The 144,179-nt window shown below is 37.9% G+C and overlaps 1 protein-coding gene and 1 non-coding gene across 2 annotated transcripts; both read left to right on the top strand.

Moving 5' to 3' along the window:
• The first annotated feature begins 10,478 nt into the window (after window positions 1–10,478).
• Window positions 10,479–101,255, top strand: Klhl14 (kelch like family member 14). Its single transcript, XM_026400764.2, has 8 exons — window positions 10,479–11,428; window positions 40,217–40,338; window positions 80,841–80,930; window positions 88,325–88,403; window positions 94,869–95,059; window positions 95,141–95,299; window positions 98,700–98,857; window positions 101,115–101,255. The coding sequence occupies exons 1-8, from the start codon at window positions 10,479–10,481 to the stop codon at window positions 101,253–101,255; spliced, it is 1,890 nt and encodes a 629-aa protein (XP_026256549.1).
• A 14,485-nt stretch (window positions 101,256–115,740) lies between these two features.
• On the top strand, window positions 115,741–115,847 carry LOC113191130 (U6 spliceosomal RNA). The gene has a single exon (XR_003301865.1). It is a non-coding gene; the product is annotated as a U6 spliceosomal RNA (small nuclear RNA).
• Window positions 115,848–144,179: the final 28,332 nt, after the last annotated feature.

A 144,179-nucleotide genomic window follows, 5' to 3' on the forward strand; every position in this document is an offset into this window, starting at 1 on the left:
TACTAATAACACCATGCTCTAGATTCTTGGGGTTCTCTCTGCTGTCTCCTCATTTTTCCTATAATTCTTAATCTGTTCTAAAAATGTTTCAAAGTGAATTCTAGAAGTATTCTGCATCTTATGAAAACATAAAAATTTTATGTTAATGACAGTTTCGGAAAAAATAAACTTAACATGTACTACCCATGATAAGAAATACTAATTTTGGGGGGGAACAATAATAATTACAACACACTTATAAAAATTTACCTTCAAAACTATATACTGTGCATACAACCTAAAATCATTATGCTTTGACTTCACCCCCCAAAATACCTAAAGTGCACATTCATTAAATGAGCAAGTAAGTATTTCCAGATAAGATTAAACTGACAAATTTTACCCACTTTGGATGTGCTATTGAAATTTATGTCAATAGTACATACATTTCAGGTTTATGAAGACAGTTACAAGTGGAAGCTTGTCTTAAAGATGAGAACTCTAAAGATCTGCATCTTGCATAGTAAGAGTGTTCTTGAAAATCTCTCTGGAAGCATTTGACTACTGTTAGAAAGCCAAAAAAAATTAATACACATAAAACAGGATCAAACAGGGCCAAATATTCTTACAGCCAAAACTTAAATCTCTACAGAGGACTTAGTCCTTATCTTGACCCATGTTTTCCTCTATTATTCAGCTCCTTAAGAGGTAAAGACAAAAATGAAAAGATTCCAATTCAGATCTGTCATGTTGTGTTAGCCATGGCTGCATGTTACTATTGGATTTTGTAAAAATATATCCTGTAGTCGGTATGTTGCCTTTTAAAAATAGTAAAATGCAATACTCAACAGAATTCTTTGTCACCTCAACTACCCAAATTTATCCAAACTTTCAGACAGTGCTTCAACAATATGAAAATATTATTTTGTAGAATATGATCACTGAAATTTTATGAAAGAAGCATTATAAAACAAACAATTAAAATAGGAATCAGACCGTGCTGGGGTGGAATGGAGGATGTAGTGAAAAGGATAAGACAGAGCAACAAAGATTATTCTGAAAAAGGTACATTAAAGAGCTTTACACTAATTTGGCATGAACATACTCTATATACACAGTTACGAAAAAAAGAAAAAGTGTGCTGTGAACGGATAATTATGAATGTAATGCACTCCACTATTGTCATGCATGAATAAATAAATAAATAAATAAATAAGAAAGAAAAAAAGAGCTTTACCCTAATATTAAAGCAGGTAAGAGCAGTAATCAGTAAACATCTTAATAATAGGTCACCTGTGAGGGAATCTTGCACCTCAATCAATATGATAAATTCTAGTAATGATACAATATTTGACTATTAACCACATAGATATTTGACTAAGAAATATAAATCATTGCTTTCTAGTAACTATTAAAAAATCAGTGAATATTCAAACACAGTAAGACTAATTATTTTTAGAAATTGGTAAGGTAAAGAAAAATGTATTGCCACATATGAAAGAAAAAATTGAGGGTGGAGGTGATTAGAATAATTTGTAAATTTGTATGATAATTTTTTATGATAAAGATGCATTGTCCTTCTGATAGAGAAAGTCACTCATGCCTTTCTTTAATGAGCATTCAGAATATGTCATTTCTATAGCAAAACAAATTGTCTCCCATAAACTCCAATATTTTGAAAGGTTTTGATGCTTATTGAAGCTTATGAATATACCAAGCATAATTTTTATCAGTGCACTCAAAATGTGTTAATATTTTTTATTTTCATTTTTCTATCTGACCTACTTCCAAAAAGATAACTGGATAAGTATCTAGGGCCCCGAGACTCTGGGCAATATCCAAGAGGAGAAGAATATATTTTTTCCTTATTTCACTGTTTAAACCTTCAGCTTATCCCACAGTCACTAAGAAAGTTCCCAGTTGTACTTTGGGGAACATTCATTGTAGTCACTTCTCTTCATTACACCTCCTATCCAGTAGTTAAATGAAGAAAATGCCCTCTCTCTCCAAGTACAGGAAAACTAAGTCCTGAAAAAGCAAAATGATTTGTCTAGAGTCACAAGTAGTGACAGAGACAGAAGCCAAAGTACAACTACATCCTCTCTCATCTCAATCATTTGCATAAATATGAATTTCCAAAAAGTTACTTTTCAAAATCAGAACTATATTTGGCAACCTATAATTAATGTTAAATATCCTTATTTTTTATCTCAGTTATTTAGACATATGCATGAAGTATCAATACTTCCAAAGGTAAAGGAGTAGTGGCTTTCAAAATTACAGATAAACTAATGCAACATAAAATATCTGAAGAGCAAAGTCAAAAATACTGGTACATTTGTTAAAGTGATCGATTGCCCTTTGAATAGCATCGCAAATTATTGTAGCCTAAGTAAAGCAGATTTTATTCTTTCCTTTACCTTGTAGTTGTTGAACCCTAGGCATAACCTGTAGAAAAGAAAAAATAAAAGGAAGATTAAGTAGGGAATTCTGTAGCTATGTCTGTTTATCTTTTACTCAATAATCATTGAATTATATTCATTGTATCTGACACTATTCTAGGCACTTTACATATATTTACAAAATTTAACATCAGAAAATGCCTTAAAATAGATGCTATTATTACCCCCACTCTCAGATGAGGAAACTGCGCAGAGGTGGAAAGTACCAGAGCCAGGATTCAAGCACTAAGGGGTCCGCTTCCAGATCTATACTCAGAGTCACAGCACTATGCTACCTTTGTTTAGTAGTTTCATTAATATTTCCATGAAAGTAACTATTTTCCAACTTTTCAGTTGCTAGGTGATGTTTGCCATAGGTAAAAGATTTTTACCAAGGTCCCATCAACTCTGCTCTATATGTTGTGGAACAATAATTGCACAAGAGTATAAGGATTTTCTTAGTTGCAAACAATAGATCAATACATTTGGGAGACTAACTGACACTACTTTGGTCAAATGCCCAAAATAGTTTCTGAAATTCACCCCCCCCCCATTCTTTCTCCTATTTCTCTAGATAAATTTGAAAAATCACCCTTAATAGTCCATGAATATATTTATTGAATACTATTATGGACAGGTATGAAGCTATGCACCATAGGAAATCTTTACCAAGAAGAAAGAATTTTTCCCCCAGGAAACTTATAATCTAGTTATGATGATAAAATAGATGTCCCTAAATAATCAATGAACAAAACAGTAAACAATCAATGTCAAAAGAATGTTATAGATAATAAATACTATGAGGTAGTTAGGGACTTGCTTTTTTTCTACTCCAATAGTTCCTTATACATTGCCTTTTTTAGGGCAATTATCAATTGTAATTATTCAGTTGGTATGCCTAATTTACTGTACTAGAATATTAGCCCCTTGAGGACAAAGATGCAATTTTATTCAACATTGTATCATCAATATTTAGCATGTTGTTTGGTGTATGATAAGTACTTAATGTAGACTTGATGAACAAACAAATGAATGAATGAATGAATGAATGAAAGTGTATGGAAGGCCCTGGACAGTGTAGTAGAATGACTAACTTCTGGAGGCAGATTGTGTTGGTTTGAATCTCAGCTCTACCTTGTTTCCAAGTTGTATGATTCTGAAATTTTTATCTGATATCTTTGTACATCACTTTATCCATTAGTCAAATGATAATAATAGTATCTTTCTATATCAGCTAATTTTACTGTGGAACAAATCACCCCCAAAAGCTAATGACTTGAAAGAACAGCCATTTATTTAGCTTAGGGTTCTGTGAATAATCAATTTTGACTCTACTGGGTCTCCTGTCTCAGCTGGGCTCATTCATGCATCAGAGTTCAGTTACCAGGTGAGCGGGGAAATATCTGGTTTATGTGGTATCCCATCTTTCACCAAGCTAGCCTGAGCTTCTTTACATGGCAGCTGTTGGGGTTCCCAAAGAATTGAACTGGGGGAGTTGAAGCATACAAGGCCTCTTGAGGCTTAGACTTAGAATTGGCTCAGTCACTTCTGGAGCATTGGGTCTAAGCAAGTCATAAGGCCAGCTCACGTTTAAGGAGTAGAGAAATAGACTCTACTCTTGACAGAAAATCAGCAAAACCACAATGTAATGGGGGTGTGTTTATCAGGAAGGGTGGAAAGATGGATCCATTTTGATAACCTGTTATACTCTCATAGGATTGGCAAGGCACTAATGTTTATTTTATTAAGAAAACAAAAAATCTGAAGGATTTAGAATAATGTCCACCATACAAGTAAGGAGCTAAACAATCAATTGTCATCCTTTTTGAAGTTGCTTGTAGACATTTCATAACAGAAAGAAATCTGAGTTTAATCTTGGGATTTCTATGTGTAAAGAACCAAAACCCTTCATAAGAATACAACCTAAGCAGAAGCACAAGGTACAGCTAACAGACCAGACTACCCAGAAAAGCTGGAACTAGGTTCTTGAGAATCTGAATAGCTGATATAGACTCCCAAATCCTTGTCCTGGACCCTAGAGGAATACTAAACTATTGTTTTTTGAGTAATGGTTAGCCAATAGCACCGTTTCTTATTTTTTTTTACTATTAATTCAGGGGTTTGTTTTTATTTATTTCTGGCTTTTCGCTTTTCCTTGTTTTGTTGGTTGTTATTTTTATGTTTTTAACTCTTCAATAAGCTTCTTAGTGCTTATGACTTTGTGATATCTCTGGCCAGAACTGCTCATTTAAAATTCAAAACTAGAAAGTGTCTGGGTTTTGTCTAGGTTTTGCCTAAGTTTGAGGGAGCTGTGTGGTCCTTCTCAAATTTTTTTCCATCTGTAAAATGGAATAATTTCTCCTAGCAATCTTAAAGGTCAGGCCATGAGGAAATAGTATTTACTAACTCAAAAAAACACAGGTGAGGCTAGGTTCAAATATGCATACAATTTGCTGATGGCTCATATATCTGAACCTGGAAAGTCAAGAGGGAGGAAAATAAAGTTTTAGAGTGGCTACTCCTTCAGGTTAGGCTGTAAAACACTTCTAGATCTGCCCTAAGAATAATCTTTAGTTCATTCAGTTCAGAAAGTTGCTTGTGAGCAACTAGAGTCACTGATAGGCCTGAATCTCTGCCACCTTGAAGACCAACCAGTCAGCTCGGAGCTAATGGCAGCACTAGTAGACTGCTTAGTGGTGATAGTTTCAGAATCTTTCTGCTGTACATAGTTTAAATGCAGATTCACTGATGAATAATTTTGATAATTCTGTTGAAGTATGAAGACTGCTTGAATTAGATGACTACACGATTATGTATTTTTTTCAAAGACAATTCTGGCTTCTCTTCTGCCATGTGAAATCCATCCTGCTGAGTGCTCTTGACTAGTCACGTCCTTCCTGCCATTTTAAAAACAATAGTGGCAGAGATGCGAGCTGCTGATAGTGCTCAGCAGGACAGATCAAACACACAGATGCAATTTCTGTACGTTGAACAGTGAAGTAGGATAAAATTCAAATACTTACAATCGCTTAGTAGCTAGCATCTGATTGTTGCAAATTGAATCTTTCATAACGGGATTTATTGTAAATAGTGTCATATCATTTGTGAGTTCTGCAATAATTTCAGTCAAAGCCAGTGTAAGATATTGGAGGTGTGAGATTTACATGATATATATGCTAGTTTATGCTCAGATTATAAAGGGATTTTTTTGTTATCAATATTCTTTTTTTAATTGCTTACAAAATAATCATAATTGTAATTTCTTTCTCTGAAATTATAAGCATTGTCAAATAGGATAACTTTAAGATATAGAAGAAAACAGCTCATTCCACTTCATTTTAACACCTGTTTTAGAATTGCAAGACCCTAACCCTGCTTTTCACCCCTTCTACCTAGTTGTTAAATAAGCATTAAAATTTCAGGTAGTTTGAAATATGGCTTTTATATTTTTGGAAGCAATAAAGAGCCCAGTAATCATAATTAATGACCAATATATTCTATCAATAAAAAAAGAAAGAAAAGAAATTCAACTCTAAGATATTTTGAGGCCTACAAAATGTGCTTTAACTCCCTTTATAATAAAATGGGAAGCTGGAACAATTTAAGTAATCAATACTGATATTCAACTTTGGGTTTAGTTCAAAATACTTCACTGGAAGTTCATAAATATCAGCATGAAAAGAAATAACATAAAAATAGTACTTTGCATCTATGAGAATTTGGTGACACTCCACATACTTAGCTTTAATTGCTAATGACAGAACCCCAAAAGGCACTATCTTACAATCTCACAATCTTCCTATTCAAGATCCAAATAATGGAAATTCAAAAAAATAAAATAAAATGGTAGGACCAGAGGATTTGAATAATCTGATCGCTTTCTTTCCCCTGTCCTAAACAAACAAACAAATCCTTTGTATTTTACTATGTATTTGGGCTTTTCTGTTATAAATATGAATATGAGAATGCAGTGTCTCAGCAGGATCTGAATAAAAAAGTCTTGCACTCAGATTATCTAGGACCTTGGCCGAAAAGGGCCTTTGTGAGGTATAAATGCTTCTGTTTCATCCTTCTTCATTTATTTAAGAGTAAATATTCCACATGCAAGTTAACATTTATCATTCTGGATGGGGAATTCCCTATTTTGGAGCCTCTGAATTTTCAGTTTGCTCCCCCCTCCCTTAAGCAGGTGTCTTTCCATCTCTCACAAATCAAAAGAGGAGGTTAAAAGACAGCCTTTGGGGGGGTACCCTGATGTGTATTTTAATAAGGAGACTAATCAGAGCATATATAAATTAAAATGAATCATAGTCATGTATTTAATAGCAAGCAAAACTCAATTTAACTCATGTCCAGCTTTCTTTCATGTCCATTTTATTCAAGGGCATACCTTTCTCTTTCTGCTTCCTTTTTCTTTCTTGGACACCTCCAACCCCCATTGACAACCGAAATGCAGGGCTATAAATGTAAGGGCGCAATACATCATGAGATAAGTCTGGAGAACATGTCCTCTACCAAAATGCACATGAATCTCTGGTGCAGCTAGAATTCCAGAAACATGCTGAGGTTCATTTTGCATGCTAAGCAGGGTCAGAAATATGAGCACCATGTCATTGCCCTTATGTATCAGGTGAACTCCAAAGTTGAAAGGTTACATTTGTGAAATTGTAGCTGGGTTGCCTAGCACTTGATTCTAGCTCCTGCAAATCAAAGATTCCTAATTGAAATACAAGTCTGACAATATGATAATCTTCCTATAAAAAGAAATGTGATTTCTGAACCCTTATCTGTTGTTGAAGAGCTGACAGAGAACTTCAGAGGTGGTTGTTTAACCAGACAAAAAGATAGAAAAAAAACATGTTTTCAAACAAGATCATAAGGCTTGAATAGTGAAGGGAAAATAAATATAAAGCAAAGGGCTACCCTCTATTCTACCAGTTTGATTCCCCTGCCACCAGTTTATGTATTCAGCCATTCACCTCTTAGGCAAAGGCTAGTGTCCTCCAAGTCATCCCCAAACCCCCAAAACCAAGACCGGATAAAGTGGCATCTAAGCATACTTTGAGATCAGACAGTTTCTGCATTTCATAATGTGTGTGGGGAGGTGGCGGGGGGTGGAAGGGAAAAGCAGCATACCAATGTAGTAAAATCTGGAAACAACAGCATATATACAGACACAAAAAAAAGTTTGCATATTGCACAGAGCGCTTGAAGATCATAAATCTATGCATGAGAAAGATGTAGTGGAAATTTTGGGGGGGATTAGAGTTTATTTTTGTCATCTCTGTGAGACAGCTACTCATTCATCCAGATCACAGCTAAGAAAAAAGCTGGTCACAGAAATTAGCAGTTTCAGCTCAGCAGCGAAGTCGCCAGCCTGTGAAGGCAGAGAGAAATTGACTAATTAGCAATGCGCACTAAAACTTGACGGTTCTTTATAGAGAGAAGAGAAGAGAGAGGGAGAGAGAGGGAGAGGGAGGGAGGGGGGGCTCGCTTTTTCCCCTTCTTTCTTCCAAAGATGTTTGAAATCGCAGTCATTTACGCTCGACAATTTTTACAATAGCCTTGAGCCATAATTTTGCGAGTCTCTCCAGCATCCATCCCCCTGTATGGTCTCTCTCTACTGGCCAAGCACGACCGTTTCTCTCCCCAACCGTGGATTTCCTATTACTCTCGTTACGACTCACTGAGCCCCAGGCCCAAGGATAATGATGTGTTGTTTCTTGGTAGCATAATTTGTCACACGTACATTTTTTCTTCTTCTTCTCTTGCAGAAAGCTCAGCTCCCTCTCTCTCTCCCTCTCTCTCTCTCTCTCTCTCCTCTCTCTCTCCCTCTCTCTTTCTCTCTTTTCTCCCTCTCCTACATTTTCTTGCTGTTGCTAATTCATGGTGATCAAATGATGTACGACAAAATAAATTGTAAAGAGTGACTGCCTGGAGTTGGGAACCAGAAGGTGTTTTCCCCCCTCCCAAGGAGAGAGCAAACCTTTAAAAAGGAAGGACAATTGATTTTTGGGGGGGAGCTTAAGTGAGCCTTGACTTTGCAGCTGGTTGACAGCAGGTAAGTTTCTGGCCTTGTGTCTGCCTTGTGTGTATTTTTGTTGTCTTTCGGGTTGTTGGAAGGGGGAGGGACGGGAGGGAGAGTCTTTCAGAGGGGTGGGGGGTAGGTGTGTGGCAAACGCTCATAAAGAATAAAACTCTCATTGCAAGAATAAGCAAATGGGGGGGAGAGAACAAGAAGGAAGGGGAATAGGAAAAGATGGGGGGGGGTGCGAGACAACGAAGCGGGGAGAGCGAGAGAGAGGTATGACCGGGGCCACTTCCAGAGAGAGACTCTGAGAGAGGTTTCCGGAAAGCCAGAGCTTTGGGGGCGGGGGTGGGGGTGCTGCCGGGGGAGGGAGCGCGAGGGAGGTTAGGGTCCACCTGGAACGGGATGGTAAAGTGAGTGGAGAGGAACCCAGTCCGGTAGAAATGGGAAGCCGGCGATCCAGGACTGGCGCCAGGCAGGGCAGAGTGAGCCGCAGTGGAAGGGCCAGGTCCGGCGGGATCCCTCGGAGCCGGGCGACGGCGGCGGCTGCTCTCCCCGGCGGGCGCGCGGGCGGGATGCGGGCAGAGGGTCCCTTTCCGCTCAGCCCTGGAAGGTGCAATTACAGGTTAAGGACCGGGCGTATCGATTTCGCCTTGCCTCCCCCACCCTACCCACCTCCTCCTAGATGCGGGCAGCTCAGACTTTTTACAGAAGTACTTCCAGGGTCGGGGGAGTGGGGGTGCCCAAATGGGGGACCTCTGGGGGCTACACCCGGGCGTTTGGGAAGGAAGCTGCGGCTTCCAAGAACCGTGCGGGGTGGGACGCAGTCCTCGAACCGGACTGCGCCCCCCCCCCTACATTGGCTAGCCCCCACCCCTCCCCCAACACCTGCCTTCTAACTTGAACTTCTTACAGTTACTGGAGTTAAAGCGACTGTGCCTGGTGCCCTGGAGGGAGAACCGTCCATAGGAGTCCCTCCCGGCCTCCAGATTCTTGCTCTAAATCCACCCTAGTAGCCCCACTTTCCCCCTCGTCTTTCTCGGTGCCGCCCCGCGCTGGAAGGGGAGATAGATGTCTGAACTTCCGTGCTTTTAAGTGCCGGAGGCGGGGTGGGTGGGGGGGGGATAAGGGTGGGGGGCTGGAAGGATTCTTCTGCCAGGTTTAAAGGCGTCTCTGGAAAATTAGCAAAACTGAGTGGTGACGGGGAAGCCAACAGTTTGCGAAGCAGGGAAGCGGGCAGGGCCGGGGTGAGGGAAATGAGCTAGAATTGATAAGGACAGCTCCCGCCTCTCCGAGTCCACTGAGCTGGTCCTCACCGCGCTCCGCTGCACTTTCCCGGGAGAAGAAAGGGCTTTATCTCCTCCCTCAGACTATTAGCCTAGGAGTTTCTCAGGGCAGCACGGATAATCGAAGGGGTTCCCGGCTTTTGGAGAGCTAAGAATCGCCCACCCGCACGCCTGTCTGGCCCCCTTTCCCACCCTACTCCCCCAAACTGGGCCAACTACGAAAAGCAAAGCTTGGAGCTCGAGTTGACCTGGAACCACTGCCGTCGGTCTCTTCTGCTCTCTCGAGGCACCCCTGACTCCCCAATCCCGGTCTTTCCCTTCATCTGGCCCGGCATGGACACGAGCCCACGAGGCGTCTCGGCCTCAGCCTCTACTTTGCCGTCGCTGGTGCCATCGCTGTCGCTGCCAACTGCCGAGCCGGGGTGGTTTTAAGAAAGTGAGGGAAGAAGTGTGTGGAAGGTAGCGAGGAGCCAAAAGAGCGCCCGGACCCCAGACAGGGCCCTTCGGGTGGCGCTCACGGATCTAGAGCCTTCAGACCTTCCTCTTAGGGTCAGGGTCCGGAGCGCGCCGGGAGGGAACCTAGCAGAGCCTTGATTGTTGTTCTTTGCCCTCCCCTCCCCTCCACACCATTCCCCACCCCGACCACACCCCATCCCTCTACCACCCTGTTCCCCCTCCCATCCCCCACCCCTGTCTGCCAGGTTGGAGGAGGGTTTAAAGCCAGGTGCGCCGAGTCAGCTCGCCATGTCCAGATCCGGGGACAGGACCTCTACCTTCGACCCCAGCCACAGCGACAACCTGCTGCACGGCCTCAACCTGCTGTGGAGGAAGCAGCTATTTTGCGACGTGACCCTGACGGCCCAGGGCCAGCAATTCCACTGCCACAAGGCCGTGCTGGCCTCCTGCTCGCAGTACTTCCGATCGCTCTTCTCCAGCCACCCCCCTCTCGGGGGAGGGGTCGGCGGTCAGGACGGGCTGGGGGCCCCCAAGGACCAGCAGCAGCAGCCGCAGCAGCAGCAGCCGCCACAACAGCAGCAACCGCCGCCACAGGAGGAGCCCGGGACTCCTTCCTCCTCCCCCGACGACAAGCTGCTGACCAGCCCCCGGGCCATCAACAACCTGGTGTTGCAGGGCTGCTCTTCCATCGGGCTGCGTCTAGTGCTCGAGTACCTCTATACCGCCAACGTGACCCTCTCCCTGGACACGGTGGAGGAGGTGCTGTCGGTCAGCAAGATCCTGCACATCCCCCAGGTCACCAAGCTCTGTGTGCAGTTCCTCAACGACCAGATCTCAGTGCAGAACTATAAGCAGGTGTGTAAGATAGCCGCGCTGCACGGCCTGGAGGAGACCAAGAAGCTGGCCAACAAGTACCTGGTGGAAGATGTGCTGCTGCTTAACTTCGAGGAGATGCGCGCCCTGCTGGACTCGCTGCCGCCCCCCGTGGAGTCGGAGCTGGCGCTCTTCCAGATGTCCGTGCTGTGGCTGGAGCACGACCGCGAGACCCGCATGCAGTACGCGCCCGACCTCATGAAGCGCCTCCGCTTCGCACTCATCCCGGCCCCGGAGCTGGTGGAGCGGGTCCAGTCAGTGGATTTCATGCGCACCGACCCCGTCTGCCAGAAGCTGCTGCTGGACGCCATGAACTACCACCTGATGCCCTTCAGGCAGCACTGCAGGCAGAGCCTGGCCAGCAGGTAGGAGACAACAAAGACGAGGGCGGGGTGGGGGGAGCCCGAGAGGCCGGAGGGAGGGGAGGGGGCAGGGAGGAGGGGGGAGAAGGGTGGGCTGGGCAGGAGGCTCCGACAGGCTGAAAACAAACGCAAACAATTCAGAAGGTGTAGAGAAAGTTGATTTTAGAGTCCCTGAAAGGTCAATAGGCAACTGGCCTAACAGCATCCCTGAGCGTTCAGAAGCCCAGATTCTCTATATCCCCACAGCAGGATATGTGAGAATTGTGGACTCACATTGAAATTGACAGGCAGGTGGGGCCAAAGGCCCAGGCAGTTAAAAGTGCAGTTTTGGAAGCCTCCCTACCATAGCCTCTACCATCCAAATCTCAAGATGGGCTTGCTCAAGGAAAAGGTTTCTGTGATAAGTCTCGATTCCGATTCCTCTTTCCTGTCTTGTCTTGGGCCAGCAATAGTGCCCTAGGCATGCCAGCAGAGGATAGCGTTCATATTTCTATCAAGCACTCAAGTTGGCTTTTATGTGTTTTGTGATTGAGGTCTGCTCCCTTTGGAGATTAGAACTTCAAAATGCTTTGTGTGTTAGGGTTGCTATTGGAAATGCTAGCATCATGTGGCCATGTAAACTTTTGTATCTTACAGAAAACCTTTCTTTACCGCTTTTAAAGAAGAGCAAACCAAAAGAAATCTTGCCTAGTATCTTCCAGGTCAAAGAGGAGTACAGTTGCAAATTGGGAATTGGGGAGTGGGAGGGAGCAGAATCTTGTAGCTCTTGGTGGTCTGTGTGCCTGAACATGAGTAGCAAAGAAATTAGGGAGTTGTGCTGCTCTTGTTGCTGTTTAGAATGTGTCTATGTCTGTGTTGCAAATAGGAGTTCATGTCAAAAGGGAGAGAGAAATAATGGCTTTTTTAAATGCTGCTGAGATGAAAAGACTGTAGGAATTGACAGCCCTGTTTTATTGGCTCCAATTTAAAAACCCTTTTTAATGAGCCCTAGCAAAGGGTTTCTTTCTCTTTTTAGAAAAGAGAAACAGTATCCTCTCAGTTTCTCATGATAAAACATGATTCCAGATGCAGGGCTACTCCAGCCTAAACCACCAAGTGTTGCTTTAGGAAAGTCCATGTTCTGAAAACCTGTCATGGCATGTTCCCACACAGAATGCTGTGTAAGGGATAGGGTCCACTGTGTGCAGCCTTGTGGAATCGTTTGGGATTTGTTGTGATATTTCTGCCAGACCTAGCTAACTAAAGTTTTAAGAAATGGAGGATATTCTCCACAGTTGTTTAGCAGTACTGGTGTTAAGGTGAGGCCAACAGGAGCAAGATTTCTCATGAGATAATCTGAATTTATACTAAATCCTGTAAGTTGATTTTTCTAATATCTGTTGGACATGAGTTAATGTCTTGTGGTATCGAAAGATGACAATAGGACAATAGCAGAAGCAAGAATACAAACCCTCTTATACTCGAACATAGAGCACAGGAGTCCAAGTGGAAATAAGACATGAAATGTGTCTTTATTTTTTTTTAAAGAGTTTTCCATTTGTCTAAGATCAAAATGCAAGCTCAGTGTGATGGGCAAGTGTTACCATACCAATGCACATTGGTGATTAGCATTTTGTTATTTTTTTTCACTTTTAAATGACCTATAAGTATTCTTCATATAACATATATCATACAGAGTCAAGAGTTCAAACCACACAATTATAACCCTGAACATACTTTTTTTATATATATTTTAAAGATGTAGAATTTGGTATCAATTCAGAAACCCAGAAGGATAATAAAATTAAAATTTAACTTGTTCTAAGAGTAATTTGGGCAGATGAGCTTTACAAATATGATCCAATAAATAATTTCTGGAGCCCTTAATGCACTTTATCTGTAAGTAAGTCCTAGAATTCACTGTTAGGAGAGTTGACTTTGAAAATGCAGAATCCATTTCCCACCTTCCTCTGGATTCAGCACACCAGCTGGGGCCTGCTGGCTCTGTCCTGGTGGATGGCTGAGATACCAGACTGCCTGACTCCATGACGACACCTTCCAGCTTCACTGGGCCACATCATTTGAAGGATATGTAGTGGTGTCTGACCACTGAATGCTTACAAGTGTCATGGATGCTGCAAGAATCTGATACTTCTGCAGTAGGAAGAAAACTGTATTTTCCTTTAAAAGAGGAAGATACAGAAAAGAAAATAGTTCATGTGAACCTATTGCTGATCTCAAAGTAATATAATTTAGATTTTATTCCATTATTAGTAACTGTAGCATCCTAATTTAAGGAACTAATCACATCATTCTGGCTTTAAGTCACTGAAAGAATGCAAAAGTAAATATCCAGATCTTTAACTTTAATGTAGAAAAAAACTCTTAAGTTGCAACTCAGTAGTATTAAATGAGCCCATTTATGAGAGCATCAGCATAAAATAAAAATGTTTTCTCAACCTTACATGTAATTCAACAGGAGGATAAATGTGTTGACCTATTGTTTATGAGATTACATCAGGTTTATTGAAGAGAGTGGACTGGAAGGACATTGTATTTATTACTTTTCATCCACCTGTAGTTTTTAAAATCTAAATATGAATGCGTTCCTCAAGTGCAAAGAAGGAGATGGAAAATTAAAATTGAGCAGTCAATTTACTTTGTTTATGAGTACAAAACATAAGCAAATAGAATAATTCCAAGGAAATTCACTTCTTTAGGAATATATTTCTATAGAAAATAGAGCTATTAATATAGTAATAATAATTTAAACATGATTTTAAATATTATTAAATAATTTTGATTTTTTTGTCTAGAAAAATAAAAACAACCCAAGTATTAGGTTTTTATATAAATACTCAAATCAATTTTAATATTTTTTATCAAGTTGATTTATTTTTCTGAGTAAGCCATTTGCACTCAGATTCATATTCTATTTTAACAAAGTACATTTTAGGATAATAAATAAAATTAGAAATTTGTCACCTTGTGTTTAAATATATAGTTTAAAATGTATGTGTATCATATATATATATATATATGTACATATATATATATATTTTATTTAAGATAACATGACTTGAAAAAAGCTATAAAGTTTCAGTTTAGACAGGAGGAATAAGTTTTAGTTGTCTCTTGAACAGCATTGTGATCATAGTTAATAATAATGTATATTTCACAGTTGCTAAAGGATTAGATTTTAAACATTTTTGCAAAACAAATATGATAGGTAGATGGAGTGATTAATAGGTTAATTGACATGATTTAATTTTTCTACAATATATACTTTTATCAAAATGTTGTATATGTAATTTGTATCTGTCAGTATTTTTAAATTTGTTAAAAAAGATGACAGGATGTGTGTAGACAAAAAATTAGAATATTTTAAGTCATTTCTTGACAATATTCTTTTTATTATAAGAAATATGAAACTTTCTCACAATTTCAGGAAAATACATGAATTAAGTTCTTGAAAAGGTTTCTGGAAAAGTCAATGTTAAAGTCTTTTAAAAGGTGACTTGATATGCAATGCTTAGTATATTAAAGAGGAAATATCTGAAGACTTGTAGTATAAGTTATGCTCTTAGAATACAGGCTAACAGTTATAAATCTACAACTTATAATACAGAAGACTTATAGTCTAAGTTAATGTAAGTAACTCCAAGAGATTTTTTTATTTCTATTTCTAAATTTTAATGCATAATTTAGTAATTATTCCAAATAAACCTAACTGCACCAGAGTGTTAACGTTTTTTTTTACATTTTCATTGTAGCTCACACAACGTAACCATTAAATAAATGCTTATTAAAAGTTAAATGAATTAACATTATGAAATAAGAAAAACTAACATTGCACTTCATCAACACATTACTCAACTGATATTATTACTTGACATAACAAAAGTCCATTGGACCTTCCCCAAGAAGATACCTGTAAATAAAAACATTATGAAAATTTTTATTTTTTAAACATTTAACCACCAGCTATTAAGTCCTGTATACAATCCCATATTGAAGTGTAGTTTCAGGAAATTGTATTTTAGTAGATGATAGGAGGGTAACATACAAATATTTTACTTTCTATAAGACATACTATATTCAAAGATTTCACATAAATTAATATTGAAATCAATTTAAACATCAGTAGTTAAAATGTCTTGCAATGACTAAAAAGCCACTGGATTTCCTAACACATAAGTTTGATTCCTGACTTTAGTGCTTAGAAAGTGTCTCTTTAAAAGTAAGACAATATTTTTTATTGGCTTTCTTCCTAAGAACTGAATAATCACCTTAACAAGGCAAACTAATCTTGTACCCATGCATTTTCTAAATTGTTACTTCCCTTTATATCAATTTGATACCCACAGATTAGAAGTTGTTAGGTGGTTAGATTTTGTATCAGAAGTTACTCAACCATTCAGAATTCAATTTGTTTATTATCTGAAACAAGACCATTGATTACAAAATCATATCACAGGTATGGAAGCCAAACAGTTATATCCTACAATCAAAAGGCAACTAGAATACATATTAATGCATTTTATTGGCTTAGAGGGACTTACTGACAAAAGTGAACACTTTCAGATTTTATTTCATGCTTATACTTTTTCCCATTTCTCTGAACATGTCAGGGTTCACACATTTATTTAATTTCTAAGTATCTGAATTTATTTAACTTAAAAACAGTAAGAAAATGTGTTACTTTGTTTACAATGGCTACTGTAAACCAGGTGATACTCTAAGTACTTCACGAACATTAATTTTCAAAATTCTCTTAACAGCCCTAAAGGAGTGGGTGCTATCATTAGCCTCGTTTTAGATGAAAAAACTCACGTACAGAGAAGTTAAGAATTGTGCTCATGCTTGCACAGCCAGTTCCTGGCAGTATGATGCTTGAATCTGTGTCCTCATACTGTATTGACGATTATTATTATTTTTTTAAAAAATATTTATTTTTTGGTTTTAGGTGGACACAATATCTTTATTTTATTTTTATGTGGTGGTGAGAATCGAACTCAGTGCCTCATGCATGCTAGATGAATGTGCTACCTACCACTTGAGCCACATCCCCAACCACCCCCTGCTGATTATTTTGACTTTCTCTATACTAGGCTATTATATGGTGATTGAACTTAAAGTTCTATGTAGACTTATGATTTCCTTTTGGAAAAATAAGTTGTGAGAGTTAAATATTAATGTATTTAACTTTAAAAGAATTTAAGAGATGTTGTTCCAGAGGTCAGTGTATGTTTTTTTTTTCTATAAAAAGCAAAATAGTAATTACTTTTGGCTTTGTGGTCACAAGGTTTCTGTTGCAACTACTCTGATCTTCCTTGTACTGCAAAAATAGCCATGGACCATATGTCAATGAATGTGCATGGTTGTGTTGCAATAATACTCCATTTGTAGGCAGGGATTTTATATAATTTCTATGTCATGAAATATTCTTCCTTTGATTATTTTCAACCATTAAAAAAATTCTTAGTTATTGAACTGTGCAAAAATACGAAGCCAGCTGGATTTCCTCAGTGGGCCATGGTTTGTGGACTCCTACTGTAGACACTTGAGATGTATCAGTGAACCAAACAGACAAAAACTTTGACCTTACTCTAGTGGAAAGAATCCCCATTATTCTTTTTCCTTTCATTTGGAAAGATTTCAAGTCTAAATCATTCTACCAGGCCACATCAGAATTTCAGATTCCTGGAATTAGGACTTTAAAAATTTTAGTAGTGATCCCAGAAAGTTAAATAGTGATTAATAAAACAATTAATGAATGAGTTGCTTATTGTTTCAAACATTAAGTAGATCCAGAATGTCCTCACAGAGAATAGTCATTATTCAAAAGAGGGTTAAATATTGTTTATATGGTATTTTAAGGATTTCCAGTAGGAAATCAGAGTCAGCAGGTATGTTTAACACACTTCTTTCTGAGATTGACAGGCACATTCTAATCTGTGCATATAAGTGAATACATGAAAAATTACTTTTCTCCATGCCATCTTATACATTCAACTGCTTTGATCAAAGGGCACATGTTGTCAGGATGCCTGACACCTAGGTGAATCAAATGGACTCTGTCTGTAGACCCTCCCTTTCTTCTCAAAGTGAATAAACTTGAAGGAGTGCTCACCTCATCAAGTTTGTCTTGTTTTTTTATCTCCCCACTAGATAGTGACTTCTCTAAATATTTGTAACCAAAGCACGTAATTCAGTGCCTGACCTTGATCCAAAAATGTAAGTTCAATATGCATTGCAATTGGCCTTTAAAATAATTGAGATAGACCCTAAGGATTTGGCTTTGCTGGCATGAATTAAAGAAACTAATGAGAAAAAAAGTGAGGGTGATTTTGAAGATGGTTTTATACATACACACACACACACACACACACACACACACACACACACACACATAAGCACACACACATTACCAGTAATGACAGAAGCATCCCTAACTGAACAACTACCAGAAGCTTTACTGATCACTTACATTGTTCATATTCCTTACAGAATTCTTTAAGCCTTTTTAAAGATTAGAAAACTGAAGCTCAGAGAAAGTAAGTAATTTATCCAATCATCAGAATAGTGTCAAGATGGACTCCTCATTGTCTGGAGAACACCTTCTCCTTGTGAATGCATCTTATAGACATAGCTTCTCCAAGGAGCCAACTCTGATCTACACCTTCCATATATTTATTTTATCATATCACAGAAATCATCAAAAGTTCCTACCTTCTAACTCTCCCAGCTACCCAACAAATGAAGAAGTGTGAGAATATGCTGGAAGCATAGACCAGTATCCTACTGGTCTACCACACTTAGTTGTTAGTTCTAAGATCAAGGGACTAAATAGTGAGGCTGCTGAGAATTGTCACTATGATATTAACTGGTGTAAAGTAGAAGAGTCAATACATTTTAAGTCAACAAATACAAGAGCTTTGAGTTTAACTATGAAAAATAGTTATGAAAATACAACAAAACCTTAAAGCTTAAATTTGAATGGAAACTTGTTTTTCCTGTACCAGAAGGTATCAGCTTTGCTGCTGTGACAATAAAGCATTAGTCATGCTAGTGGTACTTTCAGGTGATAAATACAATAGTTATAAATCAGAATCATAAAAATACTTGCAAATTTTAGTAACATAAAGTAAGATTACTCTCATTGTAAATATGTTGTTTATATTTTGTTTTGAGAAAATCATCATTATTATGTCATAAATGTTTATGCCTCCGTCATTCATCTAGAATTTCAGAAAATGCATATATTTTCTATGTCCTTTTTCTTAACTTCCAAGATATGTCACAATACATGAATTAATAGTGATTTTAAAAAGAAAAAGAAAAGAAATGACATTTTGTTATAGGCAAGAGGGTGTTAACCAGAGGAAGAACTATCAGATGTAATGTAGATGACACAGTGAGTATATTCATTTTGCTATAAATATTGGAGGGGTTTACCTGTTCACAAATAATATTAATGGAAACAGGGTTAGAACAATTTGCAACTTTACAAGTATAGCAGAAAGGTACTACATAAAGCTTACAGTAGCAGGGAAATGAAAAGAAAGAAATCCTAGGAAATATGAAAAAAGAAAAAAAGCAACAAGAAAAATGTAAGTTAATATGGAGGATCAAAGAAATTACTAAGAGGCGAACTTGCTGAACAATGAAGAAAGGAGAGTTAGCAGCCCAGGTGGGCAGGGATGTCATAGAGATTGGAGATTAGGAGTTCAATATCTGTTGGACAGAAAAATACAAATCAAGAAGCATTCAAATCAGTACACATTCTATCTTATAATTCAGAGTTGTCAACAGAGTTCCACTTTAAAAAAAAAAAAGAGAAAGAAAAGAAAGAAAAAAGTTAGATCTCAAAAGAAAAGAAATAATGTTTTCCCAAGGGAAAAATGTAAATCATAGTAACCTACCCCTTATAATTCAATTCAGTTTAATAATTATAAATGTGTAATTGGAGTAATAAGATGTTTTCTTTTTTTTAATGAAGATTTGTTCTTGTGCTAGGTAATGCACTAGTTTCAGAAATGTCAGAGTTTGAAGGGTAGAGCCTGTTATGTCAATAATAGAAGATAAAAATATAACTGTATTCTGTACAAAATTGTCTCAACTGCCAGTGTGATTTGAGCTGGCAGCAGGTGTGAAAAGCAAGAAGACATTCACAACCTCTGGCAGGTTTTCTAAGCCCATGCCCTGGTTGGAACTTGGAGCGATTTGTTGCAATTTACCACTAACAAAAAGTTGTGCTGTGGAATCTCCCCCAAATTAGTATTGCACATATGCAATCCACCAAGCCCTGTGATCTGAGATACAAAGTTGAACGACACAGACACACTCCTGAATTCATGTAGTTTACAGTCAAAAAGGAAAGAATAAATAAGTATTCCAGTTAATCCTGGTAGCAATACATACATTAAACTAGAAAAGGATCATAGGCAGGGATATCATATAACAGAGGGCTGTATTCTTGTCTGAGTAGCCTAAGAAGACTTCCTCTGCAGAAACCCTGGAAACGAGATATCTAGGGTCTGGGGGTGGGGGAGGCAGGGTATATAATTGGGGCACCCAAAGCTGTGAAATGAACATGTGCAAAAGCCCCTGGGGCAGAAAAGAACTTGGTATCTTCTAGGAACTGAAAAAAGGGGTGTGTGCCAGAGACACTGGAGAAGGGGCTGTCCAAATCACAGGGGAAGCTGTAGACCCAGCTGAGGATTAATGACCATGTAGACTAATTCTGTAGTGGAAAAAAATCAGCATGCTTTTTTAGTGGAACTTAGAAAAGAAGCAACACAATTATGGAAATACTGCTGCCTTTGAAATCATAAACCTTAAGCAGGTCCTAGCTCCACTTTAACTGGGTCCTGCTTCAATAAAATGGCCTAATAATCATAGTACGACTTCCTAAGGTTTGGGAAGATATCAGTTGAAATATTGAGGGGAAAAAAAAACAACTAAAGCTAGAATGCTATTTAAAAATGGATTTATTATTAATTTTAAAAGATGCTTTAAGCAAAATGTACCTGAATACACTTTGCCTATTAAGAAAACTCTAGGGCATATTTGTATATTTCACTGACGGCACAGAAATAGCCAGAGACTTTTAAGACCAGAAGAATGAAACTGAAGGGATTCAAAGGTGAAACCAAGGGCATCAGCAAGAAGTGGGAAAATTAGAGTTTCCGATGGCTTTCAGCAACTTATATTTAATCCTTCAGAGGGGAATGATGGCCTTTTTAGGTCTAAAAGTCCTTTGTTTCTTCCTTGGATAGATAATAGTCACTCTTCTTTTTAATCTCATGTCCTCCAGCGCAGAGGTTTCCTTTGCTGCTGTTTCCAGAGGTCTCCCATTTACAATTGCCTGGCTTCTTTGCTCCCAGAGAGCCTGGGAGTGGGCTGGTAAACTGCACCTGCACAGGGACTCTGAACTTCTCAGAGCTCAGCTGGGCCACCCACCGTATGGAGACTGGCTCACTGGAGGCTGCAGAGAAGTGAACTGAAGAATTACAGCCGGTTCCACTTCCCTGCCTTATGCGCCTTCAGGTGCCTCTGAAGACAGGCGAGGCCAGTGAAATGGAGAGGAGGAGGAAGAGAGAAAGCATCAATATCCAAGAAGAAAGAGCCCTTGAAAATGTAGAACCGTTGTTGAAAAATGTGGCTAGACAGATTTGTGTGTGTGTGTGTGTGTGTGTGTGTGTGTGTATGTGTTCACAAACCTCATATTGTTGGTTGTTGTACAGTAACTTCTGAGACATTTTTTTTCCCATTGGCTAAGGGTCTATTTTGTACATGAGGGTGGGGATGGGATGGTCATCAATTCAGAATCTGGCACTGAATGAGGAATTATTGCATTAAGAGGGTCCATTTGCTGCCAAAAAGAAAAGAATCTTATTTCTAAATCTTGCTTAGAACAAAGCAGCAGGCTGCTTTTTGGCCCTGATGCTTAGCCATCCCTCAAAACCAACCTCACCAGAGCATCCTGTGCAAAAGAAAGATGCAGGTTGGAAGAAAGAATGCCAAATCCGTGAGTCAGGGAAGGAAACTTTGAAAGAGATACTTTAATGCTGTCAGAAGTACAGCAGACTCTCAGCACTTGCTATTCCATGTGCATTAACAGGGGTTAATTGATACTGTGAGGAATCCTAGTCAGTATGGGTGTATTACAGAGACAGAAGTGTGTGTCTAGTAGCACAAACAAATTTGGTGGATTGGTTGCTATAGCAACAGTACCATCACTGTCAGTGGCAATTTCTGTAATCTCCCTCTCTCAAGGTTTTTACAAGCATTCACTCCAAAATAACAAGAGGGAGAGACAGAGAGATGTAATAGGAGGTACAAATGAAAAGCTTAAGTTATAATGCAACTATCTTAAACAACTCTGTTGCATAATTATTATGACCTAAAAGTCAGACAGATGTGGGTTCAAATCCCATCTCAGCCACTTACAAGCTCTCTCTCTTTGGCTAATTTACTTAAGCTATTTTCAGTTTTCCTTTCTATAAAATGTACCTAATAATATCTACTTCAGTGCAGCTGCACATGTTGAAATTATGTATCTACAACATCTAGTCTAGAACCTGGCTATGAAGATTTAATAATTGATAGCTTTTATTTTTATAGGTATAGTTCTATTTATGTCTAATATGCCTTTATTTTCACTTGTTAGGCAGGACTGCTAATTCAATTTGATATGTCCATTCTAGAATTGGGCTTCCCACACCCTGAGTCCCAGTGTTCTTCTAATAATGATAATGCTTCAAGCATTATGCATTGCATTCACTGTTTTATGTTTTGTATTATATTCATTTTATCCACCTTTGAGTTACTTACAGAGCTACCTAGCTAGTGCTGGAGTCTCTTCTGTCTTCTTCCATATCAATAATCAGAAAAGTTAGAAAAATCATGGTAAATTCATATCAAATAGCTGTATTGAGTTGTGCACTTCATGTAACTGTATAATTCAATGGGATTGTTATATTCAAAGTTAAGCAGCCATCATCACAATCAATTTTAAGATATTTTATCATCCTTCTATTCCCCTTCAAAAAAATCCAAACCTGTTATCAATCAGCCCCCATTCCCCACCATCACCACCACTGCCATCTCCCCATCCCAGCATTAGGTACCATTAGTCTATATTCTGTCTCCATAGATTTGCTTACTCTGGACACTTACCATAAATGGAATCGTACATTATGTGGTATTTTTTGACTAGTTTCTTTCATGTAGCAAAATGTATGCAAAATTCATCAAGTTGTGGCATGTAACAGTACTTTGCTTCTCTTTATGGCTGAATAATGATATATATGAATATTCATTTGTTGATGGACACTTGGGTTGTTTCCATATTTTGCTATTATGAATTATGCTGCTGTAGGTACCTATGTACAAGTTTTTATATAGTAATATGCTTTCATTTCTCTTGGGTATATACCTATGAGTAGAATTACTGGCTCATATGGTAACTCAGTTAATATTCAACAATTGGTCAGCCTTTTTTGGAACTGCCATATGGTTTTCCAAAGCAGCTGCACCAATTCACATTCCCACCAGCAGCCTTTGAGGTTCTAATGTCAACACTTATTAGCTCTCTTTTTCTTACAGCCATCCTTGTGGGTGTGAAGTGCTATCTCATTATGGTTTGCATTTCCTTATTGACTACTCATGTTGAGCATCTTTTTTAAGTCATTTTAAAATTTGTTCTAATTAGTTATACATGACAGTAGAATGCATTTGGACACATCATACATAAACGAGTACAACTTCTCACTCCTCTAGTTTATACAATGTAGAATCATACCAATTGTGTAATCATATAGGCACATAGGGTAATAATTTCAATTCATTCAAATATCCTTCCTACCCTCATATCCCCTCCCCTTCCTTCACTCCCCTCTGTCTAACCCAAAATACTTCTATTCTTCGCTAGCACACACTCTTTTATTGTGAATTAGCATCTGCATATCAGAGAAAACATTCAGTCATTGGTTTTTTGGATTGGCTTATTTCACTTAGCAAGGTATTCTCCAGTTCCATCCATATACGTGAAAATGCCATAATTTCATTCTTCTTTAAGGTTGAGTAATATTCTATTGTGTATATATACCACATTTTCTTTATTCATTTATCTGTTGAAGGATACCTAGGTTGGTTCCATAATTTAGCTATTGTGAATTGAGCTGCTCTAAGCATTGATGTGGCTGCATCACTGTAGTATGCTGATTTTAGGTCCTTTGGGTATAAACTGAGGAGTGGGATAACTGGGTCAAATGGTTGTTCCATTCCATGTTTTCGGAGTAGTTTTGACCATGTTTTCTTGAAAAAAAATCTTTTGGCCATTTTTTTAAGTTGTGTTATTCATCTTTTTATTATTGAATTATAAGAGTCCTGTGTTTTTGGTTCGGCTTCTTATGGTTCCTAAATCACAATGGGGGCTACTTTTTGCATGAATTCAGTGTTCTTTTTGGCAAAAATAGGAATAAAATTCATACAGCTATATAATGGGAATTTTTCTAGATATTTTTATATGATACATATGACATATGATACATATGGCTGTTAAAAATCCTGGTGTTTGGCATGACAGAGAAAAAGACCTGTGAAGCACAAGGTATGAGAGTCATTACTGTGGTATATAAGAAAATGACTGTTGGTAACATTTTGATGATGATGTTGTTTGTTTTCTTCTTTGTCTGATTATCTTGGCTTTGTTGACTAAGGCATTGTATCTCCCAAATGGTATCGTGAACTTGGTTAAGCAAATCTCTTATTTAAAGAAAAAATATTTATTATTCAAGTTATGTATTTAAATGTCCTTAAAGGTACATGAGAAGTATTTATCCCAACAATATTTATGTAATAATTATTCTAGGGAAATGAAGTGGAATTCTTTGACTGTCAAGATAGTAAAAACTCATAAGAAACACTGTAGAATAAAAAGAAATATGTCAAAAGAAAACAAAATGGAAAAAAAAATAGAAGCTCTCGGTTTAATAGTGATGCAAAAGCGTTCCTTGTGGGGATCAGCAGGAAACAGCAAAGCACAGGATTTTCGGTCATGGCTGAGACTCGGCTGAGAGCTTCACTACACACATAGCCAAGACATGGAAAAGCTAAATTCATCATGAGAATGACTTGTGCGGCTTGTCTTTCCCTTGATACAGTGTCCCTGCAGTTTTCCTTAGAGACAAAACAAAACAAAAAAATCTTACAACTCTTGATAAGAAATTACTTTGTATTCCTCTACTTAAGTTTGGTAATGTTACTTTACTAACTTTAGTTTGGAGTGTGTGGATATGGGGAACAGTCAGCAAATTGATCCCCAGACTTCATGCTTATGATTCAGGACAGAACAATTTCCATTTTACTCTCTGTTCAAAGATTTAGCATAGTGGTAGAGCAGTTGCCTAGCACCTGTGAGGCACTGGGTTCAATCCTCAGCAACACATGAAAATAAATAAAATAAAGGTATTGTATCCATCTACAACTAAAAAAAAAAAAAAAGATTTACCTTTCAGTTACATAACAAAGAAAACTCTGGGCCCCCATCATAGCTCTGAATGCAAGGTGGTAGTGATTTTAATGAGGATGTGGTAAATTTCTAGTGTTTATGATGCATTACCAACAGATACCAAGAAAGCAGATAACTTCTCAATGAATCACGTTTTCTTTTTTTTTTTTTTCTTTAGAAGGCATCTTCTTCCCTTGGCCAAAGTCTTATTAGAGAAGGAACTTAATTCTAGACTCTTGAGACACCTAGAATCCTGACAAACTTCGAATGCTGCTCAGGCATTCTTGTCTTCAAAATTTAGAAGGACAGAAAGCAGACAATACAAAACTGAAGTGTTTAAATACCATCCTTAATGCATTCGAACAAATTTAAGGCTTGGGATTTTTCCAGATTTAGGGAGCAGCGAATTACACCAGCAACAAGTAGTCTAGCTACAGTAAAAATCCATTCTATGGAAAGGGGCATCCTGTGTGCATAAAAGAGCTCCTCAAGGCTTCCATCAATGGAGTCAAACTAATAGTTCAAGTTTTAGAAAACAATAGCCTTTTTGACCTAGAAAGAATAATCTTGTCCTGGTTGTCCTAGAAAGAATTTGACTAGAGAGTGCTTCCATTTTTTTTTTTTAACAAAAGGAAACTAGTTTCAGAGCATGAGAAACATTTAAGATTTCTGAAAATTCATGTCAGTGAATTTATAAATGCTAATTAGAGCCTGTCACAAAAGTTTATGGGAGTCGCTTGTCTACATAAGCTGTATCTGTTCTTATTTCTCCTAATTTCCATTCCTCCTTTACAATATTGTTGTCCATGAACATTTACTGCATGTGTACAGTATCTTGAGCACCAGAGGAGTGAATAAGGAATCTTTCTGTCCTTCTTCCATAGCCTCCATACAGAGCCCGGTTGATAGATTGCTGTCAAGTGCAGCATTATTTGGTGAAATTAAGATCTTTTCTCAGGTTTCACCATGAGGGTTCTGTCTCAAGTGTCAATTCTCAAAAAAGAGTGTGAAGACTTTTTGGTCCTTTCCAGACTATGTTCCTGTTGGGTGGACAGTTCTATTAAAGAGGGCTGTATTAGTCTGCTGGGCTGCCGTTTGCAAAATACCACCAACTGGGTGATTGGAGGCCAGAAGTTCAAGACCAAGGTTCAAGACCAGAGGTTCAAGACCTTGGTTTCTGGGGAGGCCACTCTGCTCTCCCAGGCTCCCAGGCCTTTCCTCTATGTCCTCACATAGTCTTTCCTTGGTATTTGTAGGAGAGATCTCTTGTCTCTACCTCTTCTTACAAGCACACCGATCCTGTTGGATTAGACCCCTTCTCATAACTTTAACTACCTCCTTAAAGGTACATACAATGTCACATTGAGGTTTAGGGCTCCAGCATATGAATTTGGAGCAGACACAATTAAATTCATCACAAAAGTCAGATAACCTCACTCCAGTAAGATTGGCAGCCATTATGAAGTCAAACAACAAGTGCTGGCGAGGATGTGGGGAAAGGGTACATTTGTACATTGCTGGTGGGACTGCAAATTGTTGTGGCCAATTTGGAAAGCAGTATGGAGATTTCTTGGAAAGCTGGGAATGGAACCACCATTTGACCCAGCTATTCCCCTTCTCAGTCTATTCCCAAAAGACCTAAAAAGAGCATACTACAGGGACACTGCTACATCGATGTTCATAGCAGCACAATTCACAATAGCAAGATCGTGGAACCAACCTAGATGCCCTTCAATAGATGAATGGATAAAAAAAAATGTGGCATTTATACACAATGGAGTATTACTCTGCATTAAAAAAATGACAAAATCATAGAATTTGGAGGGAAATGGATGGCATTAGAGCAGATTATGCTAAGCGAAGCCAGCCAATCCCTAAAAAACAAATGCCAAATGTCTTCTTTGATATAAGGAGAGTAACTAAGAACAGATCAGGGAGGAAGAGCATGAGAAGAAGATTAACATTAAACAGGGATGAGAGGTGGGAGGAAAAGGGAGAGAGATGGGAAATTGCATGGAAATGGAAGGAGACCCTCAGGGTTATACAAAATTACATACAAGAGGAAGTGAGGGGTAAGGGAAAAAAAAACAAGGGGGAGAAATGAATTACAGTAGAGGGGGTAGAGAGAGAAGAGGGCAGGGGAGTGGAGGGGAGGGGGGATAGCAGAGGATAGGAAAGGCAGCAGAATACAACAGACACTGGTATGGCAATATGTAAATCAGTGGATGTGTAACCGATGTGATTCTGCAATCTGTATATGGGGTAAAAATGGGAGTTCATAACCCACTTGAATCAAAGTGTGAAATATGATATATCAAGAACTATGTAATGTTTTGAACAACCAACAATAAAAATTTTTTAAAAAGTCAGAAATAGGACATTGGGAACTAAAAAAAATAGATTAGGAAAACTAACTGAAATGTTACTTTTCACCTAGATCTATATAGGCAAAGTTATACAGGCAGGTGAGCAATTATCTAAGTCAGCAACATATTAATATCTCTTTCAGTAATGCAAAACTATAAGTGAAAAAAAAGATACACTCCCTCTTTCCTCCGTCCCAGAAAAATCTTGTGTTAACCAGTAGTTCTCTTAAGAATCAACCACAGAATAAAAAATTTTAAAAATCAACCACAGAGATGTTTTATAAAAATATATCTTTCCCTTCCCAATCCCAGAGATGTAAAATAAATTGGTCTAGAATATGGTCCCAGGAACCTGCATATTTAGTAAGAATCCCAGATGATTTTAACTTCCAGTGGGTTTTGGACCACACTTTGAAAATCACAGATCTAACATAATTATTTCTGTTTTCCAATTTGCTACATATCTGTAGAAGATAGGAGAAGCTGTTAACAGCAGTTTATTCTAAGTTTAGAGAAAATTTGTTGCAAAATTAAAAGAAATCTGATTAGTAGACAGGAGAAAAGGGGAAATGAGTACTGGGAAAGTTATCAGAATTACCAGTCTCTAGGGAACTTATTGCCTGGAAATAAAATACCATTGCACTAGATGTTCAAGCCACAGTATAAAGTCCACAACTCACCCTCAGGGAATGCAGTAAACTTTTCCCCCAAATCATTTGTTTCTGCATCTCAAAGAGCTGATGATTGAAAGGATGTTCCTGCTTATTAATGGGTGGGTGGGTCACCAAGCCTCTCCAGAAGCCCTTTCAGACTGGGACATTGGAGGACCTCCACACACCACAGAGCCCTGGAGCTGGAATTTGGGTTCTCTCTGGCACCATTGCCCCTCCAGGGTTGGTGAAACAGCAAAGAACAGAAAGAAGTGACTCCCCAAGGAGAGGCAAAGCAAAAGAAGAGGAAGATCAGAGATTCCTATTTCACCCACAGCAGCAGGGGTCCCTAAGCTGGATCCCACAAGCCACACCTCATTGTCTCCACAATACAAACCCCCAGGGCCTGCCTCACTCCCCAGCAGCAGATCTATCCCCCAAATAACGAATTCTCCCTTTACCTTAGCCCCAGAATGATTTCATAGAATTATTCTTGCCCTAAAAGTGAATTCTGGGCGTTTTTAGAAGGCCTTTTCTTAAAGATGAATACCTTAAAGATGAATATTTGTTGGCATGAATATTCCAGGAGATGCTTGAAATAAGATCCAGTTGCAAACTAACTTTCCCCCAGTCTCCCTGCATGGCCACTCCCACAGTGACTCCCCAAGCGGAAACCCGGCTTGGCAGGAGGCTGGCTTCAGTTCCTCCCAGGGAGCTTTACAGTTTCCCCTCAAGAAATCTCTCCCTGGAGTAGGAGTAGGGTGAACTTGGGATCGGATCCTGAGGTGGAGACCTGGCCATTGTCCCTCTCAACATCATCTTGAATGACTGAACTCCTTTCCTCAGAATGTCGTTTGGTTAAAATAGGTGACTTTCAGAGACAGGATTTTAGTGGGATATATGTATCCTTCTGAATTTGAATTTTTATTATCATTTTGTGATCTTGTACATTCCTATACTTTTTCTTGGGGGTGGGGGGAGGGCAGGAAGTCACTCATCTCTTCCAAACCCCAGCCAGATGGGAGGGGTAGGAGACACACAGAGAGAAGTCTCAGTAATGAGATTGGTCCTCAGGAGGCAGCATAGTGTCATAATTGGGCTTTCTTGGGGGCTTAAATGCAGGCATTACTTACCAGTCCATCACTAGGGCGAGAGTGACGCTTTGTCTCCTTTCTTCACTAGGCTACACAGAGCCCGAATGGCTCCTCTGTGACAGGCTGCACAGAACAGCTTCTCTCTGGATCAAGGAGAACAGCTTTCTCCTATCACACAAATACTGGTTGTCCTCCTCAGCTAGTTCCATAGCAAGCAGCTGTGCCAGTGAGCTACTTGCAGGTGGGCAGGTGGGAGGATTAGTGTGAGAGGTAATACTTGCCATGCAACTTCCTCACAGGGGTATGGTGAGGATTAATGAGATGTTATTTCCATTGCAATTTATACTCTTCAGAAGAAAAGCACTGAGTACTAGGTATTAGAATTTGGGATTATATAGGTGATCAAGCAGAGAAGATATTCAACTGCTTCTAGTTACAAAAGCAAGCTTTACTCTGGGAGGTGGGGAAGGAGGGGAAAATGCATGAGTATAAAAGCAACTGGAAGGCATTGTTCCTCATGAAATCAAGGACCAAGAATGAGCATCAAGTGAAGATGCTGGCCATTGAGGCTGTGAGCTAAGCCCGGGGCGGGCGGGGGTGGGGGGGGATTTCATGGAGTTGGATGAAAGCCTCAAGGCTTATTGGTGCTATCTGCCTCTGTCACCATCAGCCAGTCTGCAGCTTTGGTGAGTGCAGGAATATGGCAAAAGCATTAGTAAACTACTCATCCACATGCTGGAAGACATGGTCCCATTCTGGAATGAGTATATGACAGGGAAGAATTGCAGTGACCCCTGTAAGCTACAGGGACCAAAATGAGGAGCAGAGGGGTAGGGAGATGATCAATTACAGTTGCAACGTGTAAAGCCACAGCCATTAAGATGGCCACACATGTAGGAAGTGACAGAATTGGAATGTAACTCAAATTTCAGAGCTTTCAACGTTAAAGTCCTGGTTTCTTCTATTTACTATAGTGTGTCTCCAGTGGTTTCCCTGCCTCAGGAAAAATATGAGATCATTTCAGAAGGTATAGGAGAAATCATTTTTAAATTTATTTTAGTAGTTAGGTTGGGTATTATTGTAGTTAAGTACAAGTTAGAAATAAAACATAATTAACTGATAGAACCCATGATTTCATAAATATATTTGCTTAGAACAATGATTCTCAATACAAGTTACATACTAGAATTGCCTAGAATGCCATGTATTAAAACAAAAAAACAAAAAACAAAAAACCCAAAACATTGGTGTTGGGTCCCACCCTAGATCATTAAATCAGGATCTCTTAAAAGTGTCCCTACCCCAGAAATTACACAAAAGTTCTTGTAGCTTGCACTGAAACCAGAAGAGTAGGCTGGGATTTTTTGAAAAGCATTTTAAGTGAGAATCATGAAATAAATAATATCATAGTATATAGATAAGGTAAAAAAAATCATAAAGGTCTCATGCTATAATTTTAATGGGATATGTTTTATCCTTCAGAACTTGAATTTTCATTATTTGTGATCTCATGTCTGCACTTTTTATTGTGCAGCAAGTACCGGTTTCCTTAAGTCAGGAACTTACTCAGCCAGATGAGCAACTGAAATTTGCTAAATATTGCCCTAGGTCAGCTGAGCATGGAAGTGCTCACTGTAATCCCAGTGAGTTAGGAGACTGAGGCAGGAGAATCACTAGTTTGAAGACTGCAACTTATTGTGATCCTAAACAACTTACCAAGACACTGTCTCAAATGAAAAATGGCAGGGGGTATAGCTCAGTGGTAAAGAATCCCTGAGTTCAATCCTCAGTACTTAAAAAAAAAAAAAAAGAAAAGAAAAATTGACTCTATCATGGTTAAAACACAATTAACTCATTAGCTCCTGATCTATGAGACAATACTGATTTCAAAGAACCAACAGAAAAGCAGAGATACCCAACAAAAAACAATGAATGGATGGTTATGACAAGAGCAAAGCTAATTATTTGGGCATACTCAAGTGGGTATAAAAAATAGGAGTTTGGGGGTATTGCATGCTAAAAGTAACTGGTTATAGTTGGGAGTTAGTCAATATGACAATGTTAGTCTGTTTTCCATTGCTGTAACAAAATACCTGAGATAATCACTTACAAAGAAAGGTTTATTTTGGCCCACTGTCTTAGAGGTTACAGTCCATGGTTGGTTGGCCCTGTTTCTTTTGGTCCTTTGGTAAAGCAGCTCATCATGGACTGGAGCATGTGATGGAGGATGCTGTTCTCTTCATGGTAGCCAGGAAATAAAAGAAAGCAAGGAAAATGCTGGCACCCTACAATTCCCTTCAAGTGTATACCCTCAGTAAACTAAAACTTCCCACTAGGTCCCACCTCTTAAAAGTTTACACTTTTTGACAATCTCTCTTCAAACAGATATGAAAAAAAGATACAAAGAACTATATCATGTTCCTAGGTAATCAAATGACAAATGACATTTTTCATTTGTTCTTTTATTCACCATATCTTATTTCATGCAACAAGCATTTATTGAGCACTTACTGTGAACCAAGTCCTTTTTGCTTTTAACTATAGACAGAAATTTCCTTAGTGATCACGCACCTTCGATACATTATGACCAAGGAAATCTTGCAGTTATATCCATTGTAATAAAACTGGATAATGCATATGACTGTTCATTCTCCAGTTGCTACACAGCCAGACTCTGGTGGGATGAAGAGGGTGGCTCCAAAGGCAGAAGATAGGATGCTGAGGCACTTTTAGCCACATCTGAGAGTCACAGATAAGTTGTGTGAGAAAACTCTAGAGACATTCCTGTGTGAAATGGAGGAAATAAAACCCATCCTGAGGCACTGGAAAAGGTACCCGAACCCCCTTTCCTCTACTCTTTCATCTGTTAAATGGGGATAATGATACTTTGTGTTTACCTACCTTAGAGAGGCATTATCAGGTCTATTTAAAGGCTCTTCCCATGAAAGCTGCTGTGTAATTACCAAGAACAGCTATGATAAAGAAACCTAAATACAACAGCAAATCAGCTGGAACAAATTCTCTAGGGAGTTTACTTCTCTGGAAAATTTTAAGAACAGGGTAGCAGCTCTCCTTTGGTGAGCCCCAGGTATCAGTGTGGCTGGAAGTTCAGGGAAGGCTAGCTGACTTTCTGAGGTCTCCTCCTGGCCAAGGACTCAGGATCTTCCTCTATACTTTTTCCCTATGCTGTAAGCAATTTCCTTTTGAAGTTTCTTTTTCAAGTTTTTTTGTTTTTCAGATCTTGACTCACAAATTGTTTTGTACCTGAAATGAATTTCAAGCACAGCATTTACCTATGAGAGGAGAGAGAGAGAGAGAGAGAGAGAGAGAGAGAGAGAGAGAGAGAGAGAGAAGAGAGGGAAAAGAAGAAAGTTTGCATCATTTTATAGATGATGGATAATGGAGAATTTGTCAATGATTTTTAAGAAGAGGATCATTAATGTTAGACTTCGATAAAATATATTGACAAAGTATGTAGGGTAGCTGGGTGCCGAGGTGCCACCCATAATCACAGTGACTCGGGAGGCTGAGTCAGGAGGATTGCAAGTTCAAGGCCAGTCTTGGTAACTGAGTGAGACCCTGTTACAAAATTAAAAAAAAAAAAAAAAAAAGAAAGAAAGAAAGAGAAGGACTAAGAATGTAGCTCAGTGGTCAGTGGTACAAAGCCCTGGGTTCAATTTAAAAAAATAGAAAAAGTAGATTAAATAGGCATAGAAAGCAGGGACACCATCATTATGCACTTGAGAGAGCCACCCCAGTCAGAGCAGGCTGATGGCAGCTTGATTGGAATGAAGAGAGAGATTTAAGAAGCCCTGCAGCTATTGAATTCACAGAATAGAGTAATAAAGAGGGAGGGGATTCAGTATACCCTACAGTTTGGTGAGGTTGTGGAGATGATCTTACTTGAAAGATCTGGCAGCCCAGAGAGTGAATGGTTTGAATTTGTCAGTGAAGTCCAGATCAATACAGTTGCAAGAAGCCCAGTGATTTTAGATTTTTGTTAAACTTAATTATATATATTCTGGCTGTTTATAATCAGTGTAACATATGGTATCTAAAAGGCTTCAAAGCAATCAAAATTCCAAAATTCCAATGATTGTTTTCAAATGAGAGCATGGTAAGGTTAATAATTGTGCATTATAATAATGGCTGTCATTTGTCAATGGATTACTATGGGAACTTCGTAAATATTTTCCATATGTAGCCTAGATGTCATTAGGGCTTCCCAGATCTGGTATTATTGGCACAAATGCCTCCAATCCAATGGCTTGAGGAAATCCAAACCCATTGCTATGGACTAAATGTTTATGTCCTTCCCTCTCAAGATTCGTATGTGACGTCCTAATCCCCAGTGGAACAGAACCTGCATATTGGACCTTTGGGGGGATAGTTAGGTCATGAGGGTATGCCCTTGCAAGGGATTAGTGTCCTCATGAGATAGGAAAGAGCTTGCTGTCTCCTCCTACCATGTCAGCACATAAATAGGAAGCTGGCCCTATCCAGGAACTAAATCTGCTGGCATTCTGATCTTGTATTTCCCAGCCTTCAAAAACTATAAAAAACACATGTCCATTGCTTACACTACCCAGTCCGAGGTAATTTTGTTACAGCAGCCTAAACTGACTCATACATCTATCCTCCTGTCTGTGAACTGGTGGAGACGTGTTTCTTGGCTTTTCCTGCCTCCCAGATCACTCTCATACATCGCTGACATGCTACCAGACATGAAATTGCCCATTCATGCTTTTATAAAATACTCAACCATCATGAGTTTGGTTGAGGGCTCTGATACTGCAAGGTCATGGGAAAGAGCCATAATTTGTTGAAATCTTCCCCAGCCTCTCCCTACTGGATGGCATTGAAATCATCAAAGTTTTTTCTCCTTTCTCTGGGTAGAGATACTCATCTTTCAAGGTCTCAGCAGCACAAAGGACCTGAGTCTAGAAGATGACTTTGGTCACAAGTAGTAACCACTTACTTGCCCATTACACCTTAATGACTTCATGAAACCTCACAACATTCTTCTAAGATTATTCCCACTTTACAGATGAGGCAACTAAGGCTATGAGTCATCCCAAGAATAAAAGCACAACTAGTGGTAGAAAGAGAGTTTACATCCAGGTCTGACTGACTCCTAACTTGAAATTGACTTGAATTTTGAAAGATGTTGTAATGATTACCTAATCTGGTTTACTTTGCCTCTTTAAAACTACTGTTTTTCTATTGATTTTTTGTTTCCAAAAAAGAAGGCCATATATAGGGAATTATAAAGTAAAAATCTCAGTGATTTAGTATCATTTCAGAGAGAATGAGTTAGGATCATTAGAAAAATATCTAAACACAGGAAATACAATTATTTATAATTTTTTAATTTTATTTTATCTGTATTCTTTTTAGATATGCATAACATTAGGATTCATTTTGACATAAAAGCATGGAATATAATTTGCTCTAATGCAGTACTTCCCCTCTTCTTTCACTCCTTCCCACCCTGTTCCCTTCCCTCCATTCTACTGATTTTTTTGTTACTTACTTATAGGGTTTTTTAATTAGTACCTTGTGCCTTTATTATTTTCAAGTAATAAAAGTTGAATGGGGATATAGGCCACCTCTCTGATAAATCTTGCAAATTGCACAAAGGAATGGCTAGTACTGATGGTGACAATGACGATGACATTGCTGCTGCTGCTGAGAACTAGCTTTGGGTTAGCTCTGATGTAAATGTTCTGCATGTGTTATTTCTTTTAATCCTAAAAATTAAAAACATCTATGTCTTAGGACTATTGTTTCCCTATATTCTAAACAAGATTAAATAGGGACAAAGAGATGGGCTAAAACTCACTCACCTCAGAAGAGATGAAGCTAGGCATCTTACTTTAGCTCTGAAGGCTGCACCCTTGACAAGTGGGAACCTTCTTGCCTAAAACCAGGGTACCTTCATAGATGTCCTCAGGAAGAAGGAATTGAATGTCATGAAGAACAGGGGATTCAGGCCTTGTTCTCACTATGATCATGAATGCTTACAACAATATCTGGAACATAGAGCTCAATTAACAATTTCTAAACAATAAATGAATTGAAACAAAATGTCTAAATCAGGAGAAAACATAAAAACCTTAAAAATACCTATTTGTTCAGAGCTATTGGAAATACTTTAGTTAGAGGAAATACAAGATAGGAAAATTTTGGCTTGAAAACATTGCTTTTTTTAAAAAAAATCCATGTTTGTAATTAGTTGGAAGCAAAAATGCTTTGTGACTCCCTTAAAAGACTACAATGATTTTAAGAGACTGTAAAAGGCAAAAATATGTATTTGTCATCTATCATATCACATGTGTTACAATGTGTATAATTTTGACCTTCACATTTTCAAAGGAACTGAGATAGTCTAAAGTGTACTAAAAGGCAGTGACCAGGATAGTGAGGAAAATTTAAGCCTTTTCAGAGAGAAATATGAGTTTTCAACATGGAGAAGAGGATATTTGGCAAGTATCTCCAACATTTGAATTTCTGCATGCTTCTCTGGGGAAGACATAGGTAGGTTATTCAGCCCAGAACATGGAGAAAAAAAAAATAGAATTCAACTATCCAATGATGACCTTCAATAATAGTGTGAAAAACTAAGATCCATTTCATTATAAACTTCAAAACTCTATTATCTTTAATAATAGAGTGTAAGACTAAGGTTTTGAAGAACTAAGGTTCATTTCATTATAAACTTGTATACATAGATAAAGACTACTACTTGTAAATTCTTAGCAGAATTTCTATGTTATACAGAGAACTAGAAAAAGTTAGTGAGTGGCTCCAGGTCCAGCAATGTGTTAGAATCAACTGGAAGTTTGTGGGACAATTTTAAAGCCTCCTCCCACTGAATCATAATCTTTGAGCATTGGAAACTGACAATCTATCAAGAACTTTAAAATTTTAATCCCCTTAGATGACTCTAGTGAACTGCCAAAGTTGGACAACACTGAACTAGAGTACCACGAAGTTTCCCTCCAACTCTATGATTTGTTAATTCTTACAGCATTGTGGAAGAACTTCATCTATAAATGAATAAGAATTATCTGTAGTCTGTAAAGTGAATATAGTCTAACCGTACATAGGAAGCTCTAAAGTGCCTGCTAACCAGTTGATTTCTTAAGTAGATTAAAATTCCTTCTTGCAATCTAGTGAATGAAAACTTTCTTCATGTATCATGGAAAGGATAACTTTATCTGGCCTGTTTCCCAACTATTAAGGTTCCAAATCACTGAAATATAAATAAATGAGATTTTATCATATCTAAACACCAGTATGATGAAAAATTTGTTTACACCGGGAGGTTTTAGGTCATCCTTCAATCATTCATCCCCGGAACCAAAGTAGGTATGCTCCTGAGCATACATGCACACATGCGCACAGACACCCAAATGTGACACTTGGTAAATGTTGGGCAATTACTGAGATGGAACAAAGGAGACCTTCAAATTCCATCGCCATTTTAACCTTATATTTTTGGATCTAAAAAAAATCTAAGAACTCAAGTCAAAGGCATATAAATAATATTACTGATCATGCTGTACTCAGCTTCATGTTTAAATTTCTCTAATTTCTTATCTTCTAAATACATTACTTTGGTCCCAGTGGTGCTAAATGAGGAATGAGAGCAATATTTTTAAAGTAATAAAAAGCTATGAAAAGTACATATTAATTTTGACTAAATTGATTCCCTATATAAAGAGCATATGTTGCCCTATGAAGGAGCTCTAATTATGGCAAGAAGGCTACATTTGTAGATTTTGCCTAATCTAAAATTAAACCTGTAAAGCTTTGCTGGAATTATTTAGGAAAAGAATAATGGAAACCCCCTTCAACACAGTTAGATTTTCTTAATTTTATTTTTTCAATTCACGTGCTATTGTTTCACGGTACTTTCAGATTGAAGTTCACACATAGCAAATAAATGGCATGATAATCAGAGGTTTGATATCCAATACACATTCATTATTATCTGTCATTATTGTCATTGTCGCTATTATAATTGTGCATGGTAAAAAGAATGAAAGCTTTTCCACGGGAATTATTCACGTGTATTAACTTTCTAGGAGTAATTGAATAGTTGACGTTGCATTTTTGTCAAAGTAAAATATGGGATGGTTTATCTCATTTGTATTTTTCTTCAGCAAGAAGAAATGTGGAATCATCTCTGTTAGGTTCCTTTTTCTTTGGATCCAGGGTCTCATAGTTTCATGCAATGCTAAAATGTATGTGTTTTAAATGACAACTATGGGAACGTTCTCACTCCTCTGTAAAATGACCTGCCACGTTACGGGCTGTTTTGAGAGTCAGTAGGGAAAATGGCAAGAAAACCTCTCAAGTGTGTTTCGCTGTCTATGTGTTCTTCCTTCTGTATCACGAACTTCTCACAAGCTTTGTCCTATTTGGGGTTTCTGTGTGGTTCACCCTCACACAATACAGCTTGAAGCTTTATTTAGAATTAAATAATATAAATACTGGTTTGGACAATTGTGTAACACAGGCTTTTGAGACAAAAGACTCCAAGTAAAATGCGGTAACAAATTGGATGATGATACAATACTGCAAAAAATTGGGGATGTGTCTTTAGTCACTAAGAAGGCCATACATAATGCACTCGAAGCACAGACCCTTCACAGAAACACAACCCATGAGGGTAGGTGGGAGTTCCTTTTCTTCCATAAAATCTACCACATTTCCTGCAGAGACCCACGTGGTTTAGGGATTTGTTGTAGTTATGTGGTGTCTTGCTGTGCTGCTAGGCTAGCCAGCCTGGTAGCATCATGTCATTGCTACCAAGGAGGAGGTGCTTACCGTTGACAAACTATACAGTGGCTAATGTTTTGAAGGCCTCAGGCCAGTTCGCAGAGGACAGATGGAAATGGCTGGCTTTTTAGGCAGAGAGGGCAAAGACTCAAGCTCCTCTTCTCATCCACAAATAAGGGCAGCAAATCACCAGTGAGATTGGTCCAAGGAAGCCAGTTTTATCAATGACTGATATAAACTTATAAACATACTTGGGCCATGTTCTTACGTCCTTGTCATTCATCAAGTACATTTTGAAGCAGTACATTTATTTATGAATTAAAACAGATACAATTATGATGCTTTTGTCAGGATTAGCACTTCAGTGAGTCCTTTTCTCTTTGTCCTGCCCATCTTGGTCTTCTACCTCCTATCCGCAGTCTGGCCATATGTACACATGTGATGTTAGGCAGCTGCAGAATCATGACTTCAGGTGAACAGGTCCATCTACACATGATAACTTACTGCACCTAAAAGAACTGTTTGCTTTCACTTTGACTTGTCTTACAAAGCAGTTGATTATTTGGACTAAAAATGATAACAAAAGAAACAGCTATGTATCAGTCCTGTGAGCATGCATTTATGAAATTATATGGCATATGAATTACATGTGTATTGTTTCCACCCAGTCACTGAAATTCTCAATGTATGGAGTCTTTGCTGTTTCACAGTTTTTGTTTGCCAACCAGCAGTCTATAGGGCATATGGGTGCAGGTCAAGGGCACATTAAATTCAAAGAAGTTGGGTTGGTTGGTTAGTTCATTTGCTTGTTTCTCTTTACACTCAACTATATCCACAGCGTGGCAAAATTAACATTGTAAACTCCTATTGCATTAGTCATTCTTCTTTAAGTACAGCTCCCTCTATCGATGAATCTGGAACATAGGAGTTTCTCCAGAAGATATTTTCCTAGTGAGACATACACAAAGCATTCAGTGGCACCAGAGTTTCATTATAGGAATTCTCTAGTTCCCTTTCTTCATATGGAAATGTTTCATTAACTGTATTAAGTTAACTCTCTGAATGTTAGGTTCTTAACCAACAAACAGAGCTTCTCCACAGGGCCTATTTCGCCAAGCATCCTTGAATCGGAAGGGGCTACATAGGTAATAATAGATTCAGAGCCACACTATGGGTTGTGATCATATGTAAGAGGAACCCTTTTGTATTTATTGACTTTTTTCCTTCAATCATGGTCGTTCTGTTTCTCCCACCACCACCTTGAGCCTTTCAGGTAAATGAAAAGTTCAATTATATGTAAAGTGACTGTTAAATCAGCAGGCCCCTTGTGGGGGTCTGGGCCTCCTCTCCCTGCTTCAGTGGCACTTGTGCTCAATCCATTACTATTCCTGAGGGTTGTACATCCATCAGGTCGCCTCGCCGGCCAGGGTGCATCTTATAGCTTTTACTGCATATGAGACATTGCAGGCCTGTTCTCAGGAACTGCCAGGCAGACTGGGAATCACAGTCACGGTTAATAGCAGCGAATTGCCAGCTCTTGATGGGTGGGTAGTCACTCCTTTCAGTGGTTGCCCCCTGGGGGAGAAGGTAGAAAAACAGAGGGAGGGAATTAGAGTGACTTTGCACAGTTGAGCAGGTTCATGCCGCTGGATCAGTGGCAAGCATTGGCAGGGCTCCACTCTGGGGAGGCTCACAGCAACATCACAGTCTCATTTTTACCAATTGGAGCTTCTGTATCGCCAGTGGTGCACAGGGGGAGAGCAGAGGGGAGGGCGAGCTGGGAGTGGGGGAGAGGGGATGGAGGCAGAAGTCTAAGCTAAATTAAACAAATGGGAAAAAAGAAAAAAAAGTTCATGTTCAAACTGGTTAACCCATCCTAGTTAGCCCTGTGCTACTAATTGTACCAGACTGGTTTTGGAAGTTGCCTGAGTGATTAAAGAGTTGGCTCACAAACTCTCTGCATAACCTTAATTTTTTCAAGGTTCTTTGAGTGGAGAATGGCTTATAATAATGATTTTGACTAATACGATTTTTGACATGCAACTTTAATGCTTAACCTTAGTACCACTCCAGAGCATTCCATGTGTACTCAGCTGTAAAGAGTGATGATTTAAAGGGATAATATAAGAAAAAGGTCGTTCTAGAATGAACCTCTAACAAATTGCATAAAGGGAGCTTATTATTCCATGAGTATAGGGATATGCAGTTCTTCTGATCATTTTTCTGCTTGGTTCAAAAAAAAAAAACTGTTGAGACATGAATGGGAAAAGAAACAGGAAAAAATGAAATAGAAATCTGCAAGCAAGGAACATTCTTTTGATGATTATGATTTCGTTGCCACTAAAAAGACTCTACAATAATGTGGTTATTCATCTCCTCTTTTGTTTTGGGTGAAGAATTCGCTCTAACAAGAAAATGCTGTTATTGGTTGGAGGGTTGCCGCCCGGACCTGACCGGCTCCCCAGCAATTTGGTTCAGTATTACGACGATGAAAAGAAGACATGGAAAATACTCACAAGTGAGTGACTTATTTATTTACTCACCTATTTATTTCAGGTGAGCTGTCTTGATGAATTCGAAAACATGGTTAATCAAATTAGACATTTTATTGATTTGTTACCCTGCGGAGGTTTATTTACGTATCATGGGGGAATTTAGAGTAAAAGACTAAATTAACATTGCAGAGGTGGCCAATTTGGTAGTTGAATAGGCCTAAATTAAAACTGGCCTCAAATCACTGTACTGGTTTATGTTTCTGTGTGTGTTGGGCAAGACAGGGGAAGTAGCGATCTTCCCCTAAAATTTCTTCTTTTTTTTTTTTTTGGTTGATTGAAAAATGAAAGGTTGGTTAACAGCACTAGTAAGTTTTCTCTCCTTAAAATGGTTGCTGAGTTTTCTGTTGCTGTAACTAACATTCATTTTGCTTTTTAGACATTTTTGCTCATTAATCAGGCTGTGGAACCAGGTCTTTAGAGAAATGCCCCCTCAGATGCTCCACAGCTTGGATGGACAGATATATTCATGGCCTGGCCCAGCTGCATTAAATTGTACTTGCAAACTTCCAGCCAAGAGTCTCCTCCTCCCCTCCTGAAAGGGTGATTGTGTTTTACAGCAAACCTCTTGCCTTGGGCACTGAGATTTGGAACTTATTGTTATATCGGTTATGATTCCCAGTCTGACTCAGTCATGGAATCAAAAATCATCGTTTCTTGAGCGCAGCAGGCTGTGTGCACCAGTCCCCTCGTGGGCACAGTGGCTGCACTGGTCAATAAAACTAAATTTTAACTGTCAAAATTGCCCAGAGCTGTATAGATAAAATAATAAATGAGCAATTTTGATCCATAAATCAAAGCCATACATTTAAGACCAACAAAAGTAAAAGTCAGATTTTCTTATTGCATGTGTCTTTTAAGCAGTTAGATATTTTACCAGAGTATTTTTAAAAATAATTCCCTTTGCTCTTCCTGAAAGCTCTTTTCAAATTATAGAAACAGGGCCAGAGTTTGCCCAAAAGAGCAGAAGAAGAAGTGCTAAGACTTGTGAGGTGGTGCTTGTGCTAATACATTTCGGAGCTGGCTCACCCCAACAAAACCTGCAGTATCATCATTCGGGAATTGCAACAATAATGCTCCCTGACACCACTGAACTATGATTCTAGTAAAGAAGTGGTGGAATAGTAATGGTGAGATTAAGATGAAGGAAGGAAAAATAAGTTAGAGATGTCTAAAGATATTTGTTCTTCTTTGGATGAAAATACCATTAATAGTGGTTTAAACATCTGAGTGAGTGATCAAGCTGTATTTTAAAGATTCATCAGAAATGAAAACTAATGTAAAACCAAAGAATCAATTTGGGAACACCTGATCAATAGAGAAAGCCTACATAGAATGATCCGTGGAGACTAGGAGGAGGAGAGAAAAAAAATGAAGGTCAGAATATTCTCAGGGAGAGATAACAGAAAAAAATGAGCATAAGGGACAGGGAGAGATTAGACCCTACTACTAAATGACATTCATTTGCAAATCCACCTGTTTTTTCCAAATATACCAAACTTCATCCAATTTGCTACTTATTTGAAGTCCTCTAGTAAAGGCAAAAAGATTGATTAATAATACCTATGGAAAGTCTTATGTTCATTTTGAACCTTGGTCAGAGATAGATTGATCATCAAACTTCTTGCCCAAACTAGGAGACTTTTGAGCATGGGAAGTGGGATCTACTAATTAGGCCAGGTCAACACTTATAGACTGGAATAGATGGTCACCCCATTGCCTGATTTAACTTCCTACTTGGGTATAGTAAGAGCACATGAACTCTGCATCCTGGATCAAGCCCAGATCTCTGACTTTGAGCAAGTCATAAATATATTCTGAGTCCTAGTTTCTTTATTTTGTCAGTCTTTGAATATTTTTTTAAATGACATTGCATTTATAAATCATCTATCATGTAGCATGCACTCAATAAATTGTAGATACTTTTGCTCTTATTTTAATACCACTGCCAATATTAGCACAGGAGAGTACCTTTATACCTTAGAAGCATCAGTCAGCCCAAGCCCTTTGTGCAAAGAGGAAAAAGATAACTCTGTAATGGAAATGACACTTGCACCCAGTGCTCCAGAGGAGAGAGCCTATTGTCCATAGTTTTCATAGGTCAGATGTTATAATCTACAGATTAGGAAGTAAGCATAAATGGGGGTCTTGGCTCATTCCCTCAGATTTGAAATGAAAAGAAATAAATTAGTATAAATATAGAAAAGTTCTTATAATAGAAATATATTTAAAGATTTTGGAATGTACTTCTATACTCAAACTCAGAGCTTTGAAATAAATTTCTATTCTTCTTATACTCTTCATCTCACTAGGACTTGAACTTCAAAAAATTGAGTTTATTTCCTGCTAGGCTGTGACTACACGGCCCCAAGTGAAGGCTTATTTTTCATATTTGTTGGAAAAAAAAGTAGGCATTTTAATCTGGATAATTTCTGTTATTGGTAGTTTGTATTTTTTAAGTAAGGCCTTTATTTGGCCAAGTTGAAGGAAGTCGTCAGGTAACTGACACGATTTCATACTATTTGGGCCACATAATCATAAACAAAGAAACGTTTCTCATGAACTAAGAAAATATCCAACTGCACCCCAAATCCAACCAAACGTTAGGGATTTCCAAACTTCCCACTGCCCTTCTTGCCCCAGAAGTGCTAAGCTAATTTATTAGGGAGGTAAGGACGATGGTTGAAGGGAGGAGATGTCCTGCCAGTTTGGGGTCTGTTTATTTATTGAATGAATGTCTCCATACAAACTAACAAATTAACTAACAGACACCTAACACCTGAGGTTGGGTGGCGCTTCTGAACCTTAGCCTACCGTGTCTGTTTTGCTTGAGCAAACATTTCTCAGCACCTCTGACAGACAGGTTCCTCTTTAAGAGATGCCATTCTACAAGCAGAAGCACAAGCACCTGCTTAGGGGTGCCACACTATTTACACGTGTTACATAACACAGAAGAATTAAAAGGACTTTGGAAACACTAGGCAAGGCGGAAACACTTCAGTAATAATACACTGAACAAGTAGAGGTAAGTGAGGAGGAAAAAGTGGTTCTGTATAACATAAAGAAAACATAATTCAAATAGTTAACCAGTCAATGGTTTGATCCCCTCAAACAGCAAAGGGACAATTATTCTCACTAAAAAGACTGTTTTGGTGACATACTGGCACCAAGTGCATTTTTATCTTCCTTCTTAAAATAATCAGTTAATATGATGTGGTAGAATTGATGTTTAAGAATGGTGACAGAGCCCCCCCCCACCAGCCTCTATTGGAAAAAGCCTTGAGAAATAACATGTAAAAATGACTGTAAAGCCCCTTTGTCCATGTGAAGTGTTCAGCAATCACAATAAAATCGGGCATTGTGGTTCTCTTGCCTGTTAATAATCAAAGGGAAGTTGAGACGCACTTTCGTTCATTTTTATTTTACAGTGCTGCTTTTGTTGCATTTCTCACTCCTGCATGCAGTCTGCCGTTTCGTTCTTAACTTATTAGAAAGCAATACAGGAGACATGAATAATAAAATGGTCAACACAAGAAATATGCCTTCTGCACTTTGCAGGCCCTCAGTCCTCTGCTTAAGGATCACACAAAACGATCCACATCGCCGCCGTGTACCTCTAGGACAGATTTCTTACATCCCCAAATTTTTATGAAGACCACAGGAAGATGCACCTTACATTTCTCCCCATGGGATCGCACTGAAGGTCTCTTTATTCCATTTATATTCCCAGTTGATTGATGTCTTTACTGATGGGTGAAGACATTTTCCAGGAACTACGTTCCTTTTTTCTATGTTTCAGGTAAGAGATTTTATTTATCAGGTGCTTCTTCGTTGCTTTCTTTAAGCAAGGATAGAAAAAAGACTTCAAAATACTGATTTATTCTTCCAGGTGCCAATCATGGCTTCCCCTTAATCACATGACCACAAAAGCTATGGAGCTCCTTCTGATCCCTCCCACTTTCTTTTATTAGATACAGGGGAAGTGCCCTTTGTTCCTCTTCCTTTCAGTTCATTTGCTCTACTTTTTGTGTGCTTTCTGTTTTCCAATCATGGTATACTGGCTTCCTATGTTGTCTCCTGGCCCATGGAGGACACTTCACTTGATCCCATTCATGCAGAAAGGGTCTTGGGGCAGATTGTCATCTTTTAGAAGAGTCACAAAGATCAGAAAGTTTGTGGACTTTTCATACAGGTTTTTAAAAATATACTTCCCATAAGTGTCAAAGAAATAGTAATGAAAAAACCTCATATAAGACAATAAACTTCAGTTGTGAAAAATAAATACAGACTTGATCATATTCAATATCTGAGCAATAGAGAATGGTTTAATTGCTGATTATTCAAGGAATAATGGACCTAGAAGTTGATGCATTTGACTGGACTTCTTTCCGTGGTTCTTCTGTTTCTTTATTTCAGTCCACTTTTGCTCTTTGAGGATATATCGGGAGGAAAGTCAAGTTAGTCAAAAGCTAACGATCATTTCTCATGGTTGTTTGTTCTCAAAGAAATAAAAAGTAAGTTCAATGGAAGGGTTGTACCTGTGAGATTCCTTTATTCATATTATGTATATTGCTAAGAATCCAAACCCAAAAAAATTATTTAATGTAACTTTTAGACAGGTAGGTAAAATTTGTAAACAGTACATTCCTTGTTGCAGGAGAACCTGAAGAAACAATGAAGTACTTTCAGAATGACTCTGAAAATGCTTGGAGAGAATTTAGTCTGACTTACAGACCTCATTCCTTCATGGAGCAAGTGATTATTGAATATCCACTCTGTTGGATGGAAGGGTAGAATATAAATATGACTGTCTCTCCTCTCAATCACCTAAGGAGGCAATTATAATACAGGGAGCTAAGAGATAGACAAGAAAATACCAAGGTACAATGAGAGCAAAAATGGGCCCCTAACCTAAACACAGGAGGTTAGGAAGTTCTCTTAGAAATGATTTTCTTAAACAGGGCATACCACACACCTGTCATTCCAGCTACACACAAGACTGAAACAGGTGGGTGGCAACTTCAAAGCCAGCCTCTGCAATTTAGGAGATCCTTCCTCAAAACAAAAATAAAAATATATGGGGGTGTAGTTCAGTGGCAGAGTGCTTGCCTAGCATGTGAGAAGTCCTGGGTTCAACGCCTAGCACTGAAAATAAAATGACATTTTAATTCCAAAAACAGGGATAGGGATTATCTAAGCAAAGAGGTAGATGGGAAAGCATTTTAGTAAGTCAGTCTAGTTTTGAGAATTAAAAAAAAGGTGAGAGAATGTAGGACCTTCTAGAACCTGACTTAAATTTGTCAATCTATAGGAAAGTCTGGGGTAGTAAATGATGGGGTTAGCCAGGAGCTGTATCTTACAAATACTATTTCAGACAATTGTACAGATTGATACAAAAATTAAGAATTTTAGGCTGGGGATGTAGCTCAGTAGATGAATGTTTGCCTAGCACATGTGAGGCCCTGAGTTTGATCCCCAGGACCAGGGGGAAAAAAATTAAGAATTTTGAGTAGAGACACCCCTCTAATTTTTGTTTTCAGTGTTAGTGAAAACACAGTGATCTAAAAAATTATATACAATAACATGTGGTCTATGTCTCTTAACCTGTAACTTTTATTTCAATTCATGGAGCAATTATTCCCATGATTCTGGATGAAAAAGAAAGGGGAAGAATTGTGTCTTGACTTTTTAAATATGTTAGCATCTAATTTTACCTTCAATGAGCTCAATTCTAATTTGAAATACATGGCTGCACATTGCTATATATCTTGAATTATTTGCCACTATGTATTCATGCACCAGTGCATTAGTGGATTTTTCATAGATTTTTTTTTTAAATATGTGTGGTGGTCACTCCAAATACTGTATTTCAACTAACTTGGGTTCCTAGAAAAACCAGTTGACTTTATTTGGCTATCTCTCATTTATTTCTGGCTTATACTTCCCTTGAATATAGTAATTGCTTTCCCTCCAGAGAATGGCACATGTACAAATAATTCCAGTGCCTTCTCCACACATAAGCAGTATTATTTGCTACTGAGTCTGGTGTGAAGGAGCTACGTGTAGAGGACTGTGATGCATGGTTAAACTCCAAGAGTGAGGAGGAGAGAAGGATGAGATGTGGCGAAAGCTGTTAGCAAAGACCAGCCATATGGCAGGTTCACAGTTTTGGTTTTTTGTTTTTTTTTTTTCTTTAAGTGACTCAAACAGAGGAAGTGTTTTATCCAGTGGTTCAGGATACTTAGTGGCTGATCGAGGAAGAAAACTACAATCCCTGTATTTCCATCAGCACACTAATGTACCAACCCGTCCGACAACACTTTGCCAGTGGTCCAAAGACTCCAAGAAATGAATGGGATTTAATCTGTGGTGACCCATTTCTCCCATAATAATCTAAATGGGTCCAGTGTTCTTGGCATAGTAACACATTCATAGAATGGAACTACTATAGGTCAAATTAAATGAGTAAACCACTCTTAAAGGTCAAGAATATAATCTAAGTTTAGGGACTAAACTGAAAAAAAATGATGTATAAGCAGCAAAATTTACATCTTTGTAAATTTTTATTTACATCTTTATTGAAAAGCCATAATTCAATGCAACTTTCTTGATTTTTTATCGGTGTTTTAGAAGCATCGTAGTGTGAACAAATGAAACTGCACACATAGGCACACACACAGAGTAACATCTTTAGGGACAGATAGACATAAATTGAAAAACACCTCCAGGTATTTGTTGATTGTGACTTGGGCAAGCTGCTTACTCTCTGATCTTTATTCTGCATCTGAAAATTGAAGGTAATTATATGAATCTCATAGGGTTATTGTGAGAATTAAATAATACAAATAAATCTCTACCTTAGATATCTGGAATCCAGTTATTCCTCAATGAATTTTTATTCTATTCTAGTTAAATTTGCATACTTTTCTAACCAAGCAGAGTGAAAACTAAAAGATCAAATTGAATCTCATGTTCATCTAAGGTCTCAGAAATAAGATATACTGTGATCAATGTGATTAACGTAGTCTCTGTTTTTAGTATAAGACTGATAGGTATCAGTCAAGTGGCCTTAAATTATGTTGTGGTAACAACTCTGAAATATCAAGGAATTAAACTAACAAAATATTAGTTTCTCACTCATCTCCAACATAGTTGGCTGAGTACATCTGTTCCACAGAGTCATTTGGGGATTCAGGCATGTGGGGTCCATTTTGACATGTACACAGCAGGGGGAAGAAAGAGCTGCAGAATTTCACACTGGGTTAAAAGTGATTTTAATCATTTCTTTTCAGTCACAAGACCACATCCCATTTTTAAGGGATTAGGAAATACAGTCCTACCAAGGTTCAGGAGACAGAGATTTGACAAACAAGGCAATGTGACTATCATCATCTGTCCTTCCAGATATCAAATACTCTGTATCCTCATTGCACTCAGAATACCCTCAACCTTTCCCCCAAGACAACATCAGTCATGGCCATCAGGCTCATTGTGAAGAATCTCTGGGTGTTGGACAGTCATCTCAACCTTAGGCTCATGTAGGATTTGTCTTGATCTGAACCTAAAAAGATGAGTTATCTGACCTTTCACACACATAATGTGAAGTTATAGAATAGGGACAGAATTGCCAAAGTGAACCCTGTGATTTGGAAAAAGAAAGGCAGTTCTGCAATCCCACCCAGTAGACATTTTGAAGAGTACCTAGGCAAGGGGTAGGCTTGATTAGGGACCAATCAACCAATCCTTGATTAGGGACCACCCCAGTTCTGTTCATTATCCTTATCCTTTATTCTGTTCGGCTTCTAGCTTCACCTAATGGAAGATGCTTTATTTTTCTTTACCTTCCTTGGCAATCTATGAATGGAGTCTTGGCAGTTTCTTAAATACAGTTCATATCTGTAACTGTTTAGGGGACAGCAGTGGGTTTTTTGTTTTTCAGAACTCAGGATTGAATCCAGGGGAACTTTACCACTGCTCTACGTCTCCAGCCTTTTGTGTTTGTTTGTTTGTTTGCTTTTGACACAGGATTTTTCTAAGGGGCTGAGTCTGACCTCAAACTTGCAATCCTCTTACCTCAGCCTCCAAAGTCACTGGGGTTACAGGCGTGGACCGCCAACCCTGGCAACAGTGGTGGTTTTAAGTATCTAATTGTCATCCACCCCTTTTAAAGGCCGGTAGATCTTTTGGAAATTATGTCTAGAAAACTTAGCTGTTTTCTTATGTTTCCATCCATTCCCTGGCCAGTGACCATGTTTCTTCTCTGATGTATTTCTTTAGGTTGCTTTTTCCTTGTTTTCTTGGGCCCATCTCTCTCTCTCTCTCTCTCTCTCTCTCTCTCTCTCTCTCTCTCTCTCTCACACACACACACACACACACACACACACACACACACACACACATTAATCATATATACTCGTGTGTGTATCAGGCTTTTATAGGAAAGCTCATTTTCATTCTTTTCCTTGAGTGAAAATTCCCTGGGTATCTCATCCTGAATTGAAACTTTTTTTCAAAGACATCCTCTGTGTGAAATTACTTATAGAAGCCAAAGTTTTAATTTTGTCTTTGAACTAGTTGAGTTTTAGTATACCCTTTTTGCTCAAAATTCTCAATTTCATCTTTTATCAGGTGGGTTGAAAAAAGCATCCTTTCTAACAGGGTTGCACCCCACCCCCCCCGATTTCTGGACTCTATTTCCTTTCAATCCTCCTTACAAATGGGCAATTTTTTCAGAGATCATCTCCCCCCACCCACCCCCCAGAACTTGCCAAGTGCAGTCTACAGCAACCATTACACTATCAACAGTCTGCTTTCCAACCTCTTCCATTAGAGGTGGAAGTTCATTAAATAACTGATTAGGCTTCCAAGTGAAGAGAAAATTGTTTCAGCAAGTGATTTTCCACACCACAGCATGCATGTCTATCTTTTTACCACCTCATACCAGTCTCTTTGTCATCAGCCACTGGATTTTTTTTGGTACCAATGCCTCAATCAGGTTAGGCACTCACAAAAATCTCAAAATACTAGCAACTTAGATTTAAGTAGAGATTGCCTTTTTTTCCATGTCACATGTCTTCAGCAGTTAACTGGGGATCTGTTCCATGTCTTCTTATTCTTGAACTCAGATTGATAGGCACTCCACTATCTGGCATGTCAACATTGCCACAGCAGGGGAGAAGAAAATTTCACACTGACTCTTGAAGCTCCTGCCCTAAGTTAAAACATTGTATCATCAGGGCTGGGGATGTGGCTCAAGCAGTAGCGCGCTCGCCTGGCATGCGTGCGGCCCGGGTTCGATCCTCAGCACCACATACCAACAAAGATGTTGTGTCCAATGAGAACTAAAAAATGAATATTAAAAATTCTCTCTCTCTCTCTCTCTGTCCTCTCTCACTCTCTCTTTAAAAAAAAAAAAAAAAAAAAAACAAAAAAAAAACATCGTATCATCAAAAGCAAATGAATTAGCCACATCTAACTCCATAGTAGATGGGGAAAGTGATACCTCAGAAAGAAGATAATCAAGCTATTTATTTAGTAGCCTATCTGAGTCCATTTTCTGTTGTCGACAACTAAATATTACAGACTAGCCAAATTATAAAGAGACTTATTTTAGCACATAGTTCTGGTCCAAAGTCAAGGTCAAGAGTCCACTTCTAGTGATGACCTGCTTACCATCAGAGTATAGAGTCCCAAGGCAGGGCAAGGCATCATATTCTTATACAGCCACCAGTGTTCAACCCTGGGGACCCCTTCCTGATGACTTTATCAAATCCTGATTACTCAAAGGCCTCACTTCCAAACACCAATGTCAACATTAAATTTCAATAGGGGTTTTGGAGGAGGCCACCCATATTCAAACCCTAATGATTTCAACAGTGCACCCTTAGGTGCATCACATACTAGGTCCACTCTTCTTGTCACATGCAAATGTTCTCATTCCCTCAACAAAATGTTATTAGAATAGAGAGCATTCTCGGCATCTTTTTACATTTCTTGCCTTGGTACAACTTCATTGTCAGGACTGATATTTATTCTCACATGATTAGATGCCCCTGCATTAAAGGAAAAGTTTAGAAATACATTCCCAATACTATTGGGACTGTTATTGCTTATATAGACTTATAATTCTTCTATTATTATCATTTCACATTTTGATCCCCCTCAAATAATTTAAAGGTGTTTATATAGTCTTTACTACTTCTACAACTTATTGCATGTAAACCATTATACAGAATAATATATATTACTATATATAATAAAATATATATAATTCTAAATATCAATTATATAGATTCAATTATCATAGAACCAAATGGGTTTATCAGCAAGACATCATTTAAAAAAAAAAGAATGGATGTGACTTTACAGTGACAGCAACAACAAAGGAAGATAATTCTGCCTGGAGACTATTATATGCAAATATCAAAAAAAAAAAAAAAGAAATTAAGGCAAAGTGCAAATAAACATACTGCTCTTTTCCAAAACAATGAGATGACCTATAATGATGTTGGTAACCAAACCTACCTTTCATGAATATCCAGGTAGCTAGAATTTGGGGTTTAGTCTATAACACTCAAAATGACTGCATTACTGGGAATGTATGATCACTCTGCGAACCACACCTTAATATTCATTAAATGCTTTTCATGGTGCAAACAGCTGTGCCTCATAGAAGATACCTTCAGGGCCTGGCCACATTTAGCTGGCATTAGGATGCTTTGGTGAAAGGAGGGGGGCCGAGCTCTGTGCCTGGATGTCAAGGCAGGCTACCGCTCCTCTCAGCGTGTTCTAATTATTAATTCTCCTGACATGCCTTGTTTGGTTATTAAGTCTTAATTTATTAAAGACAAAAAATTAAGATTGAATTCCAGTTAGCTAGAACAATAATCATTGTGAGTTTCAAAGACTAAAATGTTCCCATATTTTTATGTTGAGAACCGCAAAGCACTTTCAAAAAACCCTACTGCTAAGGCAATGATGTATCACTTTCACTTTCATTATATGTTTTTAATCAGAGCGTGACTTCACACTAGACAAAGCGATGCTTTATGCATGGTCTCACTTGTTTTTGCTAAAATCTTTTGACATGATTAATTTTACTTTAATGCTTTTGTCTTGTTGTAATGGTAAGGATGATGGGTATAAACCAGGCAAAAATACATGCTTTTCTATTATAATGCCTCTGAGCATTAAAAATATCTTAGATGAAAGGGGAAAAAAATCACAGGAGACTGGTCCGACTGGAATTAAATTTCTTGCTACCTGAACACAGAGTACATGAGATTTTTTAAAAAATTGATTCAGTCATTGTTTTTAGTTTTATTTTTGGTATTTTTATAGCAATTTATTCATCTGTATGATTAGATCTAAAGAGGAGGAGCGAGATCATAGCTCATGGATTTCTTGATCTCATTTGTGGCTTTGCAGCATTACCTCCTCCATGGTGTTAAGAGACCAAAATATTAACCAGTTCTAACCAATGTGTATCTTGGCTATAGCTTCTCCAGGGTGATGGCAGGCCTTGGATATGGGCTAATATTCTCAGTTGTACAGATTTGCAGTTCGAAAGAATTGCATGCAATAAATACCCTTTGTCCAATTTACAGAAAAGCAGTTACATAGAATACTATAACAAGAAAACAATAGACCATTCAACAAGTGAGACGCATCTTGTGAGCAGCTGTCAAAGTATCAATTCTACCACATCCACTTTTTCTTCTTCCATTAATAAATTATGGTGTCACTTATCTATACTGCAAGAGTAGGACACCTTCCTTTCTTCTACACAATCTGTCTGCTTGCTTGACTTGCCTCCTGAATAAATCCTATTCCAATAAAAATGTCATTCAGCACTATCCAGTAGCACTGTAGGCAGTAACCAAAGTGTTTTCTCTTCAGGCAATTCAACATGGTAGCCAACAGCCACTTGTGGCTACTGAGCACACTAGATGAGGCTAGTAGGAATGAGAAACTGAATGTCTAATTGTTTTTCATTTTAATGAATTTAAATTTAAATCACCCGCTATAGCAAGCTGCGGCCTCCTATCAACAGCACAGCTCTAAGTAGTAGAAAGAGATTTGTTCACACTTAGATAGGGGCGCTGCCTACCATTCCTAGCCTGGTGAGCCAAACCTATTCCCCTGGAGGAAAGAAAAAAAAAGAAAAAGAAAGAAAGAAAGAAAGGTGACACCCTACCCCTACCCCAGTGAAACACCCAAATTCAAAGAACACCCAATGGACCACGCATCACAAATGAGCCTTGTTCTAGTTACTGGATTTTCACCTTTGGGCTTCTCTTCTCTTTCCACAGACTTCATCATTATCATCTAGTTTTTGTGGTATGTTATTTTGCCAGGGCTGCCATAATAATCTACCAAAAATCAGATGGCTTAAAACAACAAAAAGATATTCCCTCGCAGTTCTGGAGGCTAGAAGCCTGAAATCAGAGTCTCAGCAAGGCCATACTCCCTCCCAAGGGGAGAAGCCCAACTTGTTTCTTCCCAGCTTCTGATGGTTCCTGGCAATTCTCAGTGTCCTGAGGCTTACAATGTCATTGATCCAATCTCTGCATCTTCACTGGGTTCCTTCCCAGGGTCACTTCTCTGTGTCTCTGCATCTAAATCTTCTCCTTTTTCTTAAAAGAACAACTATCCTTTGATGCAGGGCCCTCCCTAATCCAGTATGACCTCATCTTTCCTTGGTTCTATCTGCAAAGACCCTATTTCCACAAATAAGACAACATTTACAGATATTGGGGTTAAGGATTTGATCTTCCTTCTTTTCTCAGGGACACAATTTAATTCACTGTACATAAACAATGCCACACATAAAGATAAGAGCATCACAAAATTCTAGGCACTCCGCTTGCATTTATTCATCTCATTTTCACAATAGCCTTCCACAATATATACATTATATAATAATGAAGTAATTATATAATATAAAATTATTACACACTAATAATAACATGCATAACTATCGCTTCTACTTCAGATGAAGAAATGGAGGCACAGAGACATGAAGCAATTTGCTCAAGGTCACACAGATGGCAGATGGCAGAACCCTGGTATATACAGAATAGAGTTCCAAAGTCTGTACTCATTGCTGCTTCTCATTACTCTGGTAATAGCAGAGTGCATTTTATAAGAAGAGTTAGAGGTGAAGCAAGACTAGATAAGCTACTTCAGCATTTTATGCAGAATAAAACTGAATATCCTCTGCACAAACAGAACACCCTAATATTGTAAATAGGCATGTTTATGGGTTGAACCTTCCAATATAGCTTTGTTTTTGTTTTGATGTTTGTTTTTACAGTGCTCAGGATTGAATCCAGGAGATCCCGCATGCTAGGCAAGGGCTCTACCTTTGAGCTATCTCCTAGTTCTCCCCTTGATTATTAATTGAAGATTGAAGAAAGACTATGCCAGTGGGTCGTTTTCTGAGTAAAATAATTTTAGGATGATATAATATTCACTTTTAGAGGACTGGCAACCTCCACCATTGCTTTCTGGGTCTACTTACTTCTTCAAAAACTGGTAGCCAAGCATGTTGGCGAACACCTATAATCCCAGAGACTCTGGAGCCTGAGGCAGGAGGAATTTGAGTTCAAAGCCAGCCTCACTAAAATCCAGGCTCTAAGCAACTCAGTGAAACCCTGTCTCTAAATAAAATGCAAAGTAGGCTGAGGGTATGATTGAGCCCCTGAGTTCAATCCCCAGTACCCTCTCCCAAAAAAAGGAAAACACAACAATAAGAACCTAGTGACTATAAGGTTTCTGTACCAAGATGTGATTTTTCTGAAGGGGAAAGCTGGGCACTGTGCTCTCACTTGTCCATCTCATCCTGTACCAATGACAAAGAAGTACCCTTGTCTGTGACACATTGGTCAACCTCACATCTTTGTTTTCTATTCATTCATAAATTTTCGGGAAGTTTTTCATTATTATAACCATTAACTTTACCAAATATCAATAGCAGTTCTTGTGTGTGCATAAGTATTTATGGGATTAAATTACTTCTTCCATTTTGGAACTTTAATTTTTTTACAAAACTAAGACATCTCTTTTTTTTTTTTTTTCCGGTACTAGCAGAGATTGAACCCAGAGGAGCTTAACCGCTGACCCACTTCCCCAGCCCTTTATATATTTAATTTACAGAGTCTTGCTAAGTTGCTGAGTCTGGCTTTAAACTTGCAATTCTCCTGCCTCAGCCTTCTTGAGCCACTGGAATTATAGGTACTGCCACCATGCTTGGCTTATCTTTATTCTTGTTGAAAACCTAAGTTATTTTCCTCACCTGAACAATAATCAAAAGAGGTATGTGCAGATGAATTAAGGGGAAGTAGAATGGTTCTGAGCATTCAGTTTTATCATTAAATTTGCAAAGGTTTGATATACTATATTGTGTTTGTCACAAATACATACAAGTAGGTTTCTAGATCTACTTCAGAGTACAGTCCATGATGGTTCTTAAAACTGATTGTGCTTCCAATGTCCAGCTCATGGGTGGATCTCCAAGCTGAAACTTCATATTCTGTGCCTTGTTGTAGCTGGTTTCAGTCCTGCACTGAAAAGTCTGAGTAGACATGACACATACTACTCTGAGTTTGGTGCTATGGAGCATCTTCCCTAGACAGAATAACTTCTCTTGACCTTCGGATAAAATTTAAATTTCCTATACTCTGTTTTTCAAAAGAAAAAGAAAATGCTCATGTTTTAAAAGAAATGGCTCTTGTTCCTTTTACCCCCCAAAAAAGTAGCCATTTATAAATATGATAGCCAATGCCTGATCTGATCATGGCTATATGAAGCCAAGGACAAGAGTTCCATTCTCTGTATAGCTCCAATGGCTTCCCGTAGAGGGATGTTCTTTTTCCAAGCCACAGGCTGCACCTCAACCAGCTTCTTATAAGCATAGTGACTCTTGATAACAGAAGTCCATTGAGAGAGGGGATAGAATGATACAAATCCGTCAATACCACTGGAACAGGACATTGGTTCTGCAGAAAGTGGGTTAGTGGCAAAATTCTCATGCATGTTGCTTCCTTAAGTAGAACTGATAGGGGCAGAGAGAGCATATAGTAGTACCATCTGAGGTCTTTTCAGTTTTACTTGTTTGCAGAGTATGATGTCACTTGAAAGAATGTAAATGCATGAGTATAAACATATTTCCCAGAAGCAATTTCTATGCCAACTTTTCCTTTTGAGAAAATATGTTAGTAGTTGCTGTTTATCCAGGTGTCAGCAAACTTTTTCTGTGAGGAACCAGGTAGAAAATATTTGAGGCTTTGCACCCATAAGGTTTCTGTTGCAACTACTCAACTCTACCATAATAGCACAAAAGCAGCCATGAACAATATACAGATGAATAAGCATGGCTAGGTTACAATAAAACTTTATTTATAAAATGGGCCAAGGCCTGGATTTAGTCAGCAGTCCGTGGTTTGCAAACTCTTGCATTCTTTTGGATTTATTTATTTTATTCATAAATCATACCACCTCAAAGTAAAATGACACTTGTAGTAATACAGTAATAACGGACCTTTATTGGATAAGCCCTTTACCTATATGAACTCATTTAGTCCTCACATAAACCATGTAGTGCAAGTTCCACAAGGATTCCCATTGTATAGAGGAGAAATCCAAGAGATGAAGATGTACAATAGTTTGTCCAACACCATGAGTAAGAAGCTCAACCAAATTGTGAACTCAGATAGTGTTGTTCTAGAGTTAGAAGCCATAAGTCACAATTATACCAGTGCTCAGAGAATATTTTGTGACCTTCATCTTTAATTTCAGAGGCAGATGCAGTTCTGAATGTAGACAGAACACTATCTATCTGCAATGTGAAAACAGAGGTTATGTGTGCTTCATTGGCTAGCTTAACTTCCCCATGCCCTACTCATAGGACATGTTCCCAAGACAAAGGACAATGTTGAATCAGAGGATTAGTGCTCATGTTGTTGCCAGGGCCACAGATAAATACAAAAGGAGGCAAGCAATGAACATTAGCTCATTAGCCTTGGAGCCCTCCAGTAGGGCATATACAGATTGTGCTGGTACAACATGAATACTCCAGAGATCTGTCCAGCTATATCTGTATAGTTAGATTGTTCTGCTTATCTTAAATTCTGTCTTTGAACTTGTACGTATCTATTGCATAAACGAAGCATATTTGAGGACTTTAAAATGCAAAAGGATTGAGGTATTAAAAGGCAAGGAAGGGGAACTTTTATTTCAGCAACACCAAAATGACAATGCACATTTTAACTGAGCAATGATTGTGTGTCCAACATTCTGCTAAACACATTACAAACATCTTGTTGTTTAGTGCCCATAACTCTGATATCACTACCCTGATAAGAATGAGAAAAAATAACACTTGTTAGAAGGACTCAATAACTTGCCCAAACTTACACAGTTAGTACATATGTGAGTCCATATTCTAAGGCCTGAACTTTGTGCTTCAAAATCCAGAAGATTAACCACTGCACGACACTGTCTATTGTGGTGCTCTGTCTACCTCCAATGGCTCAAGGCCAACACAGATGAAGAACTGCTATATGTGAGACTTCGTGCTTTGTGCCTTGCATGATATCTCATTAAATACTCAGAGTAACAAGGTGAGGTCATTGTCACTATGCCCCCATTTTATTAATGAGAAAACCAAGGTCAAAGGATATGTCCACAGGAGTTCATGATGGAGTCAGATTGTGAGCCCAGGCAACTGTCTTCAAAGCCTGCCTCCCACCAGTACTGCATTGCTTTCATTTAATGCCTACGATTTTAAGGTCAAGAGTGAACACACATGAAGGCCCTCTAGGAGAAAGGAGGTTTACTTGTTTATTTATAGCTTTTATCTGCATAACCACTCTGGGTAAAATCCCTTTGTCATCTTCGCTGTTGGAAAGCACTTTCAAGGCAATCATTCATTGGATCCCTAATAATAACCCTGTGAGATAAACAGGTCACCATTTATTATCCTTATTTGACATAAGAGGAAACTAAAGTTCAGAGCGGTTAAGTGACTTGTCAAGGTCACACAGTAATTGATGAATTTGTGACTCAAACCTGTGGCTTCTGACCTAATTTAGTTCAGTGTTCTTTCTATTAAGCCATGTTCTATGAAACCTTATTAGGAGTTCTTTGACCTGTAACTGACATCATTTGATCTCTTTCTAACATGATTTTTTTTTTCCCAACTGGATTACTTAGAAAAGTATTTATATATCAGAAGCTTTTGAGTCACTCTAGCCATGGTGAATGGAAAACAGTGTAATTCTCTGTTTGCAAATAATGCAGAAATGAGAATGCACATAGGCCATATGAAAATAAGACACATTGGTGGTATATAGCCTGAAGTTCCAACAGGAAACAGATGGCCTCCTGCGATAGGAAGAGAGTAAGAGATGTGGGCAACAGAGAAGAACACTGCAAGGTATTGTGTACCCTTCTCCCTATCCCTGGCCCCAGTGGCAGCACCTGTAAGACACTATTACCATCGTAGTCCTGAAGGGCAAAGGAGGTGGAAAGTTATCAGCACCAGACACAGAGAGTGTCAACTAATAGGAGCTTCATTCAAAGAGGACAGCCTACACTAGCCCAGAAAAAGAAAGTCAGGGGAGTAAGTACCCGAACTCCTAGTAAGACACTAGAAGAAACGGGGTACCTCAATGTGGTCAATGCCATTGGGTGTCTTAAAGAACAGAGCAGGGTCAAGGTGAGGAGCACAGATCCACAGGGGTAATCAGAAGATGCCCAGCACACTTGGATGGGTACCTGTGAACACTGTGTTTTGTGAGAGGTGAAAATCAACAATTGATGTGTCAAAATGCATCTCCATTTTCAGTCTGTGGAAACAGGAAAATCTTATTTGGCTCACCCAAGCTCCTTAAAACCTGAACCATTCTAGATTTTTCTATTGGGTCCCACTGGCCTGATACCATGATACCAAATAAAAATAACTGGAGTGAAAGCAGGTATTGGGGGCAGAGGGGATGGCACGATCCTACCACACCAGCAAATGAGCCCATGAATAAAGGGGTAACCAAAGTTATCCTGGGCCCATCCTGTGCAGTGAGAATGACTACTTGATTTTTTTTTTTTTAGAACAATGTTGCTTTTCTCCTCCATCATCATTTTCTTTGCCAATTGAATGCAGTGTCTAGGGTACAGCATGTGCTGTGCACACATTAATGAGCATAGCTTCACCATATCAGAAGGAGCAAGTGGCACTTCTCCTGAGAGTAACACCATTGTTTCTTCAGTGTGATCCCTTCTGGACCCCATGATTTCTTTATTTGCAGAACACAGCTCTCCCACATGTTGTGACATTTGTTCAGGTTCAAAAAAGTTCTTTTTGGTTAAGCTTCTCCCTGTCTCTCTCTTCCTCTCTCTCCCCTTCTCTATTTATTATGCATATCAACCTGGACTTGAGCAATAATACAGATTTGAGCTAGGGCTTCCTGATGGCCACTAAATGCAAAAGGAAAAGCCAGGGCCAGAAGGATTTTCAGGGTGAGCCATGCTGTCTGTTATTTGAGGTCAGATGGGTATTTGCAGATCTCAGCAGGTAAGTGAATGGGTTCATTGTGATCACTCTTCACAAAGGTTTCCTCAAACTCATGCACACTAGAGAGTTAAAGGTTCTTTTTGTTTTTGTTTTTGGCGCTGGGGATTTAACCCAGGGGTTCTTAACCACTGACCTATATCCTTTTTTCTATTTAAGACAGGGTCTCAATAATTTGTTTAGGGCCTTGCTAAGTTGCTGAGGCTGGCTTTGAACTTGTGATCCTCCTGTTTCAGCCTCCCAAGTCTGTGGGATGACAGGTATGAGCCACCATGACCAGCCAGAGAATTAAAATTCTAACCTTCTTCACCACATACAGATTTTCAAATTGGCAACTAAGTGAAAAACAGTCATGTAAAAAGAAAATGTCTTAGGAAGAGTTTGATGAATTAGCCATTTTACAAAGAATGTATCCAAGTTGGGGGAGAGTATCCCTTCCCTTGAGAGAACAGAAAACAGGTAGAAAGGTAAATGAACCAAATGCTCAGTGAGCATTTGAGAAGCCAAAATGAATAATTTTTTAATGAATATTGTTAACTGTAATCAAACCTAGACCAAAAGCCATTCTTTTCCTTTCTTTTGTCCCTTAAATAGTAGAGGGAGGAACATACCTCTTCACTCTATACTCTCTTATGACACAGGGCACCAGGGCTGGTGACAGCTGCTACATGTCCCCAGCCTCTCTGACATGGCACCAAGGAGAACGTCACTCCGCAGTCTACCAATAAAAAGCTCAGGTTTCCTCGCAGCAGGATTTCAAATGTGGGTTTTTGTCCCTTTGCTGTGTTCTGCCTGTTAATGTTATCTTAGTGTCCAGAGACTTGGAACTGAAGGTGTCATTGCTAGAGAAGCTCAGAAATAACCAGTCTCAGAGCTGAAAGGAAAGTGAGAGAACAAGAAACGGGCAAGCAAGAAATGAAGAAAGGAGACCAGGCAGAGATCCACATGAAAGTTTGTTTTTTTCCATATAACTTTATTTGTCAAAACTGACCAAATAAAGGCCATCTCTCTACAGAGAGGACAGGGGCCTCAAGGAGTGAAAGCATGTATTGGGGTGGAGGGGGTGGCATGTTCGGGGAGGAAAGATCCTGCTTGGTTTGCAGTTAGGGCCTTGCTAAGTTGCTGAGGCTGGCTTTGAACTTGTGATCCTCCTGTTTCAGCCTCCCAAGTCTGTGGGATGACAGGCATGAGCCACCATGACCAGCCAGAGAATAAAAATTCTAACTTTCTTCACCACATACAGATTTCATCTGGCCTCTTTGCCATCTTCTTACCTTCTCCTCTATTTTTCTTGGTGAAACCAATTTGAAAAGGATGCTCTTAAAGTACATGTGCTTCCAGGGGACAAGAGGAAGAAGTTGAAGAAAACCAGTGTCATGGCCATCATTAAATTGCGTGAGGAAGCTTGGTGGGCCTGGTACAGAAATCGTGAAGAATGCTGTTTCATATGGCAATGACTTCTGGCCCAGAGAGAATCCATTTTGTACTAGTAGTACTAATAATGTAGGATATTGATGTTGATAGTATATATCTAAAAAAGTCAGATTTATTTGATTATTATCTTCTTACTCATCAAATACAACTTGAGAAATAATGCACTTTCCCAGGTTCCCTCCTGAGTGTCTCTTTTTCCATATATCCTTAAAGCAACAGTGTTTGGCAAAATGTCATCCAAGCCCTCTTCTTAGCCTGAAGACTCTTTCTGTGCCAAAGCATCCCATAATAGATGATGCTAATCTGTGTTTCCTTCTAGCCTCTCCTAGTCAACAAATGACTGTATTTCTGGCTGCCTCCTGAACATCTCCACTTGGCTTTGAAATCTTTATCTAGCTTTCAAAGCCATTGTTTTTATTGTTCTTTATTGATAAAGGTGACATTTTACCTCCCCAGCTTGAAAGCTTAAGTGTTCTCCGTGACCCTTCCTCTCCTCCAACACCCTCCTCAGCCCATCAAAAAGTGCTGTCACTATGATCTTCTGTACCCATTCTACTCTATGTCCTCTTCTCCATTCACCCCGTCAAGCCCAAATGGGGAATCGTTGAATGAATCCCAGACAAGCAAGACGAAACCCAGCTCTTTAGCAGGACTTCTAAAGCCTGCCTGCCAGATCCACTTTCTGCTATTTCTCCGTGCCCACACATTTTCCTCCCGTTTTTCCAAGCTACACACAATTCCCTGCAATGTAATCTTTTGCCCTCTCCTCTGCACAGAATGTTCTTCGGTTCTGCTTAATTCCACTCACAATCAGCCTTTATGCTAGAAATTTTGGATACAAATAAGACATGGCCTGTACTATTAAGGTCTCTCCAATGTTCACAGGAAGCACAAATGAATCAGTTCTATATAAAGCCATAGGCCAGGATAAAAGTAGGTACAGAGTGCTAAGAGGGCACATAGTGTTATACCTACCTGATCATGCATGTCCTTCTGACCAAGCACCACGGTAGCTCCTGAGCCACCTCTAACAAATTGTCACCACCTTCTCGGGGCTGTTTCAGTACCCTGCCCATCCTTACCTTAGAAAGCTTATTATTTTGTGCCACATTATTTAAATGCCCAATTTTCTAAACTGAAAGCAAGGATATTATGCCTTTTTAATCTTTATAGCCACCCTGTGTCAAGTACATGCAGTAATTATTGAAGAAATGAATGAACAGTCCCTAAACAGCTTAAGTACCCCCCACAATCAATAAAGTGTCATTGAAGTCAGTCTGCCTTCACATCTTACTTGTATGGTGATGAAATTGAGTGAGTGATAATCAAATCATTTGATATATATAAAATGTTATAGAGTAAGGCTACAAATGCTATTAATAATGAGAGAAGTATCCGTGTATAAATTTTTCCTGACCTTTGGTTCATAAGTGGATTTATGAGATAAAGACATTTATAGCTCAAGTTCAAAAATCTTGAGTAAGCCTTTAAAACGTGTGCTTCCCTATTGACTGTCTACTAAGTGCTTACTGTCATTGCACAGAATAGGCATTAACTAAATATCTGCTCAAACTGTGTGTTTCTATCAAATTCTGGCACAATGTAGTACAAATTTTGATGCAACTCACAGGTGCTACTTTTGCAAAAAATATTCATGAACTCTAGACTGTGCCAATATTTTGACTATATCTCTGTAAAGATGCAAAAAGATTAAAAAGAGTGTGAGCTTTTTATAGTGGCTATGAAATATTGAAGTTATTTTCTAAAGTCTAATTAGTGTCACGAATTAAAAGACATTTTAAATATAAAAATTATCTTTCTGTGTAAAAAAAAAGTGCTTAGATTAAGATACATGACACCAAATATCCCAAACTCATTGTATTTAGTAAAAAATGTCACCTCTTCCTAATCAGTTTTTTAGTACCTTTACCCATTTTGCTTACTGCATGGGCTTTCTTGATGATCATAAGCAAGGTTAGCTTGTTCAGTAACTCATTTCTATAGTCATGCCTTTGATTGTTTCAACCTTAAATTTATGGGGAAAATTCCCATCTACCATACAGAAAATAGGTTGAAAACTCCCTTGTCAACTGGAAAGTGACATACAAATGTGAAGCAGTCTTACTGTACCTGGAGAAGAGAGAACAACAAGAGCAAGGGCAAAATGTGACATTGCATTTTAAACTTAGGAAATTGCAAAGAATTGGGAAATGCCAAAAGGTGAGCTGAGATCAGGTATAAAGGATTATACGAAAACCGTTTGGATTTTATTCTATAGTCAGTGGGGAGTCACCAGATACCTTTGAGCAGGGAACTAACATAATTAAGTCTGTGCTTAAAAAGCTAATTTAGGATGAATTGGAAAAGGAGAGATTGGAGCCAGGTTACCCATTCATTGCATAACTCAGGGCAAGGGATAATAAGGATCTGATTTACAGTGATGACTATGGAATTCATCAAAAAAAATTCTGAATTTAAAATGCATTTCGTACATAGAGTTAAACAATGCTTGCCAATTTTAGGAGTTAGGAGGTAAAAGACAGTCTGGCTTGGTTGACAAATTGAGTTGAATCTATCGATCAGAAAATCAAACCAAGGAAGATATATACAATTATAGAAGGATGGAATGGATTTAGACCTGAACATGTTGAGTTGAGGGGTCTATACTTCCTAACCAGCCTTGTGCCTGTTACACTAATAGGTGTTCAATAAGTACTTTGCGAGTGTATCAATAAAGGAAGGAGGAATTATAGGTTAAGTTATTTGAGGGACATTATCCAGAAAGAACTCAAAAATATGACAGAGGAAGTACAAATTCAGAAGTCAGCATGTATGTTTTAGATAGCACCAGTGAAATCTGTAAGGGAGGAGAGTTGAGTTAAGTAAGAGGGCTAATGGCAGCTGTAAGGAAACAGGATTATGTGTGTCTGATGTCTGGCAAAGGGTAGGCCTCAATAAGTAATTATTCCTTGAATGAATGAATACGTGAATATCAACTTCTCAAGAGTAAATGAAGAAAGAGATGAAGTTAAGGAAGCTAAAAGCCTCACCATTTATAACATTTTAACCTTAATCATCCATTCCTTCCACACACAAAATAAAATTCAAAGATTTTTTTCATAGCTGATACTTGATCAATTTATTTACACTTACCAGTGCCCTCTGGTTTGATCCACTCTCTGAAGAATTAAATAACCAAAAGACAGGCTGAAAGGAGGTTAATACTGGAGAAGACATGAACCAGACCACTGGTCATTGAGTAATTATGAGTTAACTATATTTTTTAAATATAGTCATCCTTTATCATTATAGCAGAAGAAAATCTTGTTCTCAGTCAATAAAATTTTTTCCCTTAAAATTACTTCTAAATGTCAGATGAATGTAATTCAAAGAATGAGAACATAAAATTAGTGTCTGTTTTCAAAAGCACCATTAAGGCCTTTCAGTAATTTCACTGACTTTTTAGATTTTCCAATTGAAAATCTACCTATAGGCATTTTTGTTCCATCTCATTATTGCACAGAGGAAATGGACTTTGAGCATCTCTTCATGGCTGCAAGGCCCTGATTGGCTTGAATGCTCTTTTCCTGACAAAGGATGTGCACACTGATTTGCTACAGTGTCTTCTGACTGTTAAGGATTCGGAAAGTTAACCGCTGCTTGATGAGGAGCTATAATTCATATAGGACTAGGTTAAGATGACAAGAACGAGTGGAATATATGTTAAAACTGCCTACTCAAAATAGATCATATTTAAATATATGTGCATTTGCAAAAAAAAAAAAAATCCGAGAGAGACTTTAAGTTGGAGAAGACTTTTTCTTCAACATCATTACAATGTTTGCTTCTTTACTTACAGAATTTAAATGAATTCAGTAAAAAGTGAAAGATATGCTAATGCTACTAAAAACACACCATTCATAGACACATGTCTATGCTTTTAGAAAATGTGAGAGACCACTTTAAGGAATAAGACTTTACTCTGTTAATATCTTCTCTAAAATGTTTATTTCTTAAAGCAACTTACCATTTAAAAACTGAATTTAATGATGTTTTACTCTTTCATAGAATTATTTCCTAGAACAAAACAAAACAAAATCATTTTCCCAGCCACATACACAACAAATATAAAATGCCAAGTTTATATTGAAAGATGAATCAAAATTGCTTATAAACTAAAGGGCAGCAGTAAATTCAAACTCATTATATCTCTGCCATATAAATGCCACAGGACTTCTCTGCAGATCTCTCAAGATATTGAGAAACTAGCCTATTAAAAAAAATCCATCTTTAACAATATTAGCATAGAGTATCTCTGTTAAGTATATGTCCATATGAGTTTTTTAAAAGAAAACAAACTATTTCATGTTGCTTTCAGAACTAAAATATGAAGTTCAAAAGTATATTGCTATGAATAGCTATAAAATAAAGAAAGATCTGGGACCTGCTCAAATATTTGGAATTACTTAGAAGAGTAAAGAAAATAATATTGACATTTTCCAAATAAGTATAATCTGCATAAAAAATAAACACCCGAGTTTTAAAAGATGTGCCTTTAATTTTTGCCTCACTGGGTGTAGTTTTCTTCTTTATGGTTGTTGGCCTTGGAGCCCCATATCTGAGCATACTTGTGGATGCTTTTTCCAAGGGATGTGCAAAGAACAGTGCACACCATCTAGTGGCTCACTTCAAAATTGCAGCAAAGAAGTGAGTTTGAACAGGAAGTTCAACTAATGAGTGTCAATAGCCCTGGCAATTCACAGCTTTAGTCTTCCTTCAGCATTTGTCCAAGTGCCTGAGAAATGCTTAGGTGGTTGCCACGAATCCAAGGAGGAAGCCCTGAATTTAAGTATTCCACAGTTAAAATCCTATTTTATTTCAGTTATGTTTTTATAATTACTGTGCTTTAATGAGAACTTTTTAACGTTCCTGCTTAGTACCAGTGTTAATATTATTACTGTAACACTTTGTTATATCACAAAACGAGCAACTTGGATAAAAGAGGAAACAGGTCCCACTGGCAATGATCAGCTAAGTGGCTTGCATCTTTAAATCATCATCACCAAAACAGTGGTTGCCAGTCCATAAACTCCAAGGAAGCCATGCATCTAACACAAGAGTGGTCCTTAAGTCCATAGTCACAGGGCTCAGTCTCTATAAATTGAAAATAGGATGTCTGTTACATGTATTGGACTCACCATAACAATTTCAAATATAATTAATAAAAAGCATTTCTAAATTACTCATCATTTGTTATGTAATTTTCATCAATGAATATTAGTATATGGCTCTCATTCAGGAATGTACAAAAACATGTTCATTTATATTTATACATGTGTATAAATTATATGAACAATGGAATTTAAGAAATACAGTGATCTTGTTTTCCACAATTCCACTTTGAGGAATTTGTCCTAAGGAAATAATCAATGTTCAAATGCATTCATTTTAGCATTGCTTATAGCATCAAAAATTTGGAATCTAACAAGATGGACAGGTATTAGTTTAGCCATGCAAAATAATAGCATACTATTATCAAAAAGTAAACATGAAGATTTCTATTTATTAAAATAAAAATAGCTTAACATATCAATAGGTAAAAAGAACCAATTACTAAAGCACATAAACCATAATCCATTTTATATATTTGTGAATAAGTGAAGAAAATACATGTAAGAGGATATATTTTATCCCAAGAGGAGGATATAATTTATTTTATCAAGCATAGTAAGAGAAAGAACAGTGCCAAGAATGACACCCAGATTTTTGTCCTGAGCTAGTTGAAGGACGGGTGGACACTGCTGTAGGTGGAAAGGAGAGCATTTGGAGGAGACAGGCAGGGGTTGGTTAGAGAGCATGGTATGCTGGAGAACCCTACTTCCCCAGAGGAACTTGTATTGGCATTTGTGTGGCTGGGAGATCACCCTAGTGCTGAGTGTGGATGGAGGTGAGGAAAGATAAATGAAGAACACAAGGCACAACCAGTAAGGACTATGAACAGGGCACAGCCAACCAGCTAGAAAGAGAATCAGGAGAGAACTGTGTCCTGGAAAGACACATTTGAAGGAACGATCTCCCATGCCAAATGTTTCAGGTCCTATGATATGAACACTGAAAAATGACATGAGGTCTGGCCACCAGAGGTTAACTTAAGGACACTTATTTTGGTGGAATGATAAAACCAATAGCTTCATCAAAAAGGACTGCAGTGAAATTGAAAGACCAAAAAAAAAAAAAAAATTGGAAACTTTGAGCAAAGACAACTTTTGGAGGATGATTTATGTGAAGAGAAAGAGAAAAATGGGATAGGTAGGAAGAAGAGAATATTGATTCTAGAAATGTCCTTTTTTTAAGGTGAGCAGTATAACAGCATGCATCTCTGCTGATAGGAGACGTCTGATAAAGAGGGAAGAGTTAATGATGCAAGACATGATAAAATTGCTGGGGAAAAAAGTATCCTTGAGTAGTCGAGAAGAAATGGGAACTGGTGCACAATAGAGAGCTTGACTTTAGAATTAAGCATGGACAGCGCATCCATAAAAAACAAAAAGAAAAGCAGGACATTGCTTTTTGATGCGGGTAATGTTGTGGGGATGAGACCGAGAGCTGGTGGGAGTTCTTTTCTGAATGTTTCTATTTTCTTAGTAGAATAAAAAACAAGGTTATCGGCTAAAAGCAAATCAGGAAGCAGATGTTAGAGAGTTGAGAAGAGAGAACAAAGTGTGCAATAGTCATTTAAGACAAAAGTGAGCAAACATTTTCCTATGAAGAGTAAGAGAGTCAACGTTTTTGATTTTGCAAGCCATTAGGTCTCCATTGTAACAATTCACCTCTGCTATGGTGGCACAAAAGCAGCCATAGATTGTATCCAAGCTGTTGGGTGCGATTGTATGCAAATAAAACTTTATTTATAAAAGCAGGTGGTGGGCCACCTGAGCCATGAGCCATAGTGTACTTTCACATTGCGATATCAATTTCTCCAGCCACATTCAGCCATGGAAACCGGAAACTGGAATGGGTTTGCATATAACCAAGATCTGGTTTTGTTAGACCTCTATGAAGAATGCAGAAAGGGACAAGAGACTGAAGTGTGTATGTTGGGAAATCATTTTAAATACAAACTATGAAGTCTCAAATAAGGAGGTAAATAAGGACACAAAGGGCATCAGATGTGAGTAATGGTATAAAGAAGACAAGCTGAATGAGTCTGGGCCTTGCTGTTAGACTTTGATGCTCAGATAATTCTCATGAGAAAAGAAGTAGTTGGTCAGCTATTTTATTGAAGAGCGAGTTTTGTCAGGTGATAATGAAAAGATGAGCCATCATTCTGCAAGAGAGATAGAATGTCACTCCCCATTTCTCCACGTGAAGGAAAGAGAATTCAAATCGAGTTGAGTGTGATATTTGAATCACCATCTTGTTAACCCTAACATCTAGTTTCTTACTCCTTTTCTTCTTCCCTTGATTATATTAAATCTCCCTGCCTCTTCCCTCTCCTCAAATACTACATATACCCCTGGTTTCATGTTAGTTCATTTTTTTTTCTTATTCTCTTACCACCCTCCTATTTTCTTTGCCTCTTGGTCTTTATATGCAGCTGTTTTGCTGTTTTCTGAGCTGACACTTCAAGATATTGTTTTACACTCTTCATATTTCGACCTCTGGAGCCCTTTCTCTCTTTTGCTGGATTTCTGAACTTTAAGATGATGGCTTTTTTTTTTTTATTTCAGTCGAAGCATACCCACGTGATGTAAGAACGTTAACAAGATCTAAGGACAGATCCTGTTCCTGAGGTTCACCTTTCACTCCCTTCAGGTCCTCTCTACTAAGAATAGCCAAGTGTTTTGCACTCAGGGGCCTCTGCTACCTTACCTCCCACTACTTTTCCACTTCTCACCTCCTATTGATCCCCAAACCTGCCTTACACTTCTGCCCACAAAGCTGTCTTAACAGTCTGTGGCCTCCAAGCTCTGGTGCTCACAGGTGGCATTGAGGTGCTCTTCAGGAATGCCCTGAAGCCCTGTTTCCCCTCTGTTTCTTCAAGGGCCCAATACAGAGGCCCACCTGTAAGTATTATTTTCCAAGACAACTAAAAAAATCACTCTTGTCGAGTCTCATCTTTCTCTGTACATTGGAATTCTAGAGCATCAGTAATGACAGTCTATTTTGTATTAAATTTACATCAGCATGTTAATATTTCTTCCATTAGCTGTGGGTTCCTTATAGTCAAGGGTCTATATATTTGTGTATATCCTTTTCTTTTCCTATACAGCAGATAACAGATGTTTGATATATTTCAGTTAAAAAAAATTAAATGAAATTCATCTGGGCAACGTGGTGCACATCTGTCATCCCAGTGATTTGGGAGACTGAGGCTGGAGGATTGCAAGTTCAAGGCCAGCCTCAGCCACTTAGCAAAACTGTCTCAAAATTAAAACTAAAAAGTGCCGTGAATGTAGCTCAACACTCCTGGGTTCAATCCCCAGTACCTCCCTACACACACACACACACTTAATCCCTCATTCTTCTTTTGCACTGTGTGTTGGGAAGTGAATTTAAACTAACATTTTGAATGTCATCAACATAACTATGGAAAATTTGAGGACCTATGTCATATCACTTCATCCTACCCACGTGTCAAGATGCAATCAACTTCTAGGATGTTCTTGCCCCGATGTGTCAAAATTCCATTTTGTTCAGCTCTATATCAAATCCGTGCTTGAGCAATTGTATATTTTTATTAAGTAGTTAGTATCTTAACTGAAAGAGCTTTGTTTATTTGGGGATTTTATTTTTGTCCCTTATAAAATTAAATGGTGCAGGAATCTTTGGTGGAGGAATTAGAGAAAGGGAACAAAAAAGAACTACCTTTTATACTTTGTCTGTAATGAGCCCTGTGCTTCACATAAGTTACCCAATTTAATTGGATTCTCACAATTACCCTGTGAGGTAGATATTATAATCAACATTTTACTGATGAAGAAAATCACAATTCTCAAACTCACATAGTTAAATGATACCAACCCTGGTCTGGGGCTGGATATGTAGTTCAATTTGGGTAGAGCATGTGCTTAGCATTCACAAGGTCCTGGGTTCAATCCTCCTTGACCTGGTACTTAACCTTCTTTGGTAGTGTGTAGAAGGTCCTCCTAAGACAACTGTGGCTGAGCAGGCTTCTAGAGAATAGGCTTAGCCTACAGAAGGCCCTGGGTACCATTATCCTGCTATATCCAAAAGCACAGGCCCATTTCAACCCCAGGTTCCCTTCACACTACCACCATAGATGGTTGCCATCAGCCTCTTGCCCCCAGACGACCTCCTCCTCCTCGTCCTCCTCCTCCTCCTCCTCCTCCTCCTCCTCTTCTTCTTCTTCTTCTTCTTCTTTTGGTATGGGGCATTGAATTCAGGGGCCTCGACCACTGAGTCACATCCCCAGCCCTCTTTTGTATTTTATTTAGCGACAGGATCTAAAGTTGCTAAGCACTTCACTTTTGCTTTTGCTGGCTTTGAACTCCAGACCTCTTCTTGCACCTGCAGAGCTCCTAGAGGCATGGTAAATACCTGGCCCAAGATTTCTTGGCTCCGTCTTGAGGTGGAGGACGAAAGGAGCATTCTCTGTTCCTCTAGTGGGTAGAAAATGTACAGGATTCCTACAACTTCATACAATTACTCAACCACTCTCTTAAGAAAAAAAATAAAAAGCTAGGTCAGTAATTGTCTGTCATATCATTGTATACATAAACTGAATACATATGGAGTGTGAACACACACACACACACACACACACACACACACACACACACCTGATCAAAACCAGTTTAGGGGCCGCTTTTAGCAAGTCCTGCATAGTAAACCTAGTATATACCTCCAGATCAACTTCAACATTAAGTTTCAGCCTAAATTCTAAGTCAGGAGAAGTACCAAATATTCATGTTCCCAAATCTATTCATAAACAAATATTACTTAATATTCAGTGGATGTCTAGTTATGCCAGTAAAAAAGCAATGCCAAAAAAAGAACAGGAATGCATCATAGCACTCTGCATGTTTCTCTCTTCTGATTTGCACAGCTTTTGTTCTTCATTTTTTTCCCAGCAAGAGAGACTGGAACTTTCTCAAATGGCAGCTCTAGATGACTCTTGATGGCCAGGAAGAGTCTTGAGTTCTTCTCCTGAGATCATGGGCCACATTGGCATCTCCCCTCTGTGTTACACGCTGTTGGCTTGGTGTAGCCTTGATCTCCTGGCCCACCTGCCCACCTTGATCTCCTGGATACCATGGGGTATCCTCGGCACATGCACACACCATGAAATGCCTTCAGAGGCCTGCGTAACACACGTCCTTCTGAATCTTTGTAGCAAAGTATTTATTCTTTGAAGTCCAATAAATGCAGCAGTGACACACTGAATCAACACAAGGAAATGTAATGAGGGTGACCGAAAAGAAACAAAGGTATTACAGTTCAAAGGATGCTGTCAACTACTTCCATATAACCAGGTGGCTCCACATGTTGGGAGAGATTGAAGCCATGACTGCTGGATTGTCCAAGAAGGGAGTGGTACAGAAGGGATCTTGAGCAGGGGAGCAGGATCTATAGCTGCAGTAAGGACAGCACAGATAATAATGCATCACTTTGATTTGTTCATTTTCCCCAAACACATTTTTTTCTGGCCTTAATAAAGGTTGATATTTGTAATAATATGATCTCATATTGAGAATATTTAAAACATTGATCTAATTTTAAGAATTCATTCTTAGAAAATAAGCTAATTAAAATTAAAAATAACATTATGCAGGCTAGTCTAGGGCCTGGCACATAGTAGGAGCTAAAGTAATATTTGATGAAACAATATTACTTTTACTGATAATGATTTGGCTGATGTGAGACTCTGGGGGGAAAAAATCTCTCTTTAGCCTGATTTGGCTTAAGCCTACTTTATTCCTGGAGTTTTAGTTATTTCTTCTCTGGAGTATCTATTTCTCTTGGCATACAGTGTTTTTATTCTACTTATTTGTTCAATTTCTCTCTCTCTCTCTTTCTCTCTCCCCCCCCCAACCACCACCCCTCAGTCTCCTGTCTGCTCTACAGCACAGGAATGATATGCAATTAATCTTTACTATTCAGAGTTTAGCACAGTACATATTTTTGAATAAGATGATTGAATGAATGAGCTGATAAATGAATGATTCTTAAATGGACCTTTTGAAACCTCATGGATTTTCATGTGAACTGCTGATGTTCCCTTCCCAGTACTGAGCCTGTGTGATCGGCATCAGCAAACCCTTCTGTCCTCATTATATGGATGACACCCATTTCCTTCCCTCTGCCCTCAATCATCTGCGGCATCTTTCTGGCAATCATCTAAGAGAATTATAAACTATTTAACAATCATTTTTGCTATCATGTTGCTGTGTGATCCATAGTGAAAATAATCCTTACTCTCTTGACCTTTGTCAAGGATTTTATTTTCAAATATTTAAATACTGTCTGTTGCTCTAATACTCAATTTATTTAAGAAATCCACTATTCTTTAAATAATTCTTTTCTAGTGTAGAATGATGAAACTTCTACTTCCTACTCTTCTAGAAAGATATGACCAGCAAGACATTGTGCACTTGGGGCATTTGGGCAATAACAATCTTTCAGGCACTAACATGTTCCTTCAACGCGCCTCTGAAAATTCCTGTAAGAAACACACCACATTTTATAAAGCAGAAGACAACTAAAACTCATCTTTGCAAGGGATTGAGCCTTCAAAGATAGATATATATATCTATATATAGATATATATATAGATATATATATAAATATAGTTTTATTTCAACTTTGGAGATATATATATATCTCCAAAGTTGAAATAAAACTATATTTAAAATTGATATTATAATAACACAACTGTAATTTGTAAATATATTGATGAAAGTATTCTAATTAAAGCAAAAATAAGGCTTTCAAAATCAGTTCTGCTTAAATAGTTAATAGAAGTTCTATTTTAAGTCACCTTAGTCTAACTGGTTATTATCTCCAAGTTCAATGCTCAGAGCCAAAACTGTAAATCAACAAGGATTTATTGAAAACCTTTGCCCTTTGCACAATTCGGTGCTAGGAGAGGTCCTGAAAGAAATATATGTCCAGTCCCTGAAGAGTTTACCAATCTCATTTTCTTAAAACTGACATTTGTGTTGCATAGGATGGCATCAATCCTTCTAGAAGCCACCCCTCTTTTCTGCTCTTTCCTTTCTTTACTTCCTCCTTCCTTCACATCAGCTGGCATTCGTCACATTTTCTATACCTTTATTTATTGATATATTAATATTTCTAATTATCATGAAAGGCATAAAAACTGAAGAGAGGACACAGTCTGGCCTCAAGGAGCTCATAGACTCTTTGGAGGTGACAAAAGAGAGACAGGTAATTTTAATATACTGTACCATCACTGGGCAAATGACACAGTAAAGATATGCACTCAGTCTAATAGTTGTACAGAGCCAGGAGAAGGAGAAGAAACCTCACTGTCAGAAAGACCCTTGGGTCTTTGATACAATTTTGAGCTATGAAAGAGGAAGAAGCTGGTTTGGTTCTCACACAGCCTCCAAAGCCTAACACATGTGCACATTTTTTAGATTTGCAAATCTTAACCCCACTTAACTATGTCTTCGCTATGAGAATACGGCTTCCTGTGTACAAAAGCAAATGGGGGGAGGTGTTGACAAACTTTTAATTCAGGAGGTTCACAAATTCATTACTTAGCTCAGTTGGTAGAGTGCCTGGCATTCAGACCATACTCTTAGAGGACTGAAGTTTCCAAATGAAATGTCCATAACAATCAAATCATCCCTACATACACAATTTCCCACTTATTTCTAGTTTTCGGGTATGGTACATCCCAGAAAAAAAGTAGCAGAGTTTTTATGTGGATTACTTACTCAATAATATCTGTCAAGCACCTGCTAATGTATAAGATGTTTTATTATGTGTCTATTTCTATCTCCAGAAATGTATCAGTCAAGTTGCTAGATCTTTGCAAAGAGATTAAATGATAGGATTAAACTAACTAGCAAAATTTTTAATGTTTCTGTTTTTCAATTGCATTTACTATAAAATCGAATAAATTGTTGGGAAGGGAACCCCTCCGGGATTCTATGGCAAGGAATATTCACTCAGTATTAAAGTGAGGCATCTTTCTTTCAGGTTATATTTGTTTTCAACAGCATTGTAATTGCTATTTGAATTTGCTTCAATGAGTAAATATTTCACAAATATGTATTATAACAAAACCATGCTTCCAAAATATCATTTATTTTTCCTGTTTAGATAACTCCCAAGAAAAGAATACCTTAAAAACAGAAATCATTTCATTATACATAAAATAAATTATATCAAGAAATCAAAACCCAACAGAAAAATATACAGAATACAAATGGATTTTAAATGTATGAAAAGATGTTCAATCTGTACCATAATAAATGGGCACAGATTTAAATTTTAACTATGAGACACCAATTGCTCATCTATCGTGTTGGCAAAGATACAAATGTAAAGATGGAGTACAATGTGAGAAGGTCCATGTGTTGTCAGTTTTGCTTTGCTGTGACTAAAATACCTGAAAAGAACAACTTGGAGGGGGAAAAGTTTATTTGGGGCTCATGGTTTCAGAGGTCTCAGTGCACAGAGGTCTCTGTGCTCTCTGGCTTCATTGCTCTGAGCCTGAGGTGAGGCATAACATCATGGTGGAGGAACAGCAAAGGACAGCTATTCAACACATAGAGGTCAGGAAGTAGAGAGACAGGAGGTGCCAGAGACAAAATATAAATCCCAAAAGCAACTACTTCCTCAAGCCACACCTCACCTGCTTACAGTTCACCACCTCGTTGGTTTATTCAAATTAGTAATCCATCAAATGAATGAATCCACTAAGGTTACAGCTCTCATAATCTAATCATTTTTACCTCTGAACATTCCTGAATTGCCTCACACATGAGCTTTCAGGGAACACCTCATCTCCAAGCCATAATGGTCCATCAAAATGTAAAATGCAACCGTTTTTGCCTGGCAATTTTACTTGGAGGAATTCATCCTACAGTAAACTCCTCTGTGTGTGTTGGGTGTCTACATACACAGTAAACACAGTACTGTTCGTAATAGCATTCGCTTGCAGCCCAAATTCCTTCTCTGTATCCCTAATGTTCTTTCTTAGTCAATCTTCCATCATCTCTCAGCTAGATCATGGAAGATTTCCCTCTTTTACTCCTTCATTATGAAGAGTAGCCAGAATGATGTTTCTAAAACACAAGTCAGATCATGTTGACCTGCTGCTTATACCCCTCCAGTGTCTATCTAACACCCTTGCAATAAAATGCACACCACTTTTTATAAGATCCCCTTGGCAGCCTCTGCCTGAGCTCTGGCCTCAGCTGCTGCCTGTCTGGCCCTTGCCCTTGGTGTTCCCCACACACAGGTTCTCCCTCTGCTTCTGCAACACAGCTGACTCATCCCGACTTCTGCACTCTGCCTGGATTCTCTTCCCTTATTTTTTAACAAATGACTTCATCTCACCTTCCAAATTCTACCTTAATTATCACTCCACAGTGGTGTCTTCCCAGACCATTCCAACTGGATCAGCAACCAGACACTTACCCTCTAGCCCATTGTCCCACTCAGTTTCTCTTCATGCCCTCTGACTGTGTTCCTCTTCACTCTTTTATTTGCTTGTGTTCTTCTCTCTCCCTAGAATGTAGGGATGAAAGCTCTAGGAGAGAAGGGACATTATCTGCTTTATTCCCTGCTACATTATCAGCAACCTGAAAAGTGTTTACACCTAATGAGTCTTTGGTCAAATGTTTGTTGAATAAATTCATAAATGGCCAATCAGAAAGGAAAGGAATAAATTACAGGACACACATCCAACAGAACACTGCAGCCATTTAAAATAATTCCACAGAAGACTGTGCCAGTGTTATCTTCTGATCATTCCCTCCCACATCACACTGATCTGCCCATGACCTCCCTCCTAGAGCTCTGCTCAGACACTTCTGCTCCTGGTCATGCTGAGCTGAAGTCATTCCCAGCCTGTGCCTCAAGACCTCTGCCTTGGCTGTACCTGCACCTGCACCTGCCTGGCTCCCTCCCTCATTTCAGTCACTCCTCTACTCTAAAGTCACCCATCAGAAAGGCCTCTCCAGCTACCATCAGAGCTCCCCATCCTTGTCACTCTTTCTCCCAGACCCTAATTGACTTGTCTTTGTTGCACTTGTCATTTGAAACCAAAGGGCCTATTTTATTTGTGTATAAATGCGCCTCCTCTGACTAGATGCTCCTAGATATTGTTCCCCAGGACCTCTCAGCAGATACAGCCTTTCCTGGCATGGAGTAGCCACAGAACACATTTGATTAATGGGAAATAAATGAATATATTCTCTAGTACAAAAGCGCAAGATACTAAACAATGCATTCATATAGTATGTTGCAACCATCTGTTTTAAAGAAAATGGCAGTGATGGCCTCTAAGAGAGAAGAGTGACAGATTAAGGGTCAGAAATAGGAGAGGAACTTACTGGTGCTGAATATATCCTCCTGTTTTTTTTTTTTTTTTAGATTGTATTCTACCATGGGTGTTTAATCACTTTTCCAAAAATATTAAGAAACATGTCATTTTGTATAGTTTTGCAAGTTTATGTATTTGAGCCCAAAAGGAAATGAAGATCTCTATAATTGTTGCATTGAAATGACAAACATTCAATAACCATTGAATGGGCAGTCCTATACACTTGACATTGCCCTACACAATCTCTTGTTTGGATTCTCATGGATATGTGTGCATTCTCATGAAAATGTGTGCATTCATGGGAAGGGTACCTAGGCTTTCTGTTGCAAGAGAGCAAACAAGGGAGAAGACAGAGCAGTGTGGATCCTCAGTAGAGTAAGACCTTCATAATACAAACAAGCCCTCTGGGCCTTTTCTCTGCCAGGAAAAAGACCTCTATGCCCCTGATATTCATGAATCTAATTGTAAGATCGAAATGGGGACTTCCAATTTAAAAAAATAACAAGAATAACCCTCTGCCAATAGACTCTTACCCAACCTTTACTGGCTGATTTGCTAAGTGTTTTTCTGACTCCATCAAACAAATGTACACTATTTTAAGAATGTCAACTATTTAAATACCCAGATTTACAGAAAACAAATTTAAAGCAGTGTCTACTTGCTTTACTTAAGGATTTCTTCAAATATCAAACTAATAAACACATTTAAAATATGATTCAGTATAAAAATTATATACAAATTTCAGGAATACCATCATTGAACACTCAGGTACTCAGTAATTACTTGTTGGTTGGATGAACATACCTATTGAAAATCAGTAGAGTGAAATGAATAAGAGCGTGGGTTGGGGTCCTGATATTCCCGTGTTTGGATTCAATCTCTGCCATTCATTAGCTGAATATGACCTTCAACAAGTGAATTAACCTCTCAAGGCCTCAGTATTTCTTATAGATATAAAATGGATGAGTAATGCCTGCTTCATAGCTATTTGTATTAAAGGAAATATGCATGCAAACATAGGTAGATTTATATCAATATATTTTATCATAATAATATTTTATCAAGTATTATATTGTGAATTTTACCCATTCACTTAATTTCTGCCTGAGTGCAAGCAAATGAATAGCATGAACCAAACATGTATGTTGTTATATTTTTACAGACATAATATAGGTATATATATATAAGTATAATTACTTAATTTACACATACATGGCACATAGTAAATGCTTGGTAATAGTGGTTATTATTGTGAAAAGCAACATATAGCACTCTGACAGTCTGACTATGTTCATATCCACAGAGAAAGATTTTGTGCATAACCGTCTAAGACATTTTATTGCATTGGTAGAGGTATAGGTTAAAATTCTTCATTGACTGAAATGTTTATGGCTAAAATTAATAATTCACAGGTGTATGAACTAATTGTAGCTGAGATCTGGCTTGTAACAGTTGCTAACCTAGATTTCATGTGTGGTGATGATAAGTCATACTGCAAAGTAAATAGTATGACTTACCCTTGCTCCAAGTTTATTATTGTATAACATCATCTGCTTCCTACCTTCTTAACTAAAAATATTCAATGTACATACTTTGTTTCAATCCCCAGACCAGAGTAGATCAGGTGTTTAGAGCTGGAAAGGTTAAAAAAAAAAAAAAGTACAGACAGTTTCAAATTTAGAGACTAAATGAAAGGGCTCCATCAGATGACCAAAGTATATTTTGGGGTTTGGGGCAGGGGTTTCCTTTCTATTTTTTTTTCTTTTCAATTTTCTGGCTCCCCCTACCCCTTTCCTTCTAGGACTACAAGTCTGTTTATAGTAAAGTTGGGAAATCTCACAAAGGGCCTTATAAACATGTGTTATTAGATTTTAAATCTGATTTGAAAGTGCCTCTCTCCTACTCCCTCTGAGTAAAGTGACCTTTTTAAATGGAGGGAAGTGGCTTTAGATGACAGTCATGATAAATGCGGTCATGTTCACTCAATAAAATAAGGCCCAGTGCATTTGAGGATAAATCAGTGAAATGTACAGCCCCACCTGTCTGTCTCCATCATTCATTTCCACTGTCACTTTCACAGTGGCTGATGGATCACAGTTGCTGTAAAATTAGACAGCCTTTAATCTCATTTCATCCTGATTAGCTTCTCTTTCCCCTTTCCCTCTAACTCACTGACTGACACGCTAAAAACTCACGCTGGGCTGTATAGGAACGTGGAGTACAAACCTCCTCCTTGTGAAGGCAAAGCAGGTGTCCACCTCTAGAGAAATCTGGAAAGGAGCCGGTATGCATTTGGTGTTATTTAAAGCAGAATCAATAAGTTCAGTACCCAGTGCCTCTTTAAACAGATTGTTTGCTCTTGCTTACTGCCCTATTTGGCTTTCTGTTTAATCAGAAGTCAAAGAAATTAGGTCTTTTGCAAAATTCAAACATTGATTGAATATAGATTTTTTCCCTCCCTAATAAATTTGGGAGGATTTTACATTGAAAATAATTTCAAAGAGTCCTTTGTGTATATGTATAGCCTTTCACTTCATGATAATAATTCAGAAAAGGCAATTCAAGAATGAGAATATTGAAAATGTTTAATCAAAAAATAAAGTATACAAGCTTTTAAAACAAGAGTAAATGTATGTAGAATAAATGAAAATACCTTCAAGTGGTCTTTATAGTATGACTTCAAAAACCTTCTTTCCTCTTATTTTGAAGAGTTGAGAAGTTAGCTTAATACAATAGTTTCATTTGTTTGCATAAAACATAACAATAGAGGTAATGAAATGAAAAAGAGGCTTAAAAATAAATCATGTATTATTTCCTTCACTTAATTTCTACTTGCCTGAATGGGAGCAAATAAATGACAAGAATGAAACATAATTGTTGTTATAATTTCAGAGACTGTACTATATTACAAAGCTGGACTTGTAGTTAAGAAGGAGGAAATACAATTTTTTCCTTATTTTTAAGATTTGTGCATTGAACTTAGCAAAAGTTTAAAATAAACATATGAAGTGTGATGGTCATAGAATAAGTAGGTTTTGGTTGATGGCCTCTATTCCTGCACTGTCAAATATGACAATGCTATGTAAGTTCACACTGGCCAGGGGACATTTAGTACAAGCCACTTGCAATATAACACAGAACAGCCCACTTTTGGTATGTGTATTTTGTACCAGAATCATAATTCAAATATCAGTGAGTTAACTTTTAAAAAAAAAACTAGAACACACCCCACCTTAGTTACACAATAAATCCAGAAAAAACTCTGCCCCTATGAATTCTGAATGGTGAAACCAACAGGATCCACATAAGTTAAAAGCATTTTCCAAAGAGACAAACTGAGGATTGAGAGGCTCAGGACATTCCTCTGAGGACTCTAAGTCCAGTGACTCTAATTCATGGACCACTCAAACCACCATATACCCAATATCTACACCATCTTCTCCCCAATGGGGCGTTCAAACACCAACACCTTCTCCCCCATGAAAATAACTTCACAAAACAATGAATATTTGAAGTTAAAAAATGCATTAATGAATTAATCAAAACTCCTCCAATCCTTTGGCAAGAACCTTAAGTGATCCGATTTACTCTCCGAGTTACAGTTCTCAAAGCTATACCAATTCCTCCTTTTTTTTTTTATTTACATACCTTATCCAGTATAAGCAATTTCTGAGGAAAATAAAAGATAATAAAAACAAAATGAAATGAGAGAGATATATCACCCAAAATAAGTCAGGTGTGAGATAGGTTCCATCTCTTTCTGTCTTCCCCCCCCCTCCCTTTCTGCATTGGCAAAAGAGCACAGAATAAGAGTTGGCTGGGACTCATATTGATTTCCCACTGCACTGATTTCTTAAGTGCTCTGTTGATCCGTGTCAAGCAATAAGTTCCCTGCCTGAACATGCACATCACCTCCCCATTTGTCCTCACCAGATTTAAGGTGCCCATATGATGAGCTGAACAAGGACATCATTTTTCCTACTGGTGTCACTGGGCCCCAACCACTGCAAGTGATATGATAACTAAGGCCATATAGGTTTACATTTACCCTATGATATTAGGCTAGCAGAGAGCAAAACTGCACGGCACAAAAGGTGACAGGGGCAAACTCTTCTGTATGTTGTGACTTCCCAAAGGCGATGCAAATGAGAGCAAACACGGAAAAACCTGCTTTCGTGGGTTTCTGATTAATGCCCCCTCCTCTTACCCACTGCAGTAGGGCAGGGAGAGGTGAGGAGAAGGTATATTTGTGATGTTCCTGACAGTTTTCGTCTTTGTTACAGAAGAGCTCCTATGCAGATAGATAGAAAATGTGTGATTGTGCTGCTAATGACATTGTACAGGAAATTAAGCGTATACATTTGGAGGAGGCATTAAATCAGCAGGACCTTAATTTAAAAACTGAAAACTGTATGGAAATTCAGCTTGCTCATTGCTGTGGAATAGAGAGCTACCAAGCACCCCGAGTCTGTTTATGGAAAGATTGCCAGCAAGCCAACTTTGGGCAAAGCAACTTAGTGACTCCAAGCATATTCAGCATTACTTCTTCCAAGAAGTAATTGCCAGTCCTGACCATTTGGGAGTGTCAGTCATTGTTTGAGAATGTCATCCCCAGCATCAGGCAGGTGAGGAGGACTTAAGAATCCAAAACAGCATGACAGGTTGTTCTTGACTGATTTGTAGAATAACATTATGTAAAATTAATCAAAATGGGTTGGGTTTGAAACTGCTGGGAACACATCACTAAGCCAGTGTTTGGGGATGGCTGGATTGCTGGGTAGCCGTTCTGCTACTTATGCTGTTTCCTTCCTTCTGACTGAGTCGCACGTTTTATGCACCTCGGGTAAGTAAATAACTGGTGAGCCAAGGTATGAGGTCCTAAGATGGAAAAAATTATACAATCTCTTTTCTCTTAATTCCAGTTATGCCATACAACAGTGCCCATCACTGCGTTGTGGAGGTAGAAAACTTCTTGTTCGTGTTGGGTGGAGAGGACCAATGGAATCCGAATGGTAATTATTGAATAACTTTAATTGTACCTACTTGTGTTAATCAGCATCGTGTTACTAAAACAAAATGCCTGAAGCAACTAACTTTAAAGAGCAAAGGATTATTTAGCTCACAGTTGTGAAGTCCAAAGACATTGTCTGAATCTGGTGAGGGCAGTAGATGGGACACATCTTGACAGGAGTGCATGTAAGAGCCAATCATGATTGTAGGCAAAGAGAGAGAAGACAGGCAGGGTTTCCATAATCCCTTTCGGAGACATGTCCCCCAGTGAACCAAGGATCTCCCCAAAGGCCCTACATTCTAAAGGTTCCTTTACCTCCCAATACCACTATCCTGGGGACTAAGACTTCATCATATGGACCTTTGAGGGACACATAATTCAAACCCTATCAATGCTCAACAAGTATGTTTTCACTGAAGGCATTAGTAGGGATCCATTTTGTAATTGGTGTGGCAAATGTATTTCCATGCAACAGGCACAAATAAAGTAGTCAGGAAATTTGGCTGACAATGGGAGGGAAGGCCAGTCATCAACCTCACTGAGGGCTTATGTAGTGAAAAACTCACTCTTTGCCTGGGAATTTGGCTTCACAGTGATCCCCAGCCCCTCTCCTTATCCAATGCCACAAGACCAAGTACAACTAACTCCCCAGAGAACAGTAACAAGCTGTAGCTGCTAAAAATCCTCACCGCCTTCTCCTCCACTTTCCTCCCATTTTATTGAGATGACAATGCAGCATTATCTACAGTTGCATCCATTTAGCTGATGTTATTTTGCAGCAGGTACAACTGAAGATCCATTCTGCTGGCTGTTCCCTTTGCAAGTCTTCTTCCATAGGTTATCCCCACCATCCTCCCTTGGATGTGATTACTTCATAAATGTACCACAAAGAGAAACTAAACCTTTTGACACACTTCCCAAGCCAAACACAAGGAGAACACTGTGCCTTGCAGAATATGCAAAATTATCAAGGTATTTTTGGAAAGCTTGCACATGGAGGAGGAGTTGCAGTTGTAGCCTTCTGTGTAACAGAGATAATTATGACTGAGAAACCATAAAACAGCTTGCAGGTACACATTTTTACTTTTAAACCCCAGAACATCTAGCTGAAATTACATATACTGCATGTATTTTATTGTGAATGCTCTTTCAGCATCTGCACCGAGGCAAATTACAGAAAAATTGTTACATCTGTTTGCTCTAGAAGATCCTACAGGGAAACCATCTAGGCCACCCACCCAAAACATTTCTTTTAAGAAAGGGGAGAAACATTTTTTTCCAGACCTGAAGTCTTGTGTCTCAGTGTTGGAAAGGAGATAGCTCCTGGGCTTTCATGAGAAATAGATTTAGAACAAGAGCAAAAATGATACTTCACATTACTCCTTGAACTTACCTTTGTAGTGATGGATTTGATATGTTACCAGAAGACCTTGACTTACATACAATCCACAGTAAATTCACCTACGTAGCCTTCCTCAGTGAGAGAATTCAATGGAGCATTTGTAGGTAAACACAGTGCACAATCATTGGGTTAATCTAAGCAAAGAACCTGCAGAATGTTCTTTTGGAAGGTCAAATTAAAATTAAAACATGACAGAAAAAGGCTGGAAAATCCTAATTCATAGTACTCTCTCAGCCCACCTCTCTTCCCCTATGGGTTAGGCCTCTGTTTCCCAGTCTTTATGCCACAACTCAGTTTTCACAAAGCACTCTGAACCTCCCATTCCTGTAAGTCACCTCTTAGCAACTCAGAGAATCTCCTCCCTGGGTTGAGACAGACAGACAGACACACACACACACACACACACACACACACACACACACAGCCCTTAACTGCTTGCTGTTCAACTTCAGATCAAAAAAACACAGTCCAGAGAGTTGGGTGGAGGATGAAGAGAGCTTAGAGGACATATTCCTCCCTCTAGTCTAGAGGATCAAGATTTTACCTCTGAACTAATTTGGACTCCCCATGAGACTATGATATTGGACTACCCCAAATTTCTTCCACCCTACCCGGAGAGAAACAGCAACAGGGTTTAAAGCCCTGTGTGAAGATGCTATGAGAAAAGGCCACCTGAACCCCAAACAGCATGACTTCAAGGATGCCACTCCCCATTGTCACTCAGCACGCTCAAAGTGGAGACTCACATGACAAATTGTCATCAGACCAACACACTGAAGCATCAGACTAAAGTGCTGAGGTGTTGTGTGCTTTTGAAAATTATTACCAATGCTAATCATGTGACTAACTGCCTCTTCTCTTTGTTTTAGCCACTAAGAAGCTCAGAATTAAATTTGAGTAAAGCTATAATTACTACATTTTAATTTTACAGTTAGTCTCAATAGAAGCCTGGCAGCTCTCTCTCTCTCTCTCTCTCTCTCTCTCTCTCTCTTTCTGTAAGATCCCTTTTAGAATTTTGGAAGCTTCCACATGGAAGGCTGAGCGGCTGAGTCATTCTGTCCCTGACTTATTGGGCACATGGTGTCATTTTGCATAGATCTGCCCAAAGGCTGATGAGCCACTGGCTTGGGCTCCAAATTAGAAGAAAATTGGTTGCACCTGCAGCAAGTAGGCAGTCTTATGTACCCTGTGTCATAGACAGTCAGTGGCTAGTGTCTTCCCCAGGTGGAGGATGAGGGCAGAAGTTGAGGCAGCCTGTTCGGCTGAAGGAGGAGCTTGACCATTAGCCGCCTAGGAAATGGTGCATCTCTTTGATAAAAGGGATCTGGCTGGATACCAAGATCATCCATCACAATCTCATAAACATTTTCCAAGTAGCTTCATATTGCATTCATCTGGTCAATGATAGCAGACTTCTTTAATATTAGTAATGATATTTATTAAGTAATTGTTATTTTAGCCAGAAACTTTGCTAAGCACTTACTTACATTGTTTCACTTAATCCTTACAATTGTGAGCCATGTTCTATGAGCAAGGTTTACAATGAGGACAGTAAGCCTCAAGAGGGAAGGCACTGGTCACGACACCGCTTACAAGAAGCTAAACTGATTCCAAAGTAGGTAAGACTCCAGAGCCTTAATCTCTAAGTCTGCTAGTCAATAATGCTGTCCTGTGACAACATCACTGCATTACACTGCCTGGAACATAATCAAAATCTATTAATGTGCTCAACCACAATAGAAACAATTGTGTTTTTGCTATTTCTCTTGTAAAATTAAATCTCTATTATATCACAATGGGAAGTGGCTTTTACTCACAAAGAACTCTTCATAATTCCACATTTAGAAAACTATGGAAGAACTCAAGTATCTCAAAAATATGGAATTTTCATATTCTAATACCTCATGCAATTAATACTAGATCTTATGAAGAATAGCAATCCTTTGATCACATATAAATGTGCTTTAGGAAGTGTAATAGAAAATTTTCAAATCCATGGCTTCAAATACTACATCAGTGTGCCTCCAAAGATAATATCATCTCAAGTTAAACTTTAGTTCTTGTGAAAAGGGTGCCTGAAATGAAATATCCTTGAATGAAATACAAAATTCTAAATTTCAATACATGCTCATAAAACACAAATGCATGCTCTTCAAACATAGTTTTACTTCCTGAGGGGCTAGATTATAAGACCAAAATTTGAAGTCAGAAAATAAAAATTGGTTACTGGAAATATAAACAGGACACATATATAATCTTTCTACCAGGTAGAGTATAAATATTAACTCCTATCAACTTCCTTCATATCATTAGTGATAGTATTGCATTTGCTATTTTAATGAATATGCATATATTCTATCGATGCCTTAATCTACATTTGTCACTTGCTGATAACCACCTCCCAAACCAACAACTCACAGAAAATTCCTTTCCCTCCCACTTCCTTCCCTTTGACCACGGACTATGAACTGCCACCCCTTACCCATTTATCACTTCATTCAAGGGCTAGTCAATAATGGTGTCTGGTGATAGGGCATCACCCAAAAAGAGAAGTGCTGGAAGAGTTGGAGAGAAAGTGAAAAAGCAAAATAATAATAATAATAATAACTCAAAATTTCATTGTGTATCTACCACTCTTAAGCTGCTGGAAGAGTCTTAACAGTAAGTCACAGGGGAGGAGAGAAAAACTCCATTGTCTCTCAGGTTCCTCACTCCACCATCCTCATTCCTTTTAAGGTTCATTATCCTCTCTACACCTTTGCCACTTCTGGAATGCCACCATTATTTTTATCTTCCTAGTCCTCTATCCTTGACTCTCTTTCATTCCATGTACTCTGCCTCTGGAAACTCTTATCACAATTCCATCTCCCACCAGGCCCTGCTACACCTTTTCTCTAAGCCAAGGCCACTACCTATTGCAACCAGAAATGAATACTGCCTGTTTCTATCTCTGCTGCTCAGCACATGAAGGTACTCTGTATCCCATTGCCAGAGGAGACAGATGTCTTCTTTCAAAGGGACATTCTAAACCAAACTTCAGAGAGAAACATTCTGCATTCCTTAACCTTGGAACTTGAGTATCAAGGATGACATTTTTTTTTCTATCATTATTGCAAGTTTCACAAAAACTTACTCTTAAGCCTACTCTAGACATAAATCCTCCTTACTTTGGAGCCTCCCCTATGAGAAATCCAAGTCTCCTGGACCCCGCCCTGGTGTTCTCATCTCTTTGTGTACCTCACCAGAAAAAAAAAAAAAAAACTCAATTTATCACCCAACCTGACCATCCACTCTCTCACATGATATCTGGAACTCCTAATCTCACATTAGCCAAAGGTCTATACTCCTTAAACACTTCTCTGAATGTTTTTTTCTATTTCCTTTCTACTCAAAACCAGGCTATCTTCTGAGAGTACTGCTTTCCTAGCCTGTCTAGTGAGTGTTTGTTTCTTTCCCCCACATACTTCATATTATTGGAGCAGGTGGCTTCTCTCCTTCCTCTCCTTTGCCACTCCCACATATTGAAAATCCTATGCACTTTAAATGAGATCTTTAGATTATACCCTCTGCTGCCCCTTTATGTGGCAGCTATCCACTGCTTCCCTGGTAATGTCACCTCCTTCACTTAACTGTGCCACTTGTCCATCACCCATTTATGTCCTTATTTCCCTCCTTATGGAGCCTAGATTCTCTGGCTCACCCCTACCTTCACTCTGTTGTCTGTATTTGCAGTCCTCACAGCTCTCTCTCTCCTTCCTCTTGCCTAGCAATCTTGATTCTGGTTAAACCCAACTCTCTTCCACCTCTTCCTTGCTCCTGAGCAGCTAAACCTGGAGGAGAAAACCACACAGCCACACTGGCTACTCGTCAACCCTACTAAATATCTGTGATCAGTGCACTCAGCCACACACACCCCCATGATTATTTCATGTCTTTTCTCTCCTTCAATGCCTCCTTTTCCAAAATCCTCACTGTCACTCTCAGTTGCTGGCCTTGCTTCTTAGTTTCAAGAACACAGAAGCATTTAGGAGATAAACTCTCTATTTTTGCTTGCTCAAGGACTTTCCAGTGTTTCTGAACTTAAAAAACAACCAAGCAACCTTCCCATGAATGCTGTATCTTCCAGCTATAATCTTTCGATTGCAAAAGTCCTAAGAAGCATTGCCCACCCTCTTACCTCTATTTTCCAACACCTAAGTGTCTCCTGACTAGTCCCCGCAGGGTTTTAGCCCCGTCGTTTCACTGAAGCAGCATATGTAAGGGCCATGCCACCTTCCATGTTGCCAAGTACTGTGGTACATTCTCAGTTGCCCACCCCCTGATTTTTAAAAGCTGTTTGACTTGGCTTTCAAAACACCATACTTTCCCTCTTATCTCTGATAATTCCTTTCCTTTGTTGTTTTTTTCTTTTTCTACTCCAGTGGTGATTATGAGGATCATTATCTTCCAATCCCATACCCTCTCTCTAAATGGTTACATCCAATTCCTTCTTCTGCAGTGGTCTCCCTACCAACTCTTCTGTACACAGCAGCCAGAGTGATGAATTAATCCATGTTGCTCACTTGCTCAGAGCTCTCCACTTCCTGTCGTTCTTGTAGCAAGATACAAAATCCTACTTTGGTCCACAAGCACAATGTATTCTAGACCTTGACACCTCTCTGATTTCTGCCCAGTCACTTCAGCATGTTCACTGTTTTGGAACTCATCACCAGCCAGAGATTTTATACTTGCCTGCCCCAATGCCTGTGAGGTTCATCCTGCTGATAAGTGCATAGCTTGCAGCACACACTGTAAGCAGGTGGCCTTCCTGTTTCAACTGGCCTCCCCTCCATCACTCCTTGCTTTATTATTCTTTATAACGTTCAACTCTACTTGATATTGTATAATGTGTTCATTAATTCATTTACAAGGATAGAGACCTTGCCTTTCTCGTATACCAATATATTTTCAGAGCCTAGAACACACAAGTCACTGAGTCATTTAGTAAGTGCTCAATATATATTTGTGCAATTAATAACTAGGTTATGTGTCCCTGCCTGTGTGAATGCATGCACACGCACATATTCTCTCTCTCTCTCTCTCTCTCTCTCTCTCTCTCTCTCTCTCTCTCTCTCTCTTTCTCTCTTCCCCCCCCCCTCTCTCTCCACCCACCTCACCCACTCCCAATATGTATGCAAAATTAGATGTATTTTAATACCTTGGAGGCTTTTAGGTATTCTTAGGCTTCTTAGGCTCAACAGAGGGGATGAGCTGGTTAAGCATCTTGGGAACTCATGCTTCCCATTTCAGCACATGTACTTGTGTATATGACACAGCCACTGTGCTTCCCCCTAATGCACATGCAGAACTTGCATGACATGCATGATACAAAACTGATTTCCCAACTCAGGCTCTTACTGTAGTGATTGCTATTATTTCCACGAGGAGACAAAAGAACACCATACTATGGTTTGGGGGTCAATCAAAGAAGTTCTGTTAATGGGGGAAGCTAGGCATATGCTGGAAGAGAGAGATGGGAAATTCTGTGTGTTCCTCAATTTTGTTGTGAATTTGATTATTCAAAAAAAAATAAGATTTTAAATTTTTTTCAGGAAAAAAAGAAAAGAAATTAAAAAAAAAAACTCTAAAGATACTATACAAACCAGTCTCTGGAACTGATCATTTATAGATGATAGCTTTTTGTTTTTAAAATATAAAAGCATCAAAACACAAAATTTTTACCTTAACAGTGTGATAAAAGCAGTTTAGTAAACATACTTGGTTGATTTAGTTTTATCCTAAGTCATTCCAAAAATAATAGAAGGGAAATCGAAGAAAAAGGGACCATTTTGAGGAGGCACATGCATTCACGATGATTTCAAGTGCTGTTACATTGCCCCTCTACTAAATTCACCTGTCAAACCTGAGAACAGCAAGACCTCATTTAAAAACTACTAAATGTGCAAATCAACAAAGAAATCTAAGTTTTAAGTGTCTCAAATGTATTTTTACAGGAAAACATAGTACAAATTTTGTCAGCCGATATGATCCCCGATTCAATAGCTGGATTCAACTTCCACCCATGCAAGAAAGGTGAGTTCATTTCTTATGTCTGAAAATGTGTGACTGCTTCTCAGGAAGCATGGGTGCTAACCAGAGTTCATGTGGGAGATATTGGCAAAATACAAAACTTGGCCTAGCCAATTTAGATTACCTGCCTTGTTGACGCGACAGAGAAAAATAATTAAATCAATCAATTATTTAATGTAGGAAGAAAAAAAATTGTGACTTGTCTTCTTTTAATGTAATGATTGATATTTTGCAAACAGAGCTGTGTTTCTACTGGCCCTCTTCCTCTTCTTGGTGCTAATATATTTAAATCCTAAAACCAAAATATAAAACACCATTCCCATAATGATATGCATGTCAGTGCAGCAATTTCAATGTTAAACTATTCAATCTTAAATTTAATATTCAATATTAGAGCTTGACATTTAAATATTTGGTATTTAAATATTTATTTGAATTTAATTGTTCACTAGTAAATCCAAGTCTTCTTAACTCAGATAGTTTACCTTTGCCTCACCAAATGTCTTCAAGAACAGGTCATTTATTAGCTTAAAAAAATAGTCTTGCAAAGTGTCATTTAATTCTTTGACATAACAGAGTGTTTATCTCGTCCAAGTCTCCTAGCAACCAAAGGAAAAGATAGCTACTATATTTGCACATATTTTGTATCTCCTGGCTGTTATTCAGGCATAATACCATGTCTTTATATGCATATAAAAATTCACATGACAGATTTTGACACTTGGTTCTTTTAAAATAATATCTGGACATAGCCTCTTGAGCAAATTCTCCAAGATGAGAGTCACAATAAACTGCAACCTGTTTTGTCTCCTCCTTTGAGTTATTTAAGAAGTAATCAAAAGCATTGCTGCTCTTTCATATTTCCTGCATGACCCCTCTCCTCAACATCTCTTTTAACATTCGAGCACATTGCACTGAAATCAAATTCGACCCTTCATCATAAATTCCAAGTCAAAAGAAATTTTCAGAGACTACCATTTATTCAAAAATGTACATCACTGCAACATGACAGTATGAATCTATGCTCTAGAGAAACTCAACATCCATCTATGCCTTACAGACAGAGTAAGACTTTCAGGAGACTAGAAGCTATACACAAGACACATGCTAAAGATCACAGGCACTTTTAGGAATGTCTACTTCAGGGTTCCTCGAGAAATAATTCTAAGTCTATTAATATCCTGACAAACTTCATGAGCCAGAAGCTTCCTGGTGACTTTGTCCAGAGCACCTTGTCTCTCTCCTTGGAGAAGTTATTTCCCCTAGTTAGTGGTATTGTCGCTGCATCAACATGCCCTTTAATCAAAACCATTCCAAAAAAAAGTTTGATTTGAAAAATAACTGTCAATCCATGTTTGAAATGTGATCATCTCATCACCACGGTCCCCTTTGCTGGGGGCTGTACACCACGATAATTAACCTTCACGCCTTCGGCTTGGGAGGCATAACTCACGTCGCGGTCAATTATCTCGCTGTAGAGCCCCTAAGGAGGGGAAGTATTGCTGCAAAACCTAATTAGTAATTTTTTTTAAAATGTGTATTGTTTACTTGATAGTCTATAATGACTTCCTCTGAGGCACTATGGCCTATCATGGCAGGGTCCTACTTAGACAATTTTTAGCAGCTCATTGACCTGATAAAAAGACCTGCCATGGTCTGTCGGCGCCCGGCAGCCACCGTTGACAGGATGGACTGTTTAACGTTTCTTTCCAAGTCATTATGGTATATCATGTCAGGTCCCTAGTAAAAGAAGTTTTTTTTTAGATTTAGAACAATCAGCTCGATAGACCAAATAAAGAGCTCCTTACAGAGCTGAGTGGGAAAAGGCAGATCTCACAAATGCCCAGTCAATCTTCTAGCTCCATCTCTCCTATGGCTTGGTTGACCCAGGCAGCAATCCATAACTTCAAAGGAAATTTTCCTGTCATTGCCAGGCTCCCATTTCAAATAGCAGGAAACATCAGTGGACTAATTGGTGATTAAACGTTGAAGAAAAATAATCATAAGTATACGAGACACTCTTCAGATCAGAAAAGTCTATTGAAACATTTACTTGAGTTTATTTTATAATATGTAGATTATGAATCAAACCAGAAGTCTCTGCCACCTCTTTCATTATACTACCAAACTACTGAGAAATTGTTATGTTGAGAAATTACCAAACTGATTGAGAATAACAGAAACATGTTGTGAACCAACTCCAGGATACCTCATTCTTTCAGAGCTGGGTGGATAGATTACTAGGATATCTTGCCTAATCAGAGGTCCCAAAGCTTTGGTAATAAAACTGCTGAGTCTTCTCCCAATTCAGGAGGAATTGGGCACACAGCCTGCAGGCTGACTTCACCGTGGGCAGCTCATGCATCTCTTGCCTGCCAGTGTGAATTGACTGCCAAATCATCGGATGAAAATATAAATTTAAATGTAATGCTGAGGAATTGTTTTGATCTTAGATTTAGAATCTGATTCTGCAGTAAGAAGGAAAGGGCAAAATTGAAAATCTGGATCAACAGAAATGCTTTGATCACTTCAATTTTTTCAATGAAATAGACATTTTAAGTATTATTCTTATGGCATCTTACCCCCTAGCTAGTTTAAAAGATCAGAAAAAGAAAAACGCTGTTTGAAGAACAGAGCTTTTATTTCACAAAGGAAGTGAGAGGCCAGAAGTTAATACATCAAAAATGCTTCCAAAGTTAAGTATTTTGCTTCTAAGATTCTTATAAGAAACCACAGGAGACAATATTCTGTTTGAAAAATCTGTTGTTTTTTTACCTGATGATGGACGTCAACAATTCAAGCTGAGATAAAGTTATAGTAATTCAGTCTCATGCTCTGGATATAAACTGACCATCCCAAAGGTCAGCAAGGACTCAGAAAGATATGTCAAATAAGCAGGGTTTAAAGTATCTTTGTAGAAGTTATTTGTTAGTCTTTCTATATGAATCTCAGAAACATTGAATATTTCTTTATGGCAGTGGGGACAAGGAGAAGAGAGAGACATAAGAAATAAACAATCTGAAATACAAATTGAGGGATGTCACTAAAAGAATCATTAATGACCTTGAACTTACTTTTCCACAATACAAACAAACAAAAAATAATCTAAATCAAGTGTGCTCTTCATATGGGATGGAGAGGAAGGAACATTCCTAAGAGAGATCTGGCCTGGTAAAATTTTAGGCTTAAGCAAATATTCACAGTAGTTGCTGATAGACCATTAACAGTCTATAATGTGTCTTAAGAATTCTCAATTTGGGTATGCAAGAGAATAAGTCAAAGACAATTTTTCTAGTGGAATTTCAACATAAAATTGCACTTGAAGTTAGGAAGTGATATCTACTAATTCTTCCCCCTTTAGTTCCTAACAGTGACACTGTGTGGCTAGAGCTAGGAGTACTCAGGGATCATCACATTAAGAATGATTTGACTAAAAAAAGAACACATTCTGAAGGCTGACTCAGTGTCACAGCAGGGAAGGAACCAGGTCAGGAAAAAGGCAAGAAAATTAACATTTAGACTAGATAAAAGGAGTTTACCTTACCAAAGGGATCCTTCGCTTATTCTTCACCATCTAAATTAAATTAAATAGGGGGCTTTCACTTTTGTAATGACTGATTGGCATTTTGTTTTCCAGACCAGTACCACCTAAAATTCACCATTACCACCTTACAGCCCACCTGGTCCAAATTATTTAAAGATAGTCCACTGCTGAAATAAATAAATGTATTATTTCAGAAGTTCTAAATTCTGTCATTGGACCATGTGGAAGAAGTATACTGACCGACCCTGTGTTGATGGTGCAAAGAAATATGTCACTTTAGAAAAGACTATTTGAGACAGGTGTCATTCTTTTCAATAAAACATGTTAACTTGAAATGGCAAAGCACTAGTAAAAGCGGGACACAGTGGCACATGCCCCTAATCCCAGGAGTTTGTGAGGCTGAGGCAGGAGGATGGCAAGTTCAAAGCCAGCCTCAGCAAAAGCAAGATACTAAGCAACTCATTGAGACCCTGTCTCTAAAAAATACAGAATAGGGCTGGGGATGTGGCTAAGTGGTCAAGTACCACTGAGTTCATGCCCCAGTACCAAAAAAAAAAAAAAAACCTAGTAAAATTACTTTGACCTATCTTATTTGATGAGAGAACCAATCGAGTTAGAGAAATGAAAGAAATAAATGGTCCATCTGAATGCACTTGATTTTGCAACTGTTTTTAAACCTAATTTTATATTTAGATGAGTTTCTACTCCTGTATGCCAGGAAATCCCAATTGTTTTTAGAACTCCCTTTGATTATCTGATTAAAAGCTATGAAATGTCTTCCTCCAATAAAATTGCACATATGCAAAAAAAATATATATATATATTTTAAATTTCAGTTTTATGTGTGTATATATGTATACATATATTTATTATTATTATTATTAAAATTTTCAGTTTTCTTGACCCCTCAGAAGACAAAGACCCATGTTAACAACTCTTAATTTATGAAATCTTTATTTCCATTCCTACTTTTCTCCCTTCTCCTTCTACCATTATTGTTATTTATCATACTCCTGAATTTTTCATACCACATATTTCTTTCAGAAAATAAACACAGTAAAAATATGACTCTAAAATTATCAATAATAGCTATCAAGATCATTTCAGAACTATCAATTTTTTAAAAAAACTAAATAAATCACCATCTATCATAAATAGTATACCTACATGGCAATAAAATATCTAACCAAACATTAAGGACTTTAATCCTCAGTTAAATATTTGTAAAACCTTTTTATCCAGGTAATATTAATTGGCAGTTCCTGAGAATAGACAAAATGCAGGATACTATGACAGGCACTTAGACATATTTGCAAATATCCTGCGTAGAAGGAACCATATCATCCCCATGTTGCTGATGAGCAATTTGAGGCTGAGAGAGGTTCAGTAACATGTTGAAGGTCACAAACCTAGTGAATCACGGAGCCAGGTGTTCTCACTTCAGAAATCAAATTGTTAATCAGGATGCATTATACTGCTGCCCAGATGTGTTAGCACTTCATAAACACAAGCTGGAAAATCTCCAAAGAATGTAGGTTTATCCTATGAAAATCCTGAGCATTCCCCATCATGCAATGAGCACTGCACAGAATCTTGGGATTGATTGTTATGGAAACCAGTAAGTTATGCAATGTAACTTAAGTTCTCCAAGGAGCTCGGCACTTAGCAATTACACTTACTCAATTCTGGACCACATGTTATCCTTGTGAAATATACTATTCCTATAGCATCCTAAAAAAAAAAAAGCAAAAGGGTCATGGACATGGCCGGGTACAGTGGCGCACACCTGTAATCTCAGCAGCTCAGGAGGCTGAGGCAGGAGAATTGTGAGTTCAAAGCCAGCCTCAGCAAAAGAAGTAAGGTGCTAAGCAACTCAGTGAGACCCTGTGTCTAAATAAAATACAAAATAGTGCTGGGATGTTGCTCAGTTGTTGAGTGCCCCTGAGTTCAATCCCCAGTACCCACCCATCCCACCCCACAAAAAAAATGAAAGAAAAGATCATGGGCATGCTTAAAGTTTCATCCTAGTCATCCTAATTCTTTATTTTTGAGTCCTCTTTGAACCTTTACTCTCCTTCACCTCTTATATTTTATTAGTCATGAGTCTTGTGTCATCTTCCTTGGACATACCCTGTGTTTCACTCTTTCTCATTTCTTCCATTAAGATTCTAATTCAGGTCTCACTCCTAAATTATGGCCTACCTCAGAACTGGCCACCTGGTCTCCGATCCTTTGGACATAGCTTTCATCTCTTGCCTTGGATGGTATTGCAAGAAAATATCATTGATAGCCTCTCTTTGAAAGAGACTGAAGCAGTATCTGAGAGAATCAATACCAAAAGCTACTTAGATGAACTTTCTATAATTGGTTATAGAAGAGCAAATTTTGAACATTATATGAAGTTCAAAAAAGTTATTCTATTTTCAGTAGTACTAGGAGGGGGAAAAAAGAAAAAATGATAATTGAAGAAAATTTTTGATGATGTAGTTCTCTTATAAATTGGGAACAATGACCCTTGAAGGACCATAAAGAAAGTGAATGTCAAGATAATTTATTATTGCTACATTATCTACCTCATTTTTCACTTTGTCTTACTGAGCTGTGATATCTGTACAAGGTACCAAATATCCCAAACATTAATGAACAGTTTAACAGTGTATAAAAAGCAAGATATAAAGAAGAAAGAGTTGGTGAATTTCTCCTCTACTGTTGCTTTGACATCAAGAATGTTCACCAGACTGGGCAGTGCATATGATTACTTCATCCAGTCACAGATTTAAAAGGTGGAAGTGTAATGTTTACAGGTTTGCAGATGTTTCTGAAGCATGATGTACCTCCTTCCCCTGAGTGGTCCTCACCCTATCTCAAAGGTAACAATTCACTGTTCTTTTTTGATTTACGGTGCATTCTTATTTTCACTGCAGAAGAGCCAGTTTCTATGCATGTCGGTTAGACAAACATTTGTATGTTATTGGTGGAAGAAATGAAACCGGCTACTTGTCCAGTGTGGAGTGCTATAACCTGGACACAAATGAATGGCGTTATGTGTCCTCTTTGCCACAGCCTCTGGCAGCTCATGCAGGAGCAGTGCACAATGGGAAAATCTACATTTCAGGCAAGTCACCACTCCTCTTTCTGTAATGAAGTTCAGTTCAAAGACACTTCCCTGACTTGTATGTATACGTTTAATTCACAGGAGGTGTACACAATGGAGAATATGTCCCCTGGCTATATTGCTATGACCCCGTAATGGATGTCTGGGCTCGAAAACAAGATATGAACACAAAGCGCGCCATCCACACTTTGGCTGTAATGAATGATCGCCTGTATGCAATTGGAGGAAATCATTTGAAAGGTCTTTTTTTTTTTCTTTTTCTTAATCACAATAACATTTGCAACTGTGGGGGTTTCTCGTTAGATAATCATAGCTAACCAAGTAAAAAACATGTTGACCAAAGAAAAATACTCTGTGTAAATTAGCAGTACCCTTGAGCAAGCACTTATTCTGGCTTTTGTGCAGATAGGATTATTTTTAAGTTACCATACACATTAAAGAAATGAGTAATGGTGTCTACAGAAAATAAATAAGGGGAGCATTAATAACTGAAAAGCACAAACGATTTGTCATAACAGCAAATCCAGTGAAATAAATTATCCCTTATCACCAAAGTGTAGTAATGAATTTTTTCCCAGAAAATTGTTTTTTGCAGCAATCATAAAGAACTTTAGTCATAGCTGCACAAAGCTAATACGTGATTTTTGTCTTTAAACATTTAGTAGAATTTCATGTCTAAATTTAGAACTATTTATTTTAAGTATTGAATATCAAACCATCTATGATTCTCAAGTTCAGTTGCTTTTTTTAATTAAAAAAATCCTAAAACAGTATTTTTAGAACCATGTTTTTGGCTTCTTTTCTCCCTCAGATTCATATGTAACTTCAAATTTTTGTAGTTCATATGCATATGTATAACTTTATATGTATGCATATAACACTGAATTTGACCCAAAAGCAGAGAGATCTGTGATGTTTATAATGTTCCTGACCTACCTACTTTGTGCCTCACTTTCCTCGTCTGAAAAATGAAGAAATTGGTCTAATTGAGCTCTAAAATCACCTCCAGTTCTGACATTCCAAGATCCTTGAAATGGAACTCAATGGGAAATGGGTTATAATACTTGAGGCATATCTATGTATTTATTTTACAAAAATATATGCATCCAAACCAGGCGTAGTGGTGCATACCTGTAATCCCAGCAAGGCAGCAGGATTGCAAATTTGAGGCTAGCCTCAGCAATATAGTGAGGCTCTAAGAAACTTAGCAAGACCCTGTCTCAAAATAAAGGACTGGGGATGTGATTCAGTGGTTAAGCATCCCTGGATTAAATTCCTGGTGTATATATATGTGTGTGTGTGTGCGCACATCTTAAAAATAGATTAGAAATATAAATATTTTTCTGTTTTCCCTCCTATATATTTACCCCTAAATGTAATTTTTAAAATTGCATAAGTGTAATTTTTATGTAGCTATTTCCAAGTTCATGTTCAATTAGAAATGCCAACACCCTAATGTCTGCCTGCTGTTGATCTTAATACTCTTCCCAATGGGAGAGGATTCTGCTCACTACTGCATCTCTATGTTGTTTATCCTTATTACTTTTGCTGGTGTTCCTTCATTTCAATCCATACTTCATTCTCTAACCTCAATGTTTCATGTTACCTTTGTAGCTTTCTACACTGAAATGTATTCCTTCTAAATTCTTTTGCATAAGATATCGCCTAAATGTTTTAGAGGCTTTTGGCAGTCGAGCTTATATCTGGACAGAAAGACTGGCTAATGACAACCTAAGTGAGCAGCAGCACAAACACATGTCAAAAGTAGGTTAGCTCAGGGATGTCCTGGCAAGGACAGGGTGGACTTTGCTTATAAGACTAGGTTTGAGTCCTGGTTGTGTGCTAACTTAGACAAGACACACTTAGCCTCATATCTGTAAAAAAGGGATAAGTATTTATCTATACACACACACACACACACACACACACACACACACACACACACACATACACATATAATCAAGGAGAGGGAAATTATTTTTCTTCTATATATGTATGTGTATATATATGTATATGTATGTACAAGTGTGTATATGTATGTATATACTTGGCACAGGAAAGGGACACATATCTTTAAACGATGCCTCTAGAACTTTAGAATCTGAAGTTTTCCCAAGTGCTCATTCTAAGTGTACACGCTCAAAAATTTCAGGGAGTGCATTACTCTTTTATACCAACATCAGTGTGATTTATTTTATATAAAAAGCTAGTGGCTTGAAATAACCTGTCTACCTCTTCAAGAATGAAAAGCATTCCTTTTGATTTGTTTTCTCAGTTATTTTGAAGAATCCAGTAGGTTAGTTAATTTAATAGATGCAGTGTGTCAGCTTGCAAATACTTGTAGCATGCATTGACTAGAGAAAAAAATTATTTGATCTACCAAGTGACCATATATCTCCCCTAAGTTAAAGGCAGGGCTCCAGGAGATATAGGAACTTACATTGTCCTTGGCAACCTGGTTACTGCCCTCACCATTAGGAATCCTTATCAGAAGTGGAGGAGAATCTTACCAATACAGGGTGCTCGGACGTGCTCTAAACCTTGATCCGTGGGAGATGTTAGAAGCCATTCACATTAGAGCTATTTATCAACACAGTCAAACTATTTTTTTTTTTAAAAAGGTAAAAGATGCATTTTTACAGCGTATTTTTAACAAATGAAAATATTTTGAGAGAGTTCAAATCTATTTAAGATAAGCAATATAGTACATTCCAAAAGAATATGAGCTCTGAAGCCCATTCACCTTTCAAATATCACCCTATCTATTCACTGGCTTGTGACTCACTAAGTCACTGACTTTCTATGTCTCTCCATTCCTTTATTTGTTAAATGAAAATAATGATAGTGGCTATCTCATAGAATGGAGGGTATAAAGTTATTTCATTTAGAAAACAAAACTATTATAAGCACTTTATGAAAATGCTTGCTTCAACTATTTTCTTATACCTTTTAAAATATGGGTTTTTTAAGTTTTTATTTGTTTTAATTAGGTATACATGACAGTAGTATGCACTTATATACTTGTATATATCATACATAGATGGGATATAATTTCTCGCTTTTCTGAGTATACATATTGTAGAATCACATTGGTCATACAATCACATACATAATGTAATAATGTCTGTTTCATTCTACTATCTTTCTTATACCCACATCCCCTGCCCTCCCCTCCTTTCACTTCCCTCTACCTAATCTAAGGTAACACTATTCTTTTTTTTTTTTGCCTTTATACATGTACTTTGTTGGTTTTTTTTTTTGCATTACAATTCTTAATACACACATACTCCACAATTTTTGTATCTCTGTTTGTATATAAAGTATGTTGACACCAAATTCAAGTCTTCATACTTGTACTTAATAAACATTTTATTAATGTCTACCTGTACGTAATCCACCTTTATTAACGACCTCTGCTCTGGCATTCTTGCTTTAATTACCCAGAGTTTGTTTGGGATATTTTAGATCTTTCTGGCATGTCTCCCAAGTTCACCAATGAACTGCTACATTTGTGTCTTCAAAGACACACTTATCTACTTCTTGACTCTAGACCTTTTTTTTTTTTTAAAGAAGTCCTAAACTTACATGGGGCCCCTGAGAGTTTATTCTTCTGTCGTTCCATTTTTACTATGTCACTTAGGTTTCTCCCATCTTGATGTAATGCTTGTGGAATGCTATGACCCAAAAGGAGACCAGTGGAACATTCTCCAAACTCCCATTTTGGAGGGTCGAAGTGGTCCTGGCTGTGCTGTGCTTGACGACAGCATTTACCTTGTGGGAGGCTACAGCTGGAGTATGGTATGTGTCCTTCTCTTTTCTTTTTGTGTTCACTTTGTCTGTTTCCCTTCAGATGTGTCATACATGTATCTTTTTAAGAACATCATGTTGATGTGCAAGCAGTAAGTTACTCTAAGTAGTTAGAATTAGCATAGATACTGTGGAATTGGCTTGCTATTTAATCAACTGCTTCATGACCTGTGCTAGGTTTCTGGTTCTCTTCTATCCCCATGTTTTTGTGATTCTGGTTGTCCACCAAGGGTCAAAATGAAGCAATTTATAAATGTTCTGCTGAAATGAATATGAGAGTTCCTGACCAGTGAGGCATGAAAATTAATTTTTTAATATCCATCTATTAGGAGGGGTAGTTTGCTTTTCACTTTCTCCTCTATATCATGAAAATTTCCAAACATACACAAAAATTGAAATTATGATGGACTGCCATTAACTTTTTATCCAGCATCAAAAATAATTAACATTTTTCCATACTTGCTTCAGTGATCCCCCTTTTTACGAATTTTGCCTGAAGAAATTTGAAGCAAGCTAGTCATGCCTTGTAATCCCAGTGACTCAGGAAGCTGAGGCAGGAGGATCACAAGTTCAAGGCCAGCCTCAGCAATGTATCGAGATCCTATCTCAAAAACAAACACAAAAAAGCAAAATTTTGAAGCAAATCTTAGACATATTGTTTTACCCTAAATACCTCAGTTCTAATTTTTTAAATGTTTTTTAAATTTATTTTATTTATTTATATGTAGTGCTGAGAATCTAACCCAGTACCTCACACAATGCTAGGCAAATACTCTACCATTGAGCTATAACCCCAGCTCTCAGTTCTTATTTTTTAAAAAAATCATTAACATTCATTTACACCCAGAAAAATAACAATAATTCCTTTATATTCAGTCCATATTCAAATTTCTCCTATTGACTTGGGGAAAAAAAATGCAAGTTCAAATCAGGTTCCAACAGGTCTCACTCGTGTTTGGCTATTTTTGGCTATTTTGTCTCATAGATCTCTTTGCAATGTAAAACATCACCTCTGCCCCACTTTCGGTTTCATGTCCTATTGACAAAATAGGATCAATTATCATAGAGAATATTCTACATCCTGGAATTAGCTCATGACTTCCTTGTGGTATCATTCAAAATCGCTCTTCATCTACATATTTCCTATTGACCAGAACTCAGAGGCAGGGCTTAATTAAGTTCAGACTTCTTTTCCTTCTCCTTCTCCTGCCTCTTCCTCCTCTTCCTCTTCCCATTCTGTCTCCTTCCCCTTCTTCCTTTTTCTTTTTTGACAAGAACACCTGAGGAGGTGACTTGATAATGCAAATTACACCACATCAAGAGACACATCAGGTCTCGTGGCCTACATATATTCACTTAAAATATGAGAGTCATTTTTATATTTTCTTATTTATCCATATTAGTTTTATAAGAGCCATTTGGCAGTTTAATAATGTTAGTTTTCTTTTTTTTCATCAAATAAGATTTTGATACAAAGTTTTGGAGAGCTTTAATAAATTATTTGTTATATGAAAGCAAGAATGTATTGATATATATAACTACATTTACATACATGTACTTGTTTGCTTTTGCAAATTGTTAGCTGCAAAAGTACATATGTTTGGAAGCAGGCACCAGGAGTAAGCTGTCAGAAAATGATTATTAGGTTGATTGGGTATTTTGTTTGTGATAAAAGCAAAGCCTCTTTGATTTGGAGAAGAAAATGTTACATAAGCACTAGCCCCTAAATTTAACAAAGGAAACAAAATTAAAGACATTTTTTATTTCTCATGTGGCCTCTTGAAAATAAATAAATCAATGTGTAAAGAAGTCAGCAAGTCTTCATTTCCAGTTTACTTTAAACTGATTTTCAATGCTGGCTCTGATTCACCACAGTAACAATCTAAAATCCAATTTACTTCATTTATTTGAATATGAAGGTGACTTTGTCCCTTTTTTTCCCTTTAATTTAAACCAACTGGATAACTTCAATTTCTGTACAATTATTTTAAGGGATTTTTTTTAAGCCTCTAGGAAATACTAGGTATTTATTTAATAGTCACCAAAAAAATTAAAAAAAAAAAAAGATTTTAAAATGTCAGTTTCAAGTTTTCCCTTGGAATAAAAGATTTTAGTCTTTGGTTTTTCTTTGGAGTTTTGAGCAAGAGCAGAGAATAAATCTTTTCTTTCCAGCATAAATGTGATAGATAAGACTGCTGCTGCGCTTCTCAGAACACTTTCCCAAATGCTGCCTGCTTTGCCATTACAGGGGGCCTACAAGTCATCAACAATATGCTATTGCCCAGAGAAGGGAACCTGGACAGAACTTGAAGGAGATGTAGCAGAACCCCTGGCAGGCCCTGCCTGTGCCACAGTAATCTTGCCTGCCTGTGTACCCTACAACAAATAGCCCCAGGAAACTCTGGAAGGAACAGCATCACATCCCAGGAAGCAGTGACAGGTGACGTCACTATCCTAATAGGAACTGTGCATTTCTCATGATACAACTGCTGAAACCCACCTTTGGTTTCTGATGATTTACAAGTAACTACAAAAGAAAGAGACCTGTTAGGGAACAGATACTGTGTCTGCAACTCAGATCGTACCCGACTTCCTGTGGTGATGGACTCTTCCATTTCAGACTGGTTTTTAATTTGTCCCAGCTTTACAGAAACTCCTCATATGGATCTTAACTTTCAAAGGGAGAAAGCTAAAATACAGAAGACTGGCCCCAGAGAGACCTGAGATCAGTATTGTGCATTGTACTCTACCTGCATGTGATCGATGTTGAAGTTTTGGGGATATTTTGTACATGAATGATTCCGAATTTGACCCACCAAAATACTTACCACTGCATTACAGAAATTCCCACTTGATTCTGTATTCCTAACCTTTGGCTACTTCACAGACTCCATAAGCAACACAGTTACTGAAAACCATAGAAGATTAAATAGGGGCATTTTTGTTTCTATACAACCTCATTTCATGTACCTTCTGCCCTTATAGTACCTCATGGAAGAGTTAAGTTGTTGGGTCTTACACGAGTTGCTTTCTGCCCTGCAGGTTCTAGGATAGCCAGAGTCCTAATTTCCATGTCCTGAATTCTATCTGGAAATTAAAACATACTATGTCACTATCAAGTTCATGGAGGCTTATGCTTTCTTTCTTTCTCTCTCTCTTTTTTTAGTGTTTAAGCAATAAGCACACATGTTATTTGCCTCCAAAGATAGGACTGACAAATTCAGTCATACACTATTTCATAGATTCTGTTGGATAACACATCTGACCCAGACTTAATCTATGATCAAAACTAAGAGATTGCTTTTAGGAATTCAGGGATGAAAAGAAAAAAAATAAAAAAAGAAAAAAGAAAAAATCTTTCAAGGACAATCCCAATTATCTTTGTTCCTAAAACACGAAACTTACCAGGTTATAGCCTCTGACAGAATACTCTTCCCTCCTCACCTGCAGCTGGATTTGTAGACCCTGGACTTCATCTCATTATTCCCCGCCTCATCATTTTTGGTTAGCACCAGAGATTCCTGAACTCAGTTCAGCAAGCAGTTGCTACTTGTCCTTAGGAGCATGGGTAATTTAGGAGCAGAGGTCAGGGGAGCATGACGTAGTCTCAGCGTGGCCAATCAAAAGAACAAAACTGGTAGGAACATAAATTTGACTTTCAAGCTCTCCTGAGCTTGATCAACAACTGTTAGGAGTAAATAAGAGCTTAAAATATTTTTTTAATCACCCAGAGATAGCGAATCCTCCAAAAACAAATGTTACAATTCAAAACAATAAGGGGAAGCCAGATTAAAAACGCCTTGGTGATAAGCTTTCATTGCCAAGTGTGTCAAGATGGATGGGGATAGTGGAATCCAATGCCGTTTCTACAGTAAAGTGCAATCTTCTTTGTTTTTTGTATTTATTTGTATGTTCAGATCCAAAGGATCCGTTGTAAAAATATATATATAAATATACATATATATATATATATATATCTCCAGTGCAATCAACTTTTTATTTCTTTTTTTCTTAAAAACATATGAATATATAGAAAGCAAGAAAAGTTACGGTATTTTGTAGGAAACTCCCAGCTGACATCATGAACAGAATAAGGTCTGTTTCAGAACCTTTTATTGTCAACTGTCACCATTTCTTCCTAAAGTCACAGTTTATACAATAATATTTGCTTTCCTTAGACTTCATTTTATTTTTTATTTCTAGCCAAAATAAATAAAAAGCATTTATGAGAACTATAAGTCAAACTTTCTGGATTTCAGAAAGATACAAACTACTAGAAAGTAAAAAAAAAAATGATTAAATAAGTCACAGAGAATGTAAATTTTGTACAGTATTAGAATGTGTAAATGAAGCTTGCTTGGAAGGGGAAAACTTTAAATAAAAACTTTATGTACTAATTCAACTGTCTGTAATATTTCTATTCACAAAGCACAACGTATAAATCTCAACATTGAATTGTTTGAAGATCTGGAATATCTAAATGTCTAAATGTTTTTACTAGGCATATATGCTTCACAAGTTAATTCTACTTTCTCACAATAAGTAAATATATGCATATGGACAATGATAAAACCTATGAAATGCTTCTGGAAAAATGTTACGAGTTAAAGATCATATGAGTTAAATCTTATTTTTCTACTACATGAGCATTTCAATAAGATCTAAAAACTAAATATTTATAGACATTATTATAAGTAGCATGTATATTAAAAAATCTTCATACTTTCTAATGAATAAGTCGATCACACATTTAATGGAATCAATCATCTATCAAATACATAGTATTTGATTCAATTTTCTTTTTAAAAATCTGACAAAGAAGTTTTTCAATACATATAATACATATATGAGATTCTGGAAAGATCAAAACCTGTGGTAAAATGTATCAACTGAATAGCCCTCTAGGCAAAGAGCTCTGCAGGGTCAGTAGCCAGTACCAAAGCCCACAAGCTAGGAAGAATTTACTCTGATGCCTCCCAGAAGTTACATTGATGTTCTCAGTACTGATGATTAAACTGAAAGGACTGTTGGATCCTCTCTTCTATTCCACAAAAGCAAGATTGATGGGGTTTCTTTCCTTTTGCACTGGATCTCCTCTCCATCCTAGTGTAACACACCAGAAAAAGGCCAGTCTCAAAGGCAGCCTCCACAGCCATCTCCTGAGCCAGTGTCCAGCTGCTACAGGGCTGCTTTCAAACACCATGAAATCCCCAAAACTTGAGTGCTGGCCAGACATCCTGAGCACGTAAGGAAACGTGTTTTCCCTTTGTCCAATCTTAAGAAACCACCTAGTTTAAATCCATAGCTAGACAATATATCTCAAATCTTATATTCAATTATTTAACATATGAAAAATGGGAAAGTAGGAAGGGGAAATATACTAAGGAGGAAAAAAAATATATTCTAAGAATATGTCCAAAGTTGGGCAAAATTTGAACAAAGACACAATGTCCAGATTTTTTAAATTACTTAAACTGCATCTGTGGGCTTAAAATTAGTGTCTGCCTTTGTTGTCCCCTATTTAGCTAAATGTTTATTTTTCCAGCTGTTTGATATTTACATCACTTAACAAGTTGTCATCATCATCAATATGCAGATATTCCAAAGGGCATCATTAGGAATGCCAGACTTCTGATTAAACTTAGCTCTTTAGGTCAAAATACAGATGTTCCTTGATTTATGATGCAGTTGCATCCTGATAAACCCATTAAAAGTGGAAAATATTCTAACTTGAAAATAATACTGAACATTCTAGCCAGCAATGTAAGCACACTGTAGAGCATTAGCTGTTTACCCTTGTGATCACATGACTGACTGGGATCTACAGCTCAATGCCACTGCCTTGCCTCACAAGAATATTATATCATGGATTACTCACCTGGGGAAAAAAGATCGAAAAGCAAAATTTGAAATATAATTTCTACTGAACACATATCCCTTTGGTACCATCTTAAAGTCCAAAGTCTTAAGTCAAGTAATCATTAAGTCAGGGATGTAAATAATTAAAAACTTGACAAACCAAAAATTAAAATAATGTTAGCAAACCACATCAACACTAATGAATACACATTGGTAAGTACCTTTTCTTTCTTATTTTGCAAAACTGGGTATCAAACCTAGGGTTCTGTATCATTTAGCCAAATCCACAGCCCTTTTTATTTATTTTGAGACAGGATCTCTGTAATTTCTCAGGCTAACCTGGAACTTGTGGAGCTCTTATCTCAGCTTTCCGAGTCTCTGGGATCATAGGCATGTGCCAACACACCCAACTGACAAGTGTCTTGATAAACTGACTTTCCACAGAAAGGACTGACCATCACTCATCAAGCCTGACTTTCTAGAAGCACCTGACTTACAGCATATTGAAACCTTGCTGGAAAACAAAATGGCGATGGAAAGCAGCAGAAAGATCAGTGTAAGAAGAAAACGTGCAACTAATAGTATGCTTGATTTGTGTGGCTATAGCTGGAGAGTGCTGCTCTGAAAGCACAATAAAGATGTGTCAAGTATTAGTTGGGGTTCCTTAATGAAGAAGGTCTTGATCCGTCTGTGCTGCCATAACAGAATACATGGAACTAGGTTATTTATAATGAAAAGTTCTTGGCTCACAGTTCTGGAGACTGAGATGTCCAATAATAAGGTGCCAGCATCTGGCAAGTGACGTCTTACTGCATAACCCCTTATTTTGAAGGTAAGTGTACCTATTATGCTCAGAAAGAATATAAACTCCTTGACAAGGTTAGACAATTTACAGATAACAGAGCTGGGATTCATACCAAGGCTTCAACTTGAGGCCATTCTCTAACTATCATACCCAGCTGCCTGCAAAGAGATTTCTAAGCCAATCATTTTAAATGGTGTAGAATTTTCTTGTGACTGTTTTTTCCACGCATAAATAGAATGTGCTAGAGGAAAAACTGAACAATTGTGACACACTATGACAAATGTTACATGATTGGTGTAAATGAGCAGGAGGAGGCATAATGGGGAGAGAGAAAACTTACTCTCTGAACTTGGAGGGTCATTTAGTTTCTCAGATTTCAGTTTTGTCATCTATATTTGGAGTGATAATCTCTTCTTCAAAACATTATTAGAAGGACCAGATGTAAAGTTATGAAAACACATTGCAGCTTATAAAATACATAGACCAGCTATTACAATTTAATGACTAAGTTCAAACTTTCAGCTAGCATGCAAGATACCTTAAATTCTGGCCTCAACCTCCACTTTCAAGTCACATATTTCTTTGCTACTTATTCACTGAGTGTTATGAGTCTTCACTGTTCCACAAATACAGCTCTACTTCTCCGTCACCTCCCTTTGTCTTATACATTTTCTTCACAGAGAACACCAGTTCATACACAACACTGTCTATTAAAATCCTGTCCTTCAAGGTCTAGTTCAAACTCTATTGCCTTCATTAAACCTTTATGATCACAATGGTTTTTTGTGACTCTTTTCATACAACTCACCATGACTCTCTTACATTAACTACTCCATGCTACTTGTGAGATTTTATGTCTTTACCCTCTTACTAGCTTCAGGAACATGTCTATAAGTCCACCATAAAGCCATAAAATATTTGTTAAATAGAAGTACTATATTTTTAAAACTGTTAATATAATTGTGGAAAGTTTGGGAATTCCAAGAGAGAAAAAGCAATTGTCTCACATTATTTATTTTAGTGGCCAACATGAGTCTTCCAACGTAAGTGGCCTTAGTTAATTCAACTCAAATAAAGAAAAAGAAAGGGAAGGAAGAGGGGGAAAAAAGGAAAGGGAAGAGAAAGGAAGAGAAGGGAAGGAAAGGAAGAAAATAAAATTTCACATTCAAAAATCCTCTTGGGTTAAATAAGCCATATGACAAGATTCAATCCAGGTCTCTGGTTAGACCACTCCCCGATGTTCATCATCCCCTCCACCTGAAACAATTTATATCTTTTAGGATTACCTGTTTCATGAATACATAATTCAAAATTTACAAGTGTCTTAATGAATCCCACTCACTATTATGTATAATTTTAATGCATGACCCAAAAATAATTTTTTTAAAAATTGGATAATGTTTCAATGTTCATTCATCATCTCATGCAATTATTAAAAATTACTGCAAAGATGAACTCATCACATGGAGTCATGCTCATGAAATGCTAAAAATTTAAAGATGTCAAGGTATTAAGATATAAAAACTACAAATGTAAAAAACTGGTAAGAGTTCTGACCCTAAAAGATAAAAGTTGTATCAGATGGCAGATTTTGCTAACATGACTTCACCATAAAACTTTGAACTATAATAAAGTTCTGTCTCTCCAGAGATAGTGCTCATTTGGTTCCTCTCTGGTCTTTTTCACTATTTAACATTTCTTATGAGAAATGCCACAACTCCTCCTACCTCCGGGCTCTTCCAGAATAGTTGTGGTAAACTGTACTTTCCTTGTGAATGGACTTAGACCACCAAGATCCCACTTCGGGCCAGATGGCATTTATACAGTTTGACAGGAAATTCTTTACTTGACTTGAAATTTTTTTCTTAAAAGCAATTCAGACTATTAAAGCCATCTGAGATGAGATGCCACATTGTTTATTCATTTCTCTTCCAACATGAGTGACCATGTTAATACAACACAAAGGAAAAAAATAAAAGAAAGAACTTTATTGGCCAAATCCCCTAGGGTTACTTAAGTTACATGAGGTTCCATGACAAGATACAATCCAGGTCTCTAATTAGACCACCCCTAGGATGGCCATCATCTCCTCAAATTTTTAATATTTACTATCTGTGTCATTCAAATGGCTCATGTCACATATTTTCTTATATTGATGGTGATTTATATTTATGTCCCAACTCTTGGTATAGAGTTGGCAAAGCCTAAAATGTTGTGATTATCCACCGGGTCCTGTTCACAGTGGTACACAACAAATGGGTGGTGGCTGATTTCAAGGGTATTAGACTTCCTGGAATAGCAGAGTCATTTTTGACTTAGAAATTTTATACCTATAATCTTGAAAATGTAAGTTACACAGTGATTTTTTTCAATTCTGATTGTTACCCATAATAAATAGCTTTGATACAAAAGTCTGAAAGTGTGTGCAAATTAGTTACCTTTGTCACATTATCTATGTTTCTCCTGTTTTATAGCCAAGGAAAGCTAGGATTTTAAACCTACTGTCATGAAAATCTTTGGCCCAATACATAAATGAGATAGTGCCAGTGTAATTCTGGGCCTCAGATCAGAAAATATAGCCCTCTTAGCCTCCTCTTCACAAAGCAATGAGAATGAGCATATAATCATGTTCTCGGTATCCTCAGGAAGTATCCCGTGTTATGCTGTCAGTCTTTGATTAATTTATTCAGAGCTCCTTGATGTACCCTGCGGAGAATATAAGTATACATGAGTAATATAACACAAGGTATATGTGCAACAAAATATACAAATAAGGTGCTGTGCAAGTTCCATCATGAAAGAATTGATGACCACTTAGGGGGATCAAGGAAGACTAAGGAAAAGGGAGCACATAACCTCAGTTCTGAAGAATAGGTAGAAAAATAGAGTTTTTTTCTTCTGTTAATGTTTATAAGTTAATTACTGAAAACACAGTAAATAACAACCAAGCCATTTCCATATGGAAAAGTGCTACATCAAAGGACTTATTATAATCATCTCCAGGATTTATATTCTGAAGAGTGTTACAAATGGTAAGGAAACCAATAAGGGCCGGAACTTTCATGTTCTAGTGGAATAAAATAGTTCGTAGTAGGCCAAGACTTCTACAGTACAGAAATGAATATGTTATTTTTAAATGCTTCTTCAGGCTTTAGAAAGTTATGAAAACAATTAGTACTAAATTTATTAAATTCCCCAGGGAAACAATGTTCCGAGGTGAGCTAACGATGGCCAGTAATTTTTTTTTTTTTCTCTGAAGACATTTTCCAGTTCTGGCCACAAATTGATCACCCTTGGCTCAGGAAGAGGACCCAGCCATGGGAAAGAGAAATCAGCAAAACCTTTAGCCATTACAGAGATCTAGATTGGCAGAAATGGAGGCATAAGGACTCAAACACACAGCCAGTTTTCTCCAAAGGAAACTTTTGGAGTTCTAAGATTTCAAAGGAAAATAGAAACCTAGACCAAAAACTTCTGAAAGGCAGAGGGAAAAACTCTTCCACAACCTCACAGTATTTGGGAATTAAAGACGACTTGACAGATGAAGAGAACTGCTTCAAAAGCAGGACTGCTCGTTGCCCTACGACATTTGCAAATTTTAAAATTCTGTAAGTTAGGAAGATAAAAGACTGAGCTGAAAAATCCTCTAAAGGGAATAACTGAACTTCCTTCCAACTAAAGGACTAGGGAGACAAAAAGCAGACTCTTGGCCCAAAGCCTGGGATACCCACCCTAAAGATAGGGACACTTCAAAGGTAGGTTAAGTCAAACCACCAAACTCTATCACCAACTGAACTGAGACAATCACCTCCTCACTCTATCTGTACAAAGGATAAAAGGAGAAACATTCTCTGGTGGAAGATGAAATTATTTGGAGCCTACAGTTCTTTCACGTTCAAAATGTTGCATTCAGCCAAAAATTTCTAGATGTGAGATGAATACATCCCATGATCTGTAATCAACAGAATAAGAGAATAGAAATAGACTCACTGCTTCTCCAGATTTTTAAATTAGCAAGCAAATAAATAAATATGTGATCACTATGTTAATAAAATACAGGAAATGTGGAAAAGATGGATGAAAGGATAAAGAATTGGATCACAGAATTAGAATCTTTTAGCAAAATTAAATCATTATTCTAGAACTAAAATAAATGTAATATCTTAAATTAAGAATTTTTTGTATGTCATTAACATCAGTTAAACACATCGAAACACAGGATTGGTGAACTGGAAGAGAAATTGATAGAACACATACAAAATGAAACATAAAGAGAAAACATAAAGTAGAAGAAATATATTAAAATGAAAGAGTCTTCTGAGATACACTCCAAATATACAGTTATAGCTTGAGAGAGAAAACATAGGAAAGTATTATTGACCAAGAATTGGCCAAGAATTTTCCAAAGCTCTTAAAGCATATCAACACACAGATTCAAGAAGTTCAAAGCAGGATAAAGACAGAAAAAGCCACACAGTGTGGTCCTGAAATGTACCATATAAAAAAAAAAGTAAAGCAAAATTCCTGAAGAAAAAAAAAAGACTCTTAAATATAGCTAGAGGAAAAAGTCACATTATTTTCAAAGTAGCAATAATGTGTCTTTCAATTTAGTTCTGAGTAGAAATGATGGAAGCCAGATACATTGGAATAATACTGTTAAACTATTGAAAGAAAAGAAAAGCCATCCCAGAATTCTGTATCTGGAGAAAATATTCTTTCATAACTGAAAACAAACAAAAGACAATTTTAAACAAAAACTGACTGCACTAAAAGAAATACCAAAGGGAGATTTTTAGGTGAAAGGAAAATGATTCACAGATGGAAACATGGAAGAAATCAGGAGGGAATAAAAAACCCAAGAAGAAAAAATATATACAAAACTACAACTGATTATGGGTCACACACAAAATAATGGTGAATTCTGGTGAAATTTAAAATACATTAACAAGATGTATAACAAGAACCATCCAAAAGGTAGGAGAGAGTAGGAAATGGGATGCAACTATTCTAAGTTTCTAGCAATATTGGCAAAGAGGCAAACATCATAATTTGTCATGCATGTTATCATCTCCAGGGTAAGCATTTATGGAATAATAAAAATATGAAAATTAATAAATGAATTGGAGGAAAATGAGCTGCGATTACTTAATTTTTTTAAAGAGAATATAAAGCAACTGAAATAGCAAGTAAATGATAAGGTGGGAGATGTACTCCCAACTATGTCAGTAATTTCATTAAAGATAAGTGGACTAAACACTCTGAGTAAAAGAATAAGATTTTTAGACTGGTGTTAAAAACCTTATTCTATTATGCTTATGGGAGACAAAATTTAAATGTAAAAATGACCAAAAGAAAACCAATAGACATGCCATAGGCATAAACTGAAGAGAGAATAAGCAAATTTCATTATAATGGGCAAGACTTCTTCCTCCCTTTAAAAACCTCTTGGCTGGCTTTTTAACTGTGTTATGGTATCACATGGAAATATATAATATTTGGCATTATAGATGCTATTTTATATGTTATAAATCAGGTATAGCTAACCAATGTTTTAAGAAATGATTTTGTATAAAAAAATCATTTGACTTGAAAGAAAAAAAAAGAAAGATAGATGGAGTCAGGGGCACATTTATTATGAATTCTGGTGGATCTGTATCTGTGGTTTAAATTTCTACCTGATTCTTAGACCCTCAGGCCATCCCCTACAATGATTTTTCTTTAAAAATGGTTCATCAAGCTGGACAAAGTAGTGCATGCCTATAATCCCCAGTAACGGAGGAGGCTAACGCAGGAGGATCACAAGTTTAAGACCGGCCTCAGCAACTTAGCAAGAAGCTGTCTCAAAATAAAAAGTTCAAAGGACTGGGGATGTAGCTCAGGGGTAAAGTACCCCTGGTTTCACTCCCTAGTACAAAAAAATAAAAATAAAAAAGGTTCACAATCACCAGGAAGTCTGCACTGCATGACCCCCAAGATCCACCTTCCCAGAAACATACAACCTTCTGAACAATCTGGAAGAGAAAAGAGATGCCCTGGGCCAAGAAGTCCTAGAAGCCAAAGAAGGAGGATGATGTATAAAGTAATGTTGGAAGCAGAAGACATATTCTGCAAATTAACAGGACATGTCTGTAGAAAGGAAGTATTGTTCATTTAGGGGGAAAAAAACCCTACTTGGGAATCAAAAAGTCAAGAAATATATCTCTGGTATCCATTACCTCCAGTATCAATTAGACTCTTGCATTTAAATTTGACCCTTCAAAATGCAAAATCAGGTAAAGATCATTGTGTGAGGAAAAAAAAAAAAAGGAGCGCATGGGAAAGGCAAATAGTATTCATAAATTCCAAGGGTCTTGTTTCATCAAGAAAGATTCCACTAATCTGTAGAAGCCTAACTCACAGGACCTCATAAGACACATTCTGTTAGTGTCAGTGTTCCACACCAGTTACAGATTTCTGAGGGGTCATCAGAGCAAAACTATGCCCTTAATATGTAAGCCAACACTGCTGTAACTAAGATTGCAATTGGACTGGGACAAATCTCTATGATCTTGATATATGAAAATCCAACTAGATGGTTTCCATAGAAATGAATAAAAACATTTCCAAATTACTTATTCAGGATTAATCCATGGTGGCTCTGCAAAGCAAATACATTTGTTGAGGCTCAGTAAAGCAGCCAATGAAAAATAAACTAAAATGGTCCAATAAGGTGGTTTCCTTCACTAACTGAAAATATCTATGCACAGTTAAAATATGGGTTTAGACAAAGTGTTATTTTTTAATTCCAAGTGTATAAATTCATAAAATTAATAATTGGAAATACTGTAAAGATTACTGGGTGCCGTTCTAAATAGATGAAAAGAACAAACACTATCTAGCCACCAACCTTCTATTTAAATTTTTATTCTATTTGTGTCCTACCTAGGTTAACCTGAGCAAGTTAAATTCTTCTTTTTAATTCTTAGTTTCATCATCAGCAAAATGGGAGGAACAGGACTTTGCTTTGGGGATATAATGACATTATTTTATATTTTTTTCAGATGAGAAAAGCTTAATTTAGAGTGATGAAGGGGTGTATTCAAAATCTACATTACTGGGGGAAAAAAATCAACCCAGGAGTCATGAACCTGAGCTTACAGTCACAAATAAATCCTCATCTATAATTGTACTATTTCCATTTATACAGGCAAAGTGACTTGTGGAATTTTCTCAGCAATCTAGACTAATATATTTTTTTCATTAAATGTTCTATTGATTCCAGTTTACTCTTCCTGCCTTGCATGTGTGTGTGTGTGTGTGTGTGTGTGTGTGTGTGTACGTTTTGGTTTGAGTTATCTGGCATTGAACCCAATATTCTAAAATTTGAACCCATAGCTTAGCAGCAGGGTGTTAAATGGGATTTTTCCTATTGTCTCAAATTAATAGTTTGGCTAAGTACTTGAAACTGGAGACAGTAGGTGTTAAGTACCAGTATGTGTTTAGTTTAGGTTTTCAGAGAAGCAATCAACACCAAGATGGGTGTAGACATGCAAGAGATGTCATGGGGGAAGTGTCTATTAGGGAAAATGGGAGTGTCCAGTAGAAACTGAGAGAACCTTGAGGGTGCATGCAGTTCTGCTCTCATCCTGTAAAGAAAAGAGGGAAGATAGAAGAGTGTGGGTAGGAAGACTTGACCCACAACAAAACTTTAAGATTTGGGGTAGGCCACTGGGAAGTCCTTGAACCCGAATTGCTCCTCAGAAAAGTTTACCACCTGGTAGGAACGGTACTTGTGTCCCTGACACACTCAGTCATTGGCTGGAAGCCCATGGTAGGAAACATGATTTTGGCACAAATTCAGTGATAGATTCAGAGCAAGCAGCTGAGCTTTCAGTCACATACTTGGGAGATCTCCATGCACAAGGGTCTTGGCCACCGTACCTCATTTTCTATATATAAGGGTCACGATCCCAAAGGATTTTCTGAGAAACAGGCAAACAGATATAGTGACTCTGACCTTCAAGCACTTCTGAAAGCAAAGACAGTAAATTGATTAGAGGGAAACCCTCAAAGTGCATTTGGAAGAGTATAGAGTGCTGGGGGCATTTCATCTCCCCAACACAACTCAAAGAAACTCTGATTGAATGGCAACTGGAATCTTCACCTCCCACCCTAAGCTACATGCTTACTAAGTGTTATGGTTTAAATATGAGATGTCCCCCAAACACTCATGTGTTAGACACTGCAAGAATTTTCAGAGATGATTGGGTTTATTTGCTTATTTATTTATTTTTGTGATGCTGGGGGTTGAACCTAGGGCCTTGTGCATGTGAGGCAAGCACTCTACCAACTGACCTATATTCCCAGCCCCAGAAATGATTGGGTTATGAGAGCTTTAACTTCCAATCAGTGGATTGATCCCCTGACATGGACTAACTGGAAGTAACTGAAGGTATGGCTGGAGGAAGTGGGTCACTAGAACCATTTTGTCTCTGGTGAGTGGAGCTCTCTCTACTTCCTGATTGGCATGTCCTGAGCATTTTTCCTCCTCTACACCCTTCTGCCATGATGTTCTGTCTCACCTTGGGCCCAGAGCAATGGAGCTGGCCATCTATGGACTGACATCTCTGAAAACGTGAGCTCCAAAAAAACTTTTCCTCCTCTAAAATTGTTCTTGTCATGTTTCTTGGACTCGGTAGCAAAAACACAGACTAAAATACCAAGCTACAGAATGCAGGTCCTGTTCAGATCTGTTTTCAGAGCACAAAGAAGAACCTAAATTCTGAACTGTTTCAGACCACATCGAAAAGTCTATTCCCTTCACCCAGAGGTCATATTCTGAATGGAGAACCAGTGGCATCTGCATATTAAATATGCCTTTGTCATGTCAGTCCTCTCTGTTATTTGGGAGGCAGGTTTGTACAGCCTGAGAAGGGGCAAAGCCTATTCATTGCCTTTCCATGAGGCTTTAAATTGAAGTAGATGATTTTACTTCTCTGACTTTCAGCTTCTTTGTTGATAAACAAGAATAATAATTTTACCCTAAAAAGGAGTTGTCAGAATTAAATGAGATAATGTAGGTAAAAGCTTGAGAAACCTTAATAAACAATAACTATATTCCCAAATAACAAAGTAAATGTAGTGTACCATAATCCTGGCCTATGGTATATTTTGAAGAAAAAACCTTAGGAAGCAGTGGTACAGAAGACAGCTAATAAATTCTTTAAGTATTCTTATTTAAGGACAATATTTTAATAATTTACATTATTTGATTATTTAATGACTGTAAATTACATGTTGTTTGGAGCCAATATGTGTGATATGCAATAGGGTTACCAATGGTCCAAGTTTGTGAGGGATCTTTACAATTTTATCACTCAAAGTTATGGCATCCTAGAAAAACTTTCAGTCCTAACCATACCAGGACATTGGGTCAATTACATGCAAAACTTCTAGAACGTTGCCTTGAATATTTTGGGCATCCGATAAATGTTTTTTCATTTATTAAAATTTGAGTCTGTCCTTTTGTCAGCAATATTGGACTTGATAGTACAAAAGAGAATAAGACTCAGTATCTGAAGTGAGTGGAGTTCAGCAATTAGTGAAGAAAACAGAAGAATAAGATAATAGAATTTATTCACAAAGTTTGAGATGCAGTGTACTTTTTCATCTCCACAGAACTTTGAGCTAGCTAATGTAATGCACCTGCTTTCCAAAATGCACAAAGAATGTGAAGAAAGGCAAATAAAACATAGATTAAAAATTATTGTCAAAAATTATTAAGCAATTCCCATGCTAAAATTTTGTCTTGGAGTGGGTCTTTAGGAATGTCTTGAAATTTCTTGAGCTTCCTACTAACTCAAGGCATGTCAAATTGTCCTATCAGTTCCTCCTCCACTTATTTTCCTTGAAATCTGTGAGTTGAATGAATTTGCTAAATTGAAATCAATGGCAAATCTGCAATTTTTAAAAAAGTCTCCATTGAGATCCATAATGTTTTATTTGACCCATTTGTACATAGCAAAGAAAAAAGAGCAAGGACTCCTAACTCTACATTCCTCACTAGTCAAAATTTTAGCTTCTACTGCATGCCCACCATGCACTGTGACCAGCATTAACACACTTTGTAAAATTTACTGGGGCTTAGAAATTAGGATTCCTGCACACGTTGATGCCAGGAGCCACATGCATTGGACCTGACTCAATTTCCTAGCCTTGAAGGAAGAAAGGATTTCTCACTTCAGCAGCACATATATTAAAATTGGAAAGATACAGAGAAGATTAGGATGACCCCTGCATAAGGATAACACCCAAATTTGGGAAGCATTCCATAGTTTTACTGAATTAGAACATAATATATTCAATAATTTTATAATTATGTCAAAATGGATTCTACTCTCACATATAACTAAAAAGAACCAATAAAAAAATCTACAAAAAAATAATTTAAAAAAAGAAAGGAAAGGAAACTATTAGTGCTGAAAATATAGGCCAAAGCCCAGCTGGAGATGAATGCTTTATATACATTATCAAAATCAGTTCTCCACAACAGCCCTAGCAGGTGAATATTATTAAGCCTATTTTACAGATGAAGAAATGAGATCCAGGAAGTAGATTGTCCAAGAAATTACCAAAAAAAAAATTGTTTTTTTCAGAAGAACTCCAGTATGAAGTTTCTCTGACTCCATAGTTTAGGTTTGCCCACAATGCAGAGTTCTTTAGGTTAACAAGGAATAACTAAATTATTATAGGGTAATTGTGATGGTTTATCTTATGCGATGGTTAATTTATTATAATGGTTAATTTTCCTTGACTGGGCCACAAAGCACAGGTACTTAGTCAAATGTAATGTGGGTTATTTCTATGGGTGTGGGTGTTGGATGAGATTAGCATTTAAATCTGTGAATTTTGAGTAAAGCAGATTACTGTCTGTCATGTGGGCAGGCCTCATCCAATCAGGCGAAGGCCTGAGCAGAACAAAGAACTGACCTCTCTTAAGCAAGGATAGCCTTCAGACTCAAAAAGGAGCATTGACAATTCCCTGATCTTTACCTTGTGTGCCAACTTGCAAATTTTGGATCCACCAGCCTCCAAAATCACATGAGCAAATTAACCAAAGCAAAAGTTTTACACAGTCAACCCTCTGTACCTATCCATTCTGCATCCATGGATTGGGATGGGAAATATTAAAAAACACATGGCGTCTTACTGAACAAGTAGACTTTTTTCTTGTTATTCCCTAAACAATACAGTATAACAGCATGGTGCTACAGTACTGAAACATATTAGGTATAAGGGATCTGGACATTATTTAACGTATGTGGAAGGACAAGCCTAGATTACATGCAAATGTGACACCACTTTATATAAGGGACTTTCTGTAAGGTATCCTGTGTATACATTGAGGGATGACTCTGTGCACATCCTATTGGATCTGTTTCTGGGGAGAACCCTGACTATATGGTAACCCGTCTTCATTGCTCATATGTGACTCTGGCATGTCATAGCCATCTAAATACCAGAATTCTAGAACCCTTTCTACTCTCAAGTTCTTCTGACCCACAGAAAATCAACTAAACACCAGTGTAAATAAGAAGCAAGTTCTTTTAGCTTTTGTGGTTCCCATAACAGTTGTTGCCTTTGCTAAGTATAAATTTTCAATTTTCCCACTTGCTAAAGTGAGGTCGGTCAAGAGGGGGGCGAAAAACTATCTAACATAGGTAAACAGTACTCATTCTATAAAGAAACAAACAAACAAACAAACAAAGCACTGAGCATTGAAGTACTCAGGAAAGAAAAGAAGTTAATAATAATCTTGTCAAACCCTCCTTAACTAATGAAATAGATTTTTTTTTTTCAGGTCAGATGTTGCATCTTGCATTTGAAAAGTGACCATTTTCTTATATTCTCTTCATATTCTAATTCATAGTATGTCAGAGGCAGAGGGATATTTTGTAATATTAAACAATTTATATTATGTGTGTGTGTGTGTGTGTGTGTGTGTGTGTGTGTGTGTGTGTGAATGAGGATTGAACCCAAAGATGTTTTACCACTGGGCCACATCCTCACCCTTTATTTTCTGTTTTGAGTAGATTCTCACTTAATCATCTAGAGTGGCATCTAATTTGCTATACTCCTGCCTCAACTTCCCTAATCACTAGAATTGCAGGCTTGCACCCACACCTGGCAATTCTTAAAATATATGAGGGTCTAGCTCATCTAGCTCAGTGTTTCTCAGCCAGAGGCAGCTTTACCCTTTGAAGAACTTTCAGCATTGTTTGTCCCAACGATGAGGGCTATTGCTGGCATCTATCTGCTGGGTAGAAACAGGTTCTGCTAACAACACATAGGACAATCCATAACAAAGAATTTTCCAGCCCAAAATGTCAATAGTGCCAATGAAAAATCTTGCTCTGGCCTGATGAAAATTATGTGAATTTATGTTTAATCTTATATACTATAGCTGTTGCTTTGAGGGATGGTGACAATTTCAATATGAGACAGTGCTATATGATTAGCATATATGATTATGCTATGACTAAATCAAAATATGTTTAATACTTGCTGCATGTAATGACAAGTTTAATGTGTCAAGTTGGCTAGGCTATAATTCTCAGCTATTCAACCACACTCTAGCGTTGCTGTGGAGGTATTTTGTTGATGAGATTAAAGTCTGCATTCGGTTTTCTTGAAGCAAGAAAGATTATCTGAAGGATCTGGTTGGTTTGGATTCCGTCAGTAAAATACTCTTAAGAAAAGGAAGAGGAAAGGACAAGAGGAAAGGAACAGGGAAAAGGAAGACTAAGAGGAGGATTGAGAGGGAAAGGAAGAAGGAAAAAGGAACTTGACCTGTGGACTACATCTTCAGCTTGTGTCTGAGAGTTCCGGCCTCTAAAAAGCCCATTATGGACTTGAGATTTGCCCCTACCATCTATGAACAATCCATAGAGACAGGAACAGGGACAGAGACAGAGAGAGATTCACAAACACACACACACACACACACACACACGCACACACGCACACACACACACACACACACACACCCCTCCTGTTCTGTTTTTTTTCTTTCATATAACCCCCCCCAACTGATACACCACATAATAATTCACAGTAGGCAAAACCACTGCAATATTTAAAGGTGATATATTAAAATCTGTGCTAATTTTCTGATCTAAGTCTGGTCTAAGTATTGCTTTAAATTTTTGATCGACCATTTGGTTGCTGTTGTCTCAGCAAAGTTGAACCAAATTGAATTAAAAAAAATATACATATATACAGGAAGCATAAATATACAGATGTACATCTAGAAAGGTTGTCAGTAGAACACAGATTATGTCAAAATCTTGATAATAACAACATATGTTCAGAACAACATGATGTTGCTAAAGTGAACTTACAAAAAACAACTTTTAGGAGATAAATATTAACATTTATGAATTGTGTACACCTTCATGATATTATTTATGTAAACATCACTGATCTTTCAATAGAATGCAGAGATACACATAGTAATAAAAATAATTAAATCCAGTCATCTTGGATATTTTACTGACTTTTATACATAGACAAAACATATGCAGCATGTTTTTCTTTCTTGTCATTACAAAGATCACTCATCAAGGTTAAATAACTGAATATGCTTCCAAGAATTTGGTTGTTGCTTTATAGCTTTTGCATAACTGAATCTTTTATGTAGGCCTTCATTCCCCACATATATTCTGGGCAGGCCTGAAATTGAGATTTCTGTGTATAATTTTGTTTTTTCCACTCCTACGAAGCTATCCCAACAAGCACCCAAGTTTCCCAGCCAGTAGTATTATGGAAGGACCTCTAAATTTTGTTATATTCCTAGGAACAGTTAAAAAAAAATCAGAAGAGATGAAATAATGTTAGTAGAACTAATGGCAAGTGTTACAAGAAAGACACAGAGTAACCTGCCTGGATTTGATAACCAGAGGTTATTACAGCACTGGGGAATGTCAGGACAGATGGCAGTAGCCGTATATGCCATTGGCCTAAAGAATAAATTCCCTCCTGGCAGTGGAAGGTGGAGACAACACATAAAGCTACCTATAATGGAGTAATAAGCCACCCCTCCCATCTCATCAGTAGAGATCTTATAGGACTTCCACTCCTATCTCACAGCAGGAGGTCTCCTCTACACAGCTCTCAACAGAGTGGGTGTGGGGAACCTGGCTGTTGCACACCACTGTTCCCTCCTGCCCTTGCTGGACAGTGTCAGAGGAACTCAGATAACAAGAGGGTTAAAACGGAGTCCAGATTCTCATCATAAAGTACCCAAAGCAACCAGGTTTCAATGGAACAATCGCTCAACAGTCCAAGAACCACGAAGCTCTCAATCTGAATGAAAAAATAAATAAAGACAATAATTGCCAACACCAGCCAACACCAGAATAACTGAGATGTTAGAATTATGTCACAAAGACTTTAAAGCAGGTGGTATCAAAATGTTTCAATGAGCAATTACAAAAACACTTGAAAAGAAAAAGATGAAACCGAGGAGCCCAGTGAAAAGAGAAAGTCCCATCAAAGAAAGAGATGAAAACAAAAAGAAAAACAAAATGGATATTTCAGAACTGGAAAAAATATAATAACTAAAATTTAAAAAAAGAAAAACAACATATGGACTCAATAGCAGCACAAAAGAAAAAGAGAAAATCACCAACCTTGAGGACAGAACAATAGAAAGAAATTACCAAATCTGAACAACACAGAGAAAATAGGCTGAAAAAACAAATAAATAAACAGGACCTCAGGGACATATGCGTCTAAAACAAAATATCTAGCGTACTTGTCATTGGAGTCCAAGAAAAAGAGGAGAAATATCAAAGAGCTGAAAAGTACTCCAAGAAATAACGACTCAAAAGTGCCCTACCTGAGCAGGGTGTGGTGGGGCATGCCTATGATCGCAGCAGCTCGGGAGGCTGAGGCAGGAGGACCACAAGGTCAAAGCCAGCATCAGCAATTTAGCAAGCCCAACGTAATTCCATGAGAGCCTGAATCTCTAAAAAGGGTTGGGGATGTGACTCAGTGGTTAAGCGCCCCTGGATTCACTCCCCAGTGCCAAAAAAAAAAAAAAAAGCCCGAATTTGGCAAAAGACATGAATCCATGATTTAAGAACCTGAGCAAATACCATACCAAGAAGACACAGCTTAATCGAAATTCCCAAAACTAAGACAAAAAAGAAAGACCTAACCAGCAGTGAAAGAAATTAGATTTTATCTAGCAGGGGAAACTATTCAAATAACAACAGTTTCTCATTGTAAACCATGCATGTTTAGAAGAAAGTGACACAGCATTTTTCAAATGCTAGGAAAAAAAGGTATTTCCAACCTAGAATTCTGTAATCCATGGAATGAAAGAGAAAGCAAGACATTCTCAGATGAAGGAAACCAAGGAGCATTTATCACCAGAAGACCTATCTTAAAAGAATGGTTTATTGAAGTTCTCTAAACAGAAAGGACATGGTAGAAGACCACACATCGAAACAGCAGGGAAAAAATGAGAACACGGTAGGTAAAAATACAGGTGTATACATAAGGATTTCTTTTCCCTCAAGATTCTAAAATTGTTTTATGATTGAAGAAAAATTATAATACTGTCTAACATGGTTCTACGTGCTTGCAGTGTACCTTCTTAAGTCAACTGATTATAAACATGGAGCCTAAAGGGACATAAGAGAAGTAAAATTTCAACACATCACTCAAACTGGTAAAATATAAGCAATAAGCAGATTGTAATAATTTATGTTCATACAATACAATACCTAAAAGGATTTGAGGGAGACTCAGAAACACTCTGTGTAAATCATATGGAATCCAAAATACAAAGAAGGGAAAAAATGTTCAATTAAGCAATAAAAGAAAACAGAGAAAAGAAAGATGAATAAAACATAGAATGGCAGACTTAAGCTGCAATATATCGTTCATTATAGTAAATTTAAATGGCCTAAATACATCATTAGAGAGATTTGTATTGACTTATTATAGCAACACAGCCACATCAATGTTTATAGCAGCACAATTCACAATAGCTAAATTATAGAAGCAATCCAGATGCCCACCAATAGATGAATGGATTAGGAAATTGTGGCATACATATACAATGGAGTTTTACTTAGCCATTAACAAAAAAAATGAAATTATGGCATTTGCAGAAATGGATGGAAATGAAGAATATCTTGCAAGTGAAATTTGCCAAACTCAGAAACTCAGAGTTTGAATGTTTTCTTTCCTATGCGTGAAGGCCAAAGTAAAATAAAGAAAAGGGGTGGGGTAAGATTACATAGGAACCAACCAAATACAAATTAATAGACAAGCTGAAGGAAGTCTAGTAGACTAGAGGAAGGAAAAATGGGAAAAGGGAGGGAGGATGGAAGGGAAATGGGGGAGAGCAAAGGGGGAATCATGAACTGAAATCGATTTCCACGCGTGTGTGAGTTTGTTGGGATGAACCCAACTACTATGCATAACCATAAAACTCTAATGAAAATAAAGAAAGATAGATAGATAAATAGATTGATTGATTGATTTACAGAGTAGATCAAAATACGTGACCCAATTATATACCGCCTACTTTAAAATATAACAATATTAGCAAGTCAGAAGTAAAAATGAAAAAAAGATACTATGCAAATATCAATCAAAAGAAAATAGGACTAGCTGTACTAATATTGGATAATATAGACTTCATAGCAAAAGACAATTTCCAAAGACAGACAGGTACATTTTATAATCATAAAAAGTCAATTTATCAAGAAGAACACAGACGTCTTAAATGCGTACATAGCTAAAAACACAACTACAAAATTTATGAAGTAAAAACAGATAAAACTAAAATCAGAAAAAAGGCAAGTCCACAAATATAACTGAAACTTCAATACCCTTTTCTCAGTAACTGATAGAACTAACAGAAAGAAAATCAGCTAGAATACAGATGAAATTTATAACCCTATCATCTAACAGGATATATTTAACAGTTAGAGAATACCCTACCAAACTACAACAGAATACATTCTTTCCAACATTCTTCTAAATTTCCCAGAAAAAAATATATCGTGACATAATATATTCTGGGCCACAATATAAGTCTCAAAAAATTTAAAGAATTGAAATCATACCCAGTGTATTCTCCAACACATCTAGTCAGCTTGAAATCAATAACAGAAAGATAATAGGAGCATCTCCAAACTCTTGACAACTTATAAATAATATATGATCAAAGAGTAAGCCTTAACCTTTTCTGTTTCTTAAATTTCACATACAGGTGAAAGCACTAAGTATTTTTCTTCCTATGTCCAATTTATCTGATTTGACATATGTGCTCCAGTTTCATTCATACTATCACAAATGGCAGGATCTCCTTCTTGTCTAAGTAATATTCCACGATATGCAGATACCACAATATTTTTATCTACTCATCTATCGACATACACCTTAAATATAAACAAGAAAAAGAGGCAATCTCAGGGAAATAAAAATATGTTAAACTGAATGAAAATGTAACATTTGCAGGATACATAGGAGTAATGCAATGCAGAGAGGGAAATATAGAGAACCAAATGCGTACATCAGAAAAGAGATGTCTCAAACCAATCATTTAAGTTCCCATTTCAGGACTAGAAAAATAAGAGCAAGATAAACCATAGAATTATTAAGAAAAGAAATAACACAGAGCAAAAAATCAATGAAGATGAAAACGAAAAATGGAGAAAATCAATTAAACAAAAGCTGTTTCTTCAAAAACATCAATAATATTGGCAGACCTCTGGCAATACACACAATGAGAAAAGTAGAGAAGACACAATTTACAAATATTAAAAATTAAACAAGGGATGTCACTATACTCTTGCAAGTGTCAAAAAGATAATAAGGGAGTATTATAAATTCTACACAAGTAAATTTGGCAATTTAGATGAAATGGACTAATTCCTTTAAAAATATGAACTTCTACAACTAATGGCAGTTTGTATGCCATTATGAAGTAAATAATTGAATAGCTCTACAACTATTAAGGAACTTAAATTCATAATTTATATCCTCCCAGAAAGGAAATCTCTAAGCCCAGATAATTTCTCTGGAGAATTTTACCAGATATTTAGATTAGAGATTCAGCAATATTATAAAATCTACTCTAAACGTTAATGAAAAAGAAACACCAATATAGTTCATAAAGCTAGTATTACCCTAATATCAAAACCAAAGAAATTTCACAAAAGGTAAATGTCACACCAATATCTCTTGTAAATACAGATCAAGAATTTTTAATCAAATATTAACAAATGGAATATATGTAAATAGTTAGTAATCATGACCAAGTGTCGTTTATACAGAGATGCAAGGCCGGTTCAATTCTTAAAAATTAATCGGTGTGAACTGCCATAGTAATAAGCTAAAGATAGATAAATCACATGATCTCATCAATGGAGACTGAAAAAGCATCTGACAAAATTCAACACCCATGATGAAAACTCTCAGTAAAATAAATAGTAGAACTTTTTCAATCTAAGAAAGATTAGATAGAAAATTATATCTAACCTACAGTTTACATTATTCTTGATGATGAAAACTTATTACTTTGCTTCTAAGATTGGGAACATTCATGAACGCCCTCTCTCACCATTCAACATAAAGCTGAAAGATCTAAGTAAGGCCATAAGACAAGAAAAGAAAATACAAGGCACATAGATCAGAAGGAAAGCAGTAAACTGTGCTTGGCTTCAGGATGTGATGTTTATGTAGAAATTTCCAAAAATCTACTGTCTATCGAGATGAATGTATGGATAGATAGGTAGATGATTGAAAGAGAACCAGAATTAACAAGTACATTCAGCAAGGTTGCAGAACACAAGATAAATATACACAACTCAATTGTTTTTCTCTTTTCCATCAGTGAACATGTGTACACTGAAATTAAAATTATAATACCACTTAATAATCACTTTAAAACACTTAGGTATAAATAAAATAAAACACATACAGGTCTGATAAATATTTGATGAAAACTACAAAATCCAGCTGAAAGAAATCAATGATCTAAATATATGGAGAGATAAAAATACTAAATACTGTGTTCCTGGATCAATAAATTCAAAATAGTAAGGATGTCATTTCCCCCAAATCAATGAATCAATTAAATATTACAATTCCTATCAAAATCCCAGAATCGATTCTAGATATAGACAACATTTCTCTAATGTTTACTTTGAAAGACAAAGAACAAGAAAAAATGGAAACTATTTTGTAAATAATGAAGTGGGAGTTGGGCGCAGTGGTACACACCTGTAATAGGAGCAACTCGGGTGGCAAAATCCAGAGGATCGTGAGTTCAAAGCCAGCCTCAGCAAAAGCAGGGTGCTAAGCGACTCAGTGAGACCCTGTCTCTAAATAAAATAAAAATAGGTCTGGTGATGTAGCTCAGTGGTCAAATGCCCCTGAGTTCAATCCCCAGTATGCCCCCCACCAAAAAAGAATAAAGTGGGAGGAATCCTTCTATCAAATTTTAAGATGTATTATGTGGATAAAGTAACAAACAAACTGGCAGAGAAATCAGTGGAACAGACAAACAAACAAACAAAAAGATCCTGAAAAAGACCCACACAAATATGCTCCAGTGATTCTTTAATAAAGAAGCAAAGGCAGCTCTGTAAAGAGGAAAGATAGGGCTGGGGATGTGGCTCAAGTGGTAGCGCACTCGCCTGGCATGCATGAGGCCCGAGTTGGATCCTCAGCATCACATACAAACAAAGATGTTGTGTCAGCGAAAATAAATAAATAAATAAATAAATGTTAATATTCTCTCTCGTTCTCTCTCTCTCTTTAAAAAAAAAAAAAGAGAGAGAGAGAGAGGAAAGATAGGCTTTTCAACAAGAGGTACTGAACAGCCATAGGTTAAAAAGCAAAATTGAACTAAGTCTTACAGTTTCTATAAAAGTTAACTCAGAACCAGTCTTAGCAACTTAGCAGGACCCTAAGCAACTTAGCAAGACCCTGTGTCAAAATTTAAAAAAAAAAAAAAATGTTTTAAAAGGGCTGGGGATGTGGCCCAGTGATTAAGTGCCCCTGGATTCAACCCCTGGTTCTAAAAAACAAAACAAAACAAAACAAAAACCCTCAAAATTGATCGTAGCCTTAAATATAAAATACAAAATTAAAACTTCTAGAAAAAAATAAAAGAAATTTTTCAGGATCTAGAATTAGGTAAAGAGTTTATTGATTTGAAACTAAAATCTGAACACAAAAATGGAAAAAAATTTTGATAATGTGGACTTCATAAAACTTAACTTTTTCTGCTTTTAAAAATATCCTATTAAGGGGATAACAAGATAGCCACAGGCTGAGAGAAAATAATTACAAACCTCATATTCAACATAGAACTGGTATTTAAGGACTGCGGATATAACTCTGTGTAGAGAACTTGCTTAGCATCTCTGAGGCCCTGGATTCAATCCTAAGTATGACAAAATATATCTTTTTATTTAAAATAATATATATACACATACACACACACATATATATATATTATTTAAAATAAAGGACTTAAAATGCAACAGTAAAAACCCAGAAATCCAAGTAGAAAACAAGTAAAAATGTAGTTCTCAAAAGAGATATACAAATGGGGAAAAGTAGATAAAAACACACTACTATATTAGCTGTTAGAGAAATGAAATTAAAATCACAATGAGGTAGTACTATACACTTATCAGAATAGCTAAAATAAAAAAAATAGTGACATCATTAAATGCTGGCAAGAATTTGGATGACTCACACGTTGCTGGTGGGCACATAATTTGGTATAGGCACTATGGAAAAGTTAAGTAGTTTCTAAAAATCCAAATATAAAATTACCTTATGATCCAACGATGACACTCTTGGTCATTTATCCTATAGAAATGAAATGGATGTTCAAATGAAACCTGTACACAAATGTTCACAGCATCTTTATTCATAATAATGCAGTCCCAGAAACAGTGGAAATTTCTCTCAGTGGGTAAATGTTAAGCACACTGACATGTATCTCTACTATGGAATACTGCTCAGTAATAAAGAGGAATAAACTATTGTACACACAATAACCTGGAAGAATATTCAGAGGACTAGGCTAAGCTAAAAAAGCCCATCCCAGAGGTTACATACTATGTGACTGCATTTATAGGACATTCTTAAAATGACAGAATTAAGAAATGAAGAACAGATTAGGGTTATCAGATGATACGGAAGAGGTGGGGTAGTTAGGAAGTCAGTACAATTAGAAGAGGGTACCATGAGCAATCTTGTGGCAATGTAAATGTTCTGTATCTCTTACCATATCATCAAGATCCTGGTTCTGATATTTCACAGTGGTTTTGCAAAATATAACCTCTGCAAGAAGCTAGGTAAAAGGTATAGATCTCTCTCCAGCATGTCTTATGACTGGGTGTGAATATACAATTCCTCACAATGAAATTTTTCTTTTTTTTTCCAAGACTGAAAATCTAAGAAAAGCCCAGAAGGAATGAAGTTTGCGTAGAATCAACTAGATTATGATTGTCTACCTTTAAATGAAATGACAGTTGGAAAGATAAGGATGAGTTGTCAGATAGTCAATTAAGATTTAAAAAAAAAAAAGCTATAAAAAGAAAAGATACCAAAGTTCCTTAAGCACTGTATTGTAGTTTAAATTATACAAATGTATGCTTATTTGATAATTTGCTGCAATGGAGTCACAAGCTGTTCTTGGATTATCAAACAGTGACAGAGCCTGGTAGAGCCAGGTGATCTGGTGTGTGTGGCAACACCCTGTGCTGTCCTGCCCTTCCTGGGTTGGCTCTTTAAAGGGGAAAATAAATTAAGAACTTGGGGGACACGATCAGAATGCTTTCTGTCTAGATTTTCAGGATCCTTTGTTTATTTCTTTTTCAAGTATTTTACATTTTCTCTCTCACATAGGACTAATTCAGTGGCATTTTTTAAAGCAACTCTCTGGTTCTCTCCAAAGGAACCATAAAAATAAAATCACTACACTAGTAATCCCTCCCCAGGGATAACTACATTTAATACATGGTGCAGCTCTAATCCAGGTATATCTTTAAACTGAGGTGAATTTTGGGATGTTTATTTGCACTTTTTTTTCCTATAAAGTATGTATTTCTTTTATGGCAAAAATTAAGTGGGTAATGTTCTCATAATAAAAATAAAAAGAAATAGATTCATGTTTTTGTAATAAAAAGGAAGTTATCAATGTACCCAGAGTCATCATTGCTCCCCTTTCCACCACCATCAAAAGAGAGAAGTTTCTGTCCAAGGCAAATTTTGTATCCATTTCATTCTCCCATCACACCCATGCAACCCTGAACCACCTTGCTCTAACTTCAGCTAGTATTTGTGCTCAGGAAATATAAACTGATTTTCACTATCAGCTAAAATAAAGTGTAACTAGAATGGTAAACATGATATATAGGTTTTACAAAATAAGTAACCTTTTATAGTATATCTCAGAACCAAATACAAGCTGTTTGAGAGATTTTGTGGCTCCAGGGTCCTGGTGTATATTAATCTGGTTCATGTGACAACTAATTTGCAAAGGCAAAAACAAAATGAGAACATGTATCCTCATTTTGTGAGTTCACCCAGTAGTTGTGTAATTGCTGTCAACCCCTGTTTAAGAGAAGCATGTTGTATATGTATAGAAAGTAGTGTTCATGATCACCTAGGACTTTCTATCCTGTGTAATTCAATCATGTGTACACAAGTTAGGCAGCAGAATGTTGTGTACATAAATGGAAGAAAATCAGAAAGATAAATGCATACACCTGACGTGATGGAACATGTGCATTCGTACATGAAAGATTACTGTCTCTGTGTATGCATGCATACTCACATTAGTTTAAAAAAAAACTAAAGCTTTTGATGACACTACAAATCCAAATAGATTATAGACCACACAATGAAGGTGACTTGGAGTCCATCTACCAGTTCCATATTTGACAATTCCGTCTCTATGCTGGACTTTGACTTCATGCCTCAAGTGCTAATGCATCTGCTAGCAAACTACCTGAAGATGCTGATTTCTCTGAGGACACTGAATAGGAAAGGGAAACCAACTGAAAAAGAAACAAGTGCACTCAGGATGAACCCCACAAGGGAAACCTAAATCTGAGGTTTAGAATTTAATTTTTCTGGTAATAGCATAATTCTGCTCTCAAGTGAATCACTCTTTACTCCACTTTATTTTGCACATATTATCTCTAAGGCACAGTATTTAATCTATAATTATCTTGCTACATAATTTACATCTTTGTATATAGCAGTAAGATCTGCATTACACAAAAGAATATGGTGCGAAATTGTTTTGCCAGGGTAGGTCTCATTATTTCCATTTGTTTATACCTCTTTTTTAAGAGCACTGCTTAGTGAAGCAATTGGGTGATGGAACCTGCATAATAATGGTTGTGAAAATATTAAAACAAGCCCCCAACAAGCTGCTCCGTCAAAGGGTTGGAGAAGGATAATCAGAAAGTATACTTTTTAAAAAACAGTTCATCTTATTTCCCCTCAAGAACTGAGATAGAGAAAGCATGAAAGTGGAAGTCAGCAGAGCTTCATGAGCAGGGGAAAGGAAAGGGGAGAAAGAGGAGCAAGACAAGAGGTGGGAGAGAAACCACAGGGGATTCTAAGAGCAGAAAAGTGGCAGCACCCGGAAGAAGGATGCTTTGACAGAATCATAACAAAGATCATTTTTCAGTCATTGCAACTATAAAATATAACCAACTTCTTCAACTTCTTTGCCTTTTGGGGTCATCTCGAATTTATTTCCACTGTTTCCTGTGCATGTGCTTAATCCTCATCTAGGGGCTGCAACAAATAAGCAAAAAGACTTATTGAAATAACAGTCTGTAGCCAGTCTTTTCTCTGATTAGCAGTCAGGGAGCAGCAGCTCCAGAGCAAAATTCTTATAACTTCCTACCATCTTTCTGTGTGGCTCCAAATAAAAACACCCCTAAAAAAAAAAACCACTTTGCTCCCCATGTGCTTTGTAAATTATGTAATAAACAGAATCTCATTGGAAATTTTGTCCTTGTTTCCGGTAAGCCTCTCACATCAGTCATCTGCTCTACCGATGATGTATTTACCCCCGTATTTATATTAATCTGTTTCTACCTTAGCTGTGAGTTACTTTGGAAACAAAACTGACAGCAGATTCTAAGAAAAAACCTGGCCCAAATTTTCAAGTTTTGATCCAACCTTCTATACCATCTGAAAGTGACTAACATTGAAATTCTAGCTCAGTGAAGTGTATTAATGCATGTTTTAATTAATACAAACTGTGAGGTCTAGCAGTGTAGTGGAAACATTCTCTCTGCAAAGGAAAATGGCTTTTAGAAGGATGTATGGATTTAACCCACACATATAATTTTTAAGGAACTTGTTCCCAGTGGATATTAAAAGAAGTCATGTTACATGAAAGTTAAGGCCACTTCAATTATTGACTATGGAGAACTATAGAGGATCACTATAGAGTGCATCATACCAGTAAAAAGAAATAACAAATGTCAAACCATCGAAGAAAATACAGCATTGAATGTGTCTTACAGAGTTGCCCATATAACATTTTAATAGAATCACTTCTTATGTTTTTAACTCAAATTCTTATCTGAAATTCACTGCAAGATCTGTAAATGACAGTATTTTATTTTCAAAAGTCATTTCCTTCCAGCTCTTGTGTAGATGTTGTTAAGGGCCCATAGATGATTCTTTATGGTAAAAGTGAGCCAAAGGATGCTAAAACAAGATGGAAATCTAAAAACTGAAATAAAGGCAAAACAGAGCTCGTAATGTAATGGTGCAGTTAACAAACACGACCCCTCAGATTGTAGAGGCTTCATAGACAGAGATTTATTTCTCACTCAAAATTTGTTGTAGGTCAGGGTAACCAGAGTGAGAACACAGGGTGACAGAGTCCCCTCCACCAGGAACACATGGTCTTGTGGTTCGGAGAATGCAAACCTGCATCCATGTGCCTCCACCCAGTTCACATATGCTCACCAATCATTGGCCCCAAAGCAAATTCCATGGCTGCTGTCTTTGGGGATGAGGGAAATCTGATCTATGTGACTGGAGAGGGGACCAGATATGTTGGTGAACAAGCGCAGTATCTTCCACAAACAGTAAAATCAGGTAGTGGTTGAGGTAACTCAATTTTTCTAAATATATACAGGATGACCCTCTTGCCAGGGATAGTCTTGCTGAGTAGAAGGAAAGTCTGGAGGAGAAAGCTACCTCTTTTTGTCATTCTGTGTGCCACCTGAATGCTCTCCCTGTGCCTCCCTACTACTCCTCTCTCATACTTCCAGCTCGCCTTCACTTTCATTTAAGATATTCATTTTCCAGAAACCTATGATAATCCCCTTAGCCTGGATTAGATGCACCTCTGGTGTGTTTTCATAGCACCCTGCAGTTATTCTTTTCTACCAGTGTTTGAGTAAAAACAAAATGTTTTTCTACAGTTTGGATCTTAAATGCCCCCCCAAAGGCCCATGTGTTCAGGCTTGTTCACCAGCCTGTGGTGCTATTGGGATGTGGTGGACCCTTTAAGAGGTAGAGCCTGGTGGAAGGAAATTAGGTTACTGGGGGTTTGCTATTCTGGGGTCCCACACCTTCCTCTTTTTCTCCACTTCCCAGGCACTTTGAGAGGAACAAGACTTCTCTACCACACATTCCCACCATGATGTTCTGTACCTCAGGTCCAGAACAACAGAGTCAAATGACCACGGACTGAAACCTCCAAAACCATGAGCCAAAATAAACCTTTCAGCCTTTTAAGTCAATTTTCTCAGGCATTTTGTCACCATAACAGAAAACTAACAGTTTTGACACATGTAAATTCATGTAAAGTATGTACTTGACACCGAGTAAATGACATTCAGAAAATGTTATTATCTTCCTAGCACTTACACTATCATGTGTTGGACACACAACGATTATTTGACTTAAATGAATAAATGAATCATAACATCCCTTCATCTTCCTAGCCTTTTAAAACAATGAATTAGGTTCCTTCCGACTCTACTTAAATTAATATTTCAGTCACAAGGCATCTCTGATAAATCACCCCCTCCCCATCCTTCTGCCTTGTTGTGGCCCCAGGACACATTCTCCTCCAGGTCACTCTGCTTTCACCCAAATCATTTCAGTATTGACGGCTGACCTGGACTTGGACCCCTCACAGCCTCTGCTTTCCAGTGGCTCCAAGACTCACTCCTTCACTGGCCCCAGAATTATTTATTCACCTTTTTCTATAGTTATATTTGAATGGATTTAGAACACATAAGAAATAAGCCTTCTAGTAACATAGATACATATTAGTAAATAACTGTATTTGTAATGAAAATTGAGATCAGGACTCTACCAACAATAAAATGAAAGAAGAAAATGTTCAAAGATAGCTGTTGTCAACTTCTGTGCACTGAAGTACTATCTCCTCCCACTTGCTATTCCATATAATCTTTTTTCCTACCTCTTGTTCCAGATAATCTTTTCTCCAACAGCCCATGTAACTGTCACACAGCCACAATGTGGATACTTTGATTTCAGTTTTATTTGTCCAACATCTTTGCACTTTAATTTTTCAAGAATTGCACAAAGCTCATTCACTTGTTCATATATCGGAAATGATTCCCTCATTAAGATGATAATTTGTACATATAACGCTTAATACATATGATCTCCCATGTATGTATTATCTCACTCAATCAACAATATACCATCTTGAAGTTCCCCTGTTAAGATCACACTAAAATTAGTTTGATAAATGGCTAGTGCCGACTATTACTTTTATCATAGAGTAACATGGATTAGCACATTATTAAATGCCCTATTAACGTTCATTCTGGGAATAAGGTTGTTTTCTTTTAAATGCTCCATCCATCTAGTTCTCCCCAAAATAGTTCCCAGTTTCTCTGGGTGTCTTCTTCCCATAGAGTAAAATTCTGATCCTCTCCTTGCCGTCAGCCATGAATAATTTTACAACCTCCCCAGTAGGTTATGTGCTTTGGAATTTTTCATTGGCCTGTGAAACATTTATTATATTCTGAGAACTTATTAGGCATGGTATAAAACATGGAAAAGATATAGTCCCTATCCAGTGCCCTCTCCATCTAAATAGCACAAGCAACCAAATAAAAATAGTACGTTGCAAAGATTGGTTTCAATTTCCTTCATTTCTTTTTAGAATTATGATGTCATTTTTCAAAGACCATGTCCGAGAGCTTTGGTGTAAGGAGAGCCTGTGGTCATATGAGATTAGAGGATGGTTCACCAAAGAAATGAGTTTTGAGCAAGACCCACTGAAGCAGAATTTGGGCCATACATCAGGAGAAGTGCTGAAATAGAGCTTAGCATAAAAGAACTGAAACACCATCCTTTTAGTCAGAAGCATCTATGAAATGAAACTCTGAATTTGGAGTAAAGAAATGTTTAAGTTCCTGGTCTTTGCTCTTAACCATGATGAAGTCTGTGACCTTAGGAAAATGATTTCACCCCTTTTCTACTTGTGCTTCCTCAGGTGTAAAAAGGGGTTGAGTTTTCTGTTTTGTGTTGCTTCTGGAGGTGATAGAAGCACAGAGAGTAAGATACACAGTGAGCATTTTTAAATTCTTGGTTGAAGGAACTGAGCACTGCAGTTCCCAACAATGGTTCTTCTCTTCCCACTTGGAAGGAGCAGATTAGCAGAGTAGCCATAATCCTGTCAGGGTCCTAGTCTGGCTTGCGTGCAGCACGGGAGAAGAGTAACTCTCCCTTTGCCCCTTGCCTTCATCTTCTTGGTAGCCCAGGGAGAGGGCTAACATCCCTGCAGCCTTATCATGCTGTGCCTTCCATCGGAGACACTGAGGTCTATGGATACTAGCAGCAATGGCGCAGCCAGCTGAGCCATTCAGGGATCATGTGTACAACATGGTCCTGTGCACAAAGACCTGGCCATTTGACCATGATCCAAATAACATAAAGTAGCCTTTACACTGGGCTTAAACATTTACCAACATTGCATGATTTCATTACATTGGCACAAGTACCCCAAAGCCATCATCCTAGAGCTGTGCTACTTTGGCAGAGAGGATTTGAGTCTGAAAGCAGAGATAGGCAAGATGGGAAGACAGAGATGACTACAAGTACTCCTTTACTGAACCAAGATGACTCCTGAATCCAAAAAAGGGCAATGTGAGGGATTTATGTTGGAGTCAATGCCAGAAGTCCTGAAGGGCTGCCCACTATAGTAGAGAACAGTTAAAGACCCAGGGATTTGAAACTCAAATATGGCTTTCTCCAGGGTAACGAAAGCTCCAGAAGGAAATACAAGTGAAGTTGCATTAGTCGATAGAACTCTGATTGTAGGACAGGGAGGAAGCTAGCTGGAAAGGGAAACAAATCAGAAGTTTCTTGGGAAAAGGGGAAATTAGAGAAGAAACTAGTAAGCTGGTAGCTTCCACCTCTTCATAGCTCAGTAAGATAAGAAGGAAGGAGTCTGATAAATCCAGTTGTAACAAGGTACCCACTGGGAATTATTTTCCCTACCTCTCAAGCTGAGAAAGTTGAACCTTCTCAGATGGGTTTCAGCTTTTAGAAAGAAGATGGAAATAATCAAATAATTCATTTAATTCATTATTGAATCTCTATCACATACTAAGTAATAGAGATAAAATGGAGAAGGAACAAAATTCACTATGGTCCCGGCTTTCATGGGATGTACGTTTTATAGAAGACAAACAAATGAAGTCAATTAAAATTACAACAAATGTTACAGGGGGTTGGGGAGGGCCTGAGACACACAGTGAGATGAGGACATTCTTATATGGTCAGAGAAGACCTCTCTGAGAAGGAGGATAGAGCTATGCCAACAGCAGAAGAGTACATTGTAATATAAAAGCTTGTTAATGTGTTACTGCCCTGAAATGGCAAAAGAGGTGGGTAAGAAGTCTAAATTCCATTTTAGCACATTCATTCTACCTGTTGCATGGAGAATGGAGTAAAGCAGGACAAACGTGGCCAGAGGAAACCAGCCAGAGGTTATTGCAGGGAATCAGGAAGGGATGATGGTATTCCAGGCAGCTGGTGCTAGAACAAAGCATGAAAGTAGGCCTAGAAGAAGAAGAGGATCAGGCAGGGGGAAATGACTCTGAGTTTTCAATCTCTGGAACCAACACCAAATCAACCCATCCCAGAGACCACAATAAAGGAAACCCAAGGAGAGCAAATATCCACAGATAAGAATGACTGCCCCCTTGGTGAGAAGGAATCAGAAGACTCTAGTTAGGAAGACTGTGCAGGTAGCCAAAATGATGCCATCACCAGTACAGTGCTTCAGAGGGCTGTCCAGAGCATCAGTCGCTAGAGTCACATGTGAGTTTTTAAATTTAAGTCAATGAAAATTTAATATTAAATTACAATTTATCATGTTCACAAGCTATGTTTCAATCACACAATGACATGTGTGGTTTGTGGCTACCATATTGAACAGTATAGATTCATTTCAATCATTGCAGAAAGTTCTATCGGACCATTATGCTCTAGATGGCTAAAATGTGAGTTAAAACAAGGGAAAATTGGAAACTCATGAGATAGTCCCTAGGGCACAGCCACCAAGTACCCCTCCACACATTAAAGAGACTCCACCATAAGTATAACATACACGCTTCTCCAGGGACCCTGACCATAATTAAGCTTCTTGTCAGAGAGATCTTACAAAGACTGTCAACGGATTTCACAGGATTTCTGCAGAGAGCTCAATGTGGTTTGAAGCTTCCTCTTTCTTATGAATGCCAAGTTTGCAGACAAAAGGTAAGATAGACTCTGTCTCCAGAGAGCTTGCTGTACAAAACTTACCATTTCTGCTTTCTTGGTGAAAATTTATGAAACCTCTGTCTAGCCTAAGAATAAGGGACAAAGAGTACCTGCCGTGTAACTACCCACTGTTATGTAAATCGCCCCCCAACACACACACACACACACACACACACACACTAGGTACAAATTCCAAAGAATTTCTAGATGCAGGGTCCAGAGACTTTTAGATATTAGCCCCTCTGGACCATTGCAGCTTGAATAAACCTGCTTCCTGATAATTCCTCAGGTGTCCAGCATCATCTGCCCTACATCACCTAAAGGAATAATATTTATTTTTTTCTGGCACATGAATTATACCTGAAACTAATGTGACCTAGGGGATATTTGCTGTGCAGGCAAGCAGGAGAAAAATGTATCGTGAGGCTTTCATGAGAGGGAGACTGGCAGAGCAGATATCCTATAAAGACAAGTGAATAGGGAATGGAGGGTGCCGGTGTGAGAATCACTTCATTGCAAGATCCAAAGGATGCAGGCCCAGCAGGAACTTAATTGAAGCTCAAATGAAAACAAATGGATTCTGAGTCCTGACTGTGATAGAGGGAGGGAAGATCTGAATGTTGGTCACTAATGGATTCAGTAAGAAAGCTAAGGATGGGAATGGGGAAGGTAAATAGTGAGTCCAGATAAGGAAATTTCATGGTTTGAAGTATTAGCGGAGAAAGAGACTGAAGGATGTTGAATTCTAACATGTGACCTTGTCCGTGTATGGAGAGCCGGCTGTGCCCTGACCTGAGTTACTCGGTGATGGATAGAACAATCATTTTCAGGCTGTTCTTAAAACTGAGTTACTCCATTTTATACAAGTGGAGTAACTTGCATAAACTATTCCATTCTGAACTTAAGTTCTGAGGTAGAATGACTCACTATCTTTCTTGTACAAATAAACTACCACTGTCTGCCTAGCACAACCATAAGGCATAAACTGATAAACAAATAAATTAATTGTGCTAACAAAAATGTCTACCTGTGCACTCATTGAATTTTAATCAGAAACCCGTGGGTGCATGAGCATATCAAACATGTATCAGAAAAACCAGGCCAGTGTGCTTATCAAACATATGAGACCACCAAATAAAGCAACCCCCTCACTCAAGGCCTATAAAAGGAGGAGCACCCCAAAACCAGATACAGTGACACACTGATTCTGTCACCTGGTCACTCGTCACAAACCTTGCCAGGGAAAATTGTTACAAGTCCAAACCTCTGAATCTTATTAGTATCTCCAGCTGGAGATGACCACACACAGCCCATTCCAAGCTGACACTCTGAGACTGCTGTCTGTCTGGACCTTGGCCTACAATAAGTTCCTGTACTTGGACAGCTTTGCACCCTGAACAAGTTCGTTGGTTTGGCTGGTTCATAATCTTATCTGCCCACCTACAGTGACTCTTGGCATTCCTATAAACTCTCTGCAGTTGCTCTCAGTTCAGTCTCCTGAACCCCTGTGGCTGCCTTAACCCTTTCTTAGTCTTTCTGTAACTTAAATATGTCATTGTGTGAAGTGCGAAATATGATCTGAGTGTTATAGATGTTAGAAATTAAGATTGGAATAAAAAAACTTGAGCTGGCTTACGACTACTAGGTGACCCACAAGTATTCAGTGAATTGCTTCTTATGGTGTAGCCTATGACTTTAATGTCATTCAATAAATTCTGACATCCTGGAAAGACATAAATGTGTTTGGTTTATGTTAGTGACAGCTCACTCATGACACCATGGTAGCTGAGACAGAGGTGAAGACTGAATTCAAGCACTATAGAACTAGGATTCTGGAAGACGAGCCATCGAGATGGATTCTTTCAATTTCTTATTACGAAAACCTTCAACCTTATGTAAAAATAGAAAAGCATCATAATGAAGTCCAATATACCCTTCACTAGCATCAGCAATCAGTAACTGATGTCCAATCTTACCAACGTGAATTTTAATATTACCATTGAAGACACTAGAAGATCTTGTGGGACTGGGAGAGTGGGAGCAGGTGGTAGAAATAGAAAAGGGATGGGAGGGCCTTTCCCACTGGGCAAGGAAGAAGTGGAATTCTAAAGAGGAACAATGACAATGCAGAAACAATGGAAAGTAACTAGCACAATATTGGCACTCATTAAAAACCTCAATCAACAAGAAAGCAGGCAGGGACCAACAGAGGAGAGCAAGGGATATCCTATTCCCATCTCCCTTCATCTGTGAAAACTCTCAACAGCAGGTGATAGGCATGATGAAGAAACAAACCCTTTGGAAAGGTCTTTGTAGGGGTAAAAATCTGGGATCAGCAATGGAAGGAGCTTCCTTAGATTATAGTAACAGAAATCCAATTACCTCGCATTAGACCAACCAAATGTTGGGCACAACAACACAGCAGAGAAGATTGTCCCCTGTCAACACTGAATAGTTTGTTGTGGGTTTTTTTTTTTTCCATTCTAATAGAAAGTTGCAGGTGACAGAGGTCCATAATCGTATCAAAAGCTGGCTTCAAAGTTAGCCTCTTGGAACATTTCTAAAAATCCAAATACAATAAGCAGAACTATTTCTATGTGTTTTTAAAAAAATACATTCTACATTTACCTTCCCTTTCTTAGAGGAAAAAAAAAATTCAAATCTCTTGACATCACAGAAGTTCTATGTTCGGTTTTCCAAGACGCTTCTGGCTCCGTTTCAATGTGTAATCTATTGAGGTAGTAGATGGGTACCACTAAGACATGTGGTTTACATTAATGCTATTCATGATGTTTATCCTAACTCTCTGCAGGAAGCAGCTCCACCATATGGTATTCATGTTTGTGTGTTGCTAAAATACATTCCGAATGCCCATTCTAAAGAATTCATCAATTGCCACGTAAATAAAACAGATGCCTCTGCATTTGTTATTGAAAAGGCCATTTTCAAGAGTAAAATACTACAACAACGGTACACTCAGAATTGAGTTAAAATCCAACATCCTCTGGAGCCTGCATTGTGATTTGGGATCAGCTGATACCTGAGAAACAAAACAGATGCTTGCAAAGGAGAATTTCAAATGAGTTAAGAGTTTGGTGGCTTCAAAGAGGAGAGCAAGTGATTCAGTGCAAAAAGGGTAAATTTCCCCAGTACCTTCCTAACTGTGAGGACATTGTGCACATCTCAGGCGGATACTAAGTGGTGCAGTAAAGCAGCAAATTAGAAGAATGTAAATTCTTTAGTAGGAATTGCACGCAGGGGAAAAATGCCTCCTAATGCTCATATTTGTTTTCATGTAAATAATGTACACTCTTCCTAAAATCAGACTGGCATGGGGCTAAGTAAGATATCAAAATCTACAATAGATAATGCTCTGGACTCCAAAATGGCAGGAACACAGTTATCTTCCTTCCTGGGTGCAATTCTTCCTGGCAAATGAGAATGACTTACCCAGCACTGAAATCCAGCAGTTTCGGTCTTTTGCTTCCTCTTATTCTTGGTATGCACATGTGTGCACGTCCTCATTCTCTCTTTCTCCCCCACTCTGGTTTCTTATTACACTCAATTGTATGCTAATTGGTTGAGTGATCCCAGATTATATCATTTCTATTTTAACTGGTGTAACTGCTATTGTTATTCCTCCCCCATCCCTCTGTTGCCTTGCACAGATGTCTCCCAGAGGTTAATGGGAACCTCATTGTCCCACAGTGGGTGCAGTGAGTGGCCTGTGTTCTCTTCCATTGTCTCTTGCCAGTAGACTTAAGACACAGGCTCATAGTCCCACATCTAACCTGTCTTTAATTGACTTTTTTTTTTTTTTTTTGGCACCAAGGATTGGACGCAGGGACATTCAACCACTGAGCCACATCCCCAGCCCTATTTTGTATTTTATTTAGAAACAGGGTCTCTCTGAGTTGCTTAGCGCCTCGCTTTTGCTGAGGCTGGCTTTGAACTCATGATCCTCCTGCCTCAGCCTCCTGAGCCTCTGTGCACCCTGCCTGACTTTAATTGACTTTCTATCAGCTTTACCTTCACTTCTCTATCCCCAAACATTTTAGCATTTACAGACTACATCTCAGAATTTAACACCTAATTGTAGCATGACTTGTATTGTTCACTGGGAATATTATTCTCCTGTAAGTTAAGCTCACTTTCCCTGCCACGGAAGCTTGTCAAGGATACTGGTTGTGGATCACTGTTTACTGCCTCCTGCTCTGTGCTGGCAATTAGGAAGCCCAGCCCTGATCTCAGGATCTAGTGGCTAAAACAAACCAGTCAACAGGATTCACAATACAGTGCTCAGAGAGGGCGAACATGGGAAGTTTAAGATGTCCTAGAGGGATGCCTGCTCCTTGGTGGGGGATCTTGGAGTTCCCTGTATAAAGGTGAGAAGAAACGGATGGGAAAGAGCAGGAAGAGGATTGGGACCATACCCATCTCAGGCAGAAAACAAAGATCATGGTCTAAGAAGATGAGATGAATTATGTCAGAAAAGCAGTAAATATATGGCCAGAAAACCAAAGAAAGCACAATGTACACTCAACCCATGGTATACACGGGGGATTGGGTCCAGGACTCCACAGATACCAAAACACACAGATGTTCAAGTCCCTTAAATAAAATATTGTAGTATTTTCTGATAACCTACACACATCCTCTTGTATGTTTAAATCATCACTAGATTACTTACAATACCCAATACAGTGTGAACACTATATAAATAGTTGTTAGGCTATATTAAGGAATAATGACAAGGAGAAAAAAATCTGTTTATGTTCAGTACAGACTCAGTTTTTGTTTTTTTTTTTTTTAATATCTTCCATCTGTAGTTGGTTGGATTTGCAGATGCGGAAACCCACAGATACAGAGGGCTCCGCCATATTCAGAGACTCTCAAGAGCTATGTGTTTAGGTTGAATCTTATGAAATTACTGGCCTTCAACTAGAAATTTCTGCTCTAAAAATACAGCTTTTCATGCACTATGAAACTGATATTTCTTCATTATTTCCCAAGCATGCTTTCTGTAATTTAAAATATTTTTTCATAGACAGTGTTGTAGTTTTCATCGAGTTGAAGGGAAGGATAACACCCACCCCAGGGTGGTTAGATAGGATTTGAAAGACCAAGGGAAACTTCACCCTCCACACAAGACTCTACCAGCGCTTTAGCTATCTTTACAGCTGATCGACTCCAGAGATTTTCTTTGTTAGCATCATGGATGTGAGAAATGATTTTTCAATGGTGAAATGACTGGCGATCAAAATGTGTGTATTGACCAAAATACTGTGCAGGCATTCCCACACAAACACTAGCAGGGTGCAAGCACCCAGCAAGCCGAGAGCCTGTGCAATTAGGAGCGGTGCCCGAGGCTTGATTCAGAAATTGTCCTGGGTCCAGCTGCTGACTCAGAAGATTCTCCTTGTCTGAATTTGGCTGGGATGTTAACTGAATCCTGCTGTTAAACTACTGCCTCTCTGTCTCTAGTGAAGCATTCATGCAGGGACAGAGCTGGTGGAGCCCTCAAAGGGACCCAGGGTTAGGGCTTCATCAAGCTTATAGAATAGGTTATATGACTTCATTCGTGCTTCTTGGCTAAAAATGAAAAAATAAAAATAAGTTTATACGTATGGTAGAATTTGATCTGTCATGTTCTTTTAATGCTGTCACTAAAACTTGTTGTCAAGATTATCCCCAAAAGAGAGCTATCACTCTCATGAGCTTTCAACTATTGGAGACCACCAATATTTTCCCCAAAACATTTAATGCAGATAGTCAAATTTTTTTTAGGTCCATTCACAACGTCCCTCTAAGCATCGCAGTAGCCGTTAGGGAGGTAGTAGGTAGCAAGTCAAGGTGTTTAAGTTTTGACACAGGCTGAAATTATAGAATTAGAGGTTACATATAGGCTAATAAGAAGTTAGAGTTATTTGGGGAAGGTAATTTCTAAGTAAACATCAGAGAGATGAGCCAGTTTCTTCTCCAAGAAGTCCCTGGTACCATAATCAGAATGAATCCCAGCCCTGAGCAGGTATTGTACTATGAAATAATAGTCTGGCTTTGTCCACATTTAAGAATGTTGCACTAATGTGTCCTTGAGTACACAGGGCGAAAGAGTTTCCATAGAGAGGACAACAGTTTAGAAAGCATCTCCCTCAATTAATAGAGAAGCTGAGGTCAAAAGACCTTTAGCCTCATGGTCACAGTCTGATGGATGCTTCATGATCATTGGCATCACAAGCCAGGTTTCCTGACTCCAGTAAGGTTTTTTTTTCACCTTACAGTGGCTCCCAAACTTGTGCAGGTAGCAACTATCTCCTGAATAGTTCATTAAAACATAGACTTCTATGATGATTAAGTAGGTCTGATTTAGTAGATCAGCAGGAGAGGAGTGTTGAGATTTTGCATTGTTAGCAACTTTACACATGAAGTCCATCCTACTGGTCCAAAGTCTACCCTTTAAGAACTCCTGCACAACACCCTGTTCCTTTCTTGCTTCTGAACCATCCTTCCCTTCCATCCAAACACATCTATCTGTTCCTGGGTAATATGGGCAGCTCCACTTCTATGATCTCCAGCTGAAAACAGAACCAAATACCCATAAAACAGCCCTATCTTCATGGCACTTAGCTCCAGGCCCTGTATTCTCACTGTGAGTCTAACAAATGGTCCATGTTCAGAGAGCTTCAGGATATATGTAGTCTGCTTTTCCTTTTTGGAATATAGGATGTCCGAGAGCAGGTAATACAAGTTGACCCTAGAAGAATTTCTGGGGGCCAGATTACAGGAGGTCTAGACTATCATATTAAGGAGTAGAGCCACCAACTCTTCTCAGATTTATCTCTAAAAGTTCCACATCTTGGGAAACCTCTCAGCACTGGGAAAACCAGGAGAGTTATTCATCCTTTATAGTATGGAGTTTGATTTGTGATTTCAGACTATGGGATCCTGTTCCAGCACCGCGACAGGCACAGGGAGATAAAGATGACATACTATTCCAGACCTCCATGGTCAAGTGAAGGAAAAAGACAGGTAGACAATAAGCTATGTAATATATGGTATGTGCTTTTGGAAGGTGTTCTTGTACCAGAGTTATAGGAACAACATTGTTCCTTAGGAGTGTTAGGAGACCAAGAGAATTCAAGGGAATGGTTTTTATAAGAGGGAAGGCTCAAGAGGTTTGTAGGACAGAGGGTAGATAACAAATAAAGAGAAATAGTTCCCCATGAGGGAGAAAAGAAAGAAGCAATAGAATGAGTTGGAGAGGTTTGGGGTTTGCTTTCATTGTACACCACATGCCCTCCACATTAAGAATCACCAGTGCACTAGGTAAAACTGTGGATGCAAAGCAGAGAGGGAATAATTGGTGGAGATGGTCCCAGAAGAGGCAGGAGAGAAAGAATCCACAGAATAACTCAAGGAGTAGCCCTGGACAAGGGAAGCAGAAGAAAGGATGTGTCTCTGATCTGTCTTTCTAAACCCGTTAACCAGCCTCCAGGAGGAACCCATTGCTCTCTCTCCTTGAATCACTTTGGGTACCATTTAAAGCAGGGTTGACTGACCCTCTAGGGTCTATCGTACATTTTCCCAAAGACTTTCAGCTTTAGAATAGGAATCTCCTAATCCACTGAGGGTTAGGATAATTGTATGATGTACATACGTTTATATTTTCATTGTGATTTTTGCCTTAATCTAGCGTATACAATATTGGTGCTACAGCACAAGTAGGTTTTAAAGATAAACATATTTGGCATCCTCCTCAAAACTAAAGGACGGGGCTGGGGATGTGGCTCAAGCGGTAGCACTCGCCTGGCATGCGTGTGGCTCAGGTTCAATCCTCAGCACCATATACAAACAAAAGATGTTGTGTCCACCGAAAAACCAAAAAATAAATATTAAAATTCTCTGTCTCTCTCTCTCAAAAAAAAAAAACACTAAAAGACATGCTATTTAAATTACTATGCACTCTGTCTAAGGTTTAAGTAGTGAAAGAAAGTAATTGAATTTCAGAGCATCCAAAACATGAGGGAACGTTGGCAGACAGGAAGGATTTGGAGCCTTCCGGGGTCTTTGTGGTACCCCTGAAACCACCCCACTAGGCTGCCGCCTGCATTTTTCTGCCTAGACATAGCCCTGAGAGGAAGGAAGGAAGAGAATGATTATTATTATCCTAGCCCACAAAGACAGAGAGGATTTATGGCTGTGCAACACTTGAGACCTCCATACTCTGCCATCATCCACTCCCCCTTAAACAAATGCTGGTTGTCACCACATGATTATTATTACTATGCAGGGCAGATTCTCTGATGAATCGAAGCTGATGAAACACTCCTCTCAAGTAAAGAGACTAAACTATTCCCAGGTGGCCTGATTTATTTCCTGGAAGTTGTGGTTTTCCAAGTGGAACTCAGATGGCTGAAAAGCATTCCCTTGTCGCACTAGGAAGAAAAGTTAACCCTGAAGAGGACACAGCTCCAAAACAGGAGCTCAGGTGTGGGTACAGGTGTTCGAGGAGATGACCAAAAGCACAATGAGATCACCCCTGTTATTTTCAGCAGCATCCTCCTGTCTTGAATGTGGGCAGGAATTTCCAAGAGCACATGTGAACCCAGTTTCCTGGACCGCATCTCCAGAGAGTCAGGTTCACTATTCAGGCGAGGCCTATGACATTACATTTCCAATAAGCTCACAGGTGATGTGTGTTCTGCAGGTGCGGCAATCATTCTTTGAATGACACAGCTTTACCAGATGTCATTGGGCCAATGATACATCAACAGCCTCCCTAATAGTCCGTCTGTAACAAAGACCTACATGCTGCTTTTGCTAAAAAAAATA

The sequence above is a fragment of the Urocitellus parryii genome, chromosome 13 (genome assembly GCF_045843805.1).
Source record: "Urocitellus parryii isolate mUroPar1 chromosome 13, mUroPar1.hap1, whole genome shotgun sequence".
NCBI lineage: Eukaryota > Metazoa > Chordata > Mammalia > Rodentia > Sciuridae > Urocitellus > Urocitellus parryii.

Bases quoted from the DNA above. Each gene is read 5' to 3' on its own strand.
- Klhl14 (XM_026400764.2), top strand. From the start codon at position 10,479: ATGTCCAGATCCGGGGACAGGACCTCTACCTTCGACCCCAGCCACAGC. The intron at 80,931-88,324 runs GTAATTATTGAA...GTATTTTTACAG, and splicing joins GGACCAATGGAATCCGAATG to GAAAACATAGTACAAATTTT. The intron at 88,404-94,868 runs GTGAGTTCATTT...TTTTCACTGCAG, and splicing joins CTTCCACCCATGCAAGAAAG to AAGAGCCAGTTTCTATGCAT.